A 144179-nucleotide genomic window follows, 5' to 3' on the forward strand; every position below is an offset into this window, starting at 1 on the left:
TTCACAGGGGAGTTCAATGACAGTCAGAAAGACTGAGTCACCGCAGGAGCACTGCAGTATATGCATGAAAGCAGAGTGATCTCAACCCTTGGACTTGTAAGGGTTCTTTTGAATTCACTGCTGTTGCCAAACTACAGCCAATTTTTCATCTGACACAGCTAGATATCTAACTCTTTGGTGACAAGGGAGTTTATCATGGATCTTGCTAAAGCAGATTACACCCTTTCTGTATTTCACTCTCTCAAAGATCAAGAATCCTCCCTTCTTTCATCCTGGCTGGATGTATCCTTTCATCTACGTTCAAATGGTTAGATTTTTTTTCCTCCCCAGTGTAGAGATTTTGACTGCCTTCATGCTACATCTTGTTCTGGTTACTAGCTGGATGACTTCAGGCAAGAGTAAGTTATATGATAAATTGGTTTGGTTATTGGCTGTCAGACTATCTGAATTTTCAGCCTGTCCTCAAAACAACCCTTTCAATTGCCCCAATAGCTAAACAATGATCTGAGGTACTTTGTGGCTCAAGATTACTCTAAAAGAGTGTGCACAGGAATTATCCTACTGCTCTGTGAAATCTGTACTTATTGTGTAAAATAATGCACACATAACAAATAAATTTGTTAGTCTCTAAGGTGCCACAAGTACTCCTTTTCTTTTTGTGAATACAGACTAACACGGCTGCTATTCTGAAACCTGTCAGACTGTACAGTGGTCATGAAATGTAATATGCAATAATATAATTGCTAAAAGTGTCTACAGTATGGCTAATGGTGTGAGTACAAATGCCATTTTGTTTCCCCCAGATATAAAAACTGACAGACTGTAGGTTGTATGATTATTAGAACAACAGAGCACCACCATGATGCTTCAGGCAAAATAATAATAAGGTTGTAGATAAAGCAAGAACCAGCACAAGTCAGCAGCACTAGTTAATGTGTTCTGTTGCATTATTAGTAATAACTACTTTCAGATTTTAGCAATAATCTTCAGGCTGTAATTTTTTCTGAATTCTTGCCATCTCGAGGTCTTACTCCTTTATTGATGCTAATGTTTCAAAGCAGTATCTAGGGACTATAAATTCCATTTCCTTTGAACAAGCGTAAGGCTAAAGGAAATACTTGGTTATGAATTAAGCCAGGCGGCTAGTTTTCTTGAGACTGCAGACTTATGGTTCCTCATAGTTGTTGAATTTTTTGAGTAATTTATATATGTTACACTTCATCAGATCTATCAAATATAGATCCTATGTCCTGGGTGCCTATTCCATAAGGCGAAACACACAACACAACACAAAAGGACTGCCTTATCACCAACCCAGTTCTTAACCCTTTTCCTCTTTAATCGCTGTAACATATCAGGGTCCAGCCCAGACCAGTGGGAGCTGTGTCACCCTTGACCTGCAACCTTGGGTGCCTTACAATGCCATGATGAAGTCGCTCACACCTAGGCTACTCACAAACAGCCTTCCAGCATGCAAGCCATACCCTGAGTGTTTGTGGGTAACTGCAGCCTGCCAGCTATACCCTGGCTCCTACCAGCCTAAGTTATACTTCAGGGTGACCCCAACGCACCCCCAGTCCCGGATTTCCCCCCAGCAAAGTATGTCCTGTACTGCCCAGCCCCCTCCTGGACAGTACAGATATTTAAAATCCTTTATTCGTTTAAGGGACTAATATGCCAGCTGATTATCTCAAATAGTTATTCAGAAACTTCAATTTAAACACACTGGATTAGAAAAAACAGTAAAACAAGTTTATTACCTACAAAGAGCAAGATTTTAAGGAAAAACAGGTAATGAGGCATAAAAATCAGACATGGTTACAAGACAAATAAAGATAAGGCATTTATGAATGCCTATTATAACAAACTATATTATATTCAAGCAAAGTTTCTCACCACATGCTCCAGCAGATTATTGACCAAAATCTCAGGTCAGGACCCCTCTCCCTGAGTCCAACACCTGCTTCTTTTGTCGCTTCAAGTGCAGTGAATGCGATGGACAGGGAGAGAGAGAGGGGTGTCCCTTGGGGTTTTTGTCCCTCCTTTTTATAGTTTCAGTTCCCTTCTTGAAAAATCATTTCCAGCTGAGAACCAGGAGACAAAGAGTCTGTGTGGAAGGATGTTCCCAGCTGGATTTTTTGGCGAACAGAGTAGCACCACCTTACGGTATGCACCCTACAGGGCTTTCTGCATGCCCAGGCAGAGTCTCCCATATCTACACTGCTATTTTTAGCACTGTAGTGCCCTGCTGCCTTCCTACTGCCTTCCTCAGAAAGGTTCTGGCAATGGAGAAAGGCTCTGATGGGGGAGGCCTCAGGGAAAAGCTCTGGCAGCTCCGTCCTTTCCCTGCTGCCTCCCTCCTGCAAGAGGCTTTCACTGCTTCATGTAGCTACACGCCACACTGTGGATGCAGACTGCTTTGCACTGCAGTGAGTAGCTACATTTGTGCGTACATGGTACTGCAAGTGTAGGAACAAAGTACGTTAACATCTACTGCACTATATGGACATGTTTGTGGAGCTGCAAAGTTGTATTTCATAAATGGCACTTTCAACAATGACCCAAAACATGCATAGTTGGTCTTCAAGAGGGTCACTTACATTACTAGTTACTAGAAGGATCTAGGATGTAATTCCATTTCAAATTCAGTTCCAAACTGAAACTGGCTGCGTGCCTAGACCATTTTAATTTCCTCACACACCTGATGGTTTCCAGCTACTTATCTCTTTTCAGCAAAGTGGTTAAGCACATATTTAAGTGATTTGTTGCATTGGGATGGACTTGAGCATGTGCTTAAATACTCTGCTGAATTGGGGCAAACTGGAAAACAGTTCATTGTCATGTAACAGCAACTGTTATCAGGCCTGGCAAACTCACTACACCTAACACACTGCTGTCATAGAATTTATTTATAAAAAAAGTTGTGTGAGATATCAAATGAAAGCTTATATCATACTGTTCATGATAAGTATTGTGAGCTGTACGTACAGGCATCATTCAAAAAATTGTATGTATGTACTAAAAATATGTTTAAATATGTAGCCAGCCAGGGTTGATAAACAAGTTTTTCCCAGATAAAGGAATGTTAATTGACCTGTCTGCCTAGATCTTTGATGTAAATTAAGTAGGATAAGCCAAATACAAGTTCAATGGAGTTCATTTGCATCTGAGGTAAACAGGAAGAACAAGTTAACAGGAGGCTGAGAAAGCAACACACTGTCAGCACACCTGAGCACAAAGCAGCAGGCAAGAAGGCTCTTATCTGGGAGTACACTTCAAAAGGATACATTTCTGAGGTTTGCTGGACTACAAGAAGAAGGGAAGAGAACCGTTTTGTTATCCCTCACTGTGGGAGTAAAAAGGACAGTGCTTTCTGCATCCATGAAAGTTGGTTCCTGGCCTTGGGGGCTGGTGACACTGATAGGTTGCTTCAGTGGTGCCAGAACAGGTGGGGTGAGGGGGCCACGGCCCTCCCACTTTTTGAAAGCCCACCTCCTTCCCCTCCTCTTCCCCCCTTGTCCCTGCTCCCCGGGCTCCCGGCCCAGGGCAGAAGGAGGTGGAGGGTCCACGCCAGCTCCCCACAGCTACCCGCATGGTTCTTACCCCAACCCAGCTCCAGCTGGAGGACAGGACCTCGGAGTTGCAGCCCAGCCATAGTGAGAACCGCGCAGGCAACTGTGGGGAGCCGCAGTGGACCCTCCCCACCTGCCCACGGTGTGGGGGGCCTGAGCAACCCCCCGCCCATGTCCCCACCCCCTGGACTTCCCTGCCCAGGGCAGGTGGAGGGTCTGCGCTGCTGCTCCCCACAGCTACCAGTGGGGCTCTGACCACAGTTGGGTTGCAGCTCCAAGGCCCTGCCCCTCAGCTGGAGTCAGGTCGGGGTAAGAGCCGTGCTGTGCAAGCAGCTTTGGGGAGCTTGGGTCCCTGGGCAGGACTCTGGGGAGTGGGGACACAGGTGGGGGTTGCTTCGGCTTGGCTGGGGGTGGAGTCCCTGGGGGAAAGAGAAGGGGCGGAGGCGGGGCCTTGGGGGGAAGTGGAGGGGCCTCGGGGAAAGGGGTGACATAGGGGAGGGGCCTCAGGGGAAGGGTGGGGCCTCAGGGAAGGGGCGTGGCCTCAGAGGCTTGGTCCCTGCTCCCCCTACTTTTGGGAAGGCTCTGGCACCCTTGAGTTGCTTTATGCGAGAAACTTATCTTAGATAAAGGTTGAAGCCTGTTAAAAGTTATGATTAGTCTCTTCGAAGCATGTTATACTTTTGTTTTATTTGTAGCCATCACTGTTTCCATTCTTCTTAATACCCGAACCTGTGAATCTGTGTTCTTTGTTAATAAACTTATTCTCCTTTTATGATAAAGTCATCTCAGTGCTGTGATATTAAGTAGAGTGTGCCTCCTCAGCTGAATCAAGCAAGCTGGTCTGTACACTGTCTCTTTGGAGGCAGCAGACTTGGTAATTACTGCGAGTGCCCAGTGACAGGGCTGGACACTATAGGAGGATGCTTCTGGGAGGTTCAGGAACTGGGGTACACCAAGTATTAACCAGTAAAACAAAGTCAGGGCTGGCAGAATCCTGAGAAGTTGTCTGGCATGGCTAACAGACTGGAGGCAGGGAGTTGTCACTCGGTTAGCAATAGCAAGTCTCTGCCACTGAGGCGTCAAGGCAGGGAGAACAGAGTGACCCATGATTCTGGATGCCCAGAGAGAGTGTCACACCTAGGAACTGCAGAAATGTTATGTTACATAAGCTTACAAATTTTGCCTACTTGGCTTTTGTAGGTACATGTAAAAGTGTCTTTATTTTTTTGCTGTAACTTCAAGCCTTTCTTGGAGCACCTAGAATCTAATTTAAAGGGGCCTCATCACACAACAGATGCCATATTTCTAGACTTGTCTAATTTAAATGAGATATTTTTAAAAATTCTGTTGTCTCTCTTCTGCTTATGGGGTATTTACAAGCAGTTAGCAGTTTTTCTCACATGTATTTTTTTGAAAGTACTCAACACATTTTTATGACTTTCTAAACGTCTGTGTGGATTGATAGCAAGCCATTTGTCAGCAGTCTGAGCTATGTTGGATAGCTGTGATTGTGCAGGTAAGCCATGTGGTACTACTTCTCTTCCCTGATGAGGGTCCCAGTTCGTGAAACCATCCTTGTTCAAGACAGCACTTAAGTATTTGCATAATTTAAGGAAGTCACTGGGATTTAAGCAAACGCTTAATGGCTTTCCTGAAGCAGGGCCTAGGTAAATGCACAAGCATTTCTGGCAAATGCAAATCTTAAATTCAGTTACCACGAATACTTCCACATGCAGCTTTGCATCTTATTTTTTGTGAACAATATTGCCAGTAAAAAAAAATTATTGCACAAAAGTTCATTGAAAGCTAATGCAAAATGGTGTGAACGTGCTGAAGCAAATTCACTGCAAAATATCAGTACATAATTGTGAAACTTTTCCAGTATTTACCTAGCTCTGATATTTGATTTAAAAAATGGAGTTGTATCATTACTATAAATGCTTTTTCTATCATTGGCCCCTTAATAATAGAAACACTGATTGATGACTGAGCTTCCCACTGAGCTAGAAGAGTGCTATTTTAGTCTCCTGGGATAAAAATAAGTGACTGGTAGTACATAATGAGCTCTGATTCAGCAAGAGGTAGCATAGGAACTCCTTTTTTATGATCAAACTGAAAGAAGACATTGGAGAAGAGCTTTGCTTAAATGAATGGTCAGACACCTTGGAAGCCGTTTGGAGAAGCTCACTCTGTCAAGCAATTTTAACCTCAATGGAAGATTAACCCAAAATAATCCAGCACTAGTCAAGCTACAAACCATGGGCCAAATCTTCAGCTGGAGAAAATTAGCATAATTTCACTGAAGTCAGTGGAGTTATAATGATTTATCGAAGCTGAGGATTTGGCCCCATAACTCAGTCATAGGAACTAATTATAATTATGATGAAACTATGTTTCAGATACTCTGTTCTTGCTAAATATTGGGAAATTGGGTTGATGAATATGTAATATAATGTATACTATATACACATATACCATTTTCCAATATGGTGAATGGTGTACGTGATGTTCAGATGCCTGTTGATGTTGCCAAAGTGGCCACAGGTTTCCCCTCTTATATGCTTGCAGATATATGCTCTTATATGCTTGCAGGAAATATGTTAAACCGACTGGAACTCTATTGTCTGTGAGTAGATTGACTATCTCTCAACAATCGAAAAACTTCCTTCCACCTACTCCATTTGATTGGCTCCAACAAATTTGTAAAGTAGTGGAGCTGAGCAAGATTGGCCTTGCAGGGGGCTGAAGACAAAATGATTAAGAAAACCTCTTTACCATGGTGGGATAACTTCCTAGGAGACCACTGACAACTGTAGCTCTGCATGAGTGTGGCAATGGAACCTCATCTGAGTTTCACACTGTGCACAGCTTCCCAAATCGTTCCCCTCAAGTGGAGGGGATGAGGGCATGGCACATGAAGCTTTAGGAACAGTGGTTAAGATGGTCATTGCACTTTTAAGTCTGGAACATATTGGGCTGGCTGAATTTAAAATGATTTTTCAGTAGCAGCTGGACATAGCTGGAGATTGTACCCTAGAATGATGTGGGGCTGGATGTCAGTCATCAGCAAGGACATACTCGCTATACTAACTCAATTATTTTTCCTATGATTTAATTTTCTTGTTATCCTGGTAACATTACATCAAATTTAGTTCATTAGAAAGGCAAACTTGGCATACTGGATTTTGGGAGACAGTGGTGCTTTGGGGAGATAGAAAGGGGTCTGATTTCCCAAATCCATGATCTGCCAGATTTTGTCCCCTCTTCCCAGGGAGATGGAGGGAATGATCTGACACAACAGTTCTCTTATTTCATATGATGAATCTAGTGACCGTACCCACTATGAGGTCAGGGGAATAGGGTTTGCCCTGTTTTGCATGTTAGAAGGAAAGTGTCCTTCACATAAGGCGCACAATGTTCTGTTTGGCCTGTATTTATGAACACTAAATTGTGCTGTGAATTGTTAATTACAAGCTGAAGGACTCATCTTGCAACCCTCTCACATGAGCAGGCTTCACTGCAGTCAGTTTAAAAGAAAAGTGTGGTTTTTTTTTAGAGGCACAGTTCTGGTTTGGGCTCACTTGTAGCTCGGAAAGGAACCCTGGAACCCCTAGGAGAATTGTGCCTCATTCTGTGAAATTCCTTGCAGAATGCCTCATGTTCTGTGAAAATGCAGCTCCCCTCTTTCCTGTCTGTCTTGCTCCTCTGCTGCTCAGTCCTATTCATCCCTTTTCCAATTCGTCACCCCGACTTCCCTAGCCTTTCCCTGGTTCCTGAGAAGTGCTAGAACACCCTTTCCTCCTCCTCTGCCTGCTCCCCAGAACAGATGGAGAGCCTTAGGCCCTACTTCAGCGGCCTCTCTGTGGCTCTGACATCAGTGATGTTGCTGGCTGTATGCTTGTTCCTTCCTGATTCCTGACTTTAGCAGCACTTGTGTGCTACCTATTCCTTGATGATTCATGACAGGGAGAGGAGTCTTGGAAGCAGGGAGGAGGAACTTTCTAGCATTCAGACCTCCTGGGGGAGAAGAGTAACTTGAGAAGGGATGTTGAAAACTGGCTAGACCGACCCATCTCCAATCCTGGCGCACATCTATGTAGGGCGTGTCAGGTGGCAGCTCCTCTTCCAGTTCCTTCAGGACCTTTTACTGAGGTTCTGGCTGCACTTCTTCCCCCACCTCCTCACTTAGGCACACGCCATCTGTGGCCCCATGAAGTTTGCAAGATCTCCTTGTTAACTTCCTCCTGGTGCTAGTCAAGATAGCCATCCATCACTCCTGTGGAGGAAGCTGGATAGTTGTGCTCTGTGACTGTAATGTAGGGCCTATTTCCAGTCCCTTGTTCAGTCATGTCTCTGGGCAGAGTTCCACTGGGTAGTGTCCAATGACTTTCTGGAAACCTTTGAGGAGCAGTGGGTACTACCGGGCTTCTCTGCTTGGTGTCCCCCTCTGGATCTCCAATTTTTTGTCTTTGACCTCACTCCCACTCCTGTTTTTTCATTTGTTGTCCCCAGAAATCAATTGTTGCCTGGGCTTTCAGGTTCCTGCTCCTTAAATGAGGGAGGTGGGCCTTTATTTAGAGGTGGGCCTAGACCTGCTTGGACCAGTATATCAAATAGTAAGGCCCCAACTTCAATCCTCTTCTCAGACCCTCACTCACTCTCCACTTCCAAAACATAGCACCTTCAGACAGCCCAGGTGCAATTAAGGAGAATCCTTAAAGGAGAAAACACTTTGACTACCAAGTTTCTTAAGAGTTAAGGGCCAAATTATGCCTGTGAGGGTTTGCAGGGGAAAGGGCATAAACCACCTCTGTTGCGACCATGCAGGGCCAACCACAATCTAAATCCTTGCACTTAGGATATGGAAGCACTGCTTTAAGCTAGACCCTTCAGGAGCAGTAGCCTTCACAAAGTAGACATGGAAGGTGTATGGGTGAGGCCTACCCCTCTGAAAAAGCTACAGTCACCCTAGCTACTCAGAGGGGAGCACATGCTGCTTTCTTTCAAATGGTGTTCTTTCCATCTTTCCTGCTCTCTCCTGAAGGCATTGTAGCTACCTCAGGAACTATTCCTCCAGGAGTTCTTGCTAGGGCAGTACACATCCACACTGTCTCCTTCTGAAGGCTGTGGCTCTAAACTGCAGTTTACTCCTAAATATGTTACATTTCATTGTACATGGTGCCCTTAAATAGGCCTTAAATAAAGTAACTTTGTTTTCATTGTGGTTTCTATCTTTTGATCTCACTGAGTTTGTAGTTCTGGATTACGTTTCGAGTAACTGCATGATGTGTTTTTAAATGATGAACATTAGTCACATTTTGAAAGAAATTTAGAAATAAAGAGGCAAAAAGCATGATTGTTAAATGAGAAAGAGCAAAATCAGTGGGGAAAGCCATTTCTTTCTGAGCTTCTACAAATCTTGCAAAAGAAACAAGCAAACACTTTTAAAAAACAAACAAACACACTGCCAAAGTATAAAAAAAGCCTTTTAAAATAATACAAAAAAGCCCTGTGTTCCTTTAATAAAACTATGTGTAATGACCAAACTATATACTTAACTGGTTTATAATGTATTTATCTGAGCACAGTAACCCTCCCACTGACAGAAACATTGTGAGCCAAACAAGAATGTACAAACTAAAATATTATTCCTGAGTCTTGATGTCAATATGTCAGTCAACTCACTGCATTTCAAACTGATAGAGAATTGATTAATTAAAAATGAAGCAGCCACACAAAAAACACTGAAGAGACACCACTGTGCTTAACTCTAATATTTTAGATGGTTAAACCTAACTAAATAAGAATAGACATGGATAGGCCTTGATACTGCACTGGATGCAAAGACCTGCCCTTGTGGAGCATAATACTGGATTGGGACCATAGATACTGTGGTGTGTGTGCTATACAGATGACTACTATTAAATAAATATACAGAAAACAGTGTAGTACCCTTTAAAAAGAAATACCTGCCATTGTTTTAATATCTTGCTAATTGTCAGAGGTTCTGGTGTGCTTCATTCACAGCTGCCATTGTCCTAGATTTCCCAGCAGGAAGTCTAGATTGCTGACAATGCTTCTCTCTTCTTTCTTGATCAAAAAGGTGAAGAAAGGAGCTATAAAGAGCTGTCACTTCTGCTCTTTTGATGTCCCACCAAATCGTGCCATACTGGAAGTAGGAGGCCTGGCAGGCAGTCCTTGAGACGGGCAGGCAGATCTTAGTCCATTTTTCTTTTTGCTCTTGGGCCATCCGTACTCCTTCCAGGCACATGCAGCAGCAGCAGCAGCATAGTTACTGTCCCTACTGTCATAAATGTAAAGGGAAGGGTAAACCCCTTTAAAATCCCTCCTGGCCAGAGGAAAAATCCTCTCACCTGTAAAGGGTCAAGAAGCTAAAGGTAACCTCGCTGGCACCTGACCAAAATGACCAATGAGGAGCCAAGATACTTTCAAAAGCTGGGAGGAGGGAAAGAAACAAAGGGTCTGTGTCTGTCAGTATGCTGCTTTGCCGGGGATAGAACAGGAATGGAGTCTTAGAACTTTTAGTAAGTAATCTAGCTAGGTATGCGTTAGATTATGATTTCTTTAAATGGCTGAGAAAAGAATTGTGCTGAATAGAATGACTATTTCTGTCTGTGTGTCTTTTTTGTAACTTAAGGTTTTGCCTAGAGGGATTCTCTATGTTTTGAATCTAATTACCCTGTAAGGTACCTACCATCCTGATTTTACAGGGGTGATTCCTTTACTCCTATTTACTTCTATTTCTATTAAAAGTCTTCTTGTAAGAAAACTGAATCCTTTTTCATTGTTCTCAGATCCAAGGGTTTGGGTCTGTGGTCACCTATGCAAATTGGTGAGGATTTTTACCAAATCTTTCCCAGGAAGTGGGGTGCAAGGATTGGGAGGATTTTGGGGGGAAAGACACGTCCAAACTACGTTTCCCAGTAAACCCAGTTAGAGTTTGTTGGTGGCCGTGGTTATTCCAAGGACAAAGGATAAAATTAATTTGTACCTTGGGGAAGTTTTAACCTAAGCTGGTAAAAGTAAGCTTAGGAGGTTTTCATGCAGGTCCCCACATCTGTACCATAGAGTTCAGCGTGGGGGAGGAACCTTGACACCTACTGAGGTGCCATTGGCTGGCTGCCCACCAGCTGGGTGCTTGTGCCCCTGTGCAGTGTGTAAAAGCTGAATTTCAGCTTGAGCTGCCTGGAGCTTTAGTAACATACTCTGCTTGCAGCATAAGGTGCTGGAGATGAGAATAGCCTGTGCAAAGCCAGGGGCTTTCCTCGGTGGTCAGGCTATGACCCTTTTTCGCCACATACTCAATCACATTAGTGGATAAAGGCTGTGTGGCAGCTACATGGTGGGAGCTAACAGAGTATTTGGGATAGTGGAGAAAAATGTAATGGCTATTCAAGGCTTCACTAGATAGTCAACTCAAACCTGTATTTCTGAATATTCACTGATTTCCTTCTGCTCCCTGCCCCCCCCTCCTTAAGTACGATTGGATTCATAGTCAGTGGAGTTGAAATATTGATGCACGTTCAAGATTTCAGCTTCCTGAAATTCAGCTGATTTCAGCACCCAGCAACTATAAGAGAAGATATTACACATAATTCATTATAAAAAAGGAAAAGCCCCATTTCAGCAAAACACTTAACCACTTGCTTAAGTGCTTTTCTGAATTGGGGCATGAAGTCTGCTGCTCAATCCTTGTAATTATTGGGTACTCTCCGCATGGCTTGCTCATTGCTCCACCTGCTGGATGCTTGAGCACCTCTGTGCACATGACTACTTCCAAATATCTCACCACTAGAACATGGGGAATCATTTATAACAAGTTTTAGAGTTTCAGAGTAACAACCGTGTTAGTATGTTTTCACAAAAAGAAAATGAGGACTTGTGGCACCTTAGAGACTAACCAATTATTTGAGCATAAGCTTTCGTGAGCTACAGCTTACTTCATCGGATGCATACTGTGGAAAGTGTAGAAGATCTTTTATACTTTTTTTCTGTTTGCAGACAGATCACACCTTTTTCAAATGTATTAGTTCTTTAAAATTATTTTGTAGTTTCTTCAAACTATTTTTTTTTTTGCTTAGATGAATATCTTTGGAAGAATTTCTTGTGAATATTTGATAGTCAAGCTTTGAAATTCACATTGTGTTGGTTTTTTATATAAGATGCATGGTTTTGTTTAATTTCCCTGATGGGTTGACTTATATAACAAACCAACACAGTATGCATCTAGAATAGATTATTGCAATCAAATATACAATGTGAAATTCACTGTCAGTGAATATTTGAGCATCTAAGCTTAAAGGGACAGCCTCTTTTGTGTGCTGGCCCCCTGCACCATCTCCTATGCAGGGTTGATGGAGCAGGCAGGCAGGTGGAAGTGGGGCATGGTGGGCGAACAGTCAGAAGGAGCTGTGCTGTGTTTATCCCAGATGGCACATGGCTCCTTGGAGACCACTGACAGCTGGCATAGATCTGCTCCAACCTATGCAATGGTGTAGATACGAGCTGAGGAATGGCTCCCTGATGTGTTCTCCATTCTACTGTGCTGAACAGAAACATGGCACAGCAGAGACTAGGGGCTGAAATGTGTGTTTGGAGAGTGTTTGTGCTCATAAAGCCTGACCACTCAAATATCTGCAGAAAGAAATCATGACGGGGTGTGAACACAGCCACTTTTGAATTATTTTTCAAATTTGGATAAGTATTCATGGATTTTTTCACCCTGGTTAGCTCAGCTTCCCCCATTCCTCCCCACCTCTGGTTATACTCACTACCAGCATAAATTCCTTCATGAGATTTTAACATTCTATAACACAAGATCAGAACGTGTTAGCAATCCCAAGGACAATGCTTGCGGCAGCATCTTCTTTTGTTGTGACACATTCCCTTACTTTATGACCAGAAAATAACTTCCCAGGGCTTGAAGCAAAGGAGGGGTGACAAACTCGCACTTGAATCAACAATCTATCATTTTAGCCACAGAAATTGTCAACACCGAAATTGCCAGACCTATAGTCATAGAAAACATTCAGCGTAAAAGTCATACAGCCCAGTATAGTTACCTAATTAAAACCCTGCTGCTGAATAAAACAATGACATGTATCCTTCTCCAGAGCAGCTCACCAGGGCCGGATTAACTCTCCTGTGGGCCCGAGGCTATTAGATTTTGTGGGGCCCCTGTATACAAGTCTTTTTCCTGGGAGGGAGTTTGGTGCAGGAGGGGGATTCTGACCTGTGGTAGGGGATTGGGGTGGAGTAGGGGGGTGCGAAGTGTAGGCTGTGGTCGGGAGGTGCTTACCACAGGCGGCTCCAGACCGGTGGCCCCATAGGGCTCAGGCAGGCTGCCTGCCTGCCTGCCATAGTCCCATGCTGCTCCCGGAAGCGGCTGGCTGCTGGCACATCTCTGTGGTCCCTGGGGAAAAGGGGAACAGCGTGTCTCCGTGTGCTGCCCATGCCTGCAAGTGCCGCCCCCATAGCTCCCATTGGCCAATTTCCAGCCAATGGGAGCTGTGAGAATGGTGCTGGGGGTGGGGGCAGCACACGGAGTCGCCTTCCCCCCCTCCAGGGGCCGCAGAGACGTGCCAGCAGCCAGCTGCTTCCGGGAGCGGCGTGGAGTCACAGCATGCAGGCAGCCTGCCTGAGTGCACCTTTTAGTGGCCCGGAGATCGCTCACTGCCTGTGATTTATTTTTGCTGGGGTCCCCTTGAACTGGAGCCCTGGGCTGCAGGCCCTAAAGCTCCTGCCTTAATCCAGCCCTGTAGCTCACCACTACAAGAAAATCTCCTGGGAATAATGGGGAAAAACTTTGGAATCATTGCTTTTCCCATTCAGAAGATAAAATGAAAGAGGAACAATGCTGTTTATTTATTTATTTATTTATTTATTGCAGTAGCACCAAAGTTTTCAGGCAGAGCTCACACCCCAGTTTGCTAAACCCTGTACAAACACACAGAAAGATATGGGTCTTGAGCACTGAGTAGCTCAAGAGATTCAGGGAAGGTGTGGGAAGGTAGGCTAAATCTCCTGGCATGGGCAGAATCAGTGTGACATAGAGACAGCATATGTCCATCTTTGCTTTCCCCGAGACTGTGTCTTCTGGGAAATGCAGCACAGAATCTAGCCCAGTACCTTTAACAATTTAGTTCAAAATTTAGTTCAAAATTATTTCAAAATGTATATCTTTAATTTGTACCTTCTTTTGTTAGCAATCCTTCAGGATTCTTCTTAAATTGCTCTAAATTTGGGGTGTAAGTTGCATAACATGCCACTTAACTAATTCCCTATTTAATACAATGTACATTTCTCTCTATATTTTAAGCAGTTCCTTAAGTACTAAGGGAAAAAAAAGATTGATCAGTTATACATTAGATCTTTATAGCCTGTGTTTATCATTGTTCAGATTAAAACGTCAAAGCGTAATAATAAGAAAGTAATGTAGCATTTGCAATTTAAGACCCAGATACTGCAAGCTGTCCCTCATGGACACAGGCCCATTGAAGTCTTCCATGAAAAGCAGTTTGTAGGATTGGGACCAAGGAAAGCAAGCATAAAAGAAAGCACAAATCTCGTGGGCCATATTGTATTGTACTGCTGCTCCTTAGTTACGGTAGGGTATTTTTAAATGATTTTTTAAAATATTTTAAAAATATTTTCAAAGTGATGTCAAGGGCAGCTAGAGCGTAAGGGTAGGGGCCATTTTTTTAGCATTTGTGAAATAAAAGAAAGTAATAGTTAAATAGGAAGGCCAGAGAACTACAACAAAACAATCAGGAATAAGAAGGATACTTTCAGAAATCATCTCAAAACCACTGACCATGCAGCAGTCAAGAATGGCTTCAACAACATCACATAACAGAGGTTCTAACCTTGATGCAGTATAACCATTATGAACAAGGTTAAAAGTAGGTATGGCAGAATTTAATTTTTTAAATAATTTTGATGGATAATATCAATATTCATTTTAAAGAATTTTTTATTTTTATCTATTTACATTTTCACAGTTGTGCAAAATTATGGGTTAAACATTTTTTCCATTTGTAAATTTTCATAATGGCAAGAAATTATTGGAGGGAGTGATGGGGTGGACTAGGTCTGGAGGCCTCCTGCTGGAGGCCTTGTGGCCCTGCCTCTCCCCACTCCAGAAAAGAGCAGTGAAGAAGATCTCCAGGTAGCCTAGAGTGGCTGCAGGGGAGCAGCCAATCAGAAGGGCTGCTGGAGTGACCAATCAGGGGCCAGAAGGGCCATATAAAAGAAAGCAGCAGAGCCAGAGCAGTCAGTTGCTGCCTGGAGCTCAAAGAGGGAGACCTGGGTGCCTGGAAGAGCAGCAGAACTGCAGATAACTCACTGCAGGCAGGACTGAGCCCAGAACCTAGCCAGATCAGGCGAGGGTACCATGATGGGCCCTGCTGATCTGGTTGAAGACTGAGCCCTGGTGAGGGCTGCTGAAAGGACACCAACTGAGTGTACTGAGAAGGGCCCCAGTTGGGCTGTTAAAGAAGGCAGTGCCTCTGGGGAGAAAGCCTTGATGTTACAGCCCCATAGGAGAGCCATGAGCAAGAACTAGAGACTGTATACGCCGAAGGGGGGGGACAGTGTGTATGACTCATCTGGAAGGCTGAGTCATGGAAGACCTGCCAAAAGAACTATCAGCTAGGGGGGCACTTTTGAGAGGTGGGTGTCACCCCATTGTAAAAACAGAGAGAAAAGCAGGCTCCCACCCAACCAGGAAGGGGGTGCTTGTAAGAGGTGGGTGCCGCCCTGTTCAAAACTGAGTGATTGCAGGCATGTATCAGCCAGAGACGGGGTACTTGTGAGAGGTGGGTGCTGATGGTGTTACAGGGGGTCAGATGATTATTTAATGACAATAGACATTGAGATTCAAAAAGTTAAAGCTTTATAACCATCAAAACACAAATTGCCAACAGCAGATGCCAAAATATACAGAGTAAATAGCCTTAAATCAAACTCAAGTCTTAAGCAGCATTTTTTAGTTTTCCTACCTGTACATTTCAGTTATCAATGGAAATATTTTTTCATCACTTTGTGTATACAGTGAAAGATGTTTACCAATAAAATTCTAATCCTTCCGAGCTTAGTTACAAGTGTGACTGAGCAATCATTTAATAAACATTTGTGTATTTTTAAAAGCACATTAATCCAATAATAAAACACCCCTTCCCGCCCCCCACTTCAATGTGATGTATTTTTTTGTTTCTAAATTAAGTCAAGACAAGATGGATCACCTCAGAGCAGGTCATCATCACAACAGTGCATCATAGACCTAAACTGGGAGGTGTTAAGATGCCAGAGCAGATGCATCACTGTCAAAGGCAATGGAAATTCCCATAGAGAGGTGGAGGGAGAAAAAACACAGCAAAGACAGAGCCCCTACTTCTAGTCAATCACGCTGTGGTGGTGAAATTGCTAGGCATTCAGAGCATGCGACAGCAGGGAGAAAGAGATGTGTCATTGTTAATAGAGACACTAATGGAAAAACATTTAGACTGACATTGCAGATAATGCAGAGGACTCTGCTATCAGGAATGATGTTTAATAATGAAGGTACTGGTAAGAAAACTGGAAACAAACAGCTTAGAGGGAGTATTAGGAGACAGGCTTATTTAAGACCTCCTGTTATTTTTTATTTTCTTCAACATAAAAAAAGTGAAGTCATGTCATGTTAATCTATGAACCTAGAAAACTCAAAGTCCATGACAGATTTACAAGGGGTAGAAAGGGATCTGTTGAATAAATACACTGCTAAATAATCAGCTGATTACTGCTGAATGACTACTTAGTGGTGTAATTGATGATGCCGTTAATATCCTGTCTGATATAATAGGTATTTTACAAACAGTCTGATGCACTGAAACAGATGGAGCAAAATGTGGCACAATACTATTCAGAACTAATATCTCCATTTCTGATGAGTCACTGCTGAGGATGCTTTGCTTATTTTATTTTAAAATGAAGCTTCCATATGTAACCCACCTAGATGTTTTTGCTGATTTCTTCTGCAGTGATCCAGGAATGTGCTTCTCTTAGCAGACATGTCAGGCTAGAGGTGAAGCCATCAGCCAGGCATGTCTTATTGATTTTTAAAGCATTATTTTCACTTCTAAAACACTATGGGCCCAATTCCAGCAAGCCTAATGGACACCCCCCCCTCCCACCTCCCGCTCCTTAGAAAAATTGCACCCAGCCATGAGAGTCGGGAAGAGGAGTTGAATGCACCTATTCTGACTGCTCTTAAAATCTGGAGAGAGGCTGCATTGTAGTTTTTCCAAGAATGAAGCTACACAGAATTTTTCCTAGAGTGTGACAAGATGGACTAGCTGTTGAGGGGACATGGTCTTTGTATTTATGTGTGTATGCTTCAGTGCATAGCTTTGCAAGGCAGATTATTCCAGGTATAATCTACATGAGTGAAACTATACATAGCCTACTGATAGTCAAATTCAAAGCAGTCTGCAAAGAGCTACAAAGGGATTTCACAAAACTGGGTGACTGGGCAACAAAATGGCAGATAAAATTCAATGTTGATAAATACAAAGTAATGCACATTGGAAAACATAATCCCAGCTATACATATAAAATGATGGAGTCTAAATTAGCTGTTACCACTCAAGAGAGAGATCTTGGAGTCATTGTGGATAGTTCTCTGAAAACATTCACTCAATGTGCAGCGGCAGTCAAAAAAGGGGACAGAATGTTGGGAATCATTAAGAAAGGGATAGATAATAAGGCAGAAAATATCGTATTGCCTCTATTTAAATCCATGATATGCCCACATCTTGAGTATTGCGTGCAGATGTGGTCACCCTACACAAAAAAGATATATTGGAATTGGTAAAGGTTCAGAAAAGGGCAACACAAATGATTAGGGGTATGAAACAGCTTCCATATGAGAAAAGATTAATAAAATTGGGACTTTTCGGCTTGGAAAAGAGATGACTAAGGGGGAATATGATTGAGGTCTTTAAAATCATGACTGGTGAGGAGAAAGTAAATAAGGAAGTGTTATTTACTCCTCCTAATAACACACGAAAAAGGAGTCACCTAATGAAATGAATAGGCAGCAGGTTTAAAAGAAACAAAAGGAAGTACTTCTTCACACAACACGCAATCAACCTGTGGAACTCAGAGGATGTTGTGAAAGCATATACCTTATAACAGGGTTCAAAAAAGAATTAGATCACATCATGAAGGATAGGTCCATCAATGGCTATTTGCAGGAATGGTGTCCCTAGCCTCTGTTTGCCAGAAGCTGGGAATGGGCAACAGGGGATGAATCATTTGATGATTACCTGCTCTGTTCATTCCCTCTGGTGCACCTGGCTTTGGCCACTGTCGGAAGACAGGATACTAGGCTAGATGGACCTTTGGTCAGAGACAGTATGGAGGTTTTTATGTGATGCTGGTGACAGTACACAGCTGGTAAGAGTACACAATTCTGCTACTTTTGTTGCAGAAATGTAACATCTGCCTGATTGGAAAAGCCATTTCACATAGTCCCAGAATCTGGTTCATTCTTTTCCACAGATTCTATCTCTGTATTTTATTTCATCGTCACCTTAAGTGTTTTAGAAAACTGCATTAGAACTAGCCTACTCATCAAAAAGCAAGTCATTTAACAGGTGTGCCTCCTCAAATGCAATTTCCTCTCATTTTTCTTAGATTCATTAATTTCTTCCTCCTGTTCTAAACATAACCTATGGCAGATTGCAATCTTTTTCCATTTACAGCATACCAGGAATATTTTAAATGCAATATTTTAAAGGTGCATTGATAATGTTCTATACCACAATTTATTAGACATCTAAATCTGTTTTTTTTTTCTATTTAGACTGGACCTTTGGCATTTATGTCCAATCTAATGAATTTTTGAGCATCATTCTGGAGGAGTCTGGGCTGGTGGAATAGCTGTCACTACAAATGCCTAGATGGACAGACAGATGATTAGATTAATATTAGACAGTTCCTGAATTTACAAACTAGTGTATTCATATTTAATTCTAAAATGTTGTAAACATGCTCTGAGGCCATGCCATTTCATATTGCATAGCACCTGCATATTGAAGGAATTAATTTTTTCTCCCATAACTCACCTTATTATGTAGTGGTGCATGAATGAATATACAGGTGCAATCTACAGGACAGAAGGAAACTGAGCTACGTTAAAAAATTCATGCATAGATTGCTGATGTTGCTCTATCTAAAACTAATATATTGATTAGGCCTCGTGAATAGGAAACTGCTCTAACTGATTCCTGTGATATGGCTCCAATAGTTGCTTGAAAGAGAGATCATAACCATGATGTTGTTTTTACCACTACAGGCAACATATAAGGGCTTCTATTACTATGATTTTCTGAATCCCACTTGAGGACACAATTCTATGAAGTGCTGATCACCCAAACTCCCAAGGGTGCTTAGAACCATCTAGGCCCCAAAAGAGAGAATACCTTTAAAGTCTCCAAGAGTTATAAAAAAATGGGACTAGCTTCTATGCAGTTTTTGAACTGGATGACATTTTTTTCTCCTCTCCTTACATTTTAAAATGTAAATATAAGATAACATTTGTAGGTAAAGGATCTCACATCGTGCTCAAACTATGTAATATAAAGCTTGATAAATGGAAGCAAATTCCCATGTACAGTGATCTCACAGAATAACTAATTCATGTATTTAAGAAAACTCAGTTTAAATGTGAACATATCATTCTGTACACTGCATTATTTTGGAAAACTGACTTAATATTTCAATGGCAAGGGATAAAACTCTAAGCCAGACTTTTCACCGAAGATTATTACAAGACAATTGAATTTTTATGCATTCCAGAATGATCTTTTATGTAACAACACGGTCTATACAACTATGTATTCTACTTGTCGTCTTAACGCATACTATACACTTTTTGGGACAGGAAGTGTCTCTTATTATAGGTTTGTAGAGAGAGAATAGTAAGCCCCATTCCTGGTATCTTTATGCTATTGCAGTACAAATAAACACATAATATCATTTTATACCTGAACATACATCTATTTTTATGAGTTTTCATTTATATGGAGCAAGTATACTGTGAGGAGAAGTAGTTTGGCCACTCATGCAACCTTATGAGGTCACACCAGAGCTGGCTGATTGTTATGCATATAAATAGATTATTCAGTTAAGTCATATATACATAAATAGGGTTTATGTAATCTCCTTATTTAAGGATATGCTGCTAAATAGTACAATTGATAAAAGTAGATTGTTTGCTTGTTTCATTTTGTTGAATTCCTTTCTTTAATTCTTGAATACTGTATGTTCTCCATTGACTGGAACTGGTTTGGAGCAGCAACTTGAAATGTGGCAGAGGGATTTGTCTAAGATTAGAACAGTGCCTTTCAGAATCCCTGTAAAAATCCACCCAGATTTGTCTAAATTATGATCCTCTGAACAATCACCCTTTGCATATGAGCTGTAGAACTTGTTCTACTCTTGCTCCTTAATTTTCTGAATGCTCCATCTGCACTGCAAATGCTCCCAATCTTTGTTGAATTGTTTGTACCAGCCATTCATCTAGTTTGCTTGCTTGCAGTTCTCCCCATCAAAATAACTTTCAGCAGGAAGGACCCGGCACTATGTTGGGAACCAGGCGATCATGAGTTCTAGTGTAATAGCTTTCACTGCTTTGACATTAATCATTCTGTGCTCTTCACAACCCTAGTTATCTAGACAAGACCCCCATAGTAGGTAGACAAGTATCACTCCCACATTTTAAAGGTAAGGTAAATGAGGATCTGTGAGATAGAATAAGATTACTTTTCATATCTAGGAATAGAACCCAGGTCCCATCTACTCAGCCATACTACCTTTCAAAATGATTTCACCAAGTTACATGCTTGACTATGCTCTGTAAACTGGGGATAATTCTGCATGCCTATCTTCACAAAGTACTTTGATGCATTCAGAGGAATGACCATTCTGCAAATGCAAAGGATAATTAACAAATAGAACACCCAAGAATCCTAATTCTCAGCTATCTGCCCCACTTGACAACACTTCTTACTTAGGGTATGTCTACACTACGAAATCAGGTCGAATTTATAGAAGTCGGTTTTTTAGAAATCGGTTTTATATATTCGAGTGTGTGTGTCCCCACAGAAAATGCTCTACGTGCATTAAGTGCAGCAACTCGGCGGAGTGCTTCCACAGTACCGAGACTAGAGTCGACTTCCGGAGCGTTGCACTGTGGGTGGCTGTCCCACAGTTCCCGCAGTCTCCGCTGCCCATTGGAATTCTGGGTTGAGATCCCAATGCCTGATGGGGCTAAAACATTGTCGCGGGTGGTTCTGGGTACATGTCGTCAGGCCCCCCTTCCCTCCCTCGCTCCCTCCGTGAAAGCAACGGCAGACAATCGTTTCGCGCCTTTTTTCCTGAGTTACCTGTGCAGATGCCATACCACGGCAAGTGTGGAGCCCGCTCAGGTAACAGTCACCGTATGTTTCCTGGGTGCTGGCAGACACGGTACTGCATTGCTACACAGTAGCAGCAACCCATTGCCTTCTGGCAGCAGACGGTGCAAAATGACTGGTAGCCGTCCTCGTCGTGTCCGAGGTGCTCCTGGCCGCGTCGGCCAGGAGCGCCTGGACAGACATGGGCGCAGGGACTAAGTTTGGAGTGATTTGACCAGGTCATTCTCTTTAGTCCTGCAGTCAGTCCTATTGAACTGTCTTATGGTGAGCAGGCAGGCAATACGGATTGCTAGCAGTCGTACTGTACCATCTTCTGTCGGGCAGGCAAGAGATGGGGATGGCTAGCAGTCGTATTGCACCGTCTTCTGCTGAGCAGCCACGAGATGTGGATGGCTTGCAGTCCTTCTGCACCGTCTGCTGCCAGCCAAAGATGTAAAAGATAGATGGAGTGGATCAGAACAAGAAATAGACCAGATTTGTTTTGTACACATTTGCTTCCCCCCCCTCCCTTGCCTAGGGGACTCATTCCTCTAGGTCACACTGCAGTCACTCACAGAGAAGGTGCAGCGAGGTAAATCTAGCCATGTATCAATCAGAGGCCAGACTAACCTCATTGTGCCAATAAGAACAATAACTTAGGTGCACCATTTCTTATTGGAACCCTCTGTGAAGTCCTGCCTGAAATACTCCTTGATGTAAACCACCCCCTTTGTTGATTTTAGCTCCCTGAAGCCAACCCTATAAGCCATGTCATCAGTCGCCCCTCCCTCCGTCAGAGCAACGGCAGACAATCGTTCTGCGCCTTTTTTCTGTGCGGACGCCATACCAAGGCAAGCATGGAGACCGCTCAGCTCACTTTGGCAATTAGGAGCACATTAAATACCACTATCCAGCAGTATATGCAGCACCAGAACCTGGCAAAGCGATACCGGGCGAGGAGGCGACGTCAGCGCGGTCACATGAGTGATCAGGACATGGACACAGATTTCTCTGAAAGCATGGGCCCTGCCAATGCATGCATCATGGTGCTAATGGGGCAGGTTCATGCTTTGGAACGCCAATTCTGGGCTCGGGAAACAAGCACAGACTGGTGGGACCGCATAGTGTTGCAGGTCTGGGATGATTCCCAGTGGCTGTGAAACTTTCGCATGCGTAGGGGCACTTTCATGGAACTTTGTGACTTGCTTTCCCCTGCCCTGAAGCGCATGAATACCAAGATGAGAGCAACCCTCACAGTTGAGAAGTGAGTGGCGATAGCCCTGTGGAAGCTTGCAATGCCAGACAGCTACCGGTCAGTTTGGAATCAATTTGGAGTGGACAAATCTACTGTTGGAGCTACTGTGATGCAAGTAGCCCACGCAATCAAAGATCTGCTGATATCAAGGGTAGTGACCCTGGGAAATGTGCAGGTCATAGTGGATGGCTTTGCTGCAATGGGATTCCCTAACTGTGGTGGGGCCATAGATGGAACCCATATCCCTATCTTGGCACCGGAGCACCAAGCCGGCGAGTACATAAACCGCAAGGGGTACTTTTCAATAGTGCTGCAAGCTCTGGTGGATCACAAGGGACGTTTCACCAACATCAACGTGGGATGGCCGGGAAAGGTACATGACGCTCGCATCTTCAGGAACTCTGGTCTGTTTCAAAAGCTGCAGGAAGGGACTTTATTCCCAGACCAGAAAATAACTGCTGGGGACGTTGAAATGCCTATATGTATCCTTGGGGACCCAGCCTACCCCTTAATGCCATGGCTCATGAAGCCGTAGACAGGCAGCCTGGACAGTAGTCAGGAGTTGTTCAACTACAGGCTGAGCAAGTGCAGAATGTGCATTTGGACATTTAAAGGCACGCTGGCACAGTTTACTGACTCGCTTAGACCTCAGCGAAACCAATATTCCCACTGTTATTACTGCTTGCTGTGTGCTCCACAATATCTGTGAGAGTAAGGGGGAGATGTTTATGGCAGGGTGGGAGGTTGAGGCAAATCGCCTGGCTGCTGGTTACATGCAGCCAGACACCAGGGCGGTTAGAAGAGCACAGGAGGGCGCGGTGCGCATCAGAGAAGCTTTGAAAACCAGTTTCATGACTGGCCAGGCTACGGTGTGAAAGTTCTCTTTGTTTCTCCTTGATGAAACCTCCCACCCCTTGGTTCACTCTACTTCCCTGCAAGCTAACCACCCTCCCCTTCTCCCTTCAATCACCGCTTGCAGAGGCAATAAAGTCATTGTTGCTTCACATTCATGCATTCTTTATTTATTCATCACACAAATAGGGGGATGACTACCAAGGTAGCCCAGGAGAGGTGGTGGAGGAGGGAAGGAAAATGCCACACAACACTTTAAAAGTTGACAACTTTAAAATTTATTGAATGACAGCCTTCTTTTTTTTGGGCAATCCTCTGTGGCGGAGTGGCTGGTTGGCCGGTGGCCCCCCCACCGCATTCTTGGGCATCTGGGTGTGGAGGCTATGGAACTTGGGGAGGAGGGCGGTTGGTTACATAGGAGCTGTAGTGGCAGTCTGTGCTCCAGCTGCCTTTGCTGCAGCTCAACCATACAGTGGAGCATACTGGTTTGGTCCTCCAGCAGCCTCAGCATTGAATCCTGCCTCCTCTCATCACGCTGCCACCACATTTGAGCTTCAGCCCTGTCTTCAGCCCGCCACTTACTCTCTTCAGCCCGCCACCTCTCCTCCCGGTCATTTTGTGCTTTCCTGCACTCTGACATTATTTGCCTCCACGCATTCGTCTGTGCTCTGTCAGTGTGGGAGGACAGCATGAGCTCAGAGAACATTTCATTACGAGTGCGTTTTTTTTCTTTCTAATCTTCACTAGCCTCTGGGAAGGAGAAGATCCTGTGATCATTGAAACACATGCAGCTGGTGGAGGAAAAAAAAAGGGACAGCGGTATTTAAAAAGACACATTTTATAAAACAGTGGCTACACTCTTTCAGGGTAAACTTTGCTGTTAACGTTACATACATAGCACATGTGCTTTCGTTACAAGGTCACATTTTGCCTCCCCCTACCGCGTGGCTACCCCCTCAACCTTCCCCCCTCCCCGTGGCTAACAGCGGGGAACATTTCTGTTCAGCCACAGGTAAGCAGCCCAGCAGGAACGGGCTCCTCTGAGTGTCCCCTGAAGAAAAGCACCCTATTTCAACCAGGTGACCATGAATGATATCTCACTCTCCTGAGGATAACACAGAGAGATAAAGAACGGATGTTGTTTGAACGCCAGCAAACATACACTGCAATGCTTTGTTGTACAATGATTCCTGAGTACGTGTTACTGGCCTGGAGTGGTAAAGTGTCCTACCATGGAGGACGCAATAAGGCTGCCCTCCCCAGAAACCTTTTGCAAAGGCTTTGGGAGTACATCCAGGGGAGCCGCGAATGCCAGGGCAAAGTAATCCTTTCACATGCTTGCTTTTAAACCATGTATAGTATTTTAAAAGGTACACTCACCGGAGGTCCCTTCTCCGCCTGCCGGGTCCAGGAAGCAGCCTTGGGTGGGTTCGGGGGGTACTGGCTCGAGGTCCAGGGTGAGAAACTGTTCCTGGCTGTCGGGAAAACCGGTTTCTCCGCTTGCTTGCTGTGAGCTACCTACAACCTCATCATCATCATCATCATCTTCTTCGTCCCCAAAACCTGCTTCTGTGTTGCCTCCATCTCCATTGAAGGAGTCAAACAACACGGCTGGGGTAGTGGTGGCTGAACCCCCTAAAATGGCATGCAGCTCATCATAGAAGCGGCATGTTTGGGGCTCTGACCCGGAGCGGCCGTTCGCCTCTCTGGTTTTCTGGTAGGCTTGCCTCAGCTCTTTAAGTTTCACGCAGCACTGCTTCGGGTCCCTGTTATGGCCTCTGTCCTTCATGCCCTGGGAGATTTTGACAAAGGTTTTGGCATTTCGAAAACTGGAACGGAGTTCTGATAGTACGGATTCCTCTCCGCATACAGCGATCAGATCCCGTACCTCCTGTTCAGTCCACGCTGGAGCTCTTTTGCGATTCTGGGACTCCATCATGGTCACCTCTGCTGATGAGCTCTGCATGGTCACCTGCAGCATGACACGCTGGCCAAACAGGAAATTAGATTAAAAAGTTCGTGGTTCTTTTCCTGTCTACCTGGCCAGTGCATCTGAGTTGAGAGTGCTGTCCAGAGCGGTCTCAATGGAGCACTCTGGGATAGCTCCCGGCAGCCAATACCGTTGAATTGTGTCCACAGTACCCCAAATTCGACCTGGCAAGGCCGATTTAAGCGCTAATCCACTTATCAGGGGTGGAGTAAGGAAATCGATTTTAAGAGCCCTTTAAGTCGAAATAAAGGGTTTCATCATGTGGACGGGTGCAGGTTTACATCGATTTAACGCTGCTAAATTCAACCTAGTCCTAGAGAAAAGAACAGACTCCAGGTCTCTTGAGTCTCAGAATGCCACTGCTCTTTAGCAACCACTTGTTTAACCCACTGATCAAGTGTAAGTGTGTTGCATCCCTCCCTGCAGTCTGGATAACAGCTTACTAGTGTTACCAATTATTGCTTTAACTCAAGTGGTACAAGTTAGAGCTGTAGGTTCTAGGGTCAAACCCTACTGATGACTCATTAGGACAACTTTGATTTTGGCATATTTTAACTTTTTTTTGTTAGTTTGTTCTTTGGGATGGAATAATAAAAACATTTTCCATATGTTAAAATTAATGCTTCACCTTGCACACTGCATCAAAAGGTTAACACTTCTATTTAAACATAACTGGGCTCAGGGTCACAACAGAAATCAATCAATGTGATTTTTTCAGTCTATCACCGCAGGTTTTCTTTTTTCAAACCTTTTACATTATTGATCCCCTAGCTTTCCACCAAGCCCCTTCATAAAAAGGAAGCACATCCACATCTTTATTAGTGAAAAGCAACAGGCTGCATGGTAACATGTGTACAAATAATCATATACATACCCAGAACCCTCAGCTATAAGGTTCACTTGTGCCCACTGCAGAGGCAATATGGCCCTGCCCTGTGCCAGAGGAGATCTGGGAGGAATTTTGGCCACAGAATTCCTGCTGCTACAACTTTTCAGCTGGCAGCAAACTCTCTCCCCTCCATCATGTGGGGTCAGCTCTTTGGCTGGTGCACAGTGAGAAACAGAACCATGACCCCACCTGTTCCTTGCCATGTTTGGTGTGGCTTGCACCCCTTAGTGTCCAAATAAGCATCAGTTCCTGTACTTTGGGGAGCGCTGGAATTGCTAGCGTAAGCATACCCAGGCTCTGTAGAAGTCTCTCTGTGTGTATTTATTTGCACCCCCTTCCCCTTTCACACTGACAAAGCATCTGGGCACAGCCTGGCTTGTATTGTTTGTAAATGTCTAGCCATCTTCTACTGAGGTGCAATACCCTCTCACATTTCAATAAGGAGTCTCTTAAAATAAATGTACTACATAAAACTGATAGGCTAATACTATTAATATAGCACTGTTAGTTTATTAGTAGTGGTACGACTACCATAAAACTCCATTAAGCTGACATTAGAGATAAAAGATACTGAAAATTCAGGGTGCCACATCCTGCTAATCTCACATCGGCTCTCTCTCCTGACTTTGGCGTGGTCCAGACAGTGGTATGCAACATTGCTTGAAGGGAAGGTGGAGAAAGCCCTGTGTTAAATCTGTACAAAGGTTCCTGTCTAGCTGAATTACTGTAGTACTCCATGAGGGTGCAGCAGTGATGCAGAATGGGATATTGTAGAGAGAGCTGGGGAAGAGAGGAAAAGGGCAGAGGACTGAACAGAGGAGACAGGATAAAAAAGGGGAAATGATAGGAGTATTGAGGCATGAAAAGTAGGAGGTAAATAGAGGAACCAGACAACAGGAACTAGGGGGAAGACTATAGTAAAGGTAGAGACACTGGTCTGGATCCTCAGGTGCATGGTTAGGGACTTTGCTCAGCACACTTGAGGAGAAGCATTGCAGAAGCACTGGTTTCCTCCTTTGATCCATGGGGCTGGATTGGCCTCTGGCCCAACTTAAAGCAACTAGAAGGCTGCATCTTTTTTTCAACATATTTCTGGGGCAAGCTCCAGCAAACTTTACTTCATCTCTACTCACTCCCACTTACTTTTCGGATTTACAACCTGCAGAAAATTCAGCCATTTCCATCAGTATGTCTCCATTCAATTTCTCATTTTTCAGCTTAATCTGAATCACCTGGTATGAAACTGGCAGATCTTATTGGGGGGTGGGAAATTGGCTCTAACTCTTCAGGCTGCCTTTTTTTATTGACGTTTCCTCCTAGAAGGTCAATTTACATGCATCATTGATTCTAGACAGGGTTCAGAGCCTGACCACCTGCTGCCAGAAAGAGCATAGTATTCTCAGAGTATCACATACTGGCTATCCTTTGGTGCTATTGGATCAATAACCATTTTTAGATTAAACATATTTTTGTGGGTGTAACATAACCGCTGGAATATATTGTCTATGAAGCCTTGCTTTATAGTGCCTGAATTTATTCTTCTAGCCAGGTTTGAAATCTGGACTGGTAGTGGGGAGATGTGGAAGATTTCTTCCTTCCCACATACAGGTTCCTGTCTTTATCAATTAAATTTATCAGTGGTTTCGGAAAGCCTCTTTAAGGAAATCTCTGTAGCTTCTTTCTCTAAAAAGTGGTTGTTATTCATATCTGACTTCAGGCGTAAACTCCATAAACTCTGTCTATGCAGTAGCATTGATCATTTCCAGGATATTAACAGTTGTTCTAAAAGTTTTTCCTCAAGTTTGACTTTCAAGCAACTTGATCTTTTTCTCAACTGAAGCAAAATTGTAATCAAAATTCTTGGCAGTAGTTTTTGTCTTGGTTTCCTGAGAATGCATTTTCTTTAAATACAGAATGAAAAACCAACTGTGCATGTTTCAGAGTAACAGCCGTGTTAGTCTGTCTTCGCAAAAAGAAAAGGAGTACTTGTGGCACCTTAGAGACTAACCAATTTATTTGAGCATGAGCTTTCGTGAGCTACAGCTCACTTCATCGGATGCATACCGTGGAAACTGCAGAAGACATTATATACACACAGAGACCATGAAACAATACCTCCTCCCACCCCACTGTCCTGCTGGTAATAGCTTATCTAAAGTGATCATCAAGTTGGGCCATTTCCAGCACAAATCCAGGTTTTCTCACCCTCCACCCCCCCCCCACACACAAACTCACTCTCCTGCTGGTAATAGCCCATCCAAAGTGACCACTCTCTTCACAATGTGTGTGATAATCAAACTGCCTTCTGAGCATGCTGCTCTCAGCTCTACCAGTTCCCCTTCCACCAATCACTGTACATTATCTTAAAAATGAAATATTTTTTATTGTCTTTGAAGGATGGCCCTGAGGAAATGAGTTCTCATCTTCCACTTTTAGAGTGTTTTTGAAGTGTTTATTTTGAACAGCAGGTAGTCTCTTCTTTGGTGCCTGTGCTGATTATGATGTCTGTTAGTACAATTTCTAAAAGGTATTTAAGTTACATTTTTTTGGAATATCACACTTAGACTAGATAAGAACACAAACCTCTTGCACACCTGACATTTGCTACAGTGGGGAACAAAAATCTAAGGCTGATTGTTTTGAGCCTTAGGCCCCATGTGTGGGGACATATGTGGAATGTCTTAGTGCTCTATTGGCTTTGGAAAGTTTCCTACTATGGAATTTGACATGGGTCTTTGTGCTCAATGCCCCTAAGGGAGAGGGGGACTAAAAGAGAGAGGGTCAGATCCTCAGCGTAGCTCACAGTAGAGGCTCTGGCCCAGAATACTTTCCCCTCTCCCTGAGTAGCCTAGATTTTTCTCAGAAAACTACTGAACTGTATCAAATTCTAGTAATTGAGGTCAGAATCTGTCTAGAAGGATTTGATAAAGACTTGAAAATCTCTCTGCTCTCAGGAGAGAAATTTGAAAGCATACGGTTGAGAAACTCTGGACCAGACTTTTCAGATGACATACAAAGCTTAAAACCCAAATTACAAGCATCTCAAAACACAAACATTCAAAAGGCAGCCACTCCCCTCCTTAAACCCTCATCGTTTTCTTTTCTGGTTTTCATAACTGTAAGAAGCAGTTGCTGACAGTGACCCTTTCTTACTCTCCAGGCCTATATTTCCAAAAGCTAAAGATCATTCTAGAGCTGGAGCCTGATAGACTGGTGTCTACATTTGTCGGGATAGAAGTAGTGAAGCACACCAAATGGGAGGGAGGGAATGGTGGCAGTCTTTCAAACTCCTCTCATAAACACAGTACCTGGATGTTTTTGCTAAAATGATCAGTAGCAAAATAGTTAATCAGGTTAATATTGAAAATGTGTCATTGTCATAAATATAAAGGGAAGGGTAACCACTTTTAAATCCCTCCTGGCCAGAGGCAAAACCCTTTCACCTGTAAAGGGTTAAGAAGCTAAGATAACCTCACTGGCACCTGACCAAAATGACCAATGAGGAGACAAGATACTTTCAAAGCTGGGGGGGAAACAAAGGGTCTGTCTGTCTGTATGATGCTTTTGCTGGGAACAGATCAGGAATGCAGCTTAGAACTCCTGTAAAAAGTTAGTAAGTAATCTAGCTAGAAATGGGTTAGATGTCTTTTGTTTAATGGATGGTAAAATAACTGTGCTGAATGGAATGTATATTCCTGTTTTTGTGTCTTTTTGTAACTTAAGGTTTTGCCTAGAGGGATTCTCTATGTTTTGAATCTGATTACCCTGTAAGGTATTTACCATCCTGATTTTACAGAGGTGATTCTTTTACCTTTTCTTTAATTAAAACTCTTCTTTTAAGAACCTGATTGTTTTTTCATTGTTCTTAAGATCCAAGGGTTGGGTCTGTGTTCACCTGTACAAATTGGTGAGGATTTTTATCAAGCCGTCCCTAGGAAAGGGGGTATAGGGTTTGGGCGGGAAGACGTCTCCAAGTGGGCTCTTTCCCTGTTCTTTGTTTAACATGCTTCGTGGTGGCAGCATAGGGTTCAAGGACAAAGCAAAGTTTGTACCTTGAGGAAGTTTTTAACCAAAGCTGGTCAGAATACGCTTAGGGGGTCTTTCATGCAGGTCCCCACATCTGTACCCTAGAGTTCAGAGTGGGGAAGGAACCTTGACAGTCCTACTGATGGTGATACCCCTTCCTACTCTGCCCACAAGCCAAGTTCCAACTGTGATTTCATTAATGTCAATATGAGTTGCAGATGCTCAGCACCTCTAAAAATCTTAAGGTGCCTAAAATATGGATTTAGTTGCTTTGCTTTTATGCAACTAGATTTGGAAATTTTGATTTCTTTTTTAAAATGAAAGTTTAAGCCTTGTCTACACTGGGATTATGCATATGACTGATATAAATCATGTCTACACTAGAGCAACAAGCCTGGGACAGTTACACTTGTGGCTGAAAATCTAGGGTTGATAATAAACTGACGGAGCCACCAGACCATTGCTAGTACAGTGTACCACCATGTACATTACTGGCTTTATCTAGATGCTAGACTATGGATAAACAAACACTTTTTTTACTAGCATCTTTGCTAACTGTGAGTTGGAGGTCCCCATTGACGTTTTTGAATTATGCTAGCTGGTTACTGGTGGTCATAACCAGGTTTCTGTGTATGGGAAATGAAATCTGTGGCTGTCAGGTTTTTATAATACAGCAAAAGAACCTCCTGCAGTGGATGTTGCAAGGGGACCTTCCTAGTTATAAACTAATATAATAAATCAAAACACTAATCCCAAGAGGTTTCAGAGTAGCAGCCATGTTAGTCTGTATTCGCAAAAAGAAAAGGAGTACTTGTGGCACCTTAGAGACTAACAAATTTATTTGAGCATAAGCTTTCGTGAGCTACAGCTCACTTCATCAGATGCATCCCAAAAGGTTTGCAGTGTTGTTGTCCTAAACAGCATCTTTCAGATAAAATGTTTTAATTTGCTAATTATCAGAAACATTGGTGTTAGTTTGAAATATTTGCTGTGTATTTGATTTCACTACAATGGAAATATTCAGCCTCCCTACAAAGAAGATGATTATGAATAACATTTTCATGCTCCAGTATCTGGACATGTCACGTTAATAAATGCAGTTTGTGTTTCACGGCAGAAATACCTTTAAAAAAAGTATAAAGGGAAAAATACTGTCTTGTGTAAAGATGGTTGATTGCTGACTTCATACTTTACTAGATGAAAATGAAAAGCTAAATGAAAAATTCAGAGGAGCACAATCTGTCTGGAAAAGATTTGGATTTCAATGGTATGATTATCTAGATTGCAAAAGTGCTGCATGCAGTCACTTGTAAATTTATGTTGCAGATTTGTGATATGCTGCATGTATGCGTGAACCAGAGTAAGAAATATTTGTTTTACTGCCAAGTCTGCAAACATTTGTGAGCGATCCAGGTATACTGATCACCCAAGATAATTGTCTTGAAAATGTGTGTGTGTGTGTGTGAGGGAGGAGGAGAGAGAGCGAAATATCTATGCTTTTGCTATACAGCATAATTACTTGAAAAGGACTGTGTGTTTGTGTGAGAGAGATACCAGGCAACTGCTGGAAAAGGCCTGTATATGTATGATATTTATGCTTTTGTCTCTGAAAAGGTGCCTGTGTGTGAGAGAGAACAAGGGAGAGAGCACTTGCCAGGCCTGTTTTATTATCGCAGGTAATTTTATTTTACAGAGGATGTAGAAACCTTCAGAGCTGCATGGTGAGTGTGCCGTTATAACCGCCGGCACAGATGGACACTGGTAACCATACATCCCAGCAGTAACCATACTGGCCACCTCCTCGGGCTGGAAATCGCCCAACCTGGCTTTCTCTGAGCTAGGGCTGTCAGCTCATCCAGGGGCATAGTTTGAAGAAGAAAATCACCCCCATTAAAGAAAAAATAGCCACAAGCCCAAGCCCGGCAGTCCCCCCTGAGGCGACACTCTCCTTGGTTTAGCCAAGTAGGACCCAAAGAGCGCACGAGGGGCAAGAACTGGCAACATCCTGGAGGAGAAAACTGCCCTGGGGCCAGCTGGCGAGCCCCACGCACTCCCCGGGAGCCTTCCCCTTCTTTCCCGCGGGGCTGCTGCAGGGGCAGCGACTGGCCCAGGGGCGCACAGCGTGCGGCCCTTGGGGGCCAAGGCAAAGCCAGGGGCCCGCAGGGAGCCGTTGTTGGGCAGAGCAGGAGGGGCGCGGCGAGGTTTGGGAGAGCGGCCTGGCCCAGCGCCAGGCGAGCAGGGCGGGGGAGCTCCCGAGACGTGGGGCGGGCTCGGCGCCGCGCTTCTTGGCTGTACCTTTAAGGCGCTGTCCCCGCCTTCTCCCCCCCGGGTCGGGGGCCCTAAGCACAGCGCTCCGCCCCTCCCCGCGCCGGGGTGTGCGCGCCCGGGCAGCCGTCACGCCGCAGGTGCGGAGCGGAGCTGCAGGAGCAGAGGCGGCGGCTGCTGCACCGGCCGGGAGGGAGCCAGCCCCTTGCCGCGGCCAGAGCCCGAGCCGGGCCACCGGGCAGCGATCTCCCTAGGGCGGCAGCGCGGAGCATGTCTGTGGCGACAGGGGGCAGCGAGCCGGCTGCCGCCGCTGGGGGAGGCGGCGGGAGCCGGGTTTTCTTCCAGAGCCCCCGCGGCGGCGGCGGCGGCTCCTCCCGGGAGGACTCGGTCCCCGCCGCGGCGGTGCAGGTTCAGCAGCAGCGGCGCCACCAGCAAGGCAAAGTGACGGTGAAGTACGATCGGAAGGAGCTTCGGAAACGGCTGGTGCTGGAGGAGTGGATCGTGGAGCAGCTGGGGCAGCTGTACGGCTGCGAGGTACCGCACCTGCCCGGGGGCCACGGGGGCGCGGCTGGGGAAGGCGCGAGGCTGCCCGCGTGCGGTGCCCGGGGAGAGCCCCCGGCGTGTGGGCCATCGCCCGCCGCACCCCGCTGGCCGCGGGAGGCAGGCAGGCACTCGCCGAGGTGTGTGAACGGAGAGGGGCTCCCCCTCTCTGGGCTGTGTGTGTGTGAGATCTGCCCGTGCCTCCGCCCCCCAGAACTCTACCTGGAGACACAGGGGGGTGGGGCGGGGTGGTTGAACTTTTTCCTTTTGCGCCTGTCTATGGTTTGATTAATTGGAAACGTTGTTAGTTTGTTTTTTTTTAAACCCACCTCTAAATGACATTCCCAACTCTGGTGTCCCCGCCCCCCTTTCCTCCCTCTCATTTTTTATGTTCGTAAAGCTGAAGCAAGATGCATGTCCCTCTGTTAAGCCGTTTAATTAATTTCGTCGCAAGGCTATCTTTCCGCGGGAATAGTCCCTGCAGAGGCGCCCAGGGCTTTTTTGCAACTGCGGGGGTTGTAGGATGCCTGTGTGAGTGTTTAAAACACATGTTTAGTGGACATGTGTAGAGCAAAGGGGCTGAAGTCTGGTTTGTATTGATTTTGAGCAGCCCTGATTTCTGTGAAGGTGATCATTTCTTTTTTTCTGTTCCCTTTCGCCGGCCATCCCCCAGAGAGGGATGGGGAAAAACAAGCCTTCTGTTCAACTGCTATTGATAATCATATACCTGGCATGCAGTAAGCTGGCCTTGATCCTCCTGCCGCTAAACCTGTCTCTTGCTGTATAAAGGGGTTATAAGTACAAATTGACTTAAGGGGTTTAAAAACGACGTAATTGTGGGCTGGCTTCAGTTACTTAGGCTACCTCCTGTCTTAGGGTTGTGTGCAGTGTTGCTGGAGACATGTTGGTTCCTCGGGTATTAGAGAGACAAGGTGGGTGAGGTTGGTGAGAGAGGCATGCTTTAGACCAGGGATAGGCAAACTATGGCCCACAGGCCACATTATCGGGCCCTGGGCTCCCACTGGGGAGCGGGGTCTGGGGCTTGCCTCGCTCCAGGTGGGGAGCAGGCTTGAAGGCCACTCCAAGCATGCGTTCTGCAGCTCCCAGAAGCAGCGGCATGTACTTCCCCCTCCCCCCCATCCTATGTTTAGAGGCAGCCAGACAGCTCTGTGCACTGCTCGAGCTGCAAGGGCAGCACCTGTGGATGGGGCAGCGCACAGAGCCATCTGGCTGTGCCTCTGCATAGGAGCCAGAGAGGGAACATGCCACTGCTTCCAGGAGCCGCTTAAGGTAAGCACCACCTGGAGACTGCCTCCCTTCCATTCTCCAACCCCCTGCCCCAGCCTTGATCCCCCTCCCACCCTCTGAACTCTTCAGTCCTAGTCCAGAGCTGCTCCCCAGCCCGGAACCCCCTCCTACACCCTGAACTCCTCTTTTCTGGGCCTACCCCAGATCCTGCACTCCCAGCCAGAGCCCTCACCCCAATTTTGTGAGCATTCATGGCCTGCCATACAATTTCCATACCCAGATGTGGCCATTGGGCCAAAAAGTTTGCCCACCCCTGCTTTAGAGCTTTTATAGAGCTCTTGAAGAAAAGTGTTTGTCTTGGTGGATTCAATAAAGGTATTACCTCACCCACCTTGTCTTGTCTTACATGTGTGTCTGAATGGAATACTGTCATCCTATGAAGTAACATTATATAGAGCAGCAAGTTTGTTATGTTTAGTTTACATAGTATGCTGCTGAATGACTATAATATAACTGATGCTTAGCTGTATGTTAAAACATGTTTTTAAAATTTAGGATGGTATCCAAACCCATTCCTTCTTTTAACCAAGTAATTGCATGAGGGAAAGCTAGCAGAAACATAAGAAAGCTTCTCTCTGACAAGCATAACTTGAGTGACTTTTTGTGGGGGCAGTGTTCTTTAAAGAGGATATTTTCTCTTTAGGCTACAGTATGAATATGTTAGGTCTCTTGTATGTATGGGCCTATTAAATGAGACTCTGGTCTAGTCTGTTTTGTATTCGGCAGCCTTCTAGTAGAAAGAATAGCAATGGTTGGATATTGACTGCTGCCTTTAGCATTGTTCACTTTACTGGAGACTAATTGGTTGTAGCTTGGGAACAAAAGAGAAGCATTCCAGAGGCTCATCATGTTAGTGAATAACATATTACACATATTCTTCAGAATAAATGGAGAAACAAGTGCTTGATTCCTACTACATTAAACATAGATTAAGTGCTTATTTAATAACGTTCTTTACCTTACATATTTCCTCACTTTTCTGTATTCACAGAAATGAAGTGAATATATTAAATTGGGGAATATATAGAGGCTGTGCTAATATGGTAAAATATATAGTATACATATACTGTAGGATACAACAGTCTTGTCAGAACATTATAGCAGCAATTCTGAAGATTGCATTTATGTGCTGATGTTATGCTCAGTTCTGGACAATATTTTAAAAATAAGCCCTTGCCCCAGAGAACTTGCCACTAAATAAAACTAGTAAATATGTGTGATGATAAAGGCAGTAGGATGAGAGAGTTCAGCATACTGATCTTGCATTATTACCTTGAAGCAGTTGATAACAAAAGCTTGTGGCACAGCAAAACTGGTAATAGGTCCTGTGTTAGGAACAAAACACTTTCTTTTGCAATGGGAGGGTTTCTGTTGAAGACTATGCAGGACAACATATACTGTGAGTGATTCCTTAGTTAAAATGTCTTTTGGTAAAGCATAGGTAAAATAAAAATCCTCCAAAAAACCAAAACCAAACCCCGCCACAAAAAGCAACCCCCCACATCCTCAGGGTTATAGTTCAGCATTTACAAGGTCTCAAAGTTAGACACTTCTCAGCTGAAGTTCCATCGTTGCCCTTCCTTTCCTGTATACCATGTCAACTTCTGCCTAGGGATCACGTCAGAACAAAAGCTGAAGAAGAGGTGAAATCCTGGGTCGACTGAAGCCAATATTAATTTTGCCAATGGCTTCAGTGGAGCCAGGATTTCACCCCAGGGTCAGGAGTGCCTGTCAACAAAGAAGGAAAAGCCTGAAGTGCTGATGTCTAAATTAGATGTGAGGTTTGAATAACCAGGATGTGGGTATCTGACACACATGCATCTTCAAAATCAGCACAGCTATATTTTAAAACTAGTTTCTTACTATAGCTGTCTTAGATTGCTCCCCTCATTAAGAAATGGAGGGATAGCTCAGTGGTTTGAGCATTGGCCTGCTAAATCTAGGGTTGTGAGTTCAATCCTTGAGGGGGCCATTTGGGGCAAAAATTGGGGATTGGTCCTGCTTCAAGCAGGGGGTTGGACTAGATGACCTCCTGAGGTCCCTTCCAATCCTGATATTCTATGTCTATGTCTAAGTTCAAAGGTGTTAACTAATCTGACACATGGACTTGCATCATCAACTGAGGGAAGGGGATAGGTGGGAATTTAGTGAAAACCAAACAAACCATTGTAACTTTAACTCCTCAGACAGATTTCAGAGTAGCAGCCCTGTTAGTCTGTATCCTCTAAGGTGTCACAAGTACTCCTATTTTTTTGCAACTAACAAATTTATTTGAGCATAAGCTTTTGTGAGCTACAGCTCACCTCATCGGGTGCATGCAGTGGAAAATACAGTGGGGAGATTTTATATACACAGAGAACATGAAACAATGGGTGTTACTATACAGACGGTAATGAGAGTGATCAGGTAAGGTGAGCTATTATCAGCAGGAGAGCGGGGGCGGGGGGACGACATGACACACACCTTTTGTAGTGATGATCAAGGTGGGCCATTTCCAGCAGTTGACAAGAACGTGTGAGGAACAGTGGCGGGGGGAGGGGAATAAACATGGGGAAATAGATTTACTTTGTGTAATGACACATCCACTCCCAGTCTTTATTCAAGCCTAATGTAATGATGTCCAGTTTGCAAATTAATTGTGGAAAAGCAGCATCACTTGCCCCATAACCTCAGCCGTGCAGAACACAATGACATCCACAGCCTCAGAAACAACTCTGACATAGTCAAAAAGGCTGACAAAGGAGGTGCTGTCGTCCTCATGAATAAGTCAGAATATGAACAAGAGGCTACTAGGCAGCTCTCCAACACTACATTCTACAAGCCATTACCCTCTGATCCCACTGATGGTTACCAAAAGAAACTACACCATCTGCTCAACAAACTCCCTGAAAAAGCACAAGAACAAATCCGCACAGATACACCTCTAGAACCTTGAGCAGGGGTATTCTATCTGCTACACAAGATCCATACACCTGGAAATCCTGGACACCCCATCATCTTAGGCATTGACACCCTAACAGCAGGATTGTCTGGCTATGTAGACTTCCCCCTCAGGCCCTACGTGACCAGCACTCTCAGCTATCTTCGAGACACCACTGACTTCCTGTGGAAACTACAATCCATCTGTGATCTTCCTGAAAACACCATCCTAGCCACTATGGATGTAGAAGACCTCTACACCAACATTCCACACAAAGATGGACTACAAGTCGTCAGGAACAGTGTCCCTGATAATGTCACGGCAAACCTGGTGGCTGAACTTTGTGACTTTGTCCTGACCCATAACTATTTCACATTTGGGGACAATGTATACCTTCAAATCAGCGGCACTGCTATGGGTACCCGCATGGCCCCACAGTATGCCAACATTTTTATGGCTGACTTAGAACAACGCTTCCTCAGCTCTCGTCCTCTAATGCCCCTACTCTTCTTGCACTATATTGATGACATCTTCATCATCTGGACCCATGGAAAAGATTCCCTTGAGGAATTCTACCATCGCACCATCAACCTCAGCCTGGACCAGTCCACACGAGATCCACTTCCTGGACACTACGATGCTAATAAGCTATGGTCACATAAACACCACCCTATACCAGAAACCTACTGACTGCTATACTTACCTACATGCCTCCAGCTTTCATCCAGACCACACCACATGATCCATTCTCTACAGCCAAGCTCTACGATACAACCGCATTTGCTCCAATCGCTCAGACAGAGACAAACATCTACAAGATCTCTTTCAAGCGTTCTTACAACTACAGTACCCACCTGCTGAAGTGAAGAAACAGATTGACAGAGCCAGAAGAGTACTCAGAAGTCACCTACTACAGGACAGGCCCAACAAAGAAAATAACAGAACGCCACTAGCCGTCACCTTCAGCCCCCTACTAAAACCTCTCCAATGCATCATCAAGGATCTACAACCTATCCTGAAGGATGACCCATCGTTCTCTCACAGATCTTGGAAGACAGGCCAGTCCTTGCTTACAGACAGCCCCCCAACCTGAAGCAAATACTCACCAGCAACCACACACCACACAACAGAACCACTAATCCAGGAACCTATCCTTGCAACAAAGCTCCTTGCCAACTGTGTCCACATATCTATTCAGGGGACACCATCATAGGGCCTAATCACATCAGCCACGCTATCAGAGGCTCGTTCACCTGCACATCTACCAATATGATATATGCCATCATGTGCCAGCAATGCCCCTCTGCCATGTACATTGGCCAAACCGTACTGTCTCGACGTAAAAGAATAAATGGACACAAATCAGACGTCAAGAATTATAACATTCAAAAACCAGTCGGAGAACACTTCATTCCCTCTGGTCACTCGATTACAGACCTAAAAATGGCAATTCTTCAACAAAAAAACTTCAAAAACAGACTCCAACGGGACACTGCTGAATTGGAATTAATTTGCAAACTGGACACCATTACATTAGGCTTGAATAAAGACTGGGAGTAGATGTTTCATCACACAAAGTAAAACTATTTCCCCATGTTTATCCCCCCCTCACCCCGAACTGTTCCTTAAACTTCTTGTTAACTGCTGGAAATGGCCCACCTTGATTATCACTACAAAAGGCTTTTTTTTTTTTCTTCTCCTGCTGGTAATAGCTCACCTTATCATAGAACTATAGAATATCAGGGTTGGAAGGGATCTCAGGAGGTCATCTAGTCCAACCCCCTGCTCAAAGCAGGACCAATCCCCAATTAAATCATCCCAGCCAGGGCTTTGTCAAGCCTGACCTTAAAAACTTCTAAGGAAGGAGATTCTACCACCTCCCTAGGTAACGCATTCCAGTGTTTCACCACCCTCCTAGTGAAAAAGTTTTTCCTAATATCCAACCTAAACCTCCCCCACTGCAACTTGAGACCATTACTCCTTGTCCTGTCCTCTTCTACCACTGAGAATAGTCTAGAACCATCCTCTCTGGAACCACCTCTCAGGTAGTTGAAAGCAGCTATCAAATCCCCCCCTCATTCTTCTCTTCTGCAGACTAAACAATCCCAGTTTCCTCAGCCTCTCCTCATAAGTCATGTGTTCCAGACCCCTAATCATTTTTGTTGCCCTTCGCTGGACTCTCTCCAATTTATTCACATCCTTGTTGTAGTGTGGGGCCCAAAACTGGACAGAGTACTCCAGATGAGGCCTCACCAATGTCGAATAGAGGGGAACGATCACGTCCCTTGATCTGCTCACTATGCCCCTACTTATACATCCCAAAATGCCATTGGCCCTCTTGGCAACAAGTGCACACTGCTGACTCATATCCAGCTTCTCGTCCACTGTCACCGCTAGGTCCTTTTCTGCAGAACTGCTGCCTAGCCATTCGGTCCCTAGTCTGTAGCAGTGCATTGGGTTCTTCCGTCCTAAGTGCAGGACCCTGCACTTATCCTTATTGAACCTCATCAGATTTCTTTTGGCCCAATCCTCCAATTTGTCTATGTCCCTCTGTATCCTATCCCTACCCTCCAGCGTATCTACCACTCCTCCTAGTTTAGTATCATCCGAAATTTGCTGAGAGTGCAATCCACACCATCCTCCAGATCATTTATGAAGATATTGAACAAAACCGGCCCCAGGACCGACCCCTGGGGCACTCCACTTGACACCGGCTGCCAACTAGACATGGAACCATTGATCACTACCTGTTGAGCCCGACAATCTAGCCAACGTTCAACCCACCTTATAGTGCATTCATCCAGCCCATACTTCTTTAACTTTCTAACAAGAATACTGTGGGAGACCGTGTCAAAAGCTTTGCTAAAGTCAAGAAACAATACATCCACTGCTTTCCCTTCATCCACAGAACCAGTAATCTCATCATAGAAGGCGATTAGATTAGTCAGGCATGACCTTCCCTTAGTGAATCCATGCTGACTGTTCCTGATCACCTTACCTGATCACTTTTGTTACAGTGTATATGGTAACACCCACTGTTTCATGTTCTCTGTGTATATAAAATTTCCCCACTGTATGTTCCACTGCATGCATCCAATGAAGTGAGCTGTAGCTCACAAAAGCTTATGCTTAAATAAATTTGTTAGTCTCTAAGATGCCACAAGTACTCCTTTTTCTTTTTCCTCAGACAGATTATCTTCCCAGCCCCAGATGGTGGGAAAAAAGCATTCACCTTTGGTCTGAGAGGAGCAGGGGATCTCTTATAGAAAACTTTAACAGTTAAATGGAAAGATAAATGTATAACTACTTTGCTCTTGAAGCTTCTTGTTCTTTAGCAAACTCTCATGACTGGCTCATTTCAGATCTGTTGAATTTACTTAAGTTTTTGAAGAAAATGGTGTTAAACTTAGATTAGAAATACTAATTTAGGTTAATGTCTTGTTTCCCCCAGCTCTTGCTAGACAGTTACCTTATGGTTAGGGCCCTACCAAATTCAAGGTCCATTTTGGTCAATTTCACGATCATAGGATTTTTAAAAATGTAAATTTCATGATTTCAGCTATTTAAATATGAAATTTCATGGTGCTGTACTTGTAGGGATCCTGACCCAAAAAGGAGTTTGGGAGGGGGAGTGTCGCGGGGGGGACCAGATTTCACGGTCCGTGACTTGTTTTTCATAGCTGTGAATTTGGTAGGGCTCTACTTATGGTACTGTGTAGTGTCATGGTATGTCTACACAGCAAGTAGACACTAATGGCTGGCCCATGCCAGCTGACTCAGGCTTGCGGGGGTTGGGCTGCAGGGCTGTTTCATTGCTGTGTAGACTTCTAGGCTCTGGCTGGAGCCCGTGCTCTAAGACCCTCCCACCTTGCATGGTCCTAGAGCCTGGGCTCCAGCAATGAAACAGCCCTGCAAGCCTGAGCTGGCTGGCACGGGCCAGCTGCAGATGTGTAGCTGCTGTGTAGACATACCTTCAGAGTTGATGGCAGTAGTCAAAGGGCTAAACAATTACTAGGCTGTCAACATTCAAAATAATATTCAATATCTATAGTCTGGTGGCAAGTGTGATGAATAATGTAAGATTTTTTGCTTAAATTATTTTTAGGTTTGGCTGTAGCTCCTGTATTGAAACTTAATCACACTATTACTAACTGTGAGTGAAAGCTGGTTGGGAGGAATTGGTCAGCTTAGCTTCTATGAAAGATCTAGCACAATTTCATAATATGGTGATGCTCGGATTCTGAAATTTTAATCCTCCAGAATGTCTCACTAGCTGTGGAATGGATAATTCTGGAATAGCAAGTCAATGGTTATGTTTCCTCTCTAGTCTGTTGAGGGACTCAGCATTTCCATTTTTCACTGATGGTGGAAATGAGTAATTACCATCCATTCTTGGGAAAAGCAGAAGTAGGGAGGTGAGGGGTACTTTGTAGCTTAGTGCAGAGAATGTGTGCAAAATAAATCTTGGACTCTAATATTATGACTGGGTAAATTTGCTGTCCGCCCACTGATCTCCATTTAAATAGCTTCTTTCTAATGAATTACAGTAAGACTCATTGGTAAACAAATACTTCAAAAACCAGAAGTGTCCCTTTATTTGAAGCCTGAAATGTGGTCCTGTGTCTTGCTGTCAGTGCTTGAGAGAACACAGGGTATAGGAGGAGTTGAGAACAGGGTTTTTAAAAGAAGTTTGTGACTTTGAAAACCTCTCAATTTTTTTATTAAACTGAAACCTTAAGTTAAACTGGATAATGAAAAGCTTTCTTTAGAACATCAATTTTTCTTCAGAGACGTCTTGCCACGATTACAACATACAAAACTTGAGTTGCCTTTAGGAAGACGAATCATATGTAAACAATCATTTAGAGTTGTTTATGTTGGGGATGAGGGATGGCTTGTAAAGGGCTGGCTATTTTGAAAGCAAACTTTGCAGGGCCAAAGAATTTAGAGTAGGATTGAGGTTGAAGCATTTCAAGTAAAGGTGCTCTGAAACAAGGTCCAGTGGAATCCAAGGTGATCCAACCCACTCACCAATTTAGTTGTGCCGGGTTCTCAGGATGACTGGCCTTAAAAACTCAAATATGAACCCAGCTCAAACTCCTGTTCACGTGACCTCTGGCACTTACGTGAATTACTCTAGATCAGGGGTTCTTATTATTTGTCATAATGAGCCTCCCTAAGCTTAAAAAACCTCTCAAAACAATTGCACCTCATCATAGTTTACTAAGACAACGCAAAGAATGAAAACATAAGAACGGCCATACTTGGTCAGACCAAAGGTCCATCTAGCCTAGTATCCTGTCTTCCGACAGTGGCCAATGCCAGGTTCCCCAGAGGGAATGAACAGAACAGGTAATCAAGTGATCCATCCCATCACCCATTCCCAGCTTCTGGCAAACAGGGGCTAGGGACACCATCCCTGTGCATCCTGGCTAATAGCCATTGATGAACCTATCCTCCATGAATTTATCTAGTTCTTTTTTGAACCCTGTTGTAGTCCTATGCTTTGCAAGAATAAGAGTATTCCTAAAATATAATCCTATGCTTTGCAAGAGTAGAAGGGCTTTGATCAATGTAGTTATAATAAGTATATAAGTGTCAAAGGTACTAATTTTAGTTCATAAAGCACCTTTCATGTTCTCTCACAGATCTGTTCAAAAAGAGTACAAATCACAGCAGCTAAAATAAAACTGCACAAACATTTTAGGAAATCATAATGTCAAACCTCTTTGTGCCAAGTGGCTGAGGGCACACAGTTTTACAGGTATCTCCTGGGTTGAGCATATGCAGCATAATGCACTAAAAAGGGGCATGTAAGGTCTCTACTGAGAGCCAGTAGCCCACTGGTGGTCATAATCATTGCAAAATGTATCTATGGAATATATTTAAGAAGGTAAAAATCTGTACTAGCAATTAGGTTCCTTGAAGTTAAAGCAGGTCACCTGGAGGTGACATGCCTCGGACAGGTTCTGGTCAGGCAGGAGGTAGTAGACGCTTATCTCTCTGATTGGTTTTTGTGTATTGTGTGTCTCCCAATGTAAGTCTACCTGCATTGGGGGCTGCCAGCTCATCAAGATTGTCAAATCGACAAGTTATCACAAAATCTACAGGAAAGAACACACAGCAGGAGAGTGTTCAGTTTATGAATAAAAATCAAGACTATTTTGATACATCTGGGGTTGCAAAGAGAGTGAGAGCATTCTACATTGCGGTGACAAGCTGACAGTATGGCTTGTCTCATGAAAAAGGGATCGCAGCCTTCCAGGCGAGAAAATGCTGGTGAACAATATTTACATTAGATATGATAATCTTATTAAATCTAGACTCTGGAATGCCTGTTATAAAATTAAACCATATGTAACAATTTGTTTCCAATATTTCTATTTGCTATTGCCTGAATCGTTATACTGTTTTAAACAAACTTTTACTTTTTTTTTTTACTGTAAACATACCCAAGTGCCGTATGTTAAATGGAATGGTGCTCTGAGGTGGAACTGGCAAGTTGGCTGTACTGCCTCTTTGGAAGCAGTGAATGCTGCGAGTGTCCAGTGAATCGGGGGGGCTGGACACAACGGGGATGCATGGAGGGCTCAGGTGCTGGAGTGTTCCTGTTGCTAACCTGCAGCTGCGTGGGGGTGACAGAATCTGTGTGCAGGGAGTCAAGAGTTTAGCACTCAAGGTTGCCATCACTTTGCGCTCCACATAGGTCTGGCATAGCAAGAAGTCTGTGGGGGTGCTGAGCTAGTAGCTGGAGTGGCCTCTGCCATGAGTGCCATCATTGTCCTTGGGGCTGGTGGAGCTGGGGGTGAAGTAGAGCTGTCACTGGCTGAGACCAGCTGGTTACTTGTTGGCTGTATGGGCACTATGTAGGAGGCAGCATGTCACCATGGGCAGGGATTGCATGGGGCCCTGCCTCCCCTTGGGACCCAACCCAACTAGCTACAGAGACCCCACATCTGCAGTGACTCTTCCCTGGCATGAGTGGCCAAGCTCCAGAAACAGGGAGGAAAGTGACACCAAGAGCCTTTACAGAACTTACTTTGGGGTTGGAGTGATGCTCCAGGAGCACTAAATCCCTGGCCAAAAGACAGGAAACTAGTGCCCCATCCTGGCGCACACTCCTTCCTCCTTAGGGAGAAGGGCACCCCATTGTTTGAATGCCTCTGTTCTAAATTATCCAAAACTACATACATATTTACTAATGAATCAGTAAAGTGAAAATGTAGTGCTTAAGTCATATTAGCCTTTAGTAGCACAAGATTTAGTGGCCCTCACTGGACTAATACTGTATAAATTCATTCTGGTCAGTTTCTTCAACCTCTGCAATGTCTTTCTTTCTCTTTCTTTTTAAAAAAGCTCTAAATCTTTTTGTAGGAGTATCTTTCTCCACAAGTCTGGCACCTTTAAAACCCCTGACCAAATTTGTAGGTGATGAATAAGGTTTTGTAACTGACGCTGCCTTAGAATCACCTGCAAATGAATAAAAGAATCAAAATTGGTGTAACTTATACCATCTGGCTGGTGGCCATGTAAGTTACACCAGTGAGGATTTCCATATGCATAGTTTGCCTTTGCCTTATGTTCACCACCAGATTTAAAATTTTACACATAGTCTCTGGGACAATTTCAGAGATGATCAGGTCAGTTCTATAAGTAACTTTCTGTGCTGTGGTATTTTCTCCCAGCAGGTATATCTGTAATAAGTAGGACCCTACCAAATTCACGGCCATGAAATCACAGACTGTTAAATCAGGTCTTTTGTTTGCTTTTACCCTATGCTATACAGATTTCACAGGGGAGACCAGGGTTTCTCACACTGGGGATCCTGATCCAAAAGGGAGTTGCAGGGTGGTCACAAGGTTATTTTAGGGGGGGGGTCGCACTATTGCCATCCTTCCTTCTGCACCGCCTTCAGAGCTAGGCAGCCAGACAGTGGAGGCTGTTGGCCAGGTGCCCAGCTCTGAAGGCAGTGCTCTGCCGGCATCAGCATAGACGTAAGGGTGCAATACTATACCATGCCACCCTTACTTTTGTGCTGCTGCCTTCAGTGCTTGGTGGCTGGAGAGTGGCAGGCAGCAGGGCAGAAGTAAGGGTGGCAATACTATACCATGCCATCCTTCTGTGTTGCTACTGGTGGCAGCTCTGCCTGCAGATCTGGGCTCCGAGTCAGCAGCCGCTGCTCTTCAGCTGCCCAGCTCTGAAGGCAGTGCTGCCGCCAGCAGCAGCAGAGAAGTAAGGGTAGCAGTACCGTAACCCCCCCTTACAATAACCTTGTGACCATGCCACAACTCCTTTTTGGGTCAGGATCCCTTCAATTACAACACCGTGAGATTTCAGATTTAAATAGCTGAAATCATGACACTTACAATTTTTGAAATCTTACGACCATGAAATGGACTGTGAATTTTGGTAGAGTTTAGAACAACACAGAATTTATTTTATGCCTGTTCATGTTTTGTTCTAAACCTTGATTTGGGGGGTAAGGTTCAACAGGTAGTAAGATATAGATAGGATATAGATAAGATACCTTGTCTTGCCTGGCATGCATTTGACCAAAAAATGGAAGTTGTATTATTCAGATTTATCATATCTAAGTTACTTTGTTTGTTTGTTTGTTTTGTAAAAACAACCTTGTGATCTCAGAGGAGCAAGGGTAGGTATAATATGATGCAGGTGACTTGCTCATATTGTGGGAACTGGAAGAAAGGGTGGTTTGGTTGTCCAGGAGACTGTGTCCTATCCCAGCAGACTATGACCAATCTCAGTAATAAGTGTCTATTCCTGGCTGGACTACAGCAATCAGCCCTTGAGGAAACTCTCGCTAGCACAAAATGCAGTAACGTGTCTCTTCAGCACTATGCACTAACATAAATACACTACGTCTGTCCCTACAGAACATAGCCAAAGTGAAGATCTTAGTCTTTATCTTCAAAGTGCTTAATGGCTTGGGCCTCGGATACCTAAAATAATCTAAAACTCCAGGATGAAGGAGTTTCCATGTGTCCAGCTTGGCTTCCTGGGGATAAAAGAGCTGTGCTGTTGCCACAAGGGTGAAGCTTGTCAGTGTAGATGTAGATTTCTTGGGAGGCCCATGCAGAGGTGGGGAACAGACTGCCAAATGGTCAAAGAACTGCTTTAAATCTTACCACTTTCCATTCCAAGTGTAATGTGCCCTTTTCCATATTGCCTTCTATAGTAAACACAAAGCACAGCAGACATAAAACAGTTATGGGAACCTCCAACAAAACCTCTTGTAACACTCCCTCTAGACATAATGAGGGAGGGTGGGGGAACCACATGTGACAGATGCTAATTGAGTTGCCTAATGGGTTTCTGGAAGGCGCTCATACTATGGTGATAGGGCGGGAAGGAAATCTGAGCAGAATAAAGGATTTGGTCTTAACCATACTAACCATCATCAACCCTTTCCAAGAACAGTACCGAAATGGAGCAAGTTAAAACTACCACAATACTACTACTAAAGATACAGTTACTAATTTACAATCTCCTCTGAATAGGGCAGGTCTTAGAGATGAGCCCTATTGATCTTATTGTACTGCTAAATATTTCTTTAATGTCATCATTCACGGCGATTTCTAGTCCCTATCTCATTAACAAAACACTAGTCAAGGCTAATGTGTATTAACAGGTACCCAGAGATAATATGGTATGTGCTGCACCATTGAACATGGCACACTGCATCAATTTCTATATGCTTTCACCGGCTCGTGAGCCAAAGCTTCTTGTACATCTCTGATTACCTCCGCTATTACAAGGTGCCTGCCTGGGATTTTGAGGCTGCGTTCCTGTCCACGTCTGGTCTTCTGTCTGCTTCAGCCCCTACCATCACCTGCCACTATGTCTGTGCTATGCAGACCTTAACTGTCTGAGGTGGTTGCTATGGTTACCAGCAATCTGCTTGTTCTGCATCTGCAGGAACAGTAAATGGAAGTGTTTGCAACATCTAGGTAAAACGTTTGTTTGTTTATTTTATTTGGCGCATCCCATCCCCGTTGAAGTCACTTGTGCTGTTTTTGTTGACATTGCAAATTAGCAAAATGGATTTGATGGGCTGATGTGGTATGGTGTACTCTTTATCCTGTTCTTGGAGCAATGGTTGAAATATTCTTTATTTTTCTTGCAGAGTTTCTTATTTCAAAGAGGTTTGGACCCCTGTTGGGTAAAATATTGCTAGGATATAAAAATTTTAGTGCCAGTTGTGTGTCTTTTTGAAGAGATTCCCTTTAATTTGGGTGGCACCCCACTCTCCCCAGGCTAATTGGTGTCTGTATCCATTCTTGAATAGAATGGATGTGGCCAGAAAATGAGACGCATTAGCAATAATTTGTGGAGTGAGGGAGAATAAATTATTTACTCAGATATGAGTAAGTAGCTAGGTGCTCTGAATTTTTTTTCCTCAAGGAATTTAGTATAGTAACCCAGTGCTTGAATAACTATCCATTCAACTTTTTTTTTTTTAACATCTCTCAGAAAAACTTAACTCAGCACTAGAAATGAAGTCATCTAAGATGACCTCCTTTAGAAAACCGATCAGGAATGGCCTAGAGTTCATAGTATACTGCCCCCACTTACTACTGAACAGATCTGTGCTAGTGAATTGAGTGCTGCGATCAGGGCTCTTTACAAAGGTTAAATACTCAGGTTAACAACACTCTAAGATATGTGAAGCAATTACTAAATTCCCATGAAGTTAAAGGCACGTACCATGCTTGGCCTAAAAGGGCCTAAGTATCTAAACGGAACATACACTTTTTCCTTAGAGAGGTGCTGAGCTCACTCACCTACCTTTTGCAGGGTCTTAGAAACGTACAGGAATGGTTTCTCAGTCTCTTTTTGTTTATGTAAATGTGCTAACTAAACTTCTGAAAATCTGGAAACAAGGTTTTTTAATTCTGGCTTTGAACACAACATTCAGCTATCTCCTCTTTTCTTTGTGTGTGTAACTTTAGAGATGTTGCCCCCTCAAGGAACACAGGAAAAGGTTGTATTTTAAATCATGTAAATATTGTATAATTCTGCTGCCCTTTCAGCATCCTGATCATTACCATGACTTTAAAATGTAAGAAGTGCCCTTGACTTCTGCTTCTGAGACTTTAAAGTGGACTTTCATTGTCTTTATTTAATCATCTTCCCATGCAGATGAAATCCCTATTTACTGATGGTCCACAGAAGAACTAGTTAAACTAGAGAGCTAATTTACTTCATCTTTTTTTCCCCTTTTTTCCTCTCTCACTCTAGAGTATACAGGTCTTGCTCTTTGTGGTGGGGTGTGGCTGCCTTTTGACAAAGCAAGGAAAAGATGAGTCACTTATTTAAGTATATAATTGTACTTGTTATAAAACAACATCTGTAAGTAGTCATAGTTATAAGCTTTTTTTTTTTTGGTCTGCCTTTAGGTAGATAGCTTGAAATGTAAAGCTATTTCTGTTATAAGACAGTCAACCAAATTTTGTGCTGACTTGCATTGCATTTAACAGGGTGCAAGTCAGGGCAGAATCTGCTCCAGTCCTCTCATCTTGCCATATAAGCAGATGTAAATTCTGCAACTGAAACAAATATTTGAAACAAAAATAACCTTCTTTAAATGAAGAAAATGTTTATTGCATAACAGACTCCAGTTATGAGGCACAAGTGAAGTGTCTTTAAATAGACTTGGTATCTGGGTAAGAAGACATTCTAATAGAAGTAAAATCTCACTTTCCAAATAGTGAATTGTTTCAGGTTTGTCCTGTGAATAATCTGATTCTGTACTCATTTATTGTTTGCAGATACAGGTGAATTTCCTGTTTGTAGTCTAGAAGTGCTCACTGTGTATTTGGTGCTTCTTGAAAAGATGCTGTCCCTGGACCCTGACCAGGAAACAAATCTCCAAACAATCTCACTGTACACTAGAGATAATCTCTTCATTTCCTATGCTCTCAAAGAATTGCTTTGCATAACTGAATAGCAGACTTCTCTTGAGTCTCCAAAGATGACAAAGCAGCAGAAGTATCAATCTATTCTTCTTGCAGACTTCCATCTTACTTACCTACCATGAGAGAGTACTTCTCTCTCATCTTCCCCTTCTTCTATCTCGCTTGCCACCCACCCACTGAGCTCGAGAAACTTCAACTTGACACTACAAATTGAGTAGTTTAAACCATTACTATCCATCTGTCAGTTCAACTGCTAGTTGCATGGCCTAAAATGTTGGCAGTCTCACAACCCCAGTATGACACAGAGTGGAATTACACAAGTGATTTTTCTAGAGGTTATCAGCACTAGAGAAAGGGAGTGAAATTTAAAATCCTGTATCTGCTGCATGTACTGGCTGTCACTTTATAAGCAATTATTTCAAAGGTTAAATAAACTTAACTATTAAAGATAATAGTGTTCTTGGAACAAAGGAGCATGAGTCTGAGGACATATTGGGGTACAAATCTTCATTAAGGTGATTGTAGATCATAAATTGACTTAAATTCTGGTAACTGATAAAATCCTTTGTTTAAAAATCCATCATGCTATTCTAGGAACCTGTTCAATACAGTATCCAAACTATTTGCAGGGAATTGACAAAATGCCTTCTGTGTCTATGACCTGTATCTGTTTTGTCTGTATGGTAGTTACCAGTAGTGGAGATAGTGTACTTAAACCTTGATGGAAGTCAGTGTTTTGTGTGTGGACTTCAGTTATTACATAATTGATAGCTTTGTTAATCCAGTGAAACACCCTTCTGGCTCCAGTACAAAAGTGGCACACTAAATGTTTGCTATGATGTCTCTCTAATGCTTTCTTATCTCTTACTCTTATTCAGAAGGCTCTAATTTATAGGTGATTTTATTAGTCTATTATAGTGCAGTTTTTGTTCTGAAAATAAAAGGCATCTTGCATTTCTGAGTACATTGCTAATGTGAGGATTGTAAATTTAAATTTTGTGTGTGCCGGACTCCATAAATACAGAATTACAGCACAGTCAGTGCTGCATCGTGAAAATCCTCTTATCTGACTGTCTCAACAGTATTACGTTCTAGTAACTGTAAGCTTTTTGCATTTGATTTAAATGTTAATAGGGTAATTGTAATAGCATATAATATGCAAATCGGTTCAGCCTCATGTTCCTTTCCTGTTGCACTATAAGTTTCTATGTAGACTCTAAATGCCCGACTAAATTGTTTTTTGGTATTGGGGGTCTTCCCTAATGCACTTTCCTCACACACTTTACAATGGCACAAACATGAGACCTGAGGTCATCAAGGGATGTAGCTGTCTACACCTTTTATATGGGAGTGGAGTCCCACTGCAGTAAAAAAGAATTCGTTCCATCATAAAGGTCTACCTTGCACACGCACCTCTTTCTGTGGTTGGGGCCTTGATGGCATCACTATGAACATCATAGGTTTGTTCTGTGGCTGGGATTACATGATGATCTTGAAAATGATGTACAAGTATCTTAAAAAAACTTAGTGATAAGTGAGGTACGGTAGTAGATTACTCTCTTTTCATAGAACTGGGTTGAGTTCTCTTAAGTAACAATAGACTCTGGTCTTGATTGGGACTCCATGGGAAACTTACCCACCAATATAGCTGTGAACCACTTCGCAACACTTGAAAATAGAAAGAATGATGGCAAATCAAGGTCCTAACTTAATATTTAAAGACTTGGCTGAGAAATTAACAGGGGAAGGCAGACCATTTAAAGACTCAGATTTAGCACTGTGCTCCTTCACATTCTTTCCAGCATCTCTGTGAATTAGAGCCTACTGACTGTAGGCTGAAGTTCTCACCCCCAACACTACATCTGGTTGATTGTTCTGAAATCCAGTCCTCCAGGCTCTGGATGTCTGCTTGGTCTCACTTCCACAGTACAAATGGTCATTTAATCCTGTTATCTAAAATCATTATTTCATTTAAATCTCTGTGTTCCTCTGGAGATGCAGTCTCTACAGATTCTACAGCATGTGACCAGAGTTGGGAATTGTTTTACATAGCATGGATGATCCTGGTTTCCCCAGATACTGCCAGGAGAGCATGGTATGGGTTGTAGGATGCCCTTGTAACAATTCTTGGGATCATTCTACTAGTATAATGATGCGGATTACTTCATCCTGTCATAGAAGGCTTGTGATGGTTCAGAACTTTATTATGCTTTCCAAGTATTAGTGTGTAAGTGTGAATTAAAGAGTACAACATGCATAAACATTAATATTGAAATGTTTCTGCTTTGTGTGAAGGATGAGAATGGGAAAACCACGTATCTGCACTGAAGTGGCTTTATCTAACAGAAGTAACAATTGAGAATAGGGTTAGCATGTTGTATTATTTTACCAGAAGATGAGATATTTGCTTAGATCAGGGGTGGCCAACCTGAGCCTGAGAAGGAGCAGAATTTACCAGTGTACATTGCCAAAGAGCCACAGTAATACGTCAGCATCCCACATCAGCTCCCCCGCTCCCAGCGCCTCGTGCCTCCCCCTCCTTCCCCACGCCTCCCAATCAGCTGTTTCATGGTGTGCAGGAGGCTTGGGAGGGGGTGGAGGGGAGGAGCGAGGGTATTGCAGACTCAGGATGGGGGGGACGGGAAGGGGTGGAGTGGGGGCAGAGCCAGAGGTTGAGCAGTGAGCACCCCCCAGCACATTGGAAAGTTGGTGCCAGTAGCTCCAGCCCCGGAGTCGGTGCCTTTACAAGGAGCCGCATATTAACCTCTAAAGAGCCGCATGTGGTTGGGGAGCCACAGGTTGGCCACCGCTGGCTTAGAAGATACTACTTGAATTTGACAAATGGTTCCTGAGACTACCAGTGTTGTGGGGCTGGTTAAGAAATTCTGCATTTTTCCTCCTTATTTTCCTCGATCTGCTGTAGCTCAATGCCTCTACTGCTCATTTAGCAATTTCATGCTCTGATCCTTTCAGGCAACAATAGAAATACACCAAGTAGACTACAATTCCTTCACTTGTGTCTGTTACTGACCTCTTTAAAAACAGTGAAGTTGTTTGGACATTTGAGTAATTAAAACTATAGAATATCTAGCACTGCTAATGTTGTAATACAGTAGACTGAAGCTGAAACCTTGCTGTAACTGGATGGCAGCTCGCTCCTCATACTTACCCAATGATCTAGAGTTCTATTACTGTGAAAATACTACAATTTTCTCTAGATAGTTAATAATAGGTTTTGAAAGTTAAGCAAATTGTTAGGTGCACCAAACCCTGCATTTATCTCTTTTATCTGAAACAGATTATTTTTAAAGACTCTTTGATAAGATGATTGTGGAATTTTTGCTAATCTTTTTAATATATGCCAGAGATGACAGTATGAGACATGCTGGATTTATTTCTCTGGTAACCGTGATGATGGCTCATAATCAGATGGCAAATTCTGGGCCTGATCATTCAAGTTGTGGAGAACCCTCTTTGCTCAATCCTGCAGAGCTGAATGTGCTCAGCACCTCACAGTAGGAACTATTCAGGGGCGGCTCTACCAATTTTGCTGCCCCAAGCAGGCACCGCCGAATTGCCGCTGCCCCCAGAAGAGCGGCGGAGCTGCTGCCGAATTGCCACCGTGGGACACAGAATGCCGCCCCAGGCACCTGCTTTGAAAGCTGGTGCCTGGAGCTGGCCCTGGAACTATTGATTTGGGTGTTTGAACTCTGAGCTTCTTGAGGAGATAGAACCGTTATAAGCCTCTGCCACCATTGCTCTTTTGCAGGAAAGACTCTTGCAGGACTAATATTTTAGTCACCACGCCCAAGTTAAAGTTTTGAGAAGGTTGACTTATTTTGAGAAGGTTGACTTGCTCTGTAATGTTGTAGTGCAAATACTCTTAATATTTGTTCGGCAGATGTGATCTTTCTCCATTAGACAGTTAATTTAAAGACAGGAAATTGGTGTATTCAGATATCCACGTAATATTGCAAATGCTGTTAACTCAGATTAGCCTACTGTTTGGGCTAGGCCACCATTTTGTCACTGTTTAGGTAATATTTCATGTTTTGAGGAAGGCAAAAACGGACTTACCTTAAGTATACAGTATTGCATGAGAGTAGGAAGAATGTGTTCCTGAAACACTGTAGGAAATTGGCTTACATCTTGAAGCTTGAGACTTGGTCAATTTATCACTTGTTTTGCAGAGCTACAATGTTGTTAGACATAAATGAATCCAACCACAGTATTTGCATCCACAACTGCCTTCAGGTTGACTACATACTGTACAATTGAGAGCTTCATTTTATTGGTTCTAAACTTAATGTTGTCTTGGTTTCACCTGTGAAGGGACAGGGTATAAAGGGAGGATGGATCGGTTTTTCTATGCCCTTATTTTCAACTACCTCAATCAAATCCTTTCTGACTTCCTTTTTCCCCTTGTCAAGCTAAATCCTAGTTTTGGAATATCTTATAATAGGAAATATAATATACATAAGAAATAAAAGCAACCTGATACACCAATAGATGCTTATTTGCCTGCTTGCTTCCCGCTGGAAGAGCACTTTGCTTATAATTGTTTTAATATCAGATCTCTAGATGTGCTGGAATTCAATTTTTTCCCCCTCTTGTCTGCTCATTAAAGAATCTGAGGGACTAAAGGATCAAGGGCCTGAATCAAGATTACTGAAGGTCAGATTTGGAAATCAATGGGAGTTAAGCACCTAAATACCTCTTAAAAATCTGACCCAACCATCAACCAGTGGGATCAGGATTTGAAAAGGCATGCCCACTGACACTAGATATTAGTAATATTGCAGGTATATGGGTGGAGGCATAGAGTGGAGAGGGGATTAATAGGGGGTTATTGTGTCTTCCTTCAAAAGAGAAACAATATTTAGGACCAGTTCCTGGAAGCACTCCACAGTGAGGAGTAATTCCTCTGAAGTTCAGTGTCTGGGGCTCAAGGCTCCTAGCTCTGCTGTGCTGACTGCATTATATCAGTAGCATCTAATGGCTGCTGTGATTTCCCATGCTGACTGAACATCTTAGGGCTACTAAGGAAAATGTATGTGATAATCTTGTGGTTAGTATTCTCATGTTAAATGTGGAATATGCTTGCGTCTTGAGGTTAGCTACAGAAGCATCTGCCAGTTACTTCCCAGGCAGAATACTTAATAAACAGCTGGCATCTAACTATACATTCTGATTTTCAGAACCTAATTTATTCTGAGGGTTTCTGGAGCCAAACCATGTTCTGGCTCATGTGAGCCCTGATCAACATCCTGAATCTCATTTCTTCCTTTCCCTTGTTATACTTCAACAGTTATGCTAAAAAATCTTGAACCACAGAGGCTTTTAAGTGGAACTCTGTGAAATCTTATTTCTTTATTGACTTCATATTTAATAAACCCACAAAAGACATACAAGGAAATCCTGCACAAGCTTCAAAAACAAAAATGAGGTTTTTAATTCTGAACAAATCCAAGAAATACTTAATCTAATTTATGGTGCACCCAAGTTCTCCGCTTTCAGCATGTTGCAGATTCATTGCATTGATGAATAACCGAATTATAGATGTTTCTGGGAGAAGAGTTGGAGGCTTGCCTGCTGTTGGTGTGATGAGGCGTGCTTGGTAGCTGGGAAAGTCTGAGAGATGACTTGATCTTCTGGCATACAGGAAGTGGTTGAGGCTGTTGGTGGCAGAGAGGGAATGCAGCATCTCTTCCTCATGAGTGGGATCAGAAGTTACCTGGAGGGCAAATGAGGAGCGGAAAGTACTAGTTCTGTTTTTTGTTCATCTCTTCCCTCCTTCCCCTTGCAGTAAGCCACACCATTGCCCTCACACACCAGTATTTATCACTGCATCCAACAGTGATAACTTAACATCAGAGGGAGGAGAATTGTGGGTACAAAAACAATTCCATTCTATAACTTTGGGGTGTCCTAAATTTGGCTCTGTGCTGAATATTATAGAAATACTAAGGTTTCATTTGGCAGAAAAGATAAGCTTTTGCCTGATAGACAAGCTTTTGTCTTGGGTTTGCACTCTGTTGCAACCTGCTGCTATTGTGTTAACATTGCCTTGGAGAAAACTTTGTGCAATCAAATAGCAACAGTAAAAGTAGAAATTTACCCTCTCCGTCTCGGTCATCTCAATGAGGTGAGAATTTCCAATTCTACTGGTCCATTTAAATGCCAATATTACACACACATCTTTTCTGTCTTTTAAAAACCAAAAGTCCCCTGTGTGATTAAACAAAAATACATTAATACAAATATATAAACAAAAATACACTAACAGACTATTTTTTGTTCTTATACAGTTAAGAACAATCAAACTGTGTAAAGACAAGGTTCTAAAAACAGTGTTAACTCCGCTCTTTTGTACACAGAGTAGTTTTTGTTCCTGTTTCCTGGCTAAATGTGTGTTTTTGTTTTGTTCTAAAGCACGGTCAGTGCAAAGTTTTCAAAATGGTTGCGAATGTTAATTAACTAAACCTGAACGTTCTTGTGAGCTACCAATATATTACCTCAGTTTTAGAGATGGAGAGACTAAGGGCAGGTCTATACCTAAAAAAGCTGCATTGGTGCAGCTCTTTAGGGCTTGTCTACGCTGGCAATTTACAGCGCTGCAACCTTCTCGCTCAGGAGTGTGAAAAAACACCCCCCTGAGTGCAGCAAGCTTTGGAGCTGTAAAGCGCCAGTGTAGACAGTGCACCAGTGCTGGAAGCCGCGCCCGTCGTGGAGGTGGTGTGGTGTGGTTTTTCGCTTTTTTTTCCTAAGAGCGCTGGGAGAACTCTCTCCCAGTGCCCTGCCACAACCACACGTGCCATGTTAACGCGCTGCTGAGCAGTGCTTTAGCATTGCCAGTGTAGACTAGCCCTTAGTGAAGACGTGACCATGCCAACTGGAGAGCTTCTCCGTTCAGTCCACTTAATCAGGTGGAAGTTAAGTTGTCAGGGGAAGCTCTGCTGTCAACATAGCACTGTCTGCACCAGGGGCTAGGTCAGTACAGCTGTGTTGTTCAGGGGGGTGGATTTTTCACACCCCTGAGCGATGTCGTTATACCCATGTAAGGGTATGTCTACACTACAAAATCAGGTCGAATTTATAGAAGTCGGTGTTTTAGAAATCTGTTTTATATATTCGAGTGTGTGTGTCCCCACAGAAAATGCTCTAAGTGCATTAAGTGCATTAACTCGGCGGAGTGCTTCCACAGTACTGAGACTAGAGTCGACTTCCGGAGCGTTGCACTGTGGATAGCTATCCCACAGTTCCCGCAGTCTCCGCTGCCCATTGGAATTCTGGGTTGAGATCCCAATGTCTGATGGGGCTAAAACATTGTCACGGTGGTTCTGGGTACATGTCGTCAGGCCCCCCTTCCCTCCCTCCCTCCCTCCCTCCCTCCGTGAAAGCAAGGGCAGACAATCGTTTTGCGCCTTTTTTCCTGAGTTACCTGTGCAGACGCCATACCACGGCAAGCGTGGAGCCCGCTCAGGTAACCGTCACCCTATGTCTCCTGGGTGCTGGCAGACGTGGTACTGCATTGCTACACAGTAGCAACAACCCATTGCCTTCTGGCAGCAGATGGTACAGTACGACTGGTAGCCGTCCTCGTCATGTCCGAGGTGTTCCTGGCCACATTGGCTGGGAGCGCCTGGGCAGACATGGGCGCAGGGACTAAATTTGGAGTGACTCGACCAGGTCATTCTCTTCAGTCCTGCAGTCAGTCCTATTGAACCGTCTTATGGTGAGCAGGCAGGCGATACGGATTGCTAGCAGTCCTATTGCATCATCTTCTGCCTGGCAGCCATGAGATGTGGATGGCATGCAGTCCTTCTGCACCGTCTGCTGCCAGCCAAAGATGTAAAAGATAGATGGAGTAGATCAAAACAAGAAACAGACCAGATTTGTTTTGTACTCATTTGCTTCCCCCTCCCCCCCCCCACCCCTGCCCGTCTAGGGGACTCATTCCTCTAGGTCACACTGCAGTCACTCACAGAGAAGGTGCAGAAAGGTAAATCTAGCCATGTATCAATCAGAGGCCAGACTAACCTCATTGTTCCAATAAGAACAATAATTTAGGTGTACCATTTCTTATTGGAACCCTCCGTGAAGTCCTGCCTGAAATACTCCTTGATGTAAAGCCACCCCCTTTGTTGATTTTAGCTCCCTGAAGCCAACCCTGTAAGCCATGTCGTCAGTCGCCCCTCCCTCCGTCAGAGCAACGGTAGACAATCGTTCCGCGCCTTTTTTCTGTGCGGACGCCATACCAAGGCAAGCATGGAGGCCGCTCAGCTCACTTTGACAATTAGGAGCACATTAAACACCACACGTATTATCCAGCAGTATATGCAGCACCAGAACCTGGCAAAGCGATACCGGGCGAGGAGGCGACGTCAGCGCGGTCACGTGAGTGATCAGGACATGGACACAGATTTCTCTGAAAGCACGGGCCCTGCCAATGCATGCATCATGGTGCTAATGGGGCAGGTTCATGCTGTGGAATGCCGATTCTGGGCTCGGGAAACAAGCACAGACTGGTGGGACCGCATAGTGTTGCAGGTCTGGGACGATTCCCAGTGTCTGCGAAACTTTCACATGCGTAAGGGCACTTCCATGGAACTTTGTGACTTGCTTTCCCCTGCCCTGAAGCGCATGAATACCAAGATGAGAGCAGCCCTCACAGTTGAGAAGCGAGTGGCGATAGCCCTGTGGAAGCTTGCAACGCCAGACAGCTACCGGTCAGTTGGGAATCAATTTGGAGTGGGCAAATCTACTGTTGGAGCTGCTGTGATGCAAGTAGCCCACGCAATCAAAGATCTGCTGATATCAAGGGTAGTGACCCTGGGAAATGTGCAGGTCATAGTGGATGGCTTTGCTGCAATGGGATTCCCTAACTGTGGTGGGGCCATAGATGGAACCCAAATCCCTATCTTGGCACCGGAGCATCAAGCCGGCGAGTACATAAACCGCAAGGGGTACTTTTCAATAGTGCTGCAAGCTCTGGTGGATCACAAGGGACGTTTCACCAACATCAACGTGGGATGGCCGGGAAAGGTACATGACGCTTGCATCTTCAGGAACTCTGGTCTGTTTCAAAAGCTGCAGGGAGGGACTTTATTCCCAGACCAGAAAATAATTGTTGGGGACATTGAAATGCCTATATGTATCCTTGGGGACCCAGCCTACCCCTTAATGTCATGGCTCATGAAGCCGTAGACAGGCAGCCTGGACAGTAGTCAGGAGCTGTTCAACTACAGGCTGAGCAAGTGCAGAATGGTGGTAGAATGTGCATTTGGACGTTTAAAGGCACGCTGGCGCAGTTTACTGACTCGCTTAGACCTCAGCGAAACCAATATTCCCACTGTTATTACTGCTTGCTGTGTGCTCCACAATATCTGTGAGAGTAAGGGGGAGATGTTTATGGCAGGGTGGGAGGTTGAAGCAAATCGCCTGGCTGCTGGTTACGCGCAGCCAGACACCAGGGCGGTTAGAAGAGCACAAGAGGGCGCAGTGCGCATCAGAGAAGCTTTGAAAACCAGTTTCATGACTGGCCAGGCTACGGTGTGAAACTTCTCTTTGTTTCTCCTTGATGAAACCTCCCGCCCCTTGGTTCACTCTACTTCCCTGCAAACTAACCACCCTCCCCTCCTCCCTTTAATCATTGCTTGCAGAGGCAATAAAGTCATTGTTGCTTCACATTCATGCATTCTTTATTCATTTATTACACAAATAGGGGGATGACTACCAAGGTAGCCGAGGAGGGAAGGAAAATGCCACACAGCACTTTAAAAGTTGACAACTTTAAAATTTATTGAATGCCAGCCTTCTTTTTTTTTGGGCAATCCTCTGTGGCGGAATGGCTGGTTGGCCGGTGGCCCCCCCACCGCGTTCTTGGGCGTCTGGGTGTGGAGGCTATGGAACTTGGGGAGGAGGGCGGTTGGTTACACAGGGGCTGTAGTGGCAGTCTGTGCTCCAGCTGCCTTTGCTGCAGCTCGGCCATACACTAGAGCATACTGGTTTGGTCCTCCAGCAGCCTCAGCATTGAATCCTGCCTCCTCTCATCACGCTGCCGCCACATTTGAGCTTCAGCCCTGTCTTCAGCCCGCCACTTACTCTCTTCAGGCCGCCACCTCTCCTCCCGATCATTTTGTGCTTTCCTGCACTCTGACATTATTTGCCTCCACGCATTCGTCTGTGCTCTGTCAGTGTGGGAGGACAGCATGAGCTCAGAGAACATTTCATCACGAGTGCGTTTTTTTTCTTTCTAATCTTCACTAGCCTCTGGGAAGGAGAAGATCCTGTGATCATTGAAACACATGCAGCTGGTGGAGGAAAAAAAAAAGGGACAGCGGTATTTAAAGACACATTTTATAAAACAGTGGCTACACTCTTTCAGGGTAAACCTTGCTGTTAACATTACATACATAGCACATGTGCTTTCATTACAAGGTCGCATTTTGCATCCCCCTACCGCATGGCTACCCCCTCAATCCTCCCCCCTCCCCGTGGCTAACAGCGGGGAACATTTCTGTTCAGCCACAGGTAAGCAGCCCAGCAGGAACGGGCTCCTCTGAGTGTCCCCTGAAGAAAAGCACCCTATTTCAACCAGGTGACCATGAATGATATCTCGCTCTCCTGAGGATAACACAGAGAGATAAAGAACGGATGTTGTTTGAACGCCAGCAAACATACACTGCAATGCTTTGTTGTACAATGATTCCCGAGTACGTATTACTGGCCTGGAGTGGTAAAGTGTCCTACCATGGAGGACGCAATAAGGCTGCCCTCCCCAGAAACCTTTTGCAAAGGCTTTGGGAGTACATCCAGGAGAGCCGCGAATGCCAGGGCAAAGTAATCCTTTCACATGCTTGCTTTTAAACCATGTATAGTATTTTAAAAGGTACACTCACCGGAGGTCCCTTCTCCGCCTGCCGGGTCCAGGAAGCAGCCTTGGGTGGGTTCGGGGGGTACTGGCTCGAGGTCCAGGGTGAGAAACTGTTCCTGGCTGTCGGGAAAACCGGTTTCTCCACTTGCTTGCTGTGAGCTACCTACAACCTCATCATCATCTTCTTCGTCCCCAAAACCTGCTTCCGTGTTGCCTCCATCTCCATTGAAGGAGTCAAACAACACGGCTGGGGTAGTGGTGGCTGAACCCCCTAAAATGGCATGCAGCTCATCATAGAAGCAGCATGTTTGGGGCTCTGACCCGGAGCGGCCGTTCGCCTCTCTGGTTTTCTGGTAGGCTTGCCTCAGCTCCTTAAGTTTCACGCGGCACTGCTTCGGGTCCCTGTTATGGCCTCTGTCCTTCATGCCCTGGGAGATTTTGACAAAGGTTTTGGCATTTCGAAAACTGGAACGGAGTTCTGATAGCACGGATTCCTCTCCGCATACAGCGATCAGATCCCGTACCTCCCGTTCAGTCCATGCTGGAGCTCTTTTGCGATTTCTGGGACTCCATCATGGTCACCTGCTGATGAGCTCTGCATGGTCACCTGCAGCTTGCCATGCTGGCCAAACAGGAAATGAGATTAAAAAGTTCGTGGTTCTTTTCCTGTCTACCTGGCCAGTGCATCTGAGTTGAGAGTGCTGTCCAGAGCGGTCTCAATGGAGCACTCTGGGATAGCTCCCGGCAGCCAATACCGTTGAATTGTGTCCACAGTACCCCAAATTCGACCCGGCAAGGCCGATTTAAGCGCTAATCCACTTGTCAGGGGTGGAGTAAGGAAATCGATTTTAAGAGCCCTTTAAGTCGAAATAAAGGGCTTCATTGTGTGGACGGGTGCAGGTTTACATTGATTTAATGCTGCTAAATTTGACCTAAAGTCCTAGTGTAGACCAGGGCTCAGTTTGTAGTGTAGAGCTCGTCTTAGTCAAGTGACTTGCCCAAAATCATTCAGGTATTTCATGGTAGGTCCTGGTTACCAGATTCCTACTCACATTGTTCTGATTTAATTGCCACTCCACCCTTCCTCGCTATTATTTGTAAAGCATACTTCCTGAAACAAGGTGTCTCGTGTCTCCACTCTTTTATAGGGTGGATTACATATCATGAGTGTCCTGTAGCTATCCTTCTCCTCCCTTTAAAACTATATAATAATCCTACGGGAACTACAGCAAGTACGTATATGAAAAAGAAACCTTGGGTATAGAGTGTCTTTTACCTTCTCTTAATGTAATTTCGTAGCAAGAAACAAGGAAGACTGTCAGCATTATGTAACCAGCTAGCTCTTCATAGGTCACTAGCAGTCCACAGCCCACAGTGTTTGAACTTCGGCAGTACACATCTTGTAATTTTGTAGAGAAGTTCCTGTTGTTGGAATCTTAAATCTAGCAAATCCTGATTTTAATATTCTAATGGGCGTTTGAATTTTTAAATACGTAGTAATTTAGTTGTTGGGAACGATATTCTAATATCTGAGATCGATATCAGTATGTTAGGCTCGAAGAAGCTTCCCCAGATGAGTGTATTCTGGAAAATCATTTAAACTCTATAATTAGCTGTTCAGAGGAAGTGCTCCCGCAAGCCTCCTGTATCAGTCTTGCTTTGTAAGAAGGTTCGAGGTGCATATTGCTCTCTGTACAAGCTAGGGGGTTATGTCTTCACTGCAGAGTGAACTCCAGTGATGTGCATTTAGATGTAAGCACCCCCTGTTTGACTTGATCATGTGTGAGCAGCCACACTGCAAAGCCATCCCTGAATTATTGTGACCGCACAATGGTGCTGCTGTCACCTGTGTGAAGTTCTGGACTTCTGGGGGCATAGCTCATGGTGCTTCATGCTGCAGTAAGCCGAGCTGCTCTGATTCTTGTGGGAGAACTTGTTCTTTTTTCTGGGCACATGTGGCAAATTGTGGGAAGGCACTGGAGAGCTATAACCACTTGAATAGTTTAACCTGTGTCCTCACTGCAATGTAGGTGTGTTACCAGCTGGGCTGTAAAGAGCACTCCGGCTTTAGCCTGTACCCCAGGATGGGCCAGCTAGCCCAGGTATAAAGCATCACCACCCTCAGCTGAGAGCATTTTGTGAGTGGATGAGAGCTGGGTTGGGGCAACACCTGAGAAAGAGCCAGAGTTACTCTTTTAGTGAAAAGAAGCCTAAAGGTGTTGGCATTTCCTCTTCAAATTTTCCTTTGGTGCCCATTATTAAAGAACAGTCATGCAAGAAAACTGATTATAGCATGTAAAGCAGAGCAAAATTTCATGACATTGATCTGATGTGAAACTTCGGCTCAATAGGTGAGACTGTACATACTCATCGCACCTGAGTCAGGTTCCCAGACTGACTACACGTCTAACACTTACCAGCTATCAAGCTGTAGGTATGCAGCTCTTTTTCTGTGCAATATCTCGTAACTCTAGCTTTAATTTGCCTTCCTTAAGCATTTTCTTGTGTAATTCAACCCTCCGAAGTATTTGGTTGTATCACCGTACCTCCATGATCTGGGCACTCTTCTGACTATAACTAAAAAGCATTTCAGGATGCACACCTCCAAATCTGTATTTGCTATTAAATGTAGCTTGTGACCTTTCCAAAACTGAACAGGTGGTTGACATGATAAATGTATGAGGAACAGCATGTAAGGACATGGTGAGGCAGTTTAATTGCCTCCATGGTGGTTCTTGAATATAAGGCTATCAAAATAAGTTTCTGTAACTTCCAGAATAAAACGAGTTATTTATCTTTATTGAAATCTCAAGTGAATCTAATGCCTGGGTTTTTCTAATGAAATCGATGATCATTAATCTTAGTGTTTTGAAGCTAACTTCACAAGTTTGGGTAGAATGCTTATTTTTGTCTTCAGTATCACTCATCTAGAAAGTCTTTCATGTCCTAACTTATCTTTTTGTCAAACAATGGCACCAAAGGCATTAGGCCAGGATCCTCAAACTCCTTTGAAGGGCAGAGCACCTTCTAACAGAGCGTGTCTTGTCGGCCATCTCACTTCCAATTTGCAATTGCGTCAGATCCTTCTGGCAGTTACCTAATATTCCTTTAGAGATGGGTGTTGTTATAATGCATTTTTAGCTCTCCTTTAATGTGACTTTAGCTGGTGGGAGTGAGGAGATGGTATCATCTTGCCACACATTACTCCACAGATCAGTTACAGAGCCTCTTTGCATTAGACCATTCACCAAGATATAGATTCAAATTATTGTTTATTTCCAGTTGAGATAAATCTCCACAGGCATATGTTGTGCTGCACAGAGATGACCAAAAATAGGGTTACTATCAAAAGCTGCTTACAGTCTAAGGGTTCAAGCCTGCAAAAAACTTATTACTAAGTGCAGTGTTTCCTTGGGTGAGTGGTCTCATTGAATCCAGTAGGGCTAATTAAGGTAAGTAAACACCATCTGCACACACTTGTCAAGCAATGAGGGTCTAAGTGCAGTTTTACGTAGTTCACATGGAGATGCCGCCAGACAAGAGGTTTACACAGATAAAGCTAATGGGTGGCTTGTCACACAGGGTCATGTTCATCTTTTAATGGAACATGTTGGCGCAGGTTACTGCTGGAGAGACTTGAAAAATCTATTTGCCTATGGTGAGCAGGCTGCTTTTCCTGGTGCGTGCCACCAACCTCCCCAGAATAGCTTTCTCTTTCTAATAGAAGAGAAGTGAAGTGTCTGACAAAAATGACAATTTAAACAATAAACATTCTAAACCAATATCGTGCTGTCTCCAAGTCTGCAAATGGCTCCAGGGCCTGGGTGGTGCTGCCCAGAACTCTTGCAAGCTTCAGAAGAATGAAGGTTGATCATCTGGTCACTTCTCATCCTGGTGCTGCATAGGGGAAAGTGAGTTGCAGGATTTGGCACTGGAGAGAAGGACCCCAAAATGGAGGCCGGGGTTGGATGATGTAATGGAGATGCCTCTGCAGGTCAGACAGAAGGCTGAGGGAGGGTGGAGCAGCTTAAATCCATGTGTATGCTCCCTTGGTGCAGCCAGGAGGTGCAGATTAATAGATTTTCCTCTACCTGTCTCACTAGCACACTTGGGAAAGGCTCTGGGGGAGGTTTCAAGTTTAGATTCCTGCTAGCCAGAGGCTGATGTGAAATGTGGCACTCCCAAGCAGTATCCAGAAGTAGCAGCTTGACAGCAACCTCAGCACCTTCCATTTTCCTAGCAGATGTGAGTAAAGGCTGAGAGGTTTGCCTTCTCATTAGGGTATTGCCCCTGGATAGTAGCACCGCCTTCTGTATTATTGTCCTTGGGCTAGTAGGTTTCGTTCTCGAACTCTCTTGAGTACTGTACCTGGTAAAATGTTCAAGCCCAAGGGCAGTATAGATGTAGAGGGAGGAGGCTTTTTTCTTATCCTATTGAAAGTGTAGTGCAGTATAAATATATAGTGATTATGGAGGGAACTGAGAGGAGAGACACAATGTAGAGGATGAAGCAGAGGACTAAAAGAATAGATGTATGGACAGAGAAAAGGAAGAAACTGATAACAATGCAGAAAAAAGGCCCTGTGGCCTTATAGGAAAGAAGAATAAAAATTGGAGGAGGTGTAAGAAGACTTAAGACCAAGAGAGATGAACTAGGTTACATTTTTTAAAAAGCATATAGAACCGTGATTGTATGCAATAAACATTTGTACTTTTAAACTGCAGAAGGTGAGGCTCTGAGATTGTGTTGGTACAGGTATTGGAAGCCTAGTCCCCAGGCTCGTGTACGCTGAATATATATTTTAAATCCAGGTAGAAGATAGTGTGGGATTTGAACGTGGAGCGGGAGGTTGAGACTGTATATTTTGTAAGTGCATTGTCATTAAACTGCTAGAATAATTCCTCAGCGTTTCACGTCAATAGTTTATCCAATGGTACGGTCATGCAGCATCTGTAACGAATGCAGTTTCATCTAATCCTGGAGACTTCATGTCACTTGTCTGGTGAAGTTTAAACTTCATTTTCTCTAGTGAGTTCAGTGACTAAGATGGTTATCATCAAATGAAACTGATGACAGATAAATGAGTAGTAAACCAGCGAAAGGAACAGATTATGCCACCTTGTGATGACCTGCATGACACTTCAAGTGCTGTCGGCAAACAAAGCATAGAAGCTCTACTGAGTGAGCTAGAAAGAATGCTTTTGTACTGTGGAATCTGGCTCACTTTTGGAGGCTGCTACATGCAGAGCCCTCCCCTGTATGTTAAGGGCATGGAAGGAGTTTGTCTAGCATGGTGGATACAGGATAAACAGTGAAAGAGAAACTTAGGATCATAGAAGAATAGGGCTGGAAGAGGGCTTGAGAGGTCTACTCCATCCCCCTGTGCTGAGGCTGGGCTGGACCAAGCTTACCTAGACCATGTCCAGAGGTTGATTAGTCTCCTGGGGCCCTGGGCTGGAACAAGGGAGGAGGGGGCAGCGCTGTAATCATGGCCCCACCTCAGTTCTTCCGCCAGCAGTCCTGACCCCGTCTGCCCACAGTCCTGCCCCACTCAGCCCCATTCCACCCATGGCCCCACTTGCTCCTTTCCACCCCCTCATTCCTGCTGCAGCCCCAAGACTGGAGAATCTCTGTGATCCCGCTGTGGGAACTCCTTCAGCACCAGGGCCATGGCAGGGTGACATTTTTCTGGGGACCCCAGCCCCCACCACTGACTATGTCTGACAGGTGTTTGTTTAGCCCATTCTTAAACTGCCACTTCTCACTTTGCTCTTATAGTTTGGCATCTCTCTCTGATTTATTGTTGATAAAATACTAATGTTTCTTTAGTGTTTGAACATGTCAAAACTATTCACTGTAACTTTTCATTTGAAACTGGGTAGTCTATTAATATTACTCTGGGTCTGAAGGGATTTTAAAACCCATCTGCCACTTTGATTATGCTGACTCTCTTCTTCCCATAGAAGTTTTCCATTGGTAAAAAGAAGGTATTCTAAAAATGTGATCCCTCACAGATATTAAGTAATGGCACTCCAGCATAATTAAAATGACTAGAAAATGAAGTATGGTAAGGGCATTAGAGAAATCTGGGAGGGACCAGTGGGAAAGGAGCAACTGTACACAATTTAGTGTAACACTTTCATGGTGTCACAACTGAATCATTTTTAGGGGGGAAAAGCAGTTGTTGGATCTTCTCTAGCACTGGGTCACGATGATAGAAGGAATCTCCATAATTGTGAAGACCTCCTAGGCTGGTATTAGGCAGTGCTTAAAGCCTGAGCAAGAAAGGATTTAATGTTTGTAGGCAGGAAACCTTTTCCAGACTCAGGCCAGCAGATGAGTTTGCCAAACCATTTCAAATGGAAGGCCTGGAGGCTTTTGCTTTATCTGGTGCCAGTTTGGATTGCCATCAAAACAGGACAGACATGTTTTGGGGAACTAAATAACCTTGGTTGCCTCAATCCAGGATAAAGAGCTAAAACACAGGAGGAAAGAATATCTTAGCATGAATGTCAGAGAACTTTATCAGAATTAACAGCTACATTTTCCTAAAAGTAGGAAACTTTTAAAAACTTCTACTTTGCATCAGATTTCAGTTTCATAAGCCTCTCTCGACACCTCCCAAATGCAGAACTCATGTTGGATATCTTGAACTCAGACCTACAAAGAGAGGAACTAGTTTTCTTTCTATTGTAATATAAGGGCCTAAATTGCAACTTTGTCCTGTAAATGGACACAAGGGATCCAAACCCAAGCACAGTATGTAACACTTTCCTGGGTGGATCACACCCCCATTTCTGTTAGAGATCTCAGATGGGGCTGCCTTTTTTACATTTTGGCTACTCTTGCATAGCTTGCCATGTCAATAAAATCTCATTGAACTGAAATCTTACTAGTATTTCCTTCTTGGCTTAGCAGTACAATGTCCACTTTTAAAATACTTAACAACAACAAACCCAACAAAACCCAAATGTTAGTAATAAATCAGAAACCTCAATGTGAAATTGCTTTTCAGACTAGATTTGTAATTCTCTGGTTCTAAGGTTTTGTTTTATATAGAGTGAGTGTTTGATGCCCCCTGTTGGTCATGGTTCCAGGTTGTTAGAGACATTAATGTGATTAAATGTGTTAAATTGCTTTAATTATATTGCTGTTAAAATGTGTTAAAATCTAAGCAACAGGAATAAGACAGGAAAGACTCAGCTTTCTCCTCTCCTTTATCTCTCAGGGGTCCCAGCTTAGCCCTTGTCCCTCTCCAACTGTGTGTGTGTGTATGCACGCACTGACGCATGTTTTCTTCACTATTCCCTCTCCACTATGGATCATCAGCAGGGATTGAACCCACAAATTTGAGATCCCCAGCACAGACCTCTTCCACTTCTGTCAGAATCCCTGGATTCTCTTCCCGGCTCTGTGAGCACATTTATATGATGTAGTGCCTAGAGGCAGCATAGCCAAATGTAAGGACGCCCTGTTTAGGTCACTTGTTGGCACTGAGTCTGGGGCTTGTGGATATAAAATTTATGAGCCTCTAATTCTGGGGAAGTTGCAGACTCAGAAACCTCAATATGTGGTCTCACCACTGAAAGTGACACAGACCCCCAGGGCAAACACTGCATAATATAGCTGCTGTAGCACATCATTAGGCTTGCTCCATCTGAAAGCAGGGTGGCAAAATGGCTGAGACTTTGATATATTAGAGACCTGAGTCCTAACTCTTGCTCACATGACCTTCTGTAAGCTCTCAGTTGTTTTTCCTACAAAATGGTGAATAATACTGACTTCCCCTGAGGGAGGTATGAAGCATTTTCCATGGATACAGATGCTTTTATTTGCTGGGGGAGGGGAACGGCCTAGCTATCCTTATAGAAATTGCCAAGTCTCTTGTCCTAGCATTGTAAAAATACCAGTCTCCTCTGTCTCTTGATGTGTGGTTTTTAAAATGGCTCTGTGGAGCTGTAAGGTTGCACGTAGGTCATGTTTTTTACAATCACAATTGGTACTAGGGTTGTCATAACAGTGCTGTGTTCCAAAATGGCATAGGGAAGGGAAGTTGAGTGTAATGGTAGCATACTTTTTTCTCCGTGAAAACACTAAAGTAGAAACTTGTATCACCTGTAGGCCTGTAAAGAGAAACCTGCTGTCATTGAGATTGGCAAGGGAGAGGAAGGTGTTTGTCAAAATGCTGAAACAGACCAGGGGAGTGAGGAGTACAGAAGATGTACCACAGCTCAGAAAGCATCTCGAAATGGAGCCCTAACCTTATGTAGAATGCTTCTAAGTTAGTGGGTTGCTTAGAAGAGGATGCATTGGCTGGAACAGATGGATCTTGGCACAACAGAACTAGGTGTAGCAGTGTTTTGAGTTGGAATTTTGCATTCACATGAAGAGACTTGTGCACTTTCAACCAGGCTCAAATTTCACTGTTTTAAAACAGTCGATTCCTGCCTTAACTCACATTGTGACGTGAGGATCAAAGTACTATATGGAGTGAGGTACAGTGTAGGGTTTCTGGGTTTAACCGTTACACTTTTTTTGTGTCTGATGGAAAACAAAATATTTTCAAACTTGTTCTTAAACTTTTTTGTAGCTAAGATTTTTGCCCTGTCCAGCCCTCCTCTTTGTAATAACAAAACTGTCTGACTTTAATCCTAGTTCCAAATGACTTTCATCCAAATACTATGGTTCATTGTGTTTCTGATACAAAATGGTTGACTTCAGAAGTCAGCTATTTCTTGGCTTGCTGCAGATTACTGTGCTCCATTCTCACATGCTTGTGACTTCAAATGAGTTTGAGCCTATGCTGGGATAGATACTGAAGTTGCTCAGTGAAATTCAGGATTAGAGCTTCAAAAAAGCAGCCCCTTTAATATTTTTTATGCTATCATTTCTGGAATGGTAGTTGGTATTGAGCTTGGTAAGATTTCTAAGCTAACAAATATCAGAACTCGTGGAGTTATTTGACAATTTAATAGAGCTTATTGTCCATCTGCTCTGTCTAGTTTGCCACATGGCAGAGTATAATTAAGCCAGAATACTGACTGAACAGTGCATTAGCAAAACAACTTGCTCTTGTACATTATAGTGTATTAAGTTTGTTGATACTCATAAAATGTTTAACTGGTCTGAGTTCCATCCAGTCCCCCCAACTCAGGTGCTCAAACTACGGTGGTGAGTGCAGTATAGGTGGATAGAAAAGGGTTGTCTGAATGCTAACTGGAGTCCCTGTTCTTTTTCCTTGTACTTCTGTTAGTTTTCTCAACAGATGGGCAGCAGAGCCCATTACAGTTGCCTCTCTTGACATCCCCTGCTGCTACTGCAAGAGCTTGAAATGCAATGCTGTATGCAGATTAGACACTTCAGTCCCTCTTTATTTTGTACACTCATACTGGGCCAAAGCTCCAAATAGCTGGCTCTGCCCTTCTCAAACATTCTTTGTTTCCATGTGTTCTAAATGAATTTTCTTTCAGTCTCTGATTGTGGAACCGTAAGTCAGTGTCTGTCTGTCTCCCCCCCCCCCCCCCGAACCTCCCATATTTTTATTTAAAAAAAGAAAAAAGGCCCTATATCATCCATAACTGTTAATTCCCCCTGAACTGTCCAGAATTGTCACTGGAAACGTCAACATACACTTTCCTTTGGCCAATGATAAGTTTCCAGCAGCATAACTAAGGATTTTTAGTTGCAACCCTCGACTCTTCTATCAGTCCCTTGACAAGTCAAAACTAGGGGAAAAACATGTGGTGGTCTTTTACATATTTTTAATTCAGTGCCCTTTTAAAAATGTTAGCACTTCTTATAGACCGTTTTCAGGATGTTTAAAGACCTGGTAGCTTGTCATGGTCAGGCTGAAGGGGGTTGGGAGGAAAAAGGTGACAGCAATAAGATTCATGTGGCTGCTTCATTCTTCAGGGGCTTACGAACCCAAGTCAAATTTTATATCCCTTAAGTATTTTGAGAGGAGGGTTGGTTGAGTCACGGTGTGTGGACTCAAGAAGGAGGTTCCAGACATATTTGGTCATGTGAAGGAACTTATGAAAACAGATGTAAGAGAAGGGACTGCACATCTGAGCAATATTTGACGTTTTGCCCCAGGTTCCCTTGTTTAATATACCTCTCTCTCCTGTGGGTTGGCTGGAAACAAAGTTGGATTGTCTTTGCTTTCTCTCCTAAGGTTCTGTCTTGATCAAGTTGGGAGCTGAGTATTTAATTAGTCCTCACATCTTATTCCTTATGGGGGTGGTGGTTTCTCTTCCCTTGCCCCTTGTGGGGAAAGTTGGAGAGCCAGAGGCAACTGCAGGAGAAGGAAAATAATAATCAGGCACATGACTGCAGCAAAACGATAAATTCAGCCATAGAACACTGAAGTCCATGACTATCTGTGTGGGGAAGGGAAAATGTCCAGTTTTGAAGCTGTGGAATCCACAAGGACTTGATTGAGATGAGCAGGGCTAATCATATCTTAAAATTAACTGTTCCAGGCTCTCTGCAGACTCGGGCAGGTGACATTGCATCTTTTTGGCTCACATTTTCAAGGTTATCTTCCGAACCATCAAGCTAGAAACATCATTCTGATTCTTTTAGAGCAGGAAAGCTGAGAATCTGAAGCATAATTCTGTGGCAATGAGCAAGTTCCTCAGCCACAGAATTAGACTTGCAACCTGGCCTGGGCCTGATTACAAGAGTCAGGTTGGGTTGGATCTGATTTGTGTCCATTTATTCTTTTACGTAGAGACTGTCCAGTTTGACCGATGTACATGGCAGAGGGGCATTGCTGGCACATGATGGCATATCACGTTGTGTCCACATATCTATTCGGGGACACCATCATAAGGCCTAATCACATCAGCCACACTATCAGAGGCTCGTTCACCTGCACATCTACCAATGTGATATATGCCATCATGTGCCAGCAATGCACCTCTGCCATGTACACTTACGTAGAGACTGTCCAGTTTGACCAGTGTACATGGCAGAGGTGCATTGCTGGCACATGATGGCATATATCACATTGGTAGATGTGCAGGTGAACGAGCCTCTGATAGTGTGGCTGATGTGATTAGGCCTTATGATGGTGTCCCCGAATAGATATGTGGACACAACGTGATATGCCATCATGTGCCAGCAATGCCCCTCTGCCGTGTACATCGGTCAAACTGGACAGTCTCTACGTAAAAGAATAAATGGACACAAATCAGATGTCAAGAATTATAACATTCATAAACCAGTCAGAGAACACTTCCATCTCTCTGGTCACTCGATTACAGACTTAAAGGTCGCAATATTACAACAAAAAGACTTCAAAAACAGACTCCAACGAAAGACTGCTGAATTGGAATTAATTTGCAAACTGGATACAATTAACTTAGGCTTGAGTAGAGACTGGGAGTGGATGTAAATAAAAACACAATACCACAATGGCAAGGGGGTGAGGACCGGTTCACTCAGACTGGAGTATGTCCTGATTTCATACTCTGGAATCCTGTCTGGAGTGCTGTGCAATGAATGCTGCACTTCAGGATGGCTATAAGGCATGTTGAGGGGGGTTGAGTGCAGTGGAAAAGGGTCATAGTTTTCGTGGGTGGTTGGTGAAGCTAGGGGTGTAGGAGGCAGCTGGGGGCGCTAAGAAGCCAGCTGTTGGGGAAAGTGGGTTGGAGGGGACATGGGGGTACAAGGGAAAGAGTTTTGGGACAAGGGCGCTAGTGCGGTAGTGCTCTGCCTGCATTGTAGTGAGCGCCTGGATAGAGTCCGCTTGGCACTTCATTATGCTAATCAGCCGATCCGTGCTTTGCTGCCAGAGCACCACGTTTTGCTGCTGGCAAACCTCCTTTTTCTGGCAGATCCTTCTTTCATGCTCCCTCCACTTCTGTGCCTTTCGATTCTCTTCCACAGACTGACACATCACTTCCTGCAGCATGTCGTCTTTGCTTTTTATGGGGCCTCTTCCTGAGTGCTCTGTCTGTTGGCCGGTGATAACACTGGCAGCTGAGATCTCAAGGTTGCACCTATACAGGCAAAATGCAACACTTAACAGAGGAAGCATTGTACACACCAGACAGAGCAATGATTCCCCTAGACTTAAGGAGGGCAATCACAGTCCATACAAAAACCATACTTTGCCTGTCCCAAAGCAAGCGCGCACAGCCCATGGGAGCCCCAGAAATGGTGAGTAAGCACAAGGTCCAGAAGGACTGATTGTTTCACGGATGTACTGTCCTCTGGGTTTCTGTGCCTTGGGGAGAGCCACAGCTGCAGGGGAAACCTACACTGAACACTGTCACAACATTCTCCACAGGAGATCGTCCTGGAAGATATGCTGAGGATGACCGGGGAATCAAGGGAGGGTCTTCTACTACAATGCGACTTCCACCCTGGCCCATACGCAGCTTGCCTGTGTGCAGCAATGGTCCCCTCGTGGCACAGTGGTGCAAACACGTTAGCCTGACTGGGACAAGAACCACACTGGCTCTCCCAATAAACCTGTGCAGGTGCATTGCCCATGTTCTGTCAGACTTTTGAAGAGCTCACCAATGCCGATTACCGTGATAGACTACATCAATGCGCTATTCCGCATCTAGGCATGCATGCATCCCAAACCCTCCTCACCCAAAGAGCCCGCAACGAAGAACTTTCTTCCCGAAAAAAAAGCCGCTTACCGGGAACACCAAGCACCGGACGCTGTGACTGGCTGCCTTCCTCCTGGCTCGAGAAGAGCTCCTGGCTGCATGCATCTAGGGCATCCGGGGTGTCTTCCTCCGCTGGAGCACCCTCTCATGCGTTTTCCTCCTCCTCCGAACCAAGCACAGCAAGGCGGGAGAAGTGTCGATGGTGGTCATTGGAGTGAAGGTGGGGTTGCCCCCAAGTATCGCGTCCAGCTCTTTGTAGAAATGGCAGGTCAGAGCGGCCGTTTGCCTCGCAGGCTTTGCGGTAGGCATTCTGCAGCTCCTTCACCCTAACCCTGCACTGCACGCCGTCCCGGTCTTGGCCCCTGTCCATCATGTCCCTTGATATCTGCCTGAAGGTATTGTAATTCCTACAGCTGGAATGCAGCTGGGACTGCACAGCTTCCTCCCCGCAAACACTGATGAGGCCCAGCACCTCACCATTGCTCCATACTGGGGCTCGCCTGGCGTGTGGAGGCATGATCACCTGGAAAGATTCGCTTATAGCACTCCACGCCTGGCTGAACAAACAGGAAGGGGATTTTAAAAATTCCCAGGGAATTTAAAGGGCGGATCTGATGGTTGGTAACCTGAGAACAGGGCAGCAGAGTTCAAAAGTGGTGACCGGAGTGGCTAGAACAGGCATTGTGGGACACTTCCGGAGGCCAATCAGAGCGCATTAGGTGTCCACACTGGCGCCGCTGCACTCCAGCGAGAGCACAACAAACGTTCTTCCTCTCAGGGAGGTGGAGTACCAGGAGCACTCTAGCCGCGGAGTCAGAGCACTCTGTGCCTTGCCAGGGTGGTCGGGTAGTAAGGTAGAGCGCTCTTGGTGGCTTTATTGCACTGTAGCCAAGGCCACAGCTGCAGGGATGCTAATATCAAAAACTAAGTGGAAGGAGCTTCTTGGTCCTGCCAATGAGAACAACGATGGTTGAAAGCACACAGTCGTGATTTCCACTTTGCCGGCAGGATTTCAGAATGCTGGAGTGAACACAGATCCCTTGCTAGGATCTGAATTGGCTCTTCAGTATTCTTATGATGTGCCTCTGGTGGTCAGCTTATCGTGCAGGACTGTGTAAAGTTAGTTCTTGTGGCTGATTAACTGAAGAGGGCACAGTTTTCCACCAATTTTGAGAGAGTGGGCAATAATTATTCCTCTTCTAAATCTCATATTTTAGTGTTTTAAAGTCCCAGCTCCTGGGGTCATAGAATCATAGAAATGTAGGGCTGAAAGGGCTGAAAAGGGACCTTGATAGGTCCTCTAGTCTGGTGGTTCTCAACCAGGGGCACACGTACCCCTGGGGGTACACAGAGGTTTTTCAGGGGGTACATCAACCCATCTAGATATTTTGCTTAGTTTTACAAATGGCTCCAGAAAAACACTAGTGAAGTCCAAACTAAAATGTCATACGATGACTTGTTTATGGTGCTCTGTATACTGTACACTGAAATATAAGTACAATATTTATATTCCAGTTGATTTTACTTTATAATTCTATGGTAACCATGCGAAAGTAAGCGATTTTTCAGTAAGTGTGCTGTGACACTACTTTGTATTTTTTTTTTCTGATTTTGTAAGGAAGTAGTTTTTAATCCGTGATGTGAAACTTGGGGTACACAAGGCAAATCAGACTCCTGAAAAGGGTACAGGAATCGGGAAAGACTGAGAGCCACTGATCTAGTCCATTCCCCTGCACCGAGGCAGGACTAAGTAATAATCCAGACTGTTGCTGACAGGTGTTTGCCTAACCTGTTCTTAAAACCTGCAATGATGGAGATTCCACAACCTCCCTAGGTGATTTGTTCCAGTGCTTAACTACCTGACAGTCAAAAAACTTTTCCTGGTATCTAACAAAAATCTCCCTTTGGAGAATCTAAGTTTTTTAAATAGAAAGCCAAATTTTATGTTTAAATAGTCTTAGAATCTAGTTAATTTTCAGGGTTGATGTCTTCCAGTTTTTACAATCTTGAGTTAGGCTTTTTAAAAGAAAAAACAATCACCACCCCAGCTCTACCTTATGATATTAGTGGGATCTGAATCAAGACTTTTGAGCACTTAAGGCTAGCACTATTACAACATCCTTATGAAGAAGCTTGAGCTGCGTTATGAAAATGGGCCAGATCAGGAACCTGATGTTTAGGCTCTTCTATGGACTGTGACCACTTAGGGTGTGTTTTGTTTTTATTTTGTGGAACATGAAGTGGCACAGTGCTTCAAATGAAAACGCAGCAATTAGTATAGTTCCATATTCCATACACATAGTAAAATATATTATGTATGAACTGAATGTCAGACCAAGAAGAGGGAACAGTCCATACTTTGTATTGCCCAAATTGAGAAACTTTAGTTGCACTGAAGATTTGCTTCTGCATCTGTTACAAGGCATCCTCTGAAATCTGCCCCATCTTTCTTTCCATAAATAACTTCTCTTCACCTTGTCAATTTCTTTATACTTACACAAGCATTCGTATAGTTCTAACTTGCATTTCCCCTCTCCCTTCCAACTGGCTTTTGACAGTTTAAGACAACTGCATTCACTTCTGTTGCCCTCCCCCCACCACTCAGCTCCCATTGCAAAGTGCTGTACTTGTAAGAATACAACTGACTGATGTAAGAATTAAGTATCTGACTTATATTTAGCATTTGGATAACCTAGATAATAAGTTTGTCCAGGGGAAATTGGGAGTGTACTTTCTATAAGGTTTCTGGTCTATAGTCTTGTAACTGAATAAAAAAGGCAAAGATGCAATGGCATCTAAAAAGACAGCAGCTGTTCCTCTGTGCCATGTCTATGTAGATTAACCTTATTTTCCCTGTGGCGATGTGTTCAGTGAAGCGGGGGGGTAGGAAATCTTTGTTCCGTAGCCCTTACATATTGAAATCTGTTCCTCATTCTCCTTCATAAAGAATTGCCACAAAGGGGCTTTCAAAATAATTGCCTTAAGGCATATTATTCCCATCACTACCCATGCACCTCCCCCACTCAACTAAAAGACCAAAGCCCTTCAAAAGAAAAGTATTGCTTTCTGACACATCAGTGGAGCACCAGATCTTTGAGGAGGGCTATTAGAGGGTACTTACAACATTTTTCTGTAAAGCCGTCGTGTACACAGTGTTCGTAGCCGAATGGAGTCTGACTTTCAGAACTGAACTTGTAACAGCATCATTGCTGCTCCTAACTTACCTCTTTTTTTAATCACAGAAACCCTACAAGGATATGACATGGTGTCAGTGCTAATTCATAACAAGGAAAAATGGTCTACAAATATCTGAATAAGAACGTGGGTTTGCTCATTAGGGTTGCCAATTTTGGTTGGATGTATTCCTGGAGGTTTCATCACATTACATAATTTTTAATTAAAGATAAGTCTAACAGGGTGGATTTGATTTAGTCAGGGATTTCTTAACATGAAAGTGCATTCTTGTTGGTGGTTATAAGCTTAGTACATGTTCTTAACTCAGATGTCTCATTTTTAGATGGTACACGCTATACGTTTTGAAAGTGATTTATTTTGAAAACTTTTCAGATTAGTTTTATAGCTATATCAGAAAATGAATGCTTGTTTGGTTATTTCATTAACCAAAGGTAATTGAAGCAGATATTTATGAAGTCATTGGGAGGTAAACTATCTCCAGTTCAATAGGTTAATCATTAATATTTGGAGGATTTTCTTGCCATGCTGTATTAGGAGGAGAACATCACTAGACAGACATTTAAATTGTTTTATTTAACTAAAACAACGTTATGTATTCTGGATTTTTTTCTTCAACAGCAAACATAATATTTTAACAAAACAAGCATATGAATTTTTGAATTTAGTTAAACATTCAAGTTTTTTAAAACAGGTTTGTTTTTGTTAAAATTGTTAACTAAAATAGTTAAATTAAATATTTTTAAAAAAACAAGCAAATAGTAAATCAACTGTCAGCCAGGTCAACATGAGAAACCTAAAATATTGGCTTCTGCAGCTAACTTAGTTGTCTTCACCTTCATTTTCCTATTTGTTCATAATCTGGAAAAGAAAAACAAGCTTTCCTGCTTTTTCAGGTCCCAAATGATTTCTCAATTTGGAATGAATTAGTCCAAAGGAAGAAAAATGCTTTCTGTACTGGCAGAAGAAGCTACTGATGTTAAAAGTGAGATCATCATTTCAACAGTCTCTGAATCCAAGTACTTAAGTGACTTCCTCCAGTTCACTGGTGTGGCTTTCTTTAAATCATCATCATCATCAGCAATATATATTTCTTGATGGTTCTTATTCCCAAACTAGATCTCTTTTGTGGCCTGCTGCCATTATAGGGTTTCCCTTCTAGTGAGAGAATGGTATGGTAGATCTCAAATCAATAAAGGCTACACTCAGAAAGACCTCAAGACTTCTGGAATATGCTGCTCAAACAGTTTCACTTTTGTTTCTACTGCCTGTCCCGCCCTTCTCACATTTATCTCCAGACTTCTTCTCCTTGTCCAGATCTAGTCCGCCCCCAACAATCTTCTATTCATTGAACTTTTTGAAACTTTGCACTTTTATAGAGAGGTAAGGGATTGACTCTGTGTACAGAAATTTGCAGAGGGACAATAGGGTTGAGGTCTCTTATTTCTTACCTCTATATATTTATTAAAACATTTTTGCTGTTGACAAGCATGTTACCTCTGGAGAGACAAATCCACAGTTTGAGAACTGCAAAACTAAGCATCTCTGATGGTATCTTCTAGACTGAGCATTCCATCCCATTGGTAATCCTTTCAGTAAGTGTGGGTAGAGTATGGAAATACGTCATTAATTTCCCTTAAATCTAATTCCTCCACTTCATATAATCTGAGCTACGGTTGCCAACCCTCCAGGATTATCCTGGAGTCTCCAGGAACTGGAGACCAAGAGGAATAAAAATCAATGATTTTTTTTAAAAAAAGTTAATTTGAATTGGATTTTTTTGATAACATGCTTTTTGAGGAAAACACACCTATCTTAATTAAAACGATCTTTAGATACATTATAGTTCAAAGATCATATCATGGAATGGGGATTATAAATTTTATAGTATGAGACAATATATTCATTTAATGTTTAAGAAAAGTTTTGTAAATGAGTTCCAATAGTTCATGGATTAGGGACCCAATTTTATGGGGTTCCAGGGGTTTCTGTATAGATTTAGGTTAATCTTTCCATCTACCCAATGGGATGGAGTGCTCAGTCTAGAAGATACTATCAGAGATGCTTAGTTTTGCAGTTCTCAAACTGTATTTGTCTCTCCAGAGGTAACATGCTTGTCAGTAGCAAAAAAAGTTTTAATAAATATATAGAGGTAAGAAATAAGAGACCTCAACCCTATTGTCCCTCTGCCTAGTGTTACAAGAAATTTCTATAACTGAAATTCCTCTTTTTTAAAAAAAAAAAAAACTGCATGTCTTAATTTGCTTATACTACTTTGTGATAGTACTTAAAGTTCTGAAAAAGATCTTTTTCAGAACTGGAAGAGTGAAATTGCCTATTCCCAATCACATCTGTTTAACAACTTCAGTTGAAATTGTGTCAATGGAATCCAGGTCCTGTGACAGCCATTTTAAAACTTAATTTCTTTACAAGAAAACATTTTTGTAGGTGTAGAGTTAAGGGATCTAACCACTTCTTTTTCATATAATCTTTCATCACTCAATATTGTCCCACCAGACCTGTGCTGTCATCTCTTAAATCAATAGGGCATATGTTAAATGCATTAAGTCAAACAGTTTACAAAAGTCCAAGTTATATCTACAGAGTTACCTGTATCAACCAAATTTCTTCAAAGAATGAAATTTGGCTTGATTGACAAGACCTATTTTCCATAAAATCATGCTGATAGGCAACTGAATGCATCCGATGAAGTGAGCTGTAGCTCATGAAAGCTTATGCTCAAATAAATTTGTTAGTCTCTATGGTGTCACAAGTACTCCTTTTCTCTTTGCGAATACAGACTAACACGGCTGCTACTCTGAAACCAACCGTTATATTGCTACCCTTAATTCAGTTGACTTCTGTATTAGCTTTTCCATTACCTTTCCAACGTAAGAATGGCCATACTGGGTCAGACTAAAGGTCCATCTAGCTCAGTATCCTGTATTCCCATAGTGTCTAATGCCAGGTGCCCCAGAAGGAATGAACAGAACAAGTAATCATCAAGTGATCCATTCCCCGATGTCCATTCCCAGCTTCTGGCAAACAGAGGCTAAGGGCCACCATCCCTGCCCAACCTGGCTAATAGCCATTGATGGACCTATCCTCCATGAACTTCTGTTCTTTTTTGAACCCTGTTATATGCTTGGCCTTCACAACGTCCTCTGGCAAAGAGTTCCACAGGTGGACTGTGTGTTGTTTGAAGAAATACTTCCTTTTGTTTTTAAACTCCCAGTTTTTATTCATTCCTGGGATTGATGTCATTCTAATGGGGCATATAGTTACCTGGGTAAGACCATTTGCCCTTTCTGAATATTAGCACATTAGGATCTCCCTAGCCAGCTTGTTAAGAACTTTTGGATGCAAGTTATCTGGTTCTGCTGATTTTAAAATGTTTATGCCTAGTATTATTTGTTTAATATTCTCCCCAGTTACTAATGGACTGGAAAGTAATTTATCCTTATATGAAAGAAACACATCATCCTATGTCTTTCCAAATACAGAATAGAAGTGTTCAGTGAACACTTCTGCTTTTTCTGCATCATTAACGGTTTTGCTAACTCCATCTAATAATGTGCTTATACCATTGTTAGGATATTTTTTGTTTCTAAGTAATTAAAAAGCTGCTTTGTCCTTAGACCTACCAGCCATGGGTTGTTACATGATTTCTTTAGCCTCCCTTATCAATTTTCTACACTTCATAACTTCTAATTTATATAAATGCTATCTATTTCCTCATTTTTTTGTCTAATATTACTTTTTTTCTACTTCTGATTAGTATCTTCAATTTGCTGCCAAACTAGGATGGCTTTTAGCCAAAATTATCCTCTCTTTACTGTGTTATGGCTTTTTGAGCATCTAATCAAGTCTTCTGAAAGAACTCCCAGGTCTCATTCATTTTTTCTGTTTTAAACTTTTCCTTCCAGTCAGTTTTGCTCATTATTTTCCTTATCTTTGGAAAATGAGCCCTCTTGAAACACTAATTATATATATTATTGGTAGGAACAGTTTTCTTTTTGCCCACATTGAATGTAATCAAGTCATGATCACTGGTCCCTAGGCAACCACCAACTTCCAAATCTGTGATCAATTCATCTTTTTATCTGCCTTAATGAGATCTATAATAGTTCTCATATTCGGCGAAATATCTCATTAGACAATTCTTATTTTTAGAAACTCTTAAGTCTTACTACTGGCTGCATGAGACCCTCCAACATTTCTCCCAAAGTGAAGTCCCCATAACACCACCATTTTTTTTCTTTAAGAATTGGGGTTATAATGGGAAATTGCCTTAACCATGGAATAACTATTACTCTTCGTAATCAAACTTCTCAAGTATGTTAAACTAAATTTCCTTGGCTGTTGTCTACAAAGAATTCATGTGACTTAATATGTAAAGCTTGACATGGGAATAGAATCTAGAGGTGTAATATGGCAGTTCAAAGTCTCTGCCAAATCTTGATGTTTGGGGGGAGGGATGGTGAGGAAGGTCTTCAACTAGGGTCCTTGATTTCAAAAGGGAAAACTTTTTTAAAAATTAAGGGAATTAGTTAGGGAAGGGGACTGGACTGAAGAACTCAAAGATCTGAATGTGGATGGGGTTTGGAATTACTTTAAGGATAAATTGCAGAAACTATCTGAAACCTGCATCCAAAGTAAGAAGAAGAAAAAATGTGTAGGAAGGGGTTGCAGACTGAACTGGATGAACAAGCATCTCAAACAGTTTATTAAGGGAAAGCACAAAACATACAGGGAATAGAGGGGTGGGATGGATCAGCAAGGAAAGCTACCCCTTGAAGGTTAGAATATTGAAGGAAAAATGGAGAACAGCTAAAAGCCAAGCAGAGTTGGACCTCACAAAGGAAATTAAAACCAATAACGAAAGGTTCTTTAGCCATATAAATAAAAAGAAAACAAGGAAAGAAGAGGATGGAGTGGAGATTGAAGGCTATACTTAAATTATCTAATTCCTGAACAAATACTTTGCCTAAATTTTTAATAAGGGTAAGGAGGAGCTTGGGGATGGTGGCATGGTAACTAATGGGAACAAGGATATGGAAGTAGAAATTACCGCATCTGAGGTGAAAGCCAAACTCAAGTAGCTTAGTGGGAGCAAATTAGGGGGCCTGGTTAATCTCAATCCAACAATATTAAAGAAACTGGCACATGAAATTGGCAGCCCAATAGCAAGAATTTTTAATGACTCTGTAAACTTGGGGGTTGTACTGCATGACCAGAGAATTGCAAATATAGTATCTATATTTAAGAAAGGGGGGAAAATAAGTGATGTGGGAAACTACAGCCTGTTAGTTTGACCTCAGTTGTGTGCAAGATTTTAGAACAAATTCTGAAAGAGAGAATAGTTAAGGACAGAGAGGTAAACCGCAATTGGAATAATATACAACATGGTTTTATAAAAGGTAAATTGTGCCAGACCATCCTGATTTCTTTCTTGGAGAAGACAACTGATTTTCTAGACAAAGAAAATGCAGAAGATCTAATCTACCTGGATTTCAGTAAAGCATTTGATACAATTCCATATGGGAAATTATTCGCTAAATTGGAGAAGATGGGGATTAATATGAGAATTGAAAGCACAAGGAGCTAGTTAAAGGGGGGGAGACTACAATGGGTCATACTCAAAGATGAACTGTCAGGCTTGAGGAAGGGTGCGAGAGGTTTTCCTAAAGAATCAGTCTTGACCAATCTTTATTAACATTTTCACTAATGACATGGCACAAAAAGTGGGAGTGCATTAATAAAATGTGCAGATTATACAGAAGAGGACCAGAATATCCTAAAGAAGAGGTAGACAATCTTGAAACCTGGAGTAGAAGAAATGAGATGAAATTTAATAGAGCAAAGTGCAAGCCAAGCATGTAGGGAGTAACAACAAGACTTTTTACTATCAGCTGAGGACATATCCGTTGGAAGCAAGAGAGGAGAAAGACCTGGGTGTATTGGTTGATCAAAGGATGACTGAGCTGCTAATGGGATGTGTCTCTGAAAAAAGGCTAAAGCTATCCTAAGATGCATCAGGCAAGGTATTGTACAGATAAGGAAGTGTTACCACCATTATATAAGCTACTGGTGAGACCTCATCTGGAATACTGTATGCATTTCTGATCTCCCATGTTTAAAAAAGATAAATTCAAACTAGATCAGGTGCAGAGAAGGGTTACTAAGATGATCAGAGGAATAGAGAACCTACCTTATGAGGCAAGATTTTAGCCTAAAAATGAAGGCTGAGGGGAGATACAATTGCTCTCTCTAAATACATCAGTGGGATAAACACCAGGGAGGAAGAGGAGTTCTTTAAGTTACGGGTCAATGTTGGCACAAGAACAAATGGATATAAACTGGCCCTCAATAAGTTTTGTCTTGAAATTAGATGAAAATTTCTAACCATCAAGGGAGTAAAGTTCTGGAACAGCCTTCCACAGGGAATAGCGGGAGCAACAAGCCAACCTTGTTTTAAAACTGAGCTTGATACGTTTACAGAGGGGATGATATGATATTGCCTACAATGGTATATAACCCCTTCATGACTGCTGTTAGCAAATATCTCCAACAGCTGCAGATGGAACACTAGAAGGGGAGGGCTTGGCGTTACTACAGATAATTTTCCCCTGGGTGTGTGCCCATGTGCTCAGGGTCTAACTGATTTGTCATATTTGGGGTTGGGAAAGAATTATGCCCCAGGTCAGATTGGCAGAGACCCTGTTTTTTTGTTGGTGGTGTGTTTTTGTGTTTTGCCTTCCTCTGCAGTATGGGCCACTGCACTGCTTTCTAGCAAACAGTTGTGTAACCACTAGAAAAGTGTCACACACAACCCTCCCTGCTACCCCCAGTCACTGGCTTACATGAAGGATGATAGCCTTCTTTTGCTACCTATTACTCCTTTAGCTTGATCAAGAGAGGTCTGATAATGAGGTCCTGGGTTTAAACCCTGCTAACAAACCATGTAGGAAGAAAATAAGTTTTAGTAAAGATTGCATCATATGCATATGCCCATACAGACTGAATAAAGTTTGCATGGCTACCTTATTTCTTACATTTCTTAACTTACAAAGCCATACACTCAAAACCTTAACATAGTGAGTGTGAGAGAGACCCTCTCAAGTTGTGTGGTGTTATCATACTTATTCTCTGCCACTGTACTAGGCGCTGTACAAACAGAACAAAAAGTCAGTCCTTGCCCCAAAGAGCTTACAATCTAAGTTAGCATTTATTGGAAGATAGGATTTCTCAGAACACTGCCAGTGGGCTACTAAACCTTTTACTTGTTGGTCATCAGTCTGACTCTAGCTCAGCCTAGTAAGGACTGATGTTTTTTTCCCCCCTCCTCTAGTGGCTATATGGCTCCTATATAAGAAGGTTGGATCCTAACCCATTACCTCAGTCCCTCCTACGCTCTGTCAGGAGCACACTATAGTTTAGTCTCCTGTGGGCTGTAAAACTTTGATTTCTTTTCTGTTGTTGGGTTTAGTATGCAGGTGCTGGTGGCCTGTGACATACAGAAGGCCAGACTAAATGATCTAGTAGTCCCATCTAGACTTAAACTCCATGATTCTATGGTAACCTGGCCTACAAACTTGTACAAGCCTATGCTTAGCCCAGACTTGGAACTTGCATTAAATCTGAGGCAGAAGCAGGAAACAGGTTGCTCAGTATGGGAGAAGAGAGCATTGAGGATAGGGCAGATTTCTTCAGGGAAATCTTGTTTTCAATTTTAAAATCCGTTGTTGCTTTTAAATCGAAGAAGCTAACTTAAAAACTTATCAGAATGCATATATGGCTTTTTGGTACATCTCCCAGATCCTGGATTACTTGAAAAATTGTACCTGACAATGTGTGATGTGCTGACCACTGCTGCTAATCTATAATGGCAGGTACAAAATGTGTGTGGTTTAAAACAAAACTAACTTTGACCCTGCTTTGCATGTGCACTCAAAATAGTTTTGTGGCCTGTGTAGCTATATAAATCAGTGTTTATACACAGGTCTGTAGTGGCAATTTAGATGAATGTCTACATGTTAATGAAATAACAGTTTGCATTCCGTATTGTGGCAAAATACCTTGTTCACCTCAGTAGGCTCAGTCCTTTTTAGCCTTGGAGACTCAGGATTGGGGCAAGGCGAATCCTGAAAGGTGGCACAGGGTCCTGCTGCTCCTCTTCTCAGTCACTCCCTTGTGCTTGTTTTCCTTCCCTTCTGGGGAGGGAGTGCAGCCTCCCTACTGGGAAGGTCTGGTGTCTTGCTGCAAACAGCCTACTGGCAATTTCCCTGCTCCTCACCCTCCCTCTCCTACCACCCAGGGGAGGGTTTAAAAAGGTCCCAAGTAGTTGGAGTCAGCTGAACCTAATTGGTTCCATAGCAACCCCTTTTCCAGCTGAACCTTATTGTCCTGTATTCTCTCTCCTCAGTGGATAGGGAGGGGCCTTTTAATCCCCTGGGACTAATTACTACCCCCCCTTTTGTAGGTGTTTGTCCTGGGGCTTACCACAGTATACACAAGTATTAAGAATATTGAACAAATTCTGAATTTCATCTTAATTCCAAAACAAGGATTCTTTGGGTATTAACAGTAGTCAAAATACACTGCATACATAAAATATTGTAAAGGTGCAGGACCTGTTGATCAGATTTCTGGATTTTAACATGGGTGATTTGGAAATTAATGTAGGCCAGGCTAGTTAGGCACCTTAAGTAACTACTAATGAATGGTCTAGGGAGCTAGCGAACAGGAGCGGCTAATGGGAGTTTTGCGAGGGACTTCTCCAGGTGAAGGAAGAGTGATTACATGACTCTTGGTATGTGTGTGTGTGTTTGTTTGTGGTGTGCTTGCTGCTTGACTGAAATATACTGTGTGGTGTGTTTGTTTGGGGGCCCGTATACTGATCGTGTGTGTGCTGAGCCTAACGGCTTGCTAGGCAAGGCTGAGAGCTTCTTAACAAGGCTTTGATCCCTATGCCCTCTAGCACCTATCACCCTTAACCAGGGGAGACTACAATGGGTCATACTCAGGAAGACCAGGGCTTTAAAAAGCCCACTCCTAAGCTACCAGAGGAGTGGCTAACAGGAGTTTTGCGAGGGAGTTTAGAGGGTGTGTGTGTGTGGGGGGGCTAGATACACTTAACGTTCTTTAAACTTAAACCAAAAACACCCCTGATAAAAACAAAACAGCAACGAAGGAACAAGCTTCAGGAATAAAAATATAATGCAGGCAGAATTCCAGCAACAGAGTGGGGGCTATCCAATTTATTGCACCCAATGCAGCATGTATGATTACCTGCCATATGGGCTGGAGGCATCTGTGTGCATTCGGTGCAAGGAGCTCCTGGCCCTCAGAGTTGGTGTACAGGCTTTGGAGACCAGAGTGGCTGAGCTGGAGGAGCTAAGGAAGACAGAGAGGTACATAGATGAGACTTTCCAGGATACTGTAGAAAGGCCCCACCCCCGGTCTGACAGCCTCTGTGCTGTTGAGGAGGATGAAAGTCTCAGGGAAGGAGAACATCCAACTGGAGCAGAGGGAAATGATCCCATAGTTGGGACCCTCCTTCCAGATGATGATGTATATCCTCTCGCACTGAGGATGCTCCTCCAGGGGAGAGAACTCCAGTTATTAGTAAGAGACAGGTAATTGTTATGGTAGATTCGATCATTAGAAACCTAGATAGCTGGGTTTGTGATGTCTGGAGAACCACATGGTGACTTGCCTGTATGGTGCAAAGCTTGCGGCTCTCGAGACAGCTAGATAGACTTATATGTAGTGCTGGGGAGGAGCCGGTGGTCGTGGTACATGTAGGTACCAATGACATAGATAAGGATAGGAGAGAGAGGATAGACGAGAGGTCCTGGAGGCCAAATTTAGGCTGCTAGGTAAGAGATTGAAGTCCAGGACCTCCATGTTAGCATTCTCTGAAATGCTTCCAGTTCCATGTGCAGGGCCAGTTAGACAGGCAGAATTGCAGGGTCTGAATGCGTGGATGAGACGATGGTGTAGGGAGGAAGGGTTTAGATCTATTAGAAAATGGGAAAACTTTTGGGAAAGGGGGAGCCTATACAGGAAGGATGGGCTCCACCTTAACCAAAATGGAACCCAATTGCTGGCACTTAAAATTAAAAAGGTCGTAGAGCAGTTTTTAAACTAAGGGCTGGGGAAAAGCTGACAGGTGCAGAAGAGCACATTGTTCGGATAGAGACAACCCTTAGGGGAGGATCTATTAATGGTGATTCTCTGTCCTAGTAAGGAGGAGAGGATGGAAGAATATAAAATACAGGTAGGATCTGATGAGAAACAGTCAAATGAAAAAAAAAATCCCATTCAATTACATCATGTAATGGCAGACAGCTAAAAAGTGGCAAGTTTTTGAAGTGCTTATATACCAATGCTAGAAGTCTAAATAATAAGATGGGTGAACTAGAGTGCCTTGTATTAAATGAGGATATTGATATAATAGGCATCACAGAAACGTGGTGGAATGAGGATAACCAATGGGATACAGTAATACCAGGGTACAAAATATATCGGAAGGACAGACCAGGTCGTGCTGGTAGGGGAGTGGCACTATATGTAAAAGAGAGTGTAGAATCAAATGAAATAAAAATCTTAAATGAACCAAATTGTACCATAGACTCTCTATGGATAGTAATTCCATGCTTTAATAATAAGAATATAGCAGTAGGGATATATTACCGACCACCTGACCAGGATGGTGATAGTGACTGTGAAATGCTCAAGGAGACTAGAGAGGCTATTAAAATAAACTCCATAATAATGGGGAATTTCAACTATCCCCATGTTGACTGAGTACACGTCACCTCAGGACTGGATGCAGAGATGAAGTTTTTTGACACCTTAAATGACTGCTTCTTGGAGCAGCTAGTCCTGGAACCCACAAGAGGAGAAGCAGTTCTTGATTTAGTTCTAAGTGGAGCACAGGATCTGCTCCAAGAGGTGAATATAGCTGGACCCCTTGGTAGTAGTGACCACAATATAATTTAATTTAACATCCCTGTGGCAGGGAAAACACCACAGCAGCTCAACACTGTAGCATTTTATTTCAGAAAGGGGAACTACACAAAAATGAGGAGGTGAGTTAAACAGAACTTAAAAGGTACAGCACCAAAAGTGAAATCCCTGCAAGCTGCATGAAAAGTTTTCAAAGACACCATAATAGAGGCTCAACTTAAGTGTATACTCCAAATTAAAAAACATAGTAAGAGAACCAAAAAAGAGCCACCGTTGCTAAACAACAAAGTGAAATAAGCAGTGAGAAGCAAAAAGGCATCCTTTTAAAAAGTGGAAGTTAAATCCTAGTGAAGAAAATAGAAAGGAGTATAAACTCTGGCAAATGACGTGTAAAAATATAATTAGAAAGACCAAAAAAGAATTTGAAGAACAGCTAGCCAAAGACTCAAAGTAATAGCAAAATTATTTTTTTAAAGTAAATCAGAAGCAGGAAGTCTGCTAAACAACCAGTGGGGCCACTGGACAGTCGAGATGCTAAAGGAGCACTCAAGGACGATAGGGTCATTGCAGAGAAACTAAATTAGTTCTTTGCATCGGTGTTCACGGCTGAAGATGAGGGAGATTCCTAAACCTGAGCCATTCTTTTTAGGTGACAAATCTGAGGAACTGTCCCAGATTGAGGTGTCTTTAGAGGAGGTTTTGGAACAAGTTGACAAACTAAACAGTAAGTCACCAGGACCAGATGGTATTCACCCAAGAGTTCTGAAGGAACTCAAATGTGAAATTGCAGAACTACTAACTGTAGTCTGTAACCTATCATTTAAATCAGCTTCTGTATCAAATGACTGGAGAATAGCTAATGTGATGCCAATTTTTTAAAAAGGGCCCCCGAGGTGATCCCAGCAATTACAGGTTGGTAAGCCTGACTTCAATACCAGGCAAACTGGTTGAAACTATAGTAAAGAACAAAATTGGCAGACGCACAGATGAACATAATTTGTTGGGGAAGAGTCAACATGGTTTTGTAAAGGGAAATCATGCCTCACCAATCTACTAGAATTATTTGAGGAGTCAACAAGCACATGGACAAGGGGATCCAGTGGATAAACTGTCATAGGATAAGAGGGAAAGTCCTCTCATGGATTGGTAACTGGTTAAGAAATAGGAAACAAAAGGTAGGAATAAATGGTCAGTTTTCAGAATGGAGGGAGGTAAATAGTGGTGTCCCCGAGGGGTATGTACTGAGACCAGTCCTATTCAACATATTCATAAATGATCTGGAAAAAGGGGTAAACAGTGAGGTGGCAACATTTGCAGTTGATACAAAACTGCTGAGCATAGTTAAGTCCCAGGCAAACTGCAAAGAGCTACAAAAGGATCTCTCAAAACCCGGTGACTGGGCAACAAAATGGCAGATAAAATTCAATGTTGATAAATGCAAAGTAATGCACATTGCAAAACATAATCTCAACATAAATTAGCTGTTACCACTCGAGAAAGAGATCTCGGTGTCATAGTGGATAGTTCTCTGAAAACATCCACTCAATGTGCAGCGGCAGTCAAAAATGCGAACAGAATGTTGGGAATCATCAAGAAATGGATAGATAATAAGACAGAAAATATCATATTGCCTCTGTATAAATCCATGATACACCCACATCTTGAATACTGTGTGCAGATGTGGTTGCCCCATCTTAAAAAAGATATATTGGAATTCAGAAAAGGGCAACAAAAATGATTAGGGGTATGGAACGGCTTCTGTATGAGGAGAGATTAATAAGACTGGGACTCTCCAGCTTGGAAAAGAGACGACTAAGAAGGAATATGATTGAGGTCTATAAAATCATGATTGGTGTGATGAAAGTAAATGAGGAAGTGTTATTTACTCCTTCTCATAACACAAAAACTAGAGGTCACTAAATGAAATTAATAGCCAGCAGGTTTAAAACAAAAAGAAATATTTCTTCACACAATGCACAGTCAACCTGTGGAACTCTTTGTCAGAGGATGTTGTGAAGGCCAAGACTATAACAGGATTTTAAAAAAAAAAACCTAGATAAATTAATGGAAGATAGGTCCATCAATGGCTATTAGCCATGATAGACACGGATGGTGTCCTTAGCCTCTGTTGGCCAGAAGCTGGGAATGAGCGACAGGGAATAGATCACTTGATGATTACCTATTCTGTTCATTCCCTCTGGGGCATCTGGCATTGGCCACTGTTGGAAGAAAGGATATTGGGCTAAATGGACCTTTGGTCTGACCCAGTATGGCCGCTTTTATTTCTTATGTCTAACTTCATACTGAATGGTGGTTTTTTAGTCCACACAATTCTTTTAAAGTATTATTTTTTTCACCCTTCTTATACTTAATTTGTACCCAGTTTTGGGGAAGAGGTTGGTGGTTTTGTGTGTGTGCGTGCATGCAGTATTTTAGGGGAAAAAAGTAACTTCCAGTTGAAAATATTTTTTATTTTACTCAATGAATGTCCATGCCTAACTGTTGCTTGACATGTCTACTGCTGCATTTGCTAACCATGCAAGTGACTTGCATTCCATATCAATATTGATATTGTCTAACCGTCTGCAGTTCTACACTAGCATGTTTCTGTGCCATTTCTACTTTTTTCAAAAGAAAAAACAATCCATCCACATCCCTCAAGAAATAACAAAATGCAAACTTAGCTTAAAGGAGAAGCTTAAGTCTCTGTCTTAGTTGGTGTTTTGTTTGCAGGTGGAATCTGTGATCTGGCTAGTTATTTTGATGGTGTGAATAAAATGAATCTTAACTGCTAACATTGAGATACTTGTAAGTACAGAGGAACAACTCTGACATTGTATTTGGTCAGACAGTTAAAACGCTCATCAGATTTTTTTTTTATTATTATTTTTACATAATTTAAATGCAGTAAGCAGGGATATCTAAATTTTAGCAAAAATGCTTTCTATGGGAGAGACTGAAGAAGCATGTAGTACTTCAGAATCTATATATTGCTGATCATGTTTCCTAAAACTAGTGGGCAGAAAGATCCAATTTCTGAATGGCTTTGTCTCACATGTAACATCTGTCTGATTTCATTGGTGACGCAAAAGCTGTGGGATATCAATTGAATATAAAAATCTTATGGAGAAAAACTTTGTGTATGAAATTTCTCATTTCTTCATTGTGGGCACTGGAAATCTGAACTTTTCTGGTGGGAACTAGGGTGTCACTTTGTGCTAACAGTGAATGAGCATGCCTTTCCATAACTGAAACAAGGTAGGAACAGCCGAAAGGCCAATCCAGAGTATAATTTTCAAAGCAATTCTTTTGCTTCTCTATCCCTTTCCCCGCACCGAACACTTCATCTCCTCCAATCCAAGGAGGGCTATATGCAGCTATTCTTGAATTAGTTAACACTGTTCCTGAAGTTGTCAGACTTACGAGAAATCTCCCTTCCTGTACTACCAAGGCCTAAGCATGCTGTTTGTGACCTCTCTTGGCCTAAGAATGAAGAACCAACCTGGTGTGCCTAATTGATTTCTTTCTCCTCTGACCCCCAGCAGATGGTAATGTACGTGCTATTGCTAGACTGCCAGCTCAGCTTTTGAGTTGGACAACTTAATGCACTCAACCTGATTTTTTTTTTTCCTTTTGCAGGAAGAAGAGATGCCAGATGTAGAAATTGACATTGATGACCTTCTTGATGCAACTAATGAAGAGGAGAGAGCTATCAAATTACAGGTAAAATATTTTTCCTTAAGTAAACTTGAGCATATAGCTGACTTAAGATATAGTCACCCTGATATGTTAATTCTGAATGACTCTGCTTCTGGTGGTAGCCTTAGAATGAGTATTTCCTAAATTTGAGAAAAGGGAATTTAATGTAACCTGTCTAGGACTACTGTCTGAATGTAAACAGATTCCCTAGCATTATGAGGAAACTCCTTGAATGAGGATGACAATAGTAAAAATACAATGTCCAGTACACTAGTGAGAGGGATAATTATTCTGAGAAGTAGTAGATCACCTTAACTTTTCTCCAAGTGTCATTAGTATTGTAAAATATGAAGAGGAAAAACCCACGTTAACTTTAAGAACCTCAGAAACCAATGGGTCTTCTGGTCATGACAGTGTTGGTATTATTCCCTATTAATGCATGTGTATGGATCCCTGTGGTCTTCATTACTAATCTTTTCCTAGCAATGGAAAAAATAACTACAGCTTCTGTTGAAACACATGCAATTTTTTGAGTGTAAAAGCATAACCCATTGGTAGCCATTCAGGGCTCTATCTAAAAATGTGGGGTGAAAATCAAGATAGTCAACAACAAGAATTAACAAAACAGGGAAATCCAAAGTATGTCATCTGAATTAGGTAATTACAGTAGACTTCTTGGTCTAATTCCATAATCTTGTTTGAGGTAAATGTTAATGAAATGGAGTGGGAGAGGGAAGAGTGGGGAGAAAGGAAGAATAATTGTGTGTCTGGAAAACACACTTGAAGCCAGTGCGGGACTTGCCATAAAATGGGTAATAGTTAAGATATATGAGGGGAAATGAAACAAGATCTAGTAAACATGTGAACTGGGATGAAGGTCTGTAAAGAACCCAATCAGTGATGCCCTAGTGAAAAGCTCCCAGTAAAAAGTTACTTGAATCTTGGGGTGTGTTGGGGGTAGTATTTGTATGTATGAAATCTTAGCTTCTCCTCCTCTCTATCTCCTTGGAGATTTACAAATTGGGATTTTTAATGTAGAATTCCTTTTTAAGGAAGCTGCTACTACTTCCCCTCTGAGCCCAGTGGCGTAGTCCCTTTCTGCTATAGATACTTTGCTGCACCTATGCTGCTACGCTCTGGGAGGAGTTATTGAATGTAAAGATTGCACATCTCTCCTCTGTAAGCTACATGAAAGCTCATTGATCTAGCTTGGTTATATATGGGAAAAACACTATGAAAGTACGATAGTCTCAGATTATAGATGTGTTCTTACTTTTCAAAACTTAATACAGAAACTGTATTCAAAACTTAATACATGACTTAATACAGACTTCTTTCATGTTTTACTTCTAGGAAGTTCTTGTAGATTGCTACAAACCAACAGAGGTAAAATACCGCTTTTCTTGAATACCATTTTTCCCTGTTAAAAACAGTGTAGTCGTACTATATCTATATCTTTAGGTAAAAATATGGGAATGCTGATTAGGAGTTGAGGGGTTATGAACATTTCAGGCCTGACAGTCTCCCCTGGAATGCTGGAGTTCTGTTATTTGACTGGAGCAGGATTGGGCTCTTTGGAAGAAAGTTGATTATTCCTAGATAAGTGTTAGGGTTTTGATTTGTGATGCAGGTAAAATGTGCAAACTATAAACGTAGTGTTACTTGTCCTTCTCTCATGTTTTGGTTGCCTTCAATAACACCTAAATCAAGATGTGAAGCTCAGATGTGAAGACGTGAACAAATGGAATTACTTCATCTGAAATGATAAAAATCTAACTGACCAAATGACTATATTTGCATAACATTGTTTCAACCTATTAAATGTATTGTATGGTCTCCTAAGCAAGACCATTATACTCTTGTCTTTTTTAGCTTATCTTTGGGGAGAGACTTATATCTTACTTTATAGACATTTGTTTGAGCGGCATGTGTCTAGCCACCTTTATAAATGGATACAAATACAATACAGTGGAATGATTAAGCCAACAGACTTCTATTAAGTGGATATTCGGATGGAAGTTTAGTATTTCTATAGAAAATACTTGTAAGCACCTATACCACTTTTAATATATTACAATTGCACATGTTTACTAGGAAGAGTGAGCCTGGTGATCTAACAGATATTTTGAATAGTTGAACTACTAAAATGCATGATCGAAGCTTTTAAGTTCCTGAACAGTTTATTTTAAATAAAGTGGTCCCCATTATAAAATCAATACTTTCTGAACAAATGCCAAATAGTGGTATCTAAGATACTGCAGTTGTGGGTGGGGAATGCACGGTAGCTTGGTTTTCATTATTTGGTAACTGCTGTAGTCAAGCTGTGCTTGACAGGGGTGTGTGCCATTATTAAACAAGGCTTTGGGTAACATAGTTCTGCTTCAAGGGAGATCAGGGCTGAAATCGCTATAATCTGAGCTGCTTTCTTTACAGAATACTGAAGCAATCTGTCAGGCAAAACCTCTGTTATGGCTGACAGGACAATTCTTTGTCTATTTCTGCCTTAAATTCTTACTGAACCGTATACTGGAGAAGTCTGTTTATGACCCATTGCTGCAGCCATGGCCAATGAAGTCTCTTGTTTGGGATGATGGAAATGTAGCTCAGAAAGACTTGGATACTAATGCTTGTATAGCTTATCCTTCAGTGCGATGGAAATGGTAGACGTGGTACGCTGCTGGGATTCCTACAGAGATACCAGGCTAAAAGGCCAAGTCTTTCTGATGTGTCTTACAGTAGTTGTGCTATGTTTGAGATGACCCAGTCAACATATTCCAGCAAAGGCCATTGAACTTCAATTGTTTTTCATGCTATTGGTCAGGAACCTGACATTGCTGATGTCTCTCGGACTTTGAGGTGAAGAGATGCAGAACAGGATGCTAATAGCTCAAATGGGCTTATCGAGAGTGGCTCTGAATATCTCTTGTTTTAATCTTGCAAGATTACCCCATTTTCCCAACTAGATAAATGTATGAGGATGGCTTTTTTGAGAGGGAAGGGTAGGGCAAGAGAGCAAACTAATAATTACAAAATTAGTTTAAGTTAAGATCATTTTGCTTAAAAATCTGTTTATTATACCAAAATTTTGTCTAGTTTGTATTCGTCTCAAGAAAAATGATATTTCTGTATTCTGAATATACACCTGACACTTGAGAATGAGGCGGTGTTCAGTGTTTAACATAATTTTAGAAAATATCTGTATGCATGAGGGAATGCACTTACAGTAATAAAGACAGGGTTAATTGGTATGGCAGCTTAAATGGAATAGTATGAAGATCTGTGTGTGCGCTAATGTTAAACTGAAAGTAAAGAGCCAAAGTTTGAAGGCACCACCATAGGGGATTAGATTTTAGTATTCTAATTTCTTGGTCCTTGGCTCCTGTGCCAGTGAAATGGAGGCAATGCTCTTACCTTGAAGAGTCTCCCCTCACTCCCTTGGTGACCCTTTGAGCTGGCATGGGAGCAGAATTGACAGACTGCAGTGAGCAGGGTCTCTTCTTCCTCTGCCAGTGGGGTAATCTGTCCAGTTTGGGGTTGAGAAGGGGAAAAGAGAAAATCCTGGGACATGGAAGAAAAAAAAACTATTTACACATGTATAAACAAATACACAACACACACACACTCTATCTATATAAAAAAATCTGGCTGTTTATCACATTAGCATGTGAACTATTTCTATAAGAGCAAGAGTGTGTGTGTGTGTAGAGAGAAGTGTAGTGTCTGGCATTTCTCCTTCTAAGGTGCTGTAATTCAAATATGATAAGTTCTATTTCTGGCAAGGACTTAACATTTAAACATCTACTACCTGAAAAATGCTTGTGATCCTGAGTTCTAACCAGAAAAAATTAACTTAGTATGAAATCTGCAATTTTACAGCACATGAAAGGAAAGCTAATAAAGTCAAAGTTCACTAATTTGAAGTTCACACAATCATAGAATATCAGGCTTGGAAGGGATCTTAGGAGATCTAGTCCAACCCCCTGCTCAAAGCAGGACCAATCCCCAATTTTTGCCCCAGATCCCTAAATGGCCCCCCCAAGGATTGAACTCACAACCCTGGGTTTAGCAGGCCAATGTTCAAACCACTGAGCTATCCCTCCCCCCTACATTTATATGTTTGACAAGGTGTCACTTTTGCAGATTGACAGGTTTCAGAGTAACAGCCGTGTTAGTCTGTATTCGCAAAAAGAAAAGGAGTACTTGTGGCACCTTAGAGACTAACCAATTTATTTGAGCATAAGCTTTTGTGAGCTACAGCTCACCTCAAGTCAGTTCTGTTTAGTTTCCACAACTCTCTTCGGAGGTGGAAGGTTAAGGAAAGTTTCAGGAGTTACATCTGTGCATTAATACTCAATGGCTTTTCCGATCCGAAGAAACAGAATTATTTAGGTCACTCAGCAGGTGGCAGGTTTTAAGGTTTTCTCTCTCTTAGATTATCTAAAGTAATAATAGGCACTAATTTATAAGTGTTTATCTTCCTTCAAAGTAAAATACAACTAGACTCTTGAGCATGATCAAAAAGAAAAGGAGGACTTGTGGCACCTTAGAGACTAACGAATTTATTTGAGCATAAGCTTTCGTGAGCTACAGCTCACTTCATTGGATGCTGTAGCTCACGAAAGCTTATGCTCAAATAAATTCGTTAGTCTCTAAGGTGCCACAAGTCCTCCTTTTCTTTTTGCAAATACAGACTAACATGGCTGCTACTCTGAAACCTGAGCATGATCAGTTATTCTAAAAGCTCAGGTTGTGTAAGACGGCAATTGCTGCTACTTTCACCTGAACTAAGCATGTTTAAAGCTGGCATTTTTTGCAGTAAATTATCATTTTCATAACTTTATAAACTTAATATTTCAAATAAAGAAATATCAGTCATTCAATATCCTCAAATTATTTTGATGAAGGTATTATGGATTATAGTTTGGCTTGCATATAAAATAAGACCCACTGACTAAAAGCCATTTAAATATATTCAATGTAACATCTTAATCAAGAGCAACATGTAATGTGACTGATATGTCCCCTAATCTCAGAAGCAAGTTTGGTCATGTGTGCCAGGAACTAAAAATGTCTTCTGGGCACATGATGCCAACTTCACTGTATTTCTAAAATCAATGGCTAAGAGGCACACTTTGCAAGATACTGTTAGATCTTAAAGTATAAATAATAAAGGCCTGCTTCCTTAATGTGATTAGGTCACACCTGCTGAAGAGAAACTGAGATACCTCTAGAAAACCCTGGCTAGGGAAGAGAATATAAGTTTAAAGAAAAGCCTCCAAGTCTGGCATGCCCAAGTTTGAAAAATTCAGTCTGCAAGACTTTGAATTGTATTGCTGAATTCTTTACACCACTTAAGAGTGGATATTCCTCTTCCATTTTTTTCCTTTCCATTATACACTATTCAAAAATAGGAGTTCCTTCTGTGACAGAAGACCCAGTCTTGGGGTGAATGAATATTTTGGAAGACTACTGTAGCTCCTTTTTTTAGATGGGTGGAGAAACTTAAAGAGCATTTTAAGTCTCATCTGCAAAATAACTGTCACGAAGAGGTGAGGAATGTATGTTGGGTCCATATTTTTCTTTATCCATGAGGGTCACTTAATAATAATAAATTTTCATGTTCCAGTTGATTTTAATATTTATGTATTCTGCAAGAACTTGAGCTTCTCTACTCAAAACAGCTAGCCATTCTCAGAATAGAATACCATCCCTATACTCTAGCCTGTGGAAGAAGCATGGCCTTTCTGCACTGTCCTGGGAGTGAGAAGATCAAGACAGACCTGGGGCAAGTCAATATTTCTGTTCCTCAATTCCCTGTCTGTCAAATGCGAGGATGCTTACCCTGAATCACAGGCGGTGTTTGTGGTCATAAATTTATGTTTGTAGCACTCATGTTGCAGTGATGAGCACCACAGAAAAGCCTCTGGGTATTGTCATCGGTCAGGGAGGACACTAGAACTTACTCTTTTGCTGATCTATTGAAAATTTAATATTAAAGAACTGTTGTGGTCCTGAAAAGAATGAGTTTTTATCAAGGCATCCATTTTGAAGAAGTTGAGGACTCTATCTGTATTAACTTTTGAGAATCTCTCACTGGTGCAGCTCCACCATTGGTAGCAATAGTGAGAATGCTAGTGTAAGATAGGTTCAGAGCAAGTCTAAGAAACCTCTGGCTAGTCTACATTAGTGCTCTCGCTGGTGTGGCTGCCACAGTGACCAGCACAATGTTAGGAGATTTCCTGTTGTAAACAAGGCCAATGAGGTTGGTAATTCTGATAATTCATGTCTAGGCTGTCTCTGACTCTGTGTGTGTGTGTGTATACGTACGCATACCAGAGATAGAAAACTTCAGTTTCTCTTGAAAGTTGTTTTTGACAAAATGCTAGAAAACTTGTTTTGTTTGTTTTACTCTTCCTTTATTTTCCACTGAGAAAAGGGAGAAAAGGAAGAGAAGTAGGGGAAACCAAAAGCACTGAGTGGAAATGTCAAAAAAAAAAGCTTTTCACTGGAAATTTTGAGAATTATTGGCATTTTTCAACCAGTCAAACAGTGTCTCATGCAAAGGTGCAATTGGCCCTTCACTGCAGCTCTTGGGCAGGAAATTATGTGCTTAACAACATCATGTATCCATGAATGGAGTCAGCAAAAGAAAGTAGGGGACTCTATTAGTTAAGTGACTTAATCAGTGCCCCCTAGCTACTTGAACAGTTGGAGCGTTTGAGAGGTTTTCAGTCCTGCATTGGGAAGAATGCGTTTGAACTGGCATTTCCCTACAGATCTATTTTTCCAAGTTTAATTTCTAACTAGAGGAAATGATAGTTTCTTGACAAAGCTTTTGGACCATGGTTTGGGCCAAATGTTTGGGCATGCCTCACACAATGCACATATTGTGCAGTTTACTCTGCAGATGTGGCTGGCAAGTTCTATTTCTTTTAATACCACAAATATAAGCAAAGGACCAGAACTGTGTTTCCATTCTAGTGATGCTGGTGCACTGTGTGGGGGAGAAGAAACAGCAAAAACAGCAGTGCCTGTGAATAGTCCAGCAGGTGTGGGAATACTCAGGATATATGATCTCTTCACCAGATACCTTCCATAAGCCACTGGCTAAATGCCACAATAGAGATGGGAAAGGTCAGTCCCAATGAAGTGGCACTATCCCCAGGACAACTTGGGGGAAGGGATTATGTTTCAGTGAGCAGCTTAGTGCGCAAGAGGACTGCTATCTGCTCACACCAATATAGATTGGAGAGAGAAAGTAGACCCATGGCTCCACCTCCTTCCTTCCCCTTTTGAGGCACCTGTCACCATCCTGCCCAACCAAGGGCCCACAGAGGGAACAAACCCTGCATTCTTTTTAGCACACTGCAGGCAACTGAGGCTTTGTATATTTTTCTCCCCCACACACACCTGTGTAAAGACCTGTCCGTCTGTTCCTTTATTGAGACCAGGTGGGTGAGGTAATATCTTTTATTGGACTGATTTCTTGAATGTCCTGGGACCAACACAGTGATAGCTCACTGTTCCTGTATTGCTCCAGCTGATCAGTGTCCCTCTGAAGAGATGTCCTCCGCCTATGGCCAATGTTGCTCAGTAACCCTATCAGGAGTTTTATTTGGCTGTGGAGAGCGAAGACTGTGGAGGGAAAGGTTACTTTGTGCAAATGAATACTGTCCCTTCTTTGGCTTGTCTTGTAAACCAGACTTGAAATGCTTCTGTATAGGATTCCAAGTATTTCTAGGCTAAGAGGAGCTCTTATCACAAGTATCCTGTACATGTGGAGAAACATCTGTTGGGATGGTGTCCAATTAGACTCTGGAACTAATTGGAATAACTTAAACAGGAAACCTGGAATTCATTGCTGGTCATGAAAACAGTGAATCACACCTCCAAAGAGGAGCGGTGAAATGATTTCCCCTCTTGCTGAATTAGCATTTCATCTGTCCTCCCCCCCCCCCCCCAGCTCTATCTGAACTGCATGCCTTTGATTAGGAAAAATGTTAGAGGGGGGAGACTGGGAAAATGCCTGAAGGTCTGAATATAAATGAATTCAAATGAAATATAGATTTAGTCTCTCTCTCTCATGAAAATTTGCTCTTTTGAATTAGAAAGGCATGTCTTCCAGAAACAATGGCTTCCCATGGTTCATTAACCGGGATCTCCACATTTGTAACAAATTGTGTTTAGAGGTGACCTGCAAAAGAAATTAAACTGGGTTTGTGCCTTTTTTCCCCCCTGCTTTGAAATTAAAGGCCTTACTTAGTGTGGTTCTTTGTTTTTTCTTTAAAAATAAGAGGGTGCCAAATTTTGCTGCAGGGACTTCTTGGAGATAGCAAGGAGCAAACTATCTTAGCCCTTTGAATCTTTAACAGAACTGTTGTTCCTAAGTGTTTCTCAAGCATATGAGTTAAATAGATGTTAACAAAACCTGGAAAGGGAAGTGTTTTTGATTTTTAAAAAATTCAGGTTTTTTTTAACATAATCAGCTTTCATTTGCATGGTGACTGTCAATCCTGTCAATTCTCAATCATCATCAATCAAGCATTCCAAGAAAAACAAGGTAGAGAAAACCAGAATTTCTAATGTAAAAGTAAACTGTTTCTGAGGGTGTGTGTGTGTGGGGGGAACAAATAGCCCCCTCCCCCCCCCCACCTATTAAGCTGCCTCCTAATACACCCGTAAAGAATAAAAGGTGCAAAAACCAATTTCAATCCTTTCTGTGTAGCATTTAAAGAAAGCAAAGGGCCGTTGCTGTGCCAGAAGTATTGAGTTAGCTAATTTGATGATTATAAAATGAATGCACAATAAACCATTATGAAGCATCTTCCCATCTCCCAGTCAGCCAAGGAAAACAAATGTGCAGCCTTGTGAGATCCTTCTTGCGTTCTCTTTGCATGCTTACTCAGCTGTTCTTTGCTTTGAATGTGAGCAGAAAGGCATAGTTGTGTATTAGCATCTGAGTTTTATGCAGGCATCAGGGGCAGAATGATGCCCAGTGCAAAGCAAAAATGTTCTAGAAACACTCTGATTACGAACTTGCTTCACTGCATACCTGTGGCATATATTAACTACCGCATGGTGTGAAGTATCTGCAACCTACAAATGCGTTGATAGTTTATAGTTTAGAATTCCTTATCACAAGTAAAATTGCTCCTGAGGGGGAAATCCTTTCTAATAATTTCATTTATTTCCTTAAATGAATGGTAATTTGTGTGGTTTGTCTCCTTTCCTGATCAACACCCTTCACTCTGTATAAGGTGTAGGAGGGTTGTGGTTCTACTTCAAAGGAGGAGGGGGAAACCCTCTTTGAATTTCTAAAACCGTGTTTCTTCTACTGATTGCTCATAATCTCCCATGGGTCTGTTTACTTTCATTTTACACAGAGATTTCATCTGAAAGTAAGCTGGTCATTGTTAGGGGGCTTATTCCTTCACCCACTTACTTCCCTGGTCCTTCTCGCATGAACAGAGAGCAACAATACCCGAAGTCCAAAGGTGCAAACAATTCGATGTTTATTGGGGTGAACTTCCAGCAAGCATGATTCCAGTTTCCTTCCTTAGTATCCTCCTTCCCAGCTCTGACACCACAGAGCCTTACACCTGTGTCCCTGTTCCCATTCCTACCCTTAGCCAAACATGATTCCAATTTTCTTACCCCCATTCCCTGTTCCCATCTCACACACCCACATGCCCACCCCCCACCCACACCCAGTCACTTCCTCATCGACTACAGATTATATAGTAAAACTTGAGTTCTGCTTAGCTATACCTTAACCAATCATTTTCCTGAAATTTAACTAACCAATCCTAACATATTGTAACATGATTATGTAACCAATTATATCCCACCACCTTAATTAGTTTACACCCAGCAAAATTAATTATACAGCAGACAGGAACAATCACAGAACCAGACAGAGATTATACAGACAAACAACAGCAAAGTGGGAACTATAATGACAAGACAATACAGAAGTGAGGATTTCACATCCCAGCTTTTGATAAGTGAGTTCCTGTCAGACAGGATGCCATCAAACCAAGCTTCCCTCCACATTTTCTAGGCACCTCCCCCTCTCTGGAGGTGACAGGAATACAATCCTGTCCTGATAGTGCCCAACAGCACCTTCTTTCATTGTGACTAGTTTGGAATGTGAGGATGTGACCGTTCGCTTCCCAGCTTATGGCTGCCTCTGCTGCTTAGCCAAAGGCCTTAGCCTAAGAACAGGGCCTCAGACTGTCACAGTAAGAGAAGGCCCTTACACCAGCAGACAGTGATTTTGATTCTCTCTTTTATACAAGTGATAAGAATACACCTAAATTCTTAGAGTATAGGCCTTTACAGACAGGCCTGAATATCTGTATCCTAACAGTCATAGTTAAATTTGATATCACAGGGGGAAAACTATTGAACAGCTCCTCTAGAAGGAGGGGTGAGAGAGGAGCTCAGTGGAATTCCATGGCCACATTTCAAATAGGAAAACTTGAGCAATCCAATATCAGAAGTGCAGCTATCCGGGTCCCTATATTCACATTTTAGGTACACAGGTTGCTGATCAACTCTTTTGTGTCCTGTTGACATTAAAGAGTCAGCCAAGTTCTGAACTGGATGCTTTGCAGCTGCCTATTACGGGGGGAAAGGAGGTGAAGTACTGCAACCTTTTATGGGAGCAGATAGGGAGGTTCCAGGCATTTAGAAAGGGAATGGGAGGCTGATCAAATAGGGCAGAAAGGAAGGATAAAACTTTTAGGAGGAGAAGAAATATCTTAATCGAGTGTTTGCGATATTGATGCATACTTTTTTCATTTGGGACCGCTGAGGGAGAAATCTATTTCAGGTTTTAAAAAATCTGTTTCCCCAATCAAATCTCTTCTAAATGGGCAGAGAAGAAGCTTGCTTTCCTTCTACTATATTGCAGTAGTGTGTTGAGACTCACGCAGTCCATCCAGAAACACACCGACCCCTCTCTTGAGTTAAATATATATCTAACCATAAATGTTACTCATAGTGACATCTCCCATAAATACTGTAGCCCTGGTAGCAAACAAACTTAAGCATTTGTTTTATCAGGGTTTCAACATGTTTATTTGAGCCTATCAGTGTGGCGTGTAGGTGCTGACTTTGTTCACTGGCATTTCTAACCCTCCCCCCAGGGAATGAAACTTGGAAGTGCAACTTTTGTTACAGGCTAAGCAAAGGGCTTCATTTTTATTTAATATCACTATAGCGACATTAATGAAGATATCTTTTAAATCTAGGTCTATTGATTACTTTCATTTCCAGTTTGGAATTATCTTGTCAGCTATTTCCTGGCTTGCTACCCATAACTATATTATATTTCGGTATTTAAGAACTTAACGCCAAGCTGACACTCACATGTGCTAGTACTTACGTCTCCAAATCACCATATGTTTTTACAGTACTACGTATGGTACTACTGGTAAACTCAATTATCCAAAAGTCTCAAATGACATCAAAAATCTTCAGATTAGTTGGAATTCCAACTAAACAAATTTTGGGATCTAATCAAAATTTTGATTCAGGGGATAAACTAATTTTGTATAAAGTGTTTGGACAATCCTTATCCTACCTGTATTAAGAGGTAATATTGTACCAGAATTCATTAAATGTAAACTAAAAGCTATGATCATATACAAATAACAGTAGATAAATAGTAACAAAACAATTTTAAATTGTGGTCTATTTCTGCAAACCCTGACTCATAACTAGTGTTTAAACAGGAAAGAAAACCCCTTCGAAGTCCATCAGACTACTAGCTTGATTAAGGACCAACTATGTGCATAAGTTTATTATAATTTTAAACAGCACTGGCCCTTTTAAAGTTTAAAAACCATCCTTAACCACTCATATTGTATCTAGATGTTAGTGGCTGGTTTTGCCTGATGTAAGCCTTGCCTACACTAGGTAAACTTACATATATTATCACGTGTGGTGACCCAGCTTCCGCAGAAATTGTGAAAGCACCATTGGGAGACTTCATGTGGGCAAGAATCTCTCAGCCAGACCCACTATTATTGTGTCAATTAATTAAACTTCCTTTAATTTAAAAAGGTGGTAAAATGGGGTTTGGCTCTGAGACTGATGTAGCACTAGGGGGAACCCTAGTGTGACTACTTGTTTGGCAAAAGTGGGGCTAACAGTGATGGGGAAAGGGAACATTTTTGGCAAGCTTTTCCATTGTAGATGTGGCGTAAATGTCAGTAATTTCTCAGTAGTAACCACTGTAGTCAGAGTTTTCATAATAACTTCATATTTTTCAAGATTGTAGCTTTCTGAAACTCTCCTTCTGGGGCTGAAATTTCCTGAGCTTGATCTCTGCCTGAAGGTGACATGTTTTGAGGGCAGGTTACCAAAATTGCCTGTTGTGTTTGAGGAAAGTGCAGGTGAAAACACCTCGTTGCACTTAGGTTTTAACTCTGATCTCATAGAGAGCTACATTTAAAAAAAAGAGAGACTAAGGGCATGTCTACACTTACCAGTAGATTGGCAGTGAGTGTTGATTTTAGCGGGTCTGGTGAAGACATGCTAAATCAATGGGAGAGCACTCTCTCATCGATTTGTGTACTCCACCTCCCCAAGAAGCATAAGGTGTAGCCCCCGCGGTAAGTGGATCTAACTACGCCGACTTCAGTTACGTTATTCATGTAACTGAAGTCGCGTAAGTTAGATTGATTTACCACCGTAAGTTTGAAACAGACCAGCCGTAAGTTTGAAACATAACATTTGACGTGAGCTGCTGCTTCTAGCTTTTGAAGAAAGCTGCCCAGTGGACAACTGTCAAATAGACTTGTGTGATAAAAGGGTGGAAGATGGATAGCAAGTGAGTTATATTGCACATGGAGGGAATAATGAGTTTCTTTCCTTTCCACTTCATGAGGGAAGTGTGCATGTAGCCTTTACTTTAAGATTCCCAAAAGAAAAGGGGGACTTGTGGCACCCTAGAGACTAACCCATTTATCTGAGCATGAGCTTTCGTGAGCTACAGCTCACTTCATCGGACGCATACCGTGGAAACTGACAGTTTGCATCCGATGAAGTGAGCTGTAGCTCACGAAAGCTCATGCTCAAATAAATGGGTTAGTCTCTAAGGTGCCACAAGTCCTCCTTTTCTTTTTGCGAATACAGACTAACACGGCTGTGACTCTGAAACCTTTAAGATTCCAAGAGCTTATATAAATTCCACCTTACCAGTAAAATCTTATCTCCAGGATAAGCTTGCATAGTTTGCTTTAGTGTTCCTCCTTTTAAAAAAAATACAAACCAAAACTATGATGTCTTGATGATGCAAAATATTGTTTTTCTAATCTTTTTTTTTTTTTTTTCCCCCTAGGAATTTATCAGAGAACTGCTAACTCGGATAAGAGGGATGAGAAAGCTAAGCCCCCCTCAAAAGAAGAGTATATAACTACTCAAATAGTAGCACTCTTATAAGAAACCTAGCAAGGGAAATGGGACTTTGACTACAAGACGTTTATTAAAATAGAGTTGTCTTTCTGAGCAACTTTTTTTTTATTTGGTTCAGTTTTGACATTTACTCAAGGGAGTCCTATTTCATGTGCTTTCAAGGGTTTTTTTTAATTGTCAGTTTTTTTATCAAGGATATCAACATTTTTGGAGCTGCTCAACTATCCTACTAAAGGATTTTTGAACCAGTGAAGAACCCAGGCATTAGTGACCATGTCATAGCAATGAAGGGCAGCAATCCCACATGGTGAATCAGAAGAGTATGTAAACTTGCAGAGCTAGAAGAATTGCCTTTTTATTTTCCCCTAGCAACTAGTTAGATAACGTTTTAAGTTGGCTGTACATTTAACTCATGGATGTCAAGTTTCTTGTGCTTGTATGTACATAAGTTGTAAAGTGGGGGTGTGAATACTGTTTCACTTGGCTGGAAGGGAAGTTGTTACAGTAAACTATTTAAATGGTTGCTGAAGCAAACATGTTACTAGAGGGCAACAATTTAGGTTACCAAAATGAGTACTGCCATTTTCTAAATCCATTTTAAAACACCGAGGTGAAGAACTTCAGTATATCTTCTCATACAGAAAGCAACATATGAGAAATGGGGGAGTTTCTTAAGGGCTTAATTTGTAGACTTCTAATTGTTTTATTGACTTTGATGCTTTGCCAGATCATTTTCTCTTCACCTCATGGTGTGTTAGAGTTGTATTAACCTACTGTATAAGAGCCTGATGTGATACCTAGAGAAATGTCAATCGCCATCTAAAAAATGTTTCACAGTGTGGGGGAAAGAAGTGCTACCAAAACAAACCAAAAGCGCTGTTTTGCATTGCAGGTTTTAATGCAGATCCCCCTTTCAATAAAGAATAGTGTAGCATTTGTTTAGAGCTCTGTCCCCAGAACTAGGGGGGGCTTGTTAGTTATGGGTCCTCCTTTCTTGTGAAAGCAAGAATGGAATACTTTCAGTGGATCCCTGACACTTCTTAATTAGGGACATTTTCCAGATGTTCCATAAGCTACCATATGCCAGTAGATGAATTTAGTCAGGCATTTTATATCAAAGGTGCTCTTAACATATTTTATTTTTAAAAATAAGAAATACATGTTTGTGAATTTTATGTATGCTGGCAAGCTTTTTTAAATGTATTTAATTTTGTAATGTTTATCAATGATTTTATTTACCAGATATTTACTCAAATAAATGGAACTTGTGACTCTTGTTACATCTACACTTCCCAAAGCTGCTAGTGCATATATTCAATGATAGTTATAGGGATGTATACACAGAAGGAGTGAGTTGGTCAATACATGTCAGTCCACCTTAGGCTGGCCTAAATACCCTGGGCTTGGGGGTAATACCACCTAGCCTCAAATGTTTGAGTATTAGATTTCAGTAGTCTCTGCGGACTGAAATCAAATTCTGGGTTTGGTACAAAGTTAAAGTTGTCCTTTCTAGTCATTAGAGATGCATTATGTGAGATGATTATGGAGCTTTCACATGCCTTCCTCTAGAAAACATACTGCCATGTACACACTTAGACCTTTTCATAATCTCCAAAGAAATAATTCAGTGAAGTATTGACAATGAGAGACATTCCAGTTTGAGAGACTTATCACTGGCATGGAGACTTGTGGTTATATTTATTTTGTTACTGGAACAATATCTGCTTACATGAATATTATTCCCCTACTATCTCCCAACTTTGGATACCTGTTTCTCCTCATGCGTATAATGGAGATGGGCCTAGAAAAACTCCCCAGTTCTAAACACCACAGAACTTTGCTTTCTCTGAATAATGCAGCTGGCTTATGGGTAGCAACATCCTAGATCTGAACACTCTGAGAGTTGTGGTATTTGGAATCTGTGTCTGAATTTTGTGACTTAGGCCCATAATTTTTTTTTTTAAAGTATGGCAAACTTTCTAGTCCTGGGGTAATGAAGTATAGTACAACTAAAACACCACCAAATCACAAATATATTGATAATTACACTGCTTCTTCACAAACAATTGTCACTATATTAAATTTTGCCTAAAAATCATGCATAATGTTGCTAAATGTTAATTAGCCAGAAAGGTATAATATGCTGTCTTTGTCATTAATTGCTTCCTTTGTGATCTTCTGATTTGCACACAGCAGATATTGCTGGAAATAATGGTACCATCCTTTCAGGAACTGTTTGGAACAGATAGATCATGCCCTTAGAGCCGATTTCTAAAATCAAGGATAACGTCTGCGATTTTGTTTTTGCCCAGTGTGTAACTATTGAAGGGCCAGTGCTGGGAAGGGCTTCCACTCCCCCAGCTGTAATGCAGTAAATGCTTCACTCTTAAAAAGTGTTTTGGTAGGCAGAAATGAACTCTAAATAGCCTTTCTTTCCAGCTGGTATAATGTGCCTGGGGACCTGTGAGGTCTGATTCTCCTCTTTGACTTTTAATGGAGCTACTCTTGGCTCACTGGTGTGAGAAGAGAAATCAACTTGTTGATTTAAGATCTCATGGTGCTTATTTCTTTATACTGTGTGGGTGTTCCTAGTACTCTACAGTACTTGAGTGTGGTTTCAATAGCACACACTGTTAGTGAAATTAAAAAGATCTTGCAAGCCATCTTCAGTGCCTAACTGGGCAACTTGAATAAAAAGGGCCAAGTTTGGCTGCAATACAAATTTCCTTTGGCTTTAAAAACTGCTAGTGAATTATACTGAATTGGCTCCAGAATGAATGCACTTTGAGGCAGAGTTTTGTTTTGCCTTTTTAGTATACAAGCAGAGTTACCAACAAGAACATAGGTTTTCAGGGTACACTTTTTGCATAATTCCACATTAGCGTTCGCATATTTTAAAGAAGTAGCTGGCACCAAAGCAGAAGTAAATTGTAAAGTTGGCAATCCTGAAAAGAGGGCATTTGCAGGGTGGGGGTGGAAAGTCCCCTTCCAAGGGGATTAAAAATGACAGCCAGGGTGGGAGGAAGATCTAGCTAAGAGTCTGCTTATGCGCTTAATGTTGAGACCTTGAAGGTAGAGGGTGGCACGAAGTAATAAGCGGGTGGGAGAGGCACATGCTCCTTCCACAGGTGAGTAACAACTCAAAACACTGGCAAGTACTGACAACCCTATTGCCAACTATGGCTCTGATCTTGCAACTAGCTCAGTGGGTAGGTTCCTATGCCTGCATACTGCCAGTTGAAGAATGGGGGCCTACCTTACTTGGAAAGTTTAGTGGTGGCAAACTTTGGATCACGAGTGTGTGATAGGTACCACAAGGGTACTGTCCTAATAAACACAATTATTAATTAATTAACATCTGGTTGCCACTTCTGGATATGACTTGAAAATGCGGCCTCCGGAGGTACAGCCTGTACATTGTAATGGAGATTTAAGTCCTCTGCATTAGTCTGAAGGATTAATGTCTTGGTTGACTACAGTAGTTACACCAGAGATTAATTTGGCCCTTAACCCTTAATTAAAGTTGTCCCTCAAGGACTTTCACACCTTGTGCAAGTAATAAATGATCTTCAATGAGCTGCATCCTTCTGTTCTAGTTTTAATTTCAAGCCTATCAACGCATTAGGTAACCAAATCAGTTTTAGAATCTATTGCCTCAAGCTTTGTCATGCTGCATTCTTCCATAGCTTGAATTAATAATGTTTTCCCCACTCCCAGAGGCCTATCCTGATTTTTTTTTTGAAGAACCTGCTTGTAATGCTGTGAGTTTTCTTGCCAACTCAAACTTGAAAAATGTGTAATTCTCTCTCCCCTGTGCATATCCCTTAAACTTCAGTCTCTTTCTTAATACGTATAACTATATGCAATATCATAAATTAAAAACTTCCTGAATTATTCCTTTTCTGGGAGAAAAAACAATTGTTGGAAAGTTCCTTGACCTGGTCCCATTGAACTTGGCACCTCCTTTATCCAGATTTTCCTTAATTTTCCTGGTCTTCCTGGCCTTCTCAAACATCCCCCTGTGGGAAGGAGTCCAGTGCTGGTTAATATTTGCTGATTGTACATGATACTAGACCGGGGGTGGGGGGGGGAGGGGGAGGAGAGGGGCAGGAATGCAGTTTAAAGTGTAGCTAGTTTATAAGATTCATGTCTTTACACTTACAAAAGTGCTGCCTTCCCATTTCCATTCCAACAGGCGCAGTGAACTTTTTGCAATGATAGATAAAACCCTAGAGTGTCCATTCTATCTCAAGAGTCATCTTTTTTTCCCTTTTGTTCTTAGATGTACCTTGAACATGAACTGCCAGTTATTGTATTGTATTATGTCTTCTCGTATTAATCTGGGCACTGGGCTTAGTACTTAATCACTCCAGGGCTGGGTGCTCTACCCTTGACACAAGGACAAACTGATTTTAAAAAAATATCTGGCTAGCCTCTTCAAAAACAATCCCTTGGGGACCCCAACCATTTTGCTTCTGCAGGAAATATGCTGGGTTAAGTGAAAAGACTGACAAATAACTGCTTAACTTTCCACCTCCTTGTTGCTCTTCCAACTCCAAGGGATTGCAAGTTTTAAGATTTTTAGCTGACCTTGTGAGCTGGTCTCTAGTTCGTTTGTTGTGGCTGTAATTAGCACATGACCTAACCCAAAAGAGTGCTTCGTTCTCCTGTTGGAATTCCATTTCTAAAGATGTGGAAGGCAATAAACCTGTTTTTTAAATGCAGATTTGGAGACCCTTCTTGGCTTTAAAAAAAGTTTATTGCTTTTACCACTTTTGTGCAACAGGAATTCAAACAGGAGAAAAATGTATTGCATGTTAAATCACAAGTCCTTTGCGGTGATAGCATAAGACCTAGGGAAGGCCACAGGAGGTGAGATGAATAGGATCCAGTCCAAAACATGAACTGACTACAAATGAGCTTGATTTCATGAGATTACTAGCCCAATTTCTAGAACATATTAATTTCTCGATCAACTTGGATAAGAACCTGAGTTTTTGGATACTTTACCTATACTTATAATCTGAAGTGTCATTAACTGGAAATCTAGCAGCTGTTGTCAGTGATGTACAGTAGGACTAGAGATGGGCCCAAACCAAAAGCCAGGATTGGAACAACCGTACGCTCAGGGTGTTCCAAGCATTGCCACCCTAAATGCTCATAAAACCATGAGATAAGTGCTGCACCTCCCTCCCCACCATTCCCACTGACCCTTCCGAAAAAATGAGACTTAAAATACAGCTTGGGTTTTTTAATCTGGGTTGTGAGTGGGTTACATTTTTCAGTTTTTCTCTGCAAAGATAAGGGCTTGAGACTCTCAGCTTTCATTTAAAAGTACATTTCATGTAATCATGTGCCGTCAGTTACTGGGGTTTTAAGAAAAACCCCAAATGATCTATGATAAAATCATGAGTCAGCCACAGTGCAACTGGCCTTTTTTTTTTAAAGTCCAAACTGAAGCCCTGCTCATGCAACTGGATCTGCACAAGCAGACTCTTGGGTTGGCATGTAGCCCAGTGAGCCTAACGATTCTCTGTGGAGGTACCTGTCTGTATGTAGCTGCCAGGTGACATCCCACTTTGAAGTGACATCCCACTTTGTTTTTAGATGTGCCAAAACTCAGGATGTTAATCTGAATTTTTCAATTTAAATCAGTTTCTATGTTTATATTCATCCACTTTAAAAAATAAAATAAAATAATCCAGAGACTGGCCATTTTGTTAAAAGATAGGTGTACTTTCACTAAATTGGGACCAGAGAATAAAATTCTAACTGATAACTTTTGTGTTTTGCTTGATTATATGGGGATAATGGCTTCTGCTCACTGGAATAATATTGTACTTGGTTGCATGGTGTGGGCAGTTGTTCTCAATACATTTACTAATTATCCTCTTCAAGAAGAAACAAGCTGGTTAGAAAATGACTTCAGGCTGAAAATGTGTTTCAGTGGCATCTAGCTAACACCCAAAACCAATTAAATTTCACTTCCCAAATTGTGCCTTTGTGGGAAACACAACAAATGTTAGGCTTGGTCTGCCCTTAAAGCATAGGCCGACATAGCTATGGTGCTCAGGGTGTGAAAAATCCACACCCCTGAATGCCGTAGCTATGTCAACCTAACCCCCAGAGTCGATACAGGTAGGTTGACAGAAGAATGCTTCCATCGACCTAGCTACTGTCACTTTTGGAGGTGGAGTTCCTATGGCAGTGGAACAGCTCTTTTTGTCATTGCAATCTCTGTCCTCATCCTTGGGACCAATCTTATTTAACTTCTTCATTAATAATCTTGGCACAAAAAGTGGGAATGTGCTAATAAAATTTGACAGGTTTCAGAGCATAAGCATGAAAGCTTATGCTCTAATAAATTTGTTAGTCTCTAAGGTGCCACAAGTCCTCCTTTTCTTTTTGCTAATCAAATTTGCAGAAGAGACAAAGTTGGGAGGTACTGCCAATACGGAGGAGGTTTGGAATAACATATAAGAAGATTTGGATGACCTTGGAAACTGGAGTAATAGAAATGGTATGAAATAGTTCAAAGTGCAAGGTCATGCACTTAGGATCTAACAGGAGCTTTTGCCATAAGCTGGGGATTTGAGGTTGAAGTGACAGAAGAGGAGAAAGAGCTGGGTGTATTGGTTGATCACAGGATGACTGAGTCAATAATAAAAGGAGTACTTGTGGCACCTTAAAGACTAACAAATTTTATTTGAGCATAAGCTTTCGTGAGCTACAGCTCACTTCATCGGATGCATGCAGTGGAAAATACAGTAGGGGGATTTTCTATACGCAGAGAGCATGAAACAATGGGTGTTAACATACGCACTGTAACGAGAGTGATCAGGCAAGGTGAGCTATTACCAGCAGGAGAGGGGAAAAAAAAACTTTTTGTAGTGATAATCAAGGTGGGCCATTTCCAGCAGTTAACAAGAACGTGTGAGGAACAGTAGGGGGGGGAAATAAACATGGGGAAATAGTTTTACTTTGTGTAATGACACATCCACTCCCAGTCTTTATTCAAGCCTAATGTAATGGTGTCCAGTTTACAAATTAATTCCAATTCAGCAGTGTCTCGGAGTCTGTTTTTGAAGTTTCTTTGTTGTAATATTGCCTCTTTTAGGTCTGTAATCGCGTGACCAGAGAGATTGAAGTGTTCTCCAACTGGTTTTTGAATGTTACAATTCTTGACATCTGATTTGCGTCCATTTATTCTTTTACATTGAGACTGTCCGATTTGACCAATGTACATGGCAGAGGGGCATTGCTGGCACATGATGGCATATATCACATTGGTAGATGTGCAGGTGAACGAGCCTCTGATAGGTGGCTGATGTGATTAGTAATGAGTCAATAATATGATGCAGCTATGAAAAAAGGCTAATGCAGTCCTAGGGTGCACCAGGTGAGGTGTTTCCAGTAGAGATAGGGAAGTGTTATTACTATTGTACAAGGCACTGCTGACATCTCATCTGGAATACTGTGTACAGTTCTGGTCTCCCCTATTTAAGAAAGATAAATTCAAATTGGAACAGATGCAGAGAAGGGCTACTTGAATGAACAGAGGAACATGGAGAACATATTTTGTGAGAGGAGAATTAAGGAACTTGGCTTGTTTAACACAACAAAGGCTGAGGGCAGATATGATTGCTCTCTGGAAGCAGGACCGGCCATAGACCAAATGGCACCCCAAGCGAGGAGCATCTTCAGTGCCCCCCCCCACTTCCATTTGTTAAACTTTTGAATGCATTTGTAGCCCATTTCATAACTTTGCACAATTTGCATGCATGATTTATTTCTGTTATATAAGATAAATTTGCAAGTTAGGATCTGATTTATTCATGCCAATATAAGCAAATAAAAATTAATTTCCTCTAAGCTTATAGAAACTTTTTTTAATTTTAAGAATAACTGAAATGTACGAACATCAAGAAATTGAACTGTGCACCAACATTAGGTGGACCAGTATTAAACAGTTACTGTAGATGACAGCCTTAGAATGTTAACCCTAGTCTTTTAGTTCAAAAGCTTAACCCCCAGTCCTTTAGCTTTTCTCACCTTGTGAAGTGAAGCACAGCGTCAGAGAGATCCAAAGACTGGCAAGTGAAGAGTGCTTCCCATGTGGCAAAATGTGACTGATGTCCAAATCGACGTAGAGGTCTTTATTATTCACATCCGAACATTCCCCAGGTGTCAGCATCTGGTGAAGGTCCATATGTACAATTGTTCAAGACTGTTTTCCTGTCTGTGGCAGCTTCCTAAGGTCATACAAAACCCTTCAGGCTTTTTGTGGTGCTTCATTTTCCCAAGTCTTTCTTCAATGGACACTCGGGCAGTGTCAACAAGCGAGCAAAAAACCTCCTTCTTGAATTTTTCTTTTGGGCTACCTATCACCTAATCTCTGCCCATGTAACCAAACTGTCTCTTCTTCTGATGAATGAACGTTTCCTTGAAGACAGGCTCAACTCAACTTTCCACCTTTCTTTGGCAGCAGCGATGGTATCTTCAAATCCGTTTTCTCTTTAGGCCACAACAAAATCAAGGCAGCTTCTTATCAAAGTACTAGTGGTCATGATGTCCATCGACTGAGTTTGTAATGCCTTGCTTACAAGGTTTACTTGGAACAGGATATCATGCCAAACCACAATTGAGACCAGAAATTTGAAGTCAGTGATCTGGTTTGCCAGGCTTTGTACCTTGTGTTGGATTCCTGCCTTGGCTGTACTTGACTGCACTAGTTCCATCAAGGCATCATAAACCTTAGTCACTTGGAACCTCACTGGCCCTACGCTGTCAATGCAGCTCTCCCAGCGAGTATCACTTAGTGGCTTCACGGTCAGATTTGTAACATTGTCTGTGAGGATCTTCCACCTGATAGTTGATGCTGAAAACAGGATGTATATCCTTTGCAGTACTCCGAAGAGAGATACTGAATCTAAAGAAGATGACGCTGCAACTGGCACAACCAGGTTGAGGGAATGGCAGCCACAAGGCATGAAGAAAGCTCTTGGATTCAGTGCAAGGACCCTTGCCTGGGTGCCACTGTTTCTTCCCTTCATGTTCGTGCCGTTGTAGCCTTGGAGGCTAGTGAAAAATGAATCCACATCAGGAATACCTGAAACATTTTACTTCAAACATTCTATTTTCCTTTTTGTCACAAACAACAAAAACTGCACCCCAAGCCCAGAGCCCCCCAAGCTGGCACCCCAGGTGGTTGCCTGCCCCTAAACCTGGCAACAGACAAATAAACATCAGGGGGAGAGGAGTTATTTATGTTAAGGGCCAATGCTGGCACAAGAACAAATGGATATAAACTAGTAATCAATAAATTTAGGCTTAAAATTAGATGAAGGCTCTAACCGTCAGAGGAGTGAAGTTCTGGAACAGGCTTCTAAGGGAAATGGGGGGTGGGGTGGGGTGGGGTGGGGGGGAACCATCCTAACTTGTCTCCATACTGAACTTGATAAGTTTATGGAGGGGATGGTATGATGAGTGCCTAAAATGACACATGGCCCATTCACTACTGCTATTAGCACGTATCTCTGATGGCCAGAGATGGAATACTAGAAGGGGAGGGCTCTGAGTTACTACAGAGAATTCTTTCCTGGGTGTTTGGCTGATGGGTGTCTCTGGCATGCTCAGGGTCTATCTGAGTGAGTGTCATATTTGGGGTTGGGAAGGTCACATGGGCAGAGATACTTGAGGGGGGAGTAGGGTTGCTTTCCTCTGCACCTTGGGATATGAGTAACTTGCTGATATGAACTAGAGTAAATGGTGGAGTCTTTGTAACTTAGTCTTTTAAATCAAGATTTGAGGACTTCAGTAACTCAGCCAGATGTTATGGGCAAATTACAGGAGTGTGTGAGGCTTTGTGGCCTGTGATGTGCAGGAGGTCAGACTAGATGATCAGAATGGTCCCTTCTGGCCTAAAAGTCTGAGTCTGTAAGTCTACATTACAGGATTACAGTGGCATAGCTACTGCGTTGTGTAGCTAAGCTGCTGGAGTGTAGGCATGGCCTTAGCCTGTATGGAATTTGAAGTTAAAGACACACAGGGTTCCACAAACATGCCATGGCATTTAGGAGAGGAGTCCCCTACTCCAGAGTCTGAGTTCTAAAGTGACCACCTCACATGATTTTATATCCAACTGCAGCCAGCCTTCTGGAATGTTCTCCTTCCGATGCACCTATCTCTGTCTTAGCAATGGAGTTATGTCAATTTACTTACGGTTTTAATTTAAGGTCCTTATGTAGCACCAATTACCATAGCATCTGAGGTCTTCACAATCATTAACCTATTTATCCTCAGAACCCCTTTGAAGTAGGGGAAAGTACTATTATCCCTATTGTACAGATACTCTCCATGTCTCCGTTCCCCAAGTGACTTAACTAAGTTCATGCAGGAAGTCTGTGCAGAACAGTGTCTTGACCCCACGTCTCCTGAGTCCCAGGTTAGCACTCTAACCATTGGACCATGCTCTAAATTCTTCCCAGGCAGTAGAAAGAAGGGAGGAGCTCCTGCCCAGTCTTGTGCATGCCATTCACAGGAGTTCTTCAGCTGAGATCCAAAGACCTCATTCTCTTAAACTGAGACTACTAAGAATTTGGCCTTCTCTTCTTTCCTGAGCTAGGCTTAAATTCAACCCAGCGTAAGGGTCTTCTCCTTGTACTCCAAGGGTGATGAGGTTACCCGTTATGCAGGGAGTAACGGGTGATTTAAGGTGATGAGCACCATTTAATTTTTCCCCAAAATTGCTAAAAACTTCTTGTCTAGAAAAACAAGAAATGGTAGGGGCCAAATCTTAATGATTGTCATTCAATGCCAATTCAGAGATGTGACCTCCACTATTTCAGTCACTTAGGGTTCTTCTCACCTTCCCTAAGAAGACCCAATGATTAAAGACAAAATAAACACAACTATTAACTGAGACTTATTAAAGAAAGAGAGAGATAGAAAACTAAATAAAACAGAACACAAACAATAAACAATGTTACTTCAGCTAGAATCTAATTTGTACATCTCTTTAGTGGAGAGCTTTCAGGAGACAGTACACCTTAAGAGCGGTTCTGCCTCTGTTGGAGAGATTCTTTCCCAGGTAAACTAAAACCAAAGTGTATCATCCCCAAATCCACAGTGAATCCTGTCTTAGTGTATCATATATTACCAGAACACTGCATAGATGGACAAAGGAATTGTGTTTGGTTTATTGTAGATAACATACAGTTTATAAATGGACAGAGGTAAGTGATCTTAACTAAGTCCTATGAAACCAGAGAGAATATTTTACTGAGTTACCTAAAAGAAGCGAGTCACACTGAGACGGGCAAATTAATAAATCTGAGGACTCTAATATCCAAATTAAATGGTACCATTTGTCTCTAAAGTATTGCTCTCTTTGCATTTATCAATACAATTTTATTTGCCATTGTGTTGCCCATTCACCTCACTTGTTTAAATCTCTCTGAAGTACCTCACTAGTCCTGACTAACCTAGATACTTTTGTGTCATCTGCAAATTTTGCTACCTCAGTACTCACTCCCTATCCCACCCCTCTTTTTTTCGAGGTCATTAAAGTATATATGAAACAACACAGGACCTACTATGGAACCTTGTGGGGCCTTGCTGTATAACTTTTGCCATGATGAAATTTGACCATTTAATACTACTCTTTGCTCTCTGTCTTTGCCAGTTTTTGATCCATTGACAATACTTTGCCTCTCATCCATAACTACTTAGCTTCAGTCGCCTCTTGTGAGGGACTTTCTCCAGGGCCTTTTGAAAGTCTAAAGTCTATTTCAAAAGCAGGAAAGGGAAGCCAAAATGGGAAGCTACAAACTTTCCTTGCTAGAGTCAATCAGTAACCTACAATAAGATTGGAGTCTGTGACTTTTTGCCATGGCCCTGTATCGGAGGCTGTATTGAACGGCGCCTCTTCAATAGCAGCGTATAGAAGCATTTCGCCTTCTCTTAAAGCTTGCAGGTTGCTAGGAGGCAGATGTACATGATTATGCCCCTTAAAGGAGTGCTGAGCATATACTCAGCTGGGCAGCTGAGCAGCTCTGTTTGTAGACTTCTTCCCAGCTCCTTTGGGGGGCTAGAGCTTCAGAGGAGAAAAACTTGGAAGAACACAGGAATACCAGTTGTTGCCTGCTCCTGCTTCTTGTCCCAATTCAGTTGTGGCCAGACATCTCCCATTCAGGTCCAAAGCTCATTTAGGCACTGAGAAATCACAGAAATATTTTTGGAGAACGTGATAGAATGGTGTGTCATTGGCATACTGGTGACAGGGCAACCCATTGGTGCCAACGGTCTGCATGCTACAGTTTGCATGGTCAGCAGATATGTAGCCGTGGAGTAATATTTTTCTAACCCGAAAGGATTCAGTGATTATTCCCATGCAGAAGGATCAGAGGACCTGCATATGGCCGTGTGGTAAACGTCACAGTCCTTACACTCTTTGTCCCCCAGTTATCATTATAGGATTCATGGTGTACAAGCAATCAATGTGTGCTTTCCCCTTATCCTCCCTAGAAGGAAAACAGAGGCTACCCAGGAGAGAGCTGCTACCTTAGACTCTGCTGTTACCATTGTTCCGGAAAAGGACAGTATTTCTGCTTCAACCATACCCAGGAGAGTCTCCTTCTAGTAAATGCCACCACCTATTACTTCAGATAGAAAATGCATTTGAATGGCATTTCTCAAAGACCTTTCTTTATATCTACATGGCATTGCATCATGTAAAGTCAAGCTAAGTTCTGTTACACTAATGTAAATCTAGAGTAACTTAACTGAAACCAGATTTACACTTGTATAGTAGGAAGCAGAATTTTGCACCCTGTTCATTACTGTTAAATTGTCAAACCTGCTGAAATAGATTATATTGCAACATAATACATGCTGAATGCATAATTGATTATATATTGTATTAGAATCCAACTTTTGACCCATATTGTGTTTTTATTTTATGTCCTATATAGACTTTAGTGGGGAAAAAAAGAAAATGAAACTGATCCAGACAATAATTAAATTGTTCCCGTCTAAAGTCCCATAGGACTTAAATAGGAATAATCTCTTAAAGCACACAATACATTTGTTAAATACTAGAGATTGGCAAACACTTTTGATTAATACAAGAGTTGTAACCAAATCCAAAATTCTTCTAAAGTTAAAACATGTAATGCTTTTTGTTCTTAGGCTTCTCCCACCAGCATGCCCAGGTGACAGTCAACACTGGAATTGCAAAACTAAGAAGAAACCCCGTTTCCTATTATATATGTGACTTCAACACAGACAAGTGGCCTATTTTATGTGTAGTCTCCTGCCTTTAGGAAAACAAATAAACAAACTATCCTGTGTCTAATACTAGGTATGGCAGCTACAGTAGAAGGTAATTTCTTGTGTGCAGTGTCTGTCTGTCTCTGTCTGTCAGTCAATCTCCATCTTGATTCCCAGTATTCTCCCTTTGGACCAAAAATAGTCAGTCCCATCAATTTCCTAAATGCAGCACTTCCTGTATCTAAATGGTACATCAGCACCATTAATTCCTTGTCCTCCCCTCCCATATTTCTAGTTTAGCAAAAGGCATGGAATAGTTCATTTTAGCAGCTGACATATCAAAAGTGGCCAGGAAGAGACAGGCAAAAGTTGGCAGTGACTTGGAAAAATGAAGCAAAACCTCAGGGAGTCTCTTGGCTGATTAGCTGCTTTCTAACATCTTCCCCTACCAAATTGTCTTCAGCTGCTGAGCTGGAACATTCCTCCTGGGAACAAAGCACTTTTTCCAAGGTAAACTCAGTAGTAGCAGCAGCATGATTATATATGTGCTTAAATGCTGGGGATTAATCCTTTTTGCTGTTTTAAAGGCATGTCCCTAAACAGAAGTAAAGGAATCCCAGTAGCTACACCCTTCCCCCACACCTGAATTGGTCACTAGCAGAAGACCTCAATAATTAACTATTGGAAACATCCATTAAAATATATTTATCGGTGTGTGCCAAAAAGTAATTGATGCAAACTTTACAGGTCATCTGTGAAGATGTATGCCAGATGTAACAACTGGAAATCCTGCTAGTGAGCAATTGATGTTGTTTTATTATGTTTCCAATATTAATTGCTTAAATAGGCTGTAAAGTATTTATCATTAATAAAAGAACCCAACCCCCTCCACAGTAAAAGGCCCCGTTTTCTAAGGTGGTTTAACACAAAAATAAGGGGGTTACATTCTTTTAAAAAATATGTTAAGAAGAATTTTTCTGTCGGCAAATATTCGTTTCTGTAGTTTAGCTGGTGTGGTTTAGAGATCTTTGAGCCAAAGTTATGATTCCCACTGACAGCATATCCCTCTTTCCCCAGGCCACAAAGCATACTCCCAAATTGTGCTGTAAACTTGTTAAGGCCATGATTTTGGGTGCCTCAATTTCTAGCACACCTCTAAAGGGGCCTGATTTTCAAAGGGTGACTGCTCAGCACTTTCTGAAAAACAGGTCCCTTTAAGGTGTCTCAAGTTGGGTCCTAAGAAACTGACGTTTCCCCAAACTTGCTGGTCCCTTTTTCAGAAAATCTTATTTGTAGAACTGAAGGCTGTTCTCTCATTAGGCACTAATATGGCTGCTTAATACCATAGACATAGCAGAATACATAGGTAAATATGCAACTCACTTGCATATGGCTAGATAAACTGCCATTTTCTGAAAGCACAATGGTGCCCTTTGCTGAATTGTATAGAGGACAATCCTTTCCTCCCTTATTTAAATAATAAATGGAATAAAAAGAAACCCCTAAACAAACACCTCCATGTTAAATAAGTCTGTATACAATACAGAAGCTAAGTATGAAGTGTTCCTATTAGGGCTTATTTAACTAAGACTACTCCTTTCCTCTGTCTTTTTATGCAGAAACTACTAATTCTGCTATTTTAACATGAGAAGAGGCATTTCAGTGAATTCTCCCTCAATTCAAGGACTCATCCTCTGCTACAGAGCGTGGTCTTAGTAAATAGCCCGTGGAAAGAACAAGATCACATGGTGCAGACTGGGGAAGGGAATTAATCAATGAAATGAGCAAAGACATCTACTGGTAACTATCTGAGAATAAAAGAAAAGGGTTTGGGTATAGAATGCTTTCTCTGCCAGTGAAGGTGGCTTTAAATTCCTCAAGCCAAATGCCACATACACTTTCAAAAAGATACTGACTTTACCACAATACTGATCCGATCTTGCAGTTATGTTGGCTGAAGGAAGGTCAGTTTGAAACAATATTCACTGACAAATGGAATGGATTAGGTATTGTGTATTATCTCTGCTGGGAGAAGTAGTTATTTGAAGAGATGGCTTGGATGCAATAAAAACCTCACACCCTGACCTTTCATCCAGAGTTTCAAAATGAACTTATTTTAGGGTTGGCAAAAGTTCATTTAATTTATTTGCTCATTAGTTTTCACTTTTCTACCCCATTTGCAGCTAGCCTGGATGTGAAGTGACAAAATAGTGTAAGAGAGGTTGTTACTGGTACAGCTATGGAGGGAGGTGAGATCTCTTGAGCACCTGATTTTGGGAGGTAGACAGCCTGGTTTGCAGCCCTAAAAGCTTCAGATGATTTGAATAAGCTTGGAATACCAACAGTGGAGTTTACTTGGAGGTGTGGGTAGCTTTGCCTAGTTTGTTTTGAGTCTTCCATATATTTTTCATCTACTGCACTGGCTTCTCAATTTCTTATTTTTATCACCTTTAGTTTTAGATGATATTTGGCAGCCTGAAACAAAGTACAATACTCAGTTTAAAAAAAAAAACTGAACTGAGTACATAGCTGCAAGCTTTGTACCAGTTTTTTTTAAAAACTCTACAATATTCCATTTAATAGTTTCATTCAGTGGAAGGTATTTCCTCAGAAGTATTTATAGAAAGACTGTCTTAATGATATTAAGTGCAGAACAGAAACCAAATTTCCAGCATGTATAAACTACCAATGCAGGTTATTTTTTAGCAGTGTAGGAAGTGCTGTACTTGTAAGGATAGTGCTAACTACAGTAGATGCTTTACATTTTACTCCCCAGCAACAGAACCCTATCAGGTTACTGAGCTGAACCGTGCTAATCCACATGTTACTATTGCAAGGGATGGCATGGATTTGGTGTGGTGCTGGTGTTCCAGTAGTGACTGCCAATGGCAACATATTTCAGGCAATGTTAATGTTTCCGTTCAGCAAGCTTTTTTTTCTCTCTCCAGGTGAGTTATAATGTGGTCAATAAAAACATGAAATATCTCCTGCATTGGTGTTGACTCTCTGGTTTTTCATGGTTTGATGGGTTGGCTTACTCTGAGTGAAACGTTTCTGGCTTTCCTGTATTGCTTGCTTTTCTTTCAGTGGGAGTTACATATTTCTACTCCTAGAATGTCTCATGCTCTTTTTCTAAAAATCTTATCCATTAGTAGGAAAACTCTATTTTCTTTTAGATCTTTTTAGTTGTGTCCTGGTCTCACAAATATTTAGGGTTGTATTTTCACAGGATCCACAACCCTGCCTCTCCATTCATAGACACAATATTGAGTATACCAAAAAACTGAGTTTCAGCCTGATAGTTAGATATCTTCCTAGCCAATTTATACATGGAAATAATGGGTCAATTAGTTGTAGACACAAAGGCTGAGGTGGGTTTTTTTTTTTTTCTTTTTGCAAGTTTTGGCTCTAGTTTTCTTTAGATGCTTGCACTGAAAAGATACTTTGTTACTCTTTTGATATATAATAAAGCTGCTGCATCACTAATTAAAAGTAAAGCTGTTTGGGAAATGATTACTCCCCCACCCTCCTTCTGTGAAAATTTTCAACAAAAATAAGAAATGTTTCATCTTCAAAGTTTCCTGAGGTGGAGAAAAAACCTTTGACAATTTTCAGTGAAAACTAACTTTTTCATGGAAACTTCCATTTAATTCAGAAAGCGTTGTTCATTTTTGGGTGGTGGTGGGGAAACAGGTCAATGAAAAATGTTGACTAAGGGCTTGTCTACATTACTCGCTGGATCGATGGGTAGTGATCAATCCAGCTGGGGTCGATTTATCGTATCTAGTCTAGACGTGATAAATCGACAACCGAGCTCTCTCCTGCTGACGCCGGTACTCCATCGGAGTGAGAGGCGCAGGCGGAGTCGATGGAGGAGCGTCAGCAGTCAATTTACCACAGTGAAGACACTGTGGTAAGTAGATCTAAGTACGTTGACTTCAGCTACGTAGACCAGGTCTAACTCTAGTGAACAGTGACTTGGCTCCTCACCACCTCCCACTAATCCAGTATACAGTGCATCTGCCAGGAGGCATGCAGTATTTCAGATATCATTCAGGCAACAGGATTGTGAGAAATCATTTTATTGTGGGGTAGTAACACTACCAGTTCATTGTCACGTCACTGGGGGTGATAAGTAGACCTGTAAATTTCCAAATTAAAAACAAAAATGGTAAAAGGAAGGTGTGTATCTACTTGGCCTTCAGTTCCACATGTGCAGCTCCTAATTGACCTCAGTAGAATCAGTATGCACATATCCAAGGGCAGAATGAGTCGGGAAGGTATGTGTGTTATGTAAAGTGGGTGGACCCTAGTCACGTATTGTTTTTTCATTAGTCTCAGCAGTAATAGTGTACTGGTACACTAATAAGTACATATAGCTGTTTTTGTTACAAATATACAATATAAAGTATATCCCAATATGCTACTGTAAATTTTGCTTTTATTCCATGGTACTGTAAATAATTAAAGTGCTTCATAATGAAGGACTGATCATACTGTTAGACCATGTCTCATAAAGCAATTCTAAATATTGACCATTTAATAACACAATGAAGTGAAAAACTAAATGTTATCCCCAATCTTTAGTAGTTTAAAATAAATTAGATAATACTTCAAAAGACACTAAAGTACAAAAGCAAATTCACATTGGGATAGACCAGTGTGCGTAGACTAATAGCAGATCATGCGGTTGATCTGGATGGTAGGACTGGTTTGACTAATCCGTTTAATAAAAGGTGCTATTATAATGAAGGTTCTGTGCATGCGGCTGTTCTAGGGGTTTAGAATGGATGTTTTTAGTTAGCTGCCACAGAAATCTGCCTTTTTATTCTCTCGGGAAATGTGGTTCTCATCTTGTCTTCTGTGTTGGTCCCTGCTTGTGCACCTGAATAGAACTCTCCCTTTCTGTTTGTTTGCCTCTGCCTTCCGTTGAGCAGGCCAAGAGTTGTCTGAGAGGGATGCTGCAGACTGGTGGCACCTACGTGACCCTCAAGGCACAAAACTAGAACATACCCCAGGCAGCCTTTCTGGACCCTTACCCCAAAATACACCTGTCTATCTTAGGTACTCACAAGCCTCTGCTACCATTGTATCTGAGCAACTCAGATCCCTTCATACATTTATCCTCACAACATGACTGTGAGGTAGGGAAATATTGTCCACATTTTATAGATGAGCAACCAAGGCACAGAGCAATTGTGATTTGCCTAAGGTCATTAAGGTTTTTTGTAGTAGATCAGGGAATTGAACCTGAGTCTTCCATAGCCGTGGCTACTGCTCTAACCATCACACCATCTTTGCCTGCCCGACCTCTTCCCATAAACTCATCCTGAATGTCTCATCCCTTTCCTCTCACTCCTCTCCTTATACACACTATTTGCTCACAGCAGCCAGAATGAGAGAGGCAGAGTTCCCACTCTGCTTTTCAGCAGCCAGGAGAAAATGAAATGACATGTTGACCCTAAATTCTGCAGCAAAGTCGCCTGAGTTTTGCAGCAGGCAACACACTAATATTTGGATCCCCAGACCCAGGTGGAAATCAAGTGACATCTCAAGCCTGGTTGTAGGAGCAGCTCTGTTTAGAGTACTTGTGGCACCTTAGAGACTAACAAATTTATTTGAGCATCAGCTTTCGTGAGCTACAGCTCACTTCATCGGATGCATACGATATAGCTCACAAAAGCTGATGCTCAAATAAATTTTTTAGCCTCTAAGGTGCCACAAGTACTCCTTTTCTTTTTGCGAATACAGACTAACACGGCTGCTACTCTGAAACCTGTTTAGAGTGTCTCCTGTCCTGCCACTGAAACAGAAGCAGCAGTGAATCCTTGTGGAGGACCCTCGGAGAAGGTGGGAGTGGCTTGCTGTCTGTGCTTGTGGTGGATGCACGTGATTGATTATATGTATGGGAAGGGGCAGCTAAATGCCTGCCTAAGCCAGGCTGATGGCTTTGGCTGAGGGATAAGTGAATTGTTGACCAATATATGCTGGCTAGCATATATATTTATAATTATCCATACCATATAAATATTAGCATGTACCGGGAAGACTCTGTGTAGCTCAAAAGCTTCTCTCTCACAAACAGAAGTTGCTCCAGTGAAAAATATTAGCTTGTCTCTGTAATATCCTAGGACCAACATGGCTACAACAACACTGCATACACAACTATTATAGCAGTTATGTAGCTTAAATTGGCCTATACCTTTACTATAATCCTGTTTGCGTATAGTAAGTATCCCATAATACCTTACATTAGTTGAAGTAAGCTTTTGCTTAACTAAATGGGAAAGCTGTGAGGATCAGGACATATGAGTATTCGACCATTGTAACAGGAAAGGCATTATTGTCACAGGCCTGCATGGGAATGTCCTATAGGAAGAGGATAAGACCTATGATTGTCCTACCGTAATACATACCCAGGAGGTGCCTTCATGCACTTTTTGGTACCTGGAACCCATGTGTTCAGAACAAAGGAACAAGGGGTACACCATGGTACCATTACAAACAAGGTAGAAAGTTGATTGGTTTAAATCTAGTTTCAGGTGCTGTACACGGTACCTTTTACTGGTAAAAAGATGGCTTTGGAGTTTACTGCGGGGAGCACACCTTCTGTGTAAAATGAATGTAACAATGTTGCGCAAGATGACTTCCTAGGGACTGGTACTATATTGAACCTTTTCCCTGTTCTGTATTCTTATTGGCTTAATAATACTGACTGACACTGGTTATTTGGTCTTTTAAATACATTTATATAGTCAATTGCTTTACTACACTTCGGTTCGTTATAAAAATGTATCAACAGAATTAAGGAGTGGAATTGGGAAAAAGAGAAATGCTGGATGTGATTTCTGGGAAATAAGGTGTAAGTCCATAGAATTCAAACTGTGTTGAGCTAATGTAAAATGCACGTAAGTGAGCACAGAGTCAGGCCTTGAATGTTGTGTGAGGGAGAGAACGGATGAATGAGTGAGACATAGGGAAGCAAAGTGGGCAGGAGTTGTGAATGAGGGATAGACTGGAGGGAGAAACAAGGAACAGTTAGAGATCAAAGGGAGAATGCACAAGTACACTTTAAAAAAAATCCAGGGGAAGAATAGCTAATAAGGAATGGCTGCCAGCTGGGGAGATTAAACAATAAATGAAAATTAATTGAAAGCCTCTAGGCCTGCAGAAACAGGGGAGAGTAGCACAGAATAGAGACAAGGATCAGTGCGCACACACATGCAGGTGTATGTAGATTTATTTGTAAGCATGTGTATGTATAATTTGTGCAGTTTATAAGTAATGCAAATACAAAATACACCATTTTCTCTTGAGGGAGACTCAAAAGTATTGCCCAGTGTGGCCCTGACAGAGCATTCTGGGCACTGGCCATCATGTATGACCATGAATAATTACAGATGAGGCTGGTAGCATCACTTAAGATTCCCTGATGCTTCCTATTATTAGACCCTGTTTTCAGTTGCTTATACCTTTTTGTCAAACTTTAATTGGGCTGAAATTTTCCATGCTGCATGTCTACCTCAGCCTGAAGTGTTGTGGAAATTTTCAGCAAAATTTTTTTATCCAATTTCAAGAACAAGGTTAGGAAAAAATATTTTTTTGTCCCTGTTACAAAATTTGGACGGCCTTTTCTTTGAGAAGCTCTTGCACCCCTATGCAGGGTCTTGAAATTTAGTAGGAGTGTGTCTGACCTTTTTGGAGGGGATGTGCCTTTTGCTACCCCCATGCAAATTCAGCCAAATATGGCCAAGTTATAAGCCTTTGAAAAATCACAGGATAAGTTCAATAGAGACTTACTAGAACTTTTCAGCTAAATTCCCTGAAGATTCTATCCACACTGAGCCCTGGTCTACACTTGGGGGCATCGATCTAAGTTATGCAACTTCAGCTACGTGAATAACGTAGCTGAAGTTGATGTACTTAGATCGACTTAGCGTGGTGTCTCCACCATGGTGAATCGACTGCATCTAGACTAGACACAATAAATTGATCGCCGCTGGTTTGATCACTGCCTGCCGATCCAGCGGGTAGTGAAGACATGCCCTGAGCATGCTCCAGCCCAGGGATTATCAGGTCTTTCCTTGCAGTTGCAGCTCTGGATCGTAGTGGGTAAGGCCAGGCACTGGAAATGAGAGCAGGGGGTCTGTCGCTCCTGTTCTCTCAGTGACTCTCTTGCTGGCCAAGGATGGGTGGATGAGGAATATACCTGATTCAGATGCAGCAGGTACAAGAGTCAGACCTTGGAGGTGGGGGCATGGGGCGTACACTGGGATCGGGAGTCTGGGAATGGAGTATGGCATTGGAGAATAGACAGAGATGGGATTGGCTGGATGAGGAAGTGTGAAATAGGTGTTAACTACTTATGCTAAATAATCTGTTCTGTATTGTATTTAGCTGTGACCCTCCTGAGGGCAAGTCTACACTATAAAATTAAGTCAATGTAAGTTATGGTGACATACAACCACCACAGTAATTTAATTGCTTTTGCATGTCTGCACTATGCTCCTTGTGTTGATGGTGCACATCCTCACCAGGACCACTTGCACTGATTTAACTGTCAGTATGGGGCATTATGGGACTGCTTCTGAAAGGCATCAACAGTCAATATAAGTAATGCAGTGTCTACACTGACATTGTGTTGACTTAGCTACATCAACCTGACCCCTATGCCTCTCATGGAGGTGGAGTTATTGAGTCAGTGTAGTGGGTGAGTTACAGTGGTGGGGGCTACGTTTTAGTGTAGACGCTTAAAGAGTTAGGTCAATATAGCAGATATATGTTGACCTAACCCTGTAGGTAGACCAGACCTGAGTAAGTTTCCCAAACCTGAAGAAGAGCTCTGTGTAAGTTCTAAAGCTTCTCTCTCACCAACAGAAGTTGGTCTAATAAAAGATATTATCTCACCCACATGTCTTTCTGATATCCTGGGATTGACACAGCTATAACACTGCATACATCTATCAAGGAAAGGCTAGTTCAAACAGTTAAGTCTTACACTGTGCTCTTGGAGTCAATAGGCTTTGGATTAAGCCCTAAGAAAGGCAAGGCAAGAGTCCATCCTGATACACTGCAGTAGAAAGTTCAATAGTTCTTCAAGAATTCATTGTCTCCAGCTCTAATCTGTTTCATCCTAGAAACCATTAGTTTCACTGTTTGCAGGAAAGTCAATGCAGAGGAAGAGCTGATCTTCAGCTGGTTACGTTGTATCCCATTGTCAGCTTTAAAGAGGACTGGGACCTTGAATTACATCCTGTACTGAATGAGTAGCAAGTACAATGTGCAGAGTAATGGAACGATGTGTTCGTGTCCTGCTTAGGAGAATAGCTGCTGCTATTTGGACCACTTTAGCTTCTGCAGTCAGCTCCAGGTACAGCGCATGGCAGTAATTCAGCTTCAAAGTAAAGAAGATATAGCTTACTAATGGCTAGGTTCTCATTTATGAAGAAGTGGACAGTTCTGAATTGTGCAAGGTCTTCAAAGTGCTTTCTCTTACCACAGCATCATCTCCTACCTGGGTTATGCTTTCACCAGCTATTATTCACTCAGGTCCTCCAGATACTGGGGTAACAAGGTGTTGGCATTATCTGCTTGAGATGAAAGAGGTAAGGGCAGCTCCATATTGTCGGCAGCATATTGTTGACACTTGAGCCTTAAGTATGATATGGTACCCCCTACCGTTTTAACCTTATAGTTGGATGGGAGTGGGGAAGGACTCTGCAGTGTAAGGACCTTGGTGAGGCTGAGCAGTTGCCTCTCTTGGACATGCAAGACCTGGCCCCTGAATAGCCATTAGGCAGAACTGACTTCCAGTCATTATTGACAGGTTTCAGAGTAACAGCCGTGTTAGTCTGTCTTTGCAAAAAGAAAAGGAGTATTTGTGGCACCTTAGAGACTAACCAATTTATTTGAGCATGAGAAGTGAGCTGTAGCTCACGAAAGCTCATGCTCAAATAAATTGGTTAGTCTCTAAGTCATTATTGAGTTAGACTGGATTCAAACTGATTATCTTAAGGTAAAATCTCTCTATCTTATTACATCTATCCTATGGCCATCTATGTTCTAAAAGTGAATGGACATCCCAAAGCAAGTTTTTTTGCTTCTCATCAGGCTTAACATTTAGTAGTGGCAGGTTAATGATCAGAGTGTACAAGGACAGGACTGCCTTAAGGGATGCAGTAGGCATGACAGGCAGGAAGCCACAGTCAATAATATGTGTAGAAACTAAATCAGTAGAAATAATATTTGATTTAAAGTTCTTTTTTTTTGGCTGAGATTTAACCTGCACATTGAGTAGGGTGAATTTGCTGTCTGGTCTACCCTCACTATGGCTAACACCCAGCATTCAAAAAAACATGAGTTACGCTCCAAAAAATGAGTAGTTTTTAAAATACTATGTTTGGGGTTCTTGTTATGTCTTCTAGTATTAGAATACTTAGTGGTCATGTTCTGAAGTGTTTCTCCACACCCAGGAGGGCAAGAATTTTTTTTAATATGAAAGCCAAGATGCTGAGGTTGAGAGAGCTAGCAATTTTGCCTCCTTCTGGGGAATGATCACACTGTAACCCCCATGTCCATCAGGCCCATGTAGAGAATTCCTCCAACGAAGCAGCATATGGGGAAACACATTCCACTACTTGCTCAGTCAAGGGATGATGTCTAAAGCCTGTCTTCATTCTTTGATATGACTCAAACAAAAACTTACTCACTGACATCAATATTTGCCAGCTCTCTGCCATTTGCTATCAGACTGAAAAATTAATATGCTACACTTGGACTAAATTATACAGTACTCTAATTCCTGAAGAAAATGTTGATAAGAGTCCTTTTGAAAAAGGCTTTTAAATACTCATTGCAAATGACTAAAGGAATTCCAATTAGACCTCACATGTCATTTTCATTTCTCTTGCTATTGAAGTCTAATTCTGAAAATGCTTCCATATAAACTGCTTTCATACATTGTCTGCTCCTCTTATTTGTCCACACAACCATAATCTTGGTGGGTGATGTGACAGCTATTTCCATGGTGAGATCATTACAAATTTTAATATCATCTTCCATTTACACAGTACTTTCATCCTTATTACAGCTGTCTGAAGTTCTATTTCACAGATTTCTGTATACAAACTTTCACCATTCTGCAGGATTTTACAACACCTTATTCTTACCGTTTTCATAGTTTCCACAAGATAGATAAATTTGCATAATAAAAACCCTTGCAAAAAAACATTTTTGCATTTTGTACAGAAAATCCCATTTGGCTTGAAAATAGGGTTCCTTTATATTTTTAATTGGAAATGAGGCTGTTTTCCCCCCTCCTGCTTAAAAAAGGCCCCTTCCTGCGTAGAAAAATTTAATGTACCATCATGATATGGTGTGCTTAAAATGGGCCCATTTTCAAATGCGTAATGGAAAACTCTTGAATTTCAGCCAGTCTGCCTTGCATTTCTTTATACCTGCATCATTCACCATTATGCTGAAAGGATCACGAAGTGATTTTTTTTTGTTCTTTCTACAAACTTTTACATGCAGTAATTGCGTCACCTGAAGTTGAAGTACAACCGCTTCTTGGGAGAAACGCGACAACTGTTTAACGGCATGCAATAACGCTACACAACAGTTTATGGAAGGAAGTAATGAACAATGCAATGCCCAAGTGAAACGACAGGCTGGATTTATATGGGTGAAATGTTAATGGCTCAAACTGGAATTTTCCCAAGACATTAAGGTTAACCGTCTTCTGCACTTGGGAAAACTAGGAGAGGCAGGATCTTCTGCCTCTCACCCAAATATCTCTTTGGGGCATCACTTCAGTACTGATGCAGAGAGAAAAGAGGCACATTTTGAATCACCAGCCACTGCCATTTTCTGCAGTATCTAGGCTTTCTTTGTCCCTGCTATTGTGAAGCACTTTTGCAAAGGAAAGGCTTCCATTGACTTCTGTATGCTTTGAATGACTTCCTGTGCTTTAAAGCAGACCTTAAGTTATATCCTCTGGGTCTTACTTAATACAGCCCTGTTCTGCTTTCTCAAGTGGCTTTGACTATACAATGTATAAATTAATTGAATGATTCATGCTATTGCCTCCAATCAAGACAATAGACTATTTGTTAATGCTCAACTCAACAAAATTGTTTCTGTGCAATCCAGGACCCACATTATGCCAGATTCTGATTTAATTGCACTGAAGCAAGTAGAATTACACTGGTGTAAAAATGGCCTGAGATTAGATTCAGGCCCTCTGAATAGGAATATAGACTACCCAACTCATTATTAGAATATGACTTGTAGGCAATAAGAATATATGACTTTTGTATTGGTAAAATGTCTGGCCAACCTTTGCCCCACAGACTGACTGGTGCCCAGATCACCTTGCTGGAGGCTGTTATGGAGTCATGAAATCTGAACCTTTGTAGCACTCAGTTACCTGCAAGTTAGAATTGCTGAATTGCAGATCTAAATGTACTACATGATGATCCATCATTTGAATGAAAGCTTTCATATTGAGTGCCCACTGCTTTATGTGTCGAGCAATATATCCAGTAATGCTGCTGTTTCAAATAGAGTATGTCCTCCTTTGCAAAGACTCACACATAGGAGATCAACAAGTGGCCCATATCATAAAATATTGTCATGTAAAAGGAATATTCTATGAAATTCTTTTAAAAAAAAAAGTGAAATCTCAGCAGAATGTCTTTTCAACAGCTCTCTGCTTTTCCTACAGTCAGGCAGTAAGGTCAAAGAAAAGTGCATACAATAGTTGAAAGGGAAATCACTTACACATTATATGAGATTCTGCCACAATGTGCTGTGGCAACATATGATGTCCTTGGTAATTCAGGAGAGAGGTTTTGTATAGAAAAACAATAAGGTGTTTTCAAATTCCAATTGCAATTGGAAGGAACAGGCAGACATTGCAGGTGCATGACAAAGCAAGGAGGATTAGATTACATATTCTGCAGCAAGATTTAACAAACCTCTTAGTATCTGAATAAAAGCTAAATGCCTCTTTTGACCAGGGACCGCTTAATGCCAACTGGCAGTGAGCGGAGGGGTGCATCAGGGTTGCAGGGATCCCTTGGGTCTGGTGTGTACATTTTAGTTCATCAAAGAGTGTTATGTAAGGTTTCTACTGAAAGCCTGTGTCACACTGGTGGTCATAATCTTTGCAAAATGTATGTGCAGATAATATGTAAGGAAATGTGTGTATATATTGGACATTATGTTCTTAAGGCCTTGTAGTAAAAGGCAGCTCATCCAGAAGTAGTGTGCCTTGAGACAGACCCCTCCAGACAGGAAGTGAGAGAGACTTATCTCCACAGCTGACCACTATGTATTATGTCTTACAATGGATGTCTATTTGCATACTTAGTCAAATTCTAATGAGACTGCGGGGACTTCAGAAGGAAAATTAACAGGAAGAGGTAAACAGCAGGGGTCAGGGTCGGGGGAAGGGAGGATAACCCTGTTTTAGAGGTGATGGACAAAGGACTGGTTCGGTATATCTGTCGGAGTAGAAAGATGCCCTGCCATCCTTCCTCAGGGATCAAGGGTAGACAAGTTACCAGTGGGCTTGATCTCCTAAAAGGAAGGTCTGAGCCATCCTGGTTGAAAACATTGTGCGAAGGACTTTGGGGTAACCAAGATCTTATTAGACAAGAGGGCATCTTGTTCCTTGAGTTCAGGCTCTAGCAGGTGCTTTTATGACTGTGTTTTCTATGTAACGCTTTGTTTCCAATATTTCTATTTGCTGTCATATGAATCTCTGGTCTTTGTTCAATCCACTTGCTTTCTCTATAACCAAATCTAAGTGCTGTGTGTTAAGTGGTACTGTGTTCTGAGGTGTAACTGGTAAGCTGTGGTGGACTGTTCCTTTGGAAACAGCGGGTCTGATCATTCTGTGAGGGCGCAATGGAAAAGAGGCTGGATGCCACAGGGGATGCTGGGAAGACTTGAGTGCTTATTACTAGCTTGAATGAGGGATAGCACAGCCCGTGTGGGCTAAGAGGGAGTGCTTGTGTTGCCTGTGGCTGGGAGAGCCAGGGAGCTGACCCCTGCCTGGCAGCAGGGACAAGCCTCCTTCATGCTAAGGGCAGGTGGTAAAAAGGTGCCTCACAACCCTGGGTGTCTCTGGGAAACATCACATCTCTGAAGCCCAAACGTTATTGTGGAATGCCCTTGGTCAGTGTACGTTGTGAATTAAGATTTTGCAAGACACTTCATTATAAGGTTAGGCGGATAACCTCACTTGCAGAGCCCACAGGATGCATCAGCTCTCAGTTTTTCAGTGTTACTGCCCTGCTCCGAAGGGCTGGTCACTGCTTCATCTGGAGCCCGTCCCTGGAGCTGTTAGTTAGCTTGAGTAACCAGCCAGTGCACAAGAGGAGACCCTCAAATCCCGAGTCTGAGGCTGCTTTTTCCTTCCTGTTTTCGTTAGTAGTAGTAATACAATGGAAGAAAACTTGAATTAAAAAGAATGTAGATCATTAAGGCAAATATAAACATGCTGATGAGTGAGTCTCTGATCACTTTGTGTCATTAGATTTAATATTTTCTGTGGAAAATAAGAGCTATCGGATGCTATTGCTAAGCATAACTAAGAATGTAGGAACTGCCCTACTAAAACAGGTCAATAGTAAATCTAATCTCAAGTCTTTTCTCTAACCGTGGCTTATTCCAGAGGAAGATTACACATGCATAATACATCCATGTGTGTGTAATTGTGCTGTGTCCATATGTGAAATATCATGTACCTAGCCAATGCTCATATTTGGCCATTGAAAGACTGAGGCCCCATCAGGCAAGCATTTAAGCCTGTGCTTAACTTGAAGCACATGATTAGTCTTGTTAAGATCAATAGGACTATTCATATGTTTAAAGATTGGAATATGTTTTTAAGTTCTTTTCTGATTCAGGGCCTGAAAGCCCTTCTGTAATAGTCAGATTCTTACCATATTATTAAAATGTTGAATGCGGTATGCAAGGTGAGGATGTGCTATGGATTGGTAATACACAATACCATAACATTTCCTCTAGTCTCCATTTTCTCATTAATACAGACTAATATTTATTCTCATGTTTAATAGCCGCTGTGCAATAAGCAATCACCCTGCCACTCTTTCCCTTGAGAGACTGCATCAAATTTCTGAGCCCTTCACTGTATCAGGGCAAATACTAGTGCTTGATATTAAAAAGCAGGAACAAATGTTACAACACAAGTTAATCACATTGAAAATTTCAAATGACAATGCTTTCTGAATTGTCTCCTGGTGTCTGAAACTGCCTCTTTGCCTCTGTTAGTTATGTTCTCTATTCTGCTTGATCTTTTCTTTGAATAGTATCATTGATATTTTTTTTTACTTTTCCTGATTAAAAAAATGTGAGGAATCATTTTATTTGCATTACAATAGCACAACAGAACCCAGTCAGGATCAGGGACTCACTGTAATACGGGATGAAACAAACACTGAGGAAAGGGAACTCCCCGGCATTGAAGAGTTCAAAATGTGAACTCTGAGCTGGGCTTCTGACAATTCCAGTTCAGTTTGTTTTCTGGGCAGCCCTGGGAATTTTTAGAATTTTCTTGCTGACACTCCATTATCCAAAAAACACCTCCACTTCCTGCACTCACACTGTCTCTCCCTCTCCAAAAAGCAGAAAGAATACTGTTTTCATTGGTATTTTGTAACTAAGCTGAAAAGAGCTAAGCAATTATATGAAGAGATCTTACTGTAAGTTAAAGTATACACCAAACTACTGACAATTCATCATGTTTAGGATTGAGCCTTTGTCATAGGGAATCCCTTCTTGTCTGAGGCAGAGTGGGGTGAGAGAGAGACCACTGTCTGATCTCTGGAGTGCCCCAGTTATTGTTCTCCTCCCTTTCTGATCAGTCACTCTGTCCCTGGCCCTTCCATCAGCGGCAAACAGAACAGCCAATGCAATACTCCTCACCCTTCTGCAAATATTGTGGTGGTGCTTCCCAGGAGGATTTTCCCATCATCAGATAATGGGACAGAGCATCTGTAATGTGTGCTGTCAGTCTGAAGTGGAAGGGACACCTCTTGGAGTGCAAGGGAAGTTTGATCTCCAACCCCATTTGATCTACTGTGACTGCCAAAGAGGATACCAGTTGTGATACAGACATCCATTCACAAGGAACTGCTTTGAGATCACCAACTAACTTTTACCTTGGCTCCTGACAGCCATAACCTGGTAATTTTCCAGCCATCCCAACCTGGATTGGGTTTGAATCTGTGATTTAGAGGTGAAAGGCTCCATATCTAAGGAGTAATCCCATGAATCATTCGGTCACCCAGTAAACCCTTATTGGTATGGACATTGCAGACTAGGTTCATGATTTGGCTTCCTTAGTTTATATTTTATATGGAATGTTTAATCAAACTTTTGTCTTTGTCCACGATCTTCCCTGCCAGGAGTGCTTTTAAAAAAAGGTGCATTTGGGCGAATGTATGCTAGAAAAGGGTTTTACTCTATTTGATCAGTTCACGGCACCACAATGTAGCAGCAGTCAGTAGACCAAAAGGGGCTTCAGAATCCAGAAGGGGCTTTGCATCAAGAAAGGACTCTGATGAGGATGTATTGTTGCATCTGTTCAGTCTTCACGCTGCGGTGATAGTATGTACTGTGTGCTGCTCTGCATCAGAGAGTTCAAACTGGCACTGCCCGATGCTGTACTCTAAGGCAGAGAAGATAGCATTGATGCCATCCTTCTGGCCAACTCTGAGGAAAGTTTTCAAGAACAAGGACGGACTCCCTACTTAAACTATGGTTATACTCTAGAAATATAAAAGACAAAGATGACTATGCTTGGTGGGAAGGTGGCATGGAGGGTGGGGGAGGATGGTCTGTAGCCTTCCTTAGAAATACATTAGATTTGTATTATAAAGGAAAATGAAAAAACCAGTCATGAAGAAGCTGACCAAATGAAGTTCTCTCATCTCTAGTGTCTGACTCTACAATGTGCAGTTCTAGAGATGCTGTCAACAGCCAGAATTGTACGCAGTATTGTAGCCGTGGTGATCCGATATTAGAGACAAGGTGGGTGAGGTAATATCTTTTACTGGACCAGCTTCTGTTGGTGAGAGAGACAAGCTTTTGAGTGTAAGCATTTGACATGCTTTCTTAGGGTATGTCTACACTGGCAAGTTTCTCTGCCACCCGTTATACTATTTTTATTAAAACGCTGGAATTAAACTGCTGTTGCGTGTCCACACGGTGCTCCTTGCGATGCTGCAGTGCATCCACAGTAGCAGCTTTTGCAACGGCAAAGACAGCAGTGCATTGTGGTAGCTATCCCACTGTGCAACTGACCACAGGGTGCTTTGGGGAGGGTTTGCAGTGCCTCATGGGGCAGACACAGCGTCACATGATGCAGGTTTCCCAGTCCCATTGTTCCATGGGCATCCTAGTACATTGCCAGCTGCTTTTCAACTTGTGTGTGTGTGTGTGTGTGTGTGTGTGTGTGTGTGTGTGTGTGTGGAGGGGGGAGAGAGAGAGAGTGAGTGAGTTTTGGGGGACAGTGTGCCAGCATGCTGGCTTGTAAGTTCGGACAGCGGCAGGAAGCAATCAATCCTGGCGGAGGGGGAAACCCTGACATCAGCCCCTGCCTCCTTCCCTGGGCTCTCTGCACAGCAATCTCACACTCTCACTCACAAAACCTGCCTAAAGGGGAGGGGTGCATGTCTCCAGGGCAGCCGAGTTCAAAACTTGAGGCATTATGGGACAGCTCCAGGGGCCAATTACAGGGCAGAAAGCAATCCAGTGTCTACACTGGCAACAGAGCACTGGAGGAGCCTTTGCGCAAATAGCCTTATGACTGTCGTTGAGGTGGGTGTGGTGTTTTTTTTGTTTGGGTTTTTTTTGCAGCGCTGCAGCTGAGGAGTTTCTGTGCACAAAGGGGCTTGGCAGTGTGTACACGTCTGCAGTTTGAGCGCAAAAAGCTGCTTTACTGCACAGAAACTTGCCAGTGTAGACAAGCTCTTTGAGAGAGCTTAAAGGGCAGCTATTCCTGATCATCCTGAGGCTGAAATTCATAGAATATCAGGGTTGGAAGGGACCTCAGGAGGTCATCTAGTCCAACCCCCTGCTCAAAGCAGGACCTATCCCCCCTTTTTAAAAAAAATTTATTTTATTTACCCCAGATCCCTAAATGGCCCCCTCAAGGATTGACCTAACAACCCTGGGTTTAGCAGGCCAATGCTCAAACCATTGAGCTATCCCTCCTCCTGAATAGGTCACAGCTGGGGTTGAAAAGCCAGTGCTCAGGAAAACAAAAACAATTTTCCTATGCTACTCAGCTTCTTTGTGATTGGTAGTTTACTTCCTTACTTAAAAATAGAAATTGCTCTCTAAATAGCATCATTTAAATGTATGGCAATCTCCTTCCACACAGCTCTATTTCTCAATGAACTTTTCTTTTAATTATGGCATTTTAAATTACCCATACAAGAGGCAAATCCAGGATTTTTCCCTCTAACATTCATTATTTAATGCAACTTAAATTGACTTCAGAAACCTTTCTGTGAACATCTTTGGCATTTGAAACCTCCTGTTCTAGTTTTTTAAGAAGGGAAGAAAAAAACCTGGGTCGTTCATGCATAACAATTAGAAAGTGCTCATTCACTGATTTCTACCAAGCAAATGTTCCTGTTCTTTGATCACCCATTACAATATTTCTGTGCATGAATTCATTATATTCTCCCCCAGTCCCCAAGATTATAATGTTATTCAGGTGGTGCTGTAGCAGAGAAATAGACCTTTTCTTTCAGTGTGTGCATTGAACTAGAAGGCAGTGATTTACAGCATACATTAGAGGAAGCAACAAGTCAAAGGACTGTGTGGATTGCATTCATAAAACCACAGGGCTGGCACTTTGTGACACTTCCTTGTGAACAACCCATTGGAATTCCAGGCAGAATCTCTCACTGCAGATTGTCCTGATTACAGGAGCTTTGCTTTAACTAAATCTAGTCAGCTGCAGGGCTTGTTTTTATTTATATTACAGCCCAAATTGCAAAGTTCAAATCTGAATCTTATAGGGTCAGGTGCTGGGCAGATGCTGGCTTTTTGTTTCGTCCCTTTATAGAGATGGGAACCGGCTGTGAAGTTTGGATCCAAGGTGGAGAATTTTGGGTTAGGTTAGTTTATAGTTTGGGGGTGGGGGTGTTAAAAGATAAAAGCAAATATTTATGGCACAGGAGGAGGAGTAGTGCATATTTCAGAGCTCTTCTAACTGTGGTGAGGAGAGAGTCCTGAGGTTTTTACTGGGTGAAGGTGCCATGAAAGAATGGGGATGTTTTTCTTTGAATTGTCTGGTGTATCTGTGCATTCAGAAGTGCATTCAGAGAGTGCCTTTTGTGCACGCAAAGCTTTGTAGCAGGCTCACACCTGTGGGGGAGAGGGAAAGATATAGAAATTGTGTTACAAATGCTTAATTCTGTCCTTCACCCCACATACCTTATTAGTAAGGCTACCATTATGTCATGGAGGTCATGGAATCCATGACTTTATTGGCCTCTGTGACATTTTCTGCCTCAGGACTGAAGTTCCCAGCCAGCCCCGCCCCTGCAGCTCCAAGCCCCCACCCTGGTGGAGGGACCCTGCAGCTGCCCAGCTGCGGCAGGGGGCTGATGGAGCCCAGCAGCTTCCGTGAGTTTCTGTTTATTGCCCATGACCTGTCCATGACTTTTACTAAAATTACTCCTGACAAAAACTTAAGGTTACTAATTAGGAATCATCCGCTAAGCCTATTGCATGGCTCTTCTGTCCCATGCACTGAAGTTGTGCTGTAGACAGTGTGCATGCCTCCCGTCCTCTGTGAAGCCGTCTTGGTTCCCTCAGACCAGCTCTAGACCTATTAATACTTTGAGAACAGCTGCAAAAGAGCTTCTCCCTATTTGTGGCCTTTATATGAGAGTACAGGAGGAATTGGTGAATGATCCTATTTAAGTTCTTGTATCTCGCTCATCACTGTATTAAGCTACATACTGTGCTGTACATTGCAATGGAGGCATCTGCTGGTGAAGTGCCATTTTTTCTAGGCTCCTGTAAAGATTGATTTGTACTGAGATATTTGGGATCAAAGAAACGTGAGCTACACATAGGGAGTAATGGACATTTTGGTGCCCTTCAAATAAAGGGGGGTTATTCCATTTTCCATCTATATCAGAAATGGAATGGATCCTGCTAAGAGCAAAATCATTCCGTTCATCAGGCTGATGGCTGTACAGTAGTTGCCTGACAGCCTATTGTATTATTAAAGAGTTTAAATGGCAGCAATAGATTAGTAGAACAGGCAGGCTAATTAGGATAGGTCGTGGCTTTATTAAGATTGCTGGCTATTTTGGACTGAAATATTTAAGTGTGATAACCCTTTCTGAGTCTTGCATTTCAAATGATCTTTAAATATGTGCTACAAGACCTGATTCAGTCTGTAACAGAGCCCTGCTCAGATGGAATATTTATATGGTCAGACTCCCTTTTTTCACTCTGGCAGGTGGAGCAACCATTGATTAAAGCCACAGATGATCTCTGCGGTTACTGTAGAGCATTATGCAAAGCTGCCTGATTAATTGATCCGAGGTGCTCTAAATTAGTCAGTTTCAGTTTTGTTAACTGTTTTGTTACCCTATACATTTTCACATCATATGATGTTTTTAAGTCTGAATTTCAAACAAAGTATATAAGACTTGATGAGTGCCTGAAAAATGACATGTACCCGACTATGATTATTTCTATGAATACATCCATTCATAAACGAGCGTGTGATAGACAGACTGTTTGTGTAGGTACATTGCCACACCTTTGCCCTTAATAGTTGCCAATGTGCTGCTGTATCTCTATCAGGTCCTTTGATTCCCTCTATACTTCCTCTTTCACTACTACTCTCATAGCCCTGTTACAGACATCTTTCTGGTAGAGGAGAGTTGGTCAGGAAGTCCAAGGAAGCTCATCAACACCTCAATTTCTCATAAGGGCTAGTGGAAATATAACAGATAAGAGCATAAAGAAGTTATTTTACAAGGTTTATCTGATGCCCATGGACATGTTTGTGTACATCTGCAGGCTTATAGAGTTAATGACCATTAGAAGAAGAAAAATGTATGGAATCACCTCTGAAACGTATACATACAAAGCAGCATTTAGAGTAGTTGCTTCCAGGGAAGCTCCAACTAGCTCCAGCTTTGTCTAGCAGATATTATCCTAAGAGAGAAAGATGGAGTCTGGAATATGTGCCTTCTGTCTAGAGAATATTTTTGCCATGTTTTCTAATATGCCAGTCCTTTTCTATGCAGCAGCACAAAACAACCCTTTAAAGTTCTAGGACAGAAAAATGTAAGCTTAAAATATGTGGTGGGGTGGGGTGCCATGAAGTTTTGTGAGATTAGATGTTACATTTGGAGAATGTAGACTGTATTGTCCCTGCAGCTGGGTTTTTTTTTTTTAAACTTACAGTGTGGGATCAAATAAGCCAGTAAGGCACTCAGAAAACAGGGAGATAGGTAGGGCAAAAGACCCTGAATAGAATAGGATACCATACATTGCGGGGGGAAAGGTATTAGAAAGTATTCTCAGCAAATCTCTAGAAAATACTGTATGAAGTAACCTTGAGCTGACTGGGGGATGGATAAAGCAATGAAGCTTTTCCATCGCTAATTTTTCTGATTATAAATTACATTACTCATGAGTGGTGCTGAGTGAGTTATGCAGGGCTTCCCAAATATGTGGTTATAAAAACTGTATAGCATCTCCTATCCATCATCCCTTTTGTTTATGCCATTTATTTTGTTACTTTACACTGTTACTGTACACTGTTACTTTATTAGTCTCCATCTTGCTTCCCCCCCTTTGAACTACATTAGTAACTATGGGAACAGTATTAAGTAAATGGGAAAGAGTTTGATGACCTCCGCAAGTGCAATATAAAGTCACTTTACAAAAAATGGTTTGAAACTACTACTTTGATGTGGGGACCATAGTTAACATGCGAAGTCGGAGATCACATTTGATATAAAATAGTGTGCAGATATACATAGTGATTTTCTGGCCTTCAGTGTATTGATGTTGTTGATCAACAATTCAATATGATTTTAGTGACTGAAGAACTTCCCCTTCAGAGGTATAAATATGAAACAAATGGGACAAATTCAACCCTACTGTGAAATGGGTACAATGCCTGCACAGGCTGGAGGAGAAGCTTAAAAAAGGGAGCAGAGTAGCTCAGTGGCAAGTAGAAGGTAGAGGTGAGCTGGGAAAGAGCACAGGGGAGCTCTTGCTTCTTGAGGCCTGGCAGTAGTGACCCCACCTACAATGAAGGAACCTGTGACTCTCTGGAGGTGTAGACTGAATGTGTTTTAGTTATTTACTTTACCCTGTGGAAGACAGAGGACTGGTAGGAAGTGATTCAGGGGGACAGCTGCCTAGCATCTCAGGGATTTAGCTACCTACTAACCTTTAATCATTCTTATAGCTTGTCATGGTTTCAGCACTGACCTCTTATAAGAGCCCCCTTCTGGCCCATATGTGTCTGCAATCAGTCAGTTTTGAACAGGGCAGCACCCACCTCTCATGGGTGCCCCCTTTCTGGTCAGCTGTGAGCCTGCTTTTCTTTCTGTTCTTACAATGGGGTGGCACCCACCTCTCACAAGTAGCTCCCCCAGTCACTGACTGTTGTGGGGGGGTCCTTCAGCAATTCAGCCTTTCAGACCAGCACTTGTCTTTGGCAAAACTTTTGTCTTTTGGAGGGGTGTTTAACACCTCTGAAAGACAAAATTTGTCCTTCAGTTGCCAATGTAGACATAGCCTAAGTCTATGTCTGGCTAGGTTCTGGGCTCAGTCCCCCAAGTATAGCCTGCCCACACTGACCCATCCATGGTCCTGCTGCTCTTCCAGCCAGCCAGGCACTGGGTCCTCAGCAGCCTTCCCTAGGCTCAGTGCTGCTTGCAGTGAGCTGTCCATAGGCCTGCTGCTCTTTCAGCCAGCTAGGCACCTGGTTCTCTGGCTTCAGGCTCCAGGCAGCAACTGACTGTTCTGCCTCAGCTGCCTAGAAGTAGGACTAAGTGGACTTGTAGGCTCTAGAGTCTTACGTAACTCAAACAAAAATCTACTTTTGTAAGTTGCACTTTTACAATAAAGAGATTACACTATAGTACTTGTATGAGATTAATTGAATACTTTTACAGTGCAAATATTTAATATAAATTTAGAACTGACCACTTTGTAATCTGTGGTGTAATTGAAATCAATATATTTGAAAATGTAGAAAAGCCATCCAAAATAATAATAAATTTTAATTATTCTATTGTTTAGAAGAGTGATTAAAACTGAGATCAATCATGATTAATATAATTCTTTGACAGCCCTAATTTCTGGGTTAAACCATATATTCCCCGCTTCCCTGCCCCCTGAGGTGCTATAATTGTCAAAGTTTGGACATACTACTGCCATTTGTAAGGGAACAATGAGGTGCAGTAAATGTGGAGGAAAATCACTCACATGGGAACTGTGTGGAAGGAGCAGACCCTAAATGGAGCATGTGGGGGTAGGAGAAACCACAGTGCAGCATATAAAGAGCATGTAGTAGCAGAACAAGCTAGAGAAATGGAATAATTTTAAATTATTCCAAAAGTATCATACGCAGAGGCTACCAAAAGGTTCTTACTGCAGAAAAACAGAAAAGTACTTAAGAAAAAAAAGTGTAGAGGGGCTGCAGAACACATCTCAGAAGTTCCTAGCTGGAATTTTTGAAAAGTTGATGGGTTCTTTTCAGGGTTAAATGTGATTAATATTTATCTAGGAGACTTCTATAAAAATGTAATAGAAGGAATTACAGCAGCACCTGATCTGGCCATCTACAAAACATCACATTAGAAATCTGGTTCCCTGGTGGGATGAGGATTGCAAATTAGCAATCAAGGCATACAAGCAAGCAAAACACACAATGAATAGTAAAGACTTAACAAATAAGAGATGTAAGGTAGTGCACAAAGGATTATCAAAAAGACAACAAAAGAAGCTGGAGAAGTGTGTGGGAAGTGAACAAAGATTCAGAAATATATGAGCAAATTCCAAGAGTGAATGGAATCTGAAGTAAAAGTAAAGGTCTTATTGTAAAGAAGAAAACTGAGGTTGCCAGTTCAGGAAAGCTAGACGTTTTAGCAAAAGAATGCCAGAAGGTCAGTAGTATGAATCAAAGCAGTGAGTTTCAAGAGAAAAACAGTTTATTGTGGAAAGCTGTCAACTATTAAATTGCTGGGAGAGCATATATTGATGCATTAAATAAAAAATTTAGTATACAAGAACTTATTGCTGCCGTTAGAAAAAGGAAAAATACAGCTCCAGGTAAATATAAATAATGAAGTGATTCAACTGTCAAGAGTCTAAAGATTCTTGTGGTTATATAATGATATAGGGGAAAAAGGACTGCAGCCAATAGGATGGAAATAAAGCTTAGGTGATACTAATTAGAAAACCAGGCAAAGTACATACAAGACCTGATGCTTCTAGGCCTATTGCCCTCACAGCATATGTAGGGAAAATCATGTGAAAAAATGAATAATGCTAGTGGAATACTTGAAGAAACATTATAACTGGGGCACAAAGTGGTTTCAGAAAAGGAAGATACACAGTTGACCAGTTTCAGAGTAACAGCCGTGTTAATCTGTATTCGCAAAAAGAAAAGGAGTACTTGTGGCACCTTAGAGACTAACCAATTTATTTGAGCATGAGCTTTCGTGAGCTACAGCTCACTTCATCGGATGCATACCGTGGAAACTGCAGCAGACATTATATACACAGAGATCGTGAAACAATACCTCCTCCCATCCCACTGTCCTGCTGGTATTGTTTCACGATCTCTGTGTATATAATGTCTGCTGCAGTTTCCACGGTATGCATCCAATGAAGTGAGCTGTAGCTCACGAAAGCTCATGCTCAAATAAATTGGTTAGTCTCTAAGGTGCCACAAGTACTCCTTTTCTTTTTACACAGTTGACCATATGTACAGTGAGACTAGAAATGGAGGGTTTTTTTTAAAAAAGCATGAAGAACTTTCAGTCTGAAAAGGCATATAACATGCTATGGGGGAAGCCTCTTATTTAAGCTAGCCAAAATTGGAATAAAAGGTAGAATTTTTTGGTGGCTTTCAAGTGACAGAACTATACAAGTCAAAGTGGGAACAGCTTTCTCAAAACCCTACACTCTTACAAATGGAACTCCACAAGGGGAGTATTATCAGCCCTACTTTGTTTTCCATTATGATAAATGGCCTCCCAGAAATTGTGCAGATGGGAACAGGTATTTCCTTTTTCCCAGATGACTGGGCCATATGGACTAAGTATAAAGATGAAAAGTAGCTGTGGAAAAGACAGATGAGGCACTCCAGAGAATTTCCAAGTGGGGAAGTGATTGGGGATTTAAATTTTCACTTTCAAAAACTAAGGGAATGCTTTTAACCCAGAAGATAACGAGGGAAGACTGGGGCTTATTTCTTTAAGGTGAAAAAATTCAGATTGTTCAAAAGTTTATGTTCCTAGGTGTAGTGTTTGATATTAAATTTGAAAAGGTCACATAGAACACAAGTGTAAAAGTAGGAAGAACTTACTTAAAAGCATAGCTGGAAACAAATGGCGTGCAGATAAGGAGGTACTGATGATGATGAATAGTGCATTTATAAGACCAGTGTTAGACTACAGATACCAAGCTTTTGGTTCAGCCTCAAAAAACAGATTTGGAACTTCTCCAGGCCCAGCCTCTGCAATTGGCATGTGGCACAATGATAACAGCACCAGTGTGTGCTGCAAATAACCACTGGAGAAGCACCTGTAAATCTCAGGATGAAACTATTCGATCTAACTATTTGGGCAAAGGTAAAAGGGAATCCTGAAAATGGATGTACAAATCAGATGTCTGAGGGCTGTTGAGAGCTTAGTAGACATATTATATTTCAGACATCTTCATACTATTAGGTCAAAAATGGGTAAAGGGGATATAAGAAAAACAAAATTTTTAGTCTTGGGCAATCAGACTGCAGCTAGACTGTCATTCCTGCATTGGTGGATTTGGAACTGTAAGGGAAACCCTGAAGACATTGTTATTGTAGTGGGGTGGCTGCCCCACTCCATGAGAAACAGGGCTAGAACAGGCCAGAGAGGTTGTGCAGACCAGCAGCCAATCAGCAGGGGCCTGTGGAGAGCCAATCAGGGCCAGGCTGGGTCCTATATTAAGGCTGCCTAGCAGAGGAGAGGGTAGTCTCTCCCTGAAAAGCAAGGGAGGATGACTGGCTCCTGAGGTAAGGAGATAGCACCTTGGACAGAGCAGTGCTGGGCAGGCTCCAGCCAAGGAGAGCTCTAGCCCTGTTACCTGCCAGGCTGCAGCCCCTGCTGAAAACGGTCGAGAAGGTGTATGGGGCCAAAGGGGAAGTGGCCCAGGAAGATAGGTGGACAAGAGGGGAACAAAGGAGGGCAGAGAGGTTGCTGTTAGATGGTCCCTGGGTTGGGACCCAGAGTAGCAGGTGGGCCTGGTTTCCCCCCCTTACTTCCTCTGTGACCAGGTGCAGTGTAACGTGGCAGAGACAGACTGCAACTAGCCCCTCACTTCAGGGGCAAGACTTTGGGGTTGTTGTTGGCCACTGAGGCAGGTGCTAGCTGAAGGACTGTCATGCCCCCTCACCCCAGAGGGGGTGAAAATGGAGTTGTGGGCACTGCTGGAGGGCAGTGTCCTGAAGAGGACGCCACCAAGCGGAGAGCAATGTGGGTCCCAAACCAGCAGAGCAGACAATGGGCGAGACACCACACACAGCAGGTGCTCCACAGCTGACAAGAGCCAATTCCTGGAGCAACCAGAAGGAGGTGCCAGCGGTGGTGAGTCTTGACCCCATTAGTTATGTTTAAACACATTCTGACCAATAAAATTTCAGAATTTATGGAAAATGGAGCCAGCTTTGCAAAGTCTATACAGACAGATCAAAAGTTAACACTGGGTAGAATGGGAACAGCCTTCTGTGTTCCTAGTCTTGAATCCAGAAATCTAAAAGGCTATTGACTTTGATGGCTAACTAATCGGGATAACGTTGGCACTAACCTGGGTA

The 144179-nt window shown here is 42.3% G+C and overlaps 1 protein-coding gene across 1 annotated transcript; it reads left to right on the top strand.

The window, feature by feature from the left end:
- The first annotated feature begins 32578 nt into the window (after window positions 1-32578).
- On the top strand, window positions 32579-103802 carry PPP1R14C (protein phosphatase 1 regulatory inhibitor subunit 14C). Its single transcript, XM_077811789.1, has 4 exons — window positions 32579-32842; window positions 90320-90403; window positions 91733-91765; window positions 103728-103802. The coding sequence occupies exons 1-4, from the start codon at window positions 32579-32581 to the stop codon at window positions 103800-103802; spliced, it is 456 nt and encodes a 151-aa protein (XP_077667915.1).
- The last annotated feature ends 40377 nt before the right edge of the window (window positions 103803-144179 follow it).

Source organism: Eretmochelys imbricata, chromosome 3 (genome assembly GCF_965152235.1).
Source record: "Eretmochelys imbricata isolate rEreImb1 chromosome 3, rEreImb1.hap1, whole genome shotgun sequence".
Classification (NCBI taxonomy): domain Eukaryota; kingdom Metazoa; phylum Chordata; order Testudines; family Cheloniidae; genus Eretmochelys; species Eretmochelys imbricata.

Bases quoted from the DNA above. Each gene is read 5' to 3' on its own strand.
- PPP1R14C (XM_077811789.1), top strand. From the start codon at position 32,579: ATGTCTGTGGCGACAGGGGGCAGCGAGCCGGCTGCCGCCGCTGGGGGA. The intron at 90,404-91,732 runs GTAAAATATTTT...TTTTACTTCTAG, and splicing joins AGAGAGCTATCAAATTACAG to GAAGTTCTTGTAGATTGCTA. The intron at 91,766-103,727 runs GTAAAATACCGC...TTTTCCCCCTAG, and splicing joins ATTGCTACAAACCAACAGAG to GAATTTATCAGAGAACTGCT.